The sequence below is a fragment of the Mesocricetus auratus genome, unplaced genomic scaffold (genome assembly GCF_017639785.1).
Source record: "Mesocricetus auratus isolate SY011 unplaced genomic scaffold, BCM_Maur_2.0 Super-Scaffold_100025, whole genome shotgun sequence".
NCBI classification, from domain to species: Eukaryota; Metazoa; Chordata; class Mammalia; order Rodentia; family Cricetidae; genus Mesocricetus; species Mesocricetus auratus.
The window spans coordinates 22846829-22991007 of record NW_024429206.1 but is presented as its reverse complement, the minus strand read 5'-3'; the positions used below and the strand labels follow the sequence as shown (position 1 = coordinate 22991007).

Sequence of the window (144179 nt, the reverse complement as noted above, 5' to 3'; positions counted from 1 at the left end):
CAAAACAGATTTGTACACTTTATAATCTCACCCAGTCTCCACCACTGACCGAAACAGAGGCCCACAGGAGAGAAGCCGGTTACAGACCTGTCAAAGGACACTGGCTAAGGTCAGCGGCGTCCTTCTGTTTGCAGAATTCTCTAGCACCTAGGGAGGCTGGTTCCAGACAGCCAGGGAGCAGAAAGGAAAAACAAAGACTCCCCACAGAGACAATCAGTGAGGTGAAACTTAACTCTGAAAACCTCCCTGCAGGTCCCTGAAGCTGAGGTTGAGAGGAATGGCCCAACAACTTACCTAGGTCCTCTGAGGGGAACTCTAGCTTGTAGTTTTGTTGTTTTGTTTTGTTTTATTTTTGTGGCAAGGGGTGGAGTGTTTGAGACAGGGTTCAGGATTTCTCTGCATCGCCTGGTTGTCCTTGACCTCAGAGATGCTCTAGCCTCAGATTGCTGGGATTAAAGGTGTGCACTACCACTGCCCTGCCCGGCAACTCTAGCATTCTTGATGAAATTAGCAGGAACTATTATTACTCTTTGGGTCTAAAACGAGCTAAAATGCCCTGTCGGGGTCTCATCTGCCTGGGAAATGAGCCCTGACGTCCTTTGTTCTCCATCTATTGTGCTGCAAGGCAGGAAGGGGTTGATGTAGTTCACATTTCTCCAAGTCACAGTTCGTCACTGAAGGAAGCAAGGGCAGGAACTCAAGAGAGAACCTGAAGCCGAAATCTTGGAGGAATGTTGCTTACTGGCTCGCTCGGACCAACGCTTAGTTGGCTTTCTCCAATAGCCCAGGACCACCTGTCTAGGAATAGTGTTTCCCATAGTAGGCGGTGTCCTCTGCCTCCCACCTCAATCACAACAGTCCAGACAATCCACCCCAGGCCGATCTGAGCTGGGCCATCCCTCAGTGCAGACTCCATTTACAGGTGACTCTAGGATGTGTCATTTAAAGCTGGGGAAAACACCCTTGTGATACTATGAAATGGATGACCAGTCCAAGAGCAACAGAGGCTCTTCCCAGGGTAGCCATTGCACCTGCGTGGTATAGAAGCCATAAAATGCTCAGAAAACCTCTTGATGCAGCTTAGATAGTCTGTACCCGCCCCCGCCCCAACCCAGCCCCCACCCCCGCCCCAGCCCCCACCCCAACCCCCACCTCCAGCCCCGCCTTGGAGGTGAAAGTCACAGCTGATAGCTCTTCAGTGAGGATGGGAAGGTGGCCAGGTAAGGCTGAGAAGGTATAATTACAGGTAGGAAGTGGGAACATCTCAGGCTCTGATGCCAGCGAGGCTTTCCGTGCCAAGTGCACCTCTGAAAGAACCTTTCCCACCACTGCTATCAAAACTGCCATCAGGGGAGCGCCCCTGTTATTAAATGCCGCTCGTTCCTATGCTCTGGAAGCATAGTCAGATGTGGTGAACCCGGGGAAGGGAAAGCAAACAAAGAGAGGGGATGGCTGGAAACATACAAATGAGGTGTGAAAATCTGATTAGGAACCTGGGCAGTGGGGGGAAACTGGTAGCTGAGGCAGGGGGACACTGAAACAGTCCCTTACTCTCTCCCTTTCCCTCTCTCCCTCTCTCTCTCCAACCCCCCCGTGTGTGTCTGTCTCTGCATCTCTCTCTCTCTCTCTCTCTCTCTCTCTCTCTCTCTCTCTCTCTCTCTCTCTCTCTCTCTCTCTCTCTGTGTGTGTGTGTGTGTGTGTGTGTGTGTGTGTGTGTGTGTGTGTGTGTGTGTACCAGAGGACAACCTCAGGCATCACTTTTTAGGTGTCATCTACCTTGTGTTTTGAGACAGACCTTCGTCCTCCCTTGGAAGAGTATATTTTTCTACTAAACTGTGTCTCTGACCAGTTTCTTGTTGAAGAACAAAAGAACATGGATTCCCTTCAGAGGTGCCCGCTGAGACCAGGTTCCCATTGATCTAGTTTCCTCACTGTTGCCTTGATAAAATACCCCCAAAACAAGCAACACAGGAAAAAGTAAGACGGTTTTTGTTTTTGTTTTTGTTTTTCAGCTTACAACCCTGGGTAAGGTGTAGTCCATCACTTTAGAGACCTCAAGGCACCTGCTGATTGCTCAGCTAGCTAGCTTCCTTCAGTGTTAGATAGTTTAGGGCCTAGCTCATTGTGAAGTCTCCCTTGTGGATTAGGTCAATTAACAATCAAGAAAATCAGATATGTCTGGGGGTCAACCTGATCCCGATAACTCCTTAATTAATACTCTCCCCACGTGTTCCCAGGTTGGGGGGAATTGACGTTTAAAAGTAACCATCATGTCTGCATAAAGGCCAAGGGAACAGTAAAGCAAACGTCTGAGGGTCCTTTCTCAGCATCTGAGTGGTATATGGAAGGCTAGGGCACGTAAAGAATTCTTCCTGCCAAGGAGGAAAAGTGGCGAATACACAAGAAAGGTTGAGATATGAACCCCTCCCCCTGATTAATGATATCCTCAGGAACCCCTCCCCCCAACGCTGGTACGACTGGCTAACATTCTCTCCAGCCTCTTTCCCATTCTCCTAGGCATGCTTCTTAGGTGAAGTTGAATGTACATGGTGATACAGGCCACATCTGCTTTAAGTTCCTCTAAACCCCACAGAGAGAGAAGAGTGCTCAGTTTTCATGGAACCCGAATCTTTTGCAATTTGGAAAGCCTGTGATAGTTAGCCACCACAGTGATCTAGAGTCGCATGGAAGATGGGCCGGTGTGCGTCCCTGAGGGGAAATATTTCCTTAGGTCAACTGAGGTGAGGAGACCCACCCACTGTGCATGGCACCAGAACCTTGACCTGTATAAAAAGGAACAAGTAAGTCAAATGCAGACATTCATCTTTCTGATTTGTTACTGTAGACACAACATACCCAGCTCCCCCAAGCTCCTGCGTCCATGACTACCCCAACCTGATAGACTACACCCTAGACCCCTGAGCCAAAAAGGAACCCTTTCTCCCTCAAGTTGCCTTAGTCAGAATCATTTGTCATAGCAACTGAAAAGCTAGCAGGATGCCTTCTTTGGAAAAATAAACCTAATAATATAAACACCAGACTCAGTACAAAGTGAGTACTCATTCAGAATAAAGGATGGCACAGCAAATTATAGATTTTGAGAAAAAACAAACTAGAAAAGGACAGAGACTTACCAATGGATTGATTCACAGCCCTTTTTAATGCTTTATGGGTTTTTTTGTGATTGTTTTTTGTTGTCATTGTTGTTACTGTTGTTGTAGTTGTTGTTTGTTAGGTTTTGTTGTTATTGCTATCTACTGGATTTTACTGTTGTTATTATTGCTCCATGTTCTCGTTGTTAGTCTATTTGTTGGGTAGTGTGATGATTGTTGGGTTTGCTGTTGTTATTGTTGTTTATAATTGTTGGATTTGTTATTGTTGGTTATTATTACTGATTAATGGGCTTGTTGTTACTGTTGATTATTATTATTGATGGTTGGGTGTGTTGTTTCTGTTGCTTTAGAATTTTGTGGTGGTTGTTTGTGCCCGGCTGGTGGCCGAACCCAGGACCTTACACGCACTAGGCAAGCATTCCACCACTGAGCTACATGCCTAGCTCTCTTTATAATGCTCCTAGCCTCCAATTTTTCAGTCATGTAATTTCTGATTGCCTTTTGATGCGATGAAAATTCTGTAATACCATTTTTGATAGCAAACATGGTTGACCAAATTTGTTTTGAATTACTGGGAGTTTAGAGATGTTGCTTTGAGCATCAAAACTTGTTCACAGTAATGTTGTTTATTGAGTTCTTTCCTTTGTTAGCTATAAAATTTGAACACATTTCTTGTGCAAGGACTAATCCCCAATACTATAACTTGATCTCCCTGTGTAATTGGGAAATAAACAAAATATTTTCCTGCTTGAATACACCACTCGATACCCTGTGACACCAGATGTGGGAGGACAGGATTTCCCCAACATACCAACCAAGTGGCACGTCAATGACCCTACCTGTCAGCTGTCCTGCAATTCAATTCCACTTTGACAGAGTCTCCCTGACACAGCAACTGATCTATAAGTCCAATGCTTGAGCTCACAAAATTGTTTTCATGTTAGGTGACAGTCCCAAGCCCAAGGTATGACCTGCACTTCTGATCCACCAGCTCTGAATCAGGGATTCTCAGAGTCTAATTCTTAGGTTCACTAATTTGCTGAGGTGGCTCACATCTCAAGGGAACATTCATCTGTTTATTATCAAGGAACTTACAATTGATGAAAAGGAAGACCTAGAGAGAATGTATACACAAGGTATGTATGGGAGAAGGGGTGGGGTTTGCTCTCCAGACTGGCCAATCAAACCCACTTCCTAAAGTGAAGCTCTACTTCCGAAACTTTTCAGAATACCTCCAGTGGCTGGAAACCAAGTGTCCAAGCATGGGAGTCCTCTGGAAGGGCAGTGTGCACTCAACTTCTGAGTTATTATTAAAGCCCCCCAATTTTATTTATGTGTGCGTATTCCTGCCTGTGTGAATTCATGTGCACCACTCATGTGTAGGTGACAGCAGAGACCAGAGGACATCGGATTCGCCTGATGTGGGTGCTGGTAACTGAGCCCAGGTCCTTCCACACTCTTAGCTGCTGAGTCATTTCTCCAGCCCTTCCTTTTGAGTTTTCATGGGGGGTACATTACACAAGCACCATGGAAGACACCACAAGCCGTGAGTACTTGTCATGCATCCGTGAAGCCCTGGGTTCATCCTCAGCACCACGTGAATAGGGAACGACTGTAATCCCAGCGCTTTCCAGGCAGGACGATCAGAAGTTTGGGATGGGCTAGAAAGATGGCACAGTGGTCAAGAGTGGTCACTGCTCTTACAGAGGACTCAAATTTCCTTCCCAGCACCCACATCGGGCAGCTCACAACTGCCAGTAACCCCAGCTGTAAGGGACCTAATGCCCTCTCTGGCCTCTCTGGACACCTGCACTCATCCACATATTGACCCACACGTATACACATAATTTTATAAAGTAACAAAAGTAAGTCTTTTTTTAAAAAATAAGTTTAAGTTATCCTTGGCTACACTGTGACTCTAAGACCAGTGTGAGCTATGTGCAATCTTGTTTAAAAAAGTGTGTTTGTGTGTGTGTGTGTGTGTGTGTGTGTGTGTGTGTGTGTGTGTGTTTGAATGGATGCCTTTTTCTCATATTTCAGAAGCTTATGAACTAGGCACAGGACATATACAATGGACCTGCTGCTTTGTTCATCCCGGGCTATCTGTCTCAATTAATGCAAGCTGTGGTCCTTATTGTGCTGGTGCCTTTCCTTCTCTTGTTGGCAAACTTCTTGTGCTGTTGATGCACACTGAGCTGATTATAGCCAACTAAAATCTTTTAATTTTTCACACATTACTAAACTGGTTCTCTCCCAGGCTGGAACTGAGCAGTTGAAGGTACAACTAAACAGCTCTATATAGATTCCAATTAAATTCCATATTTGTGTGTGGGAGCATGTGTGGGCATCTCAAGCTCTCTCTCTGTATTCGTGTGCGGGGTGTGTGTGTTTGTGTGTGGGTGTGTATTGTGTGAGCACATGTGTGTGTACCATATCATAGTTACAAAGGTCAGGGTACAACTTGCAGGAGTCAGCTCTTTCCTTCCACCATGTGAGTTCCAGGGATCAAACTCAGGGTGTCAGGCTTGAGACTCTGACCCACTGACCCATCTCACTGACCCCAGCCTTTTTTGCTGAATTGACTTTCCTCTTTTTTTTTCCTGTTGACCCATGCTTCTTTTTCTATAATCTTAAAACACTGACTTTACTACATCTCACAGGTTTGTCTGACTCACAGCTCTCTCCAGAGGACAGGATTCCTTCTGACACCTAAGACTACACCCCCCAGAGTCTTCTAAGAATACTGTTCCTGGGATGTGACAATTTGCACTCAGTATATGGCCAGAAGGTTTACAAGACTCTTTCCTGTGAGATTTCATTTTACAAACAAACTGTCTAGGGAAAAATATTAAAGTTCTCCTTTACAGAAAAAGAATCAAGAATTTTAACTATCAGTGCTCCATCTAGACCCAAAACATTTGGTCTAGAGAATTAAGTGAAAACATTCTTCATTGGAGCCTTCTGAAATCCAGATCATGTGATCCCAGGATGCTAAAAGCCTTCCTCTTTACTAGTGCAAGGAGGGAGTTGATGTCACTGATGCTGAGGTAACATTGGTGGCCTCTGTGATGATTCAGTGTGACACTTAGTTTGGTCAACTGGACTGTCTTAGCTACTTTCCTATTGCTGTGATAAAATGCCATGACCAAGGCCACTTATGGACAAAACAGTTTATTTTGTGCTTACAGTTTCAGGAATCCGTGTCCATGTTTGCAGAGGTAGCAGGTGGCCAGAGCTACAGCTGAGAGCTCACATCTCTCCCAAACCACAAACAGAAAGCCGAGAGAGTACCTCACCAATGACACACCCTCTCCAGCAAGGCCACATCTCCTAGGCCTCCCCACACAGCCCACCAATGGCAGTCCAAGTATTCTACGTGTCACTCAAACCACCATGTGGCATTCCAGGATCACCTGGAAAGAAAGTCTCTGTGAGCGACCGTCCAGACCCTTTTGAGCTGTAGGGAAATGTCTTGATTGCACTAACTGATGTGGAAAGGGCCAGTCTACGGTGGATGGCACCATTCCCTGGGGCCCTGGACTGTCCCAGACTAGAACGGGCAAGCTGAGCACTAAGAATGCAGGTGTCCATTTCTCTCTGCTCTTGACTGTGTATGTGATGTGACCAGCTGCTTTAACTCCCTGCCGCCTGGGTGTCCCTGCCATGATGGAGTGCGTAACCTGGAATTGTGAGCTTGGACAAACTCTCTCCCTCTGTGGTACTTTTCATCAGGGCATTTTCCTACAGCCACAAATGGATATGAAACTGGGCCCCTCAGGACGTGTTTGCATTGAGCTGCCCCAGAGATCTGCACTAGGTCTGCCTCCAGAAAGCCCTATCCCAGTTGAGACAAAATGAGGGGTCAAACCTAGTCAAGGTAAACAGAACTTAACAGGTATGTGGCCATCCTGGAAGAAAAGATGTTCTGTTGGTAGCACATGCCTTTAATCCCAGCACTTGGGAGACAGAGGCAGGCGGATCTCTGTGAGTTCGAGGCCAGCCTGGTCTACAGAGTGAGTTCCAGGACAGCCTCCAAAACAACACAGAGAAACCCTGTCTCAAACGCCCCCTCAAAAAAAAAAAAAGAAAGAAAGAAAGAAAAGATGAAAAGATGCTCTAAGGAGAGACACTTGTGCCCCTCGCTTTAGCTATCAGAACATTGACATAATAGACCCTAAGAAACTGGAATTTCCTCAGGAGTCACACTGGGAGGAAGAAAGGGCTGAAGCCTCCGCCAATCAGGAGCTTGTTTCCTAGGAGGGGATCTCACACAGTCTGAAAACCTATCAGACCACCTTGCAGTAAAGCATTTTTAGTTGTGTGTTTGCTTGTTGTTTTGTGTTTGGTCTTTTTGACCCAGGATCTCACGTAGCCCAGGCTGGAGTGGAGTAGAGCTCCCTGTGTAGCCAAGGCTGGCCTTGAACTCATGGCCCTGCTGCTTGCGGGGGGGGCTGGGGAGGGCTTTGCTGCTGTGATTACAGACTCCCAAAGGCAGCTCCTGGCCTGAACCTCTGTGTGCATGACACCTTTGCTCTCATCTCACCAGAACACAAGTGCTGCTACTCACTTCCCTCTCGCAATGTTTTCTCCCAGGAAAACAATCAGAATTTAATGAATTTTTTTAACAATTACAAATTCACAAGTTGATAATAAACACTAATTTCTTTTTTTACAAACATTAAAACATTCAGAAACAGCTCCTCTGGGAATTGTTGTGAGTTTTAGAAATACGATTGTGAATCAAATTATCGATGCCAACAAAATTGGAAGGGGGGGGGGATGTGTAATCTGAGAAAATTAACTCTGGATGTTCGGTGATTGCTTTATCGGCATCCTCTGCCTGTAAACAGTGTCCTCTCATCACAGATTCCTATCTAGTCATCAAAGTAGGCCTTGTTGGCTAAGTGCTTGTTATAATTTCAGTTTTCCACTGACTAGGGCTGGCCACTGGCCAAGATATTCCAATTAAGAGCGTGCTATTCAGGGTTCGGGAAGATGGCTCAGCATTTAGGAGCACACTTGATGTTCTGGCTGGGGATCGGAGTTGGGTTCCCAGCACCCGTGTAGGATGGCTTGCAACCACCTGTCTCTCACATGTGTGGAGAGGTTCCCTTGGAGGAGAGAAGAATGTACTGGATGCCCTAGAATTGGAGTTACAGGCAGTTGTGAGCTACTCAACATGGATGCAGGGAAAGAACTTGGCTTGCCTATAAGAGCAGCAAATACTCTGAACCTCTGAACCATCTCTCAAGCCCCTTATCTTATTTTTCTAATGAAAATAAATAATCTACTGATCCCGTTCATAAGAGGAACATGTACTGCAAACCATTCCTCCTGATAGTATCTGCTTTGGACTCTGTCTACTTTGTAACACTCTTTAACAGCAGTGGAGTAATTGAATTGTCTAAAATACTACTCCCCTTGTCCTATCCAAAGGGTCCTTTGGTTGGTTATGAGGAGCAAAATAATTAATTGATTGATTATTAGACATGAAAATTGGTGAGGATGGCTGGGAAGATACCTGAATCACCAAGCATCTTGCCATACAAGCTTGAGGATCTGAATTTGATCTCCCAGGATGCATGTCATCAAAGCCAGGTATGATAACAGTGTTCACTTGTAACTGGGAACTAGGGAGGTAGAGAGGACCCTGGGACCCTCTGACCAGACAGTGTAATTGAATCAACGAGCCCCTTTCTAAAAAAAAATAATATGAATACTCCTGAGAAATGGCATTTGACATCTGATTGCACACACACACACACACACACACAAACACACACACACCTACAACCCATAAACACTACATGTTGAACACCTTGCTAGTATCTTCTGAGTCTTTGCCCTTAAACAGCTTAACAGGGAAGAGGATAAAACAAGGGCTTGAAAATGACCTCCTGCAATTTGACCTACCTCCCACCCTTCAAATAACAGCTTCCATGTGAACTAAAATAAGCTACCGTGACATCTGGCTTGTATGGCCCAGCTCAGGCAGATAAAACTGTGCAATCCAATTCCCACCAGAACGAAAGTGAAAAGGCATAGATGTTTTTAGCCAACAGAGATAGGCAAGCATTGGAGCTGAAAAGTCCTACACACACATGAAAGGGGGAAGACATTTTTAAAATACACTGGAGTGGACTAAGTGTCCAGCCAGAAGAGGACTAGCAGAGGATGAGTGAATTCATCCCAACTCACAGATTAAAGCAGTAGAATGTGTGTGGGGAGGGTTCTCCATTTGAGAGAAGTAGTTTTACAATTAAGGTGAGTTTCTTTTTTTCTTTTCTTTTCTTTTTTTTTTTTTTTTTTTTTTTTTTTGGTTTTACGAGACAGGGTTTCTCTGTATTGTTTTGGAGGCTGTCGGTCCAGCCTGGCCTCGAACTCACAGAGATCCACCTGTCTCTGCCTCCCGAGTGCTGGGATTAAAGGCGTGCGCCACTACCGCCCGGCTTGGTGAGTTTCTTTATGAGCAGTCTACTGTAGGTAATTAATTCCTTTCAAAGGAGGACAGTCCAGATTCGCTGGTGCACAATTCAATGGTAGAGCACTTGCCTAGAATTCTCTTGGTTGATATCGTGGCACCACAGCAAGAGAGAACTGTCTATAATCCCCCAGTAGGGGATTAGGAGTATGGTAGAGAACCTGCCTGGACTCCCCCAGTAAAAAGCCGAAAATGTGGCTTAGAAGTAGAGTTCTTGCCTAGAATCTCCCAGTGAGAGCCTGGGAATGTAAATTGCGTAGAAGAGCACCTACCTAGAGTTCCCCAGTAAAGGACTAGGGCTGTGGCTCAGTGGTAGAGCATCTGCCTGGAATGAAACCAGAAAGCTCTTAGTTCCATCCCAGCACCATAAAAAGTGAAAAATAGAAACAGGTTCTAGTTCATGCATCACTACTATTGTAAAGAATAAGAAAGCCACTGTGTGTGTGTGTGAGAGAGAGAGAGAGGGAGAGAGAGAGAGAGAGAGAGAGAGAGAGAGAGAGAGAGAGAGAGAGAGAGAGAGAGAGAGAGAGAATAGGACACAGAGAGAACCAGGTACCACATGGTCTAAAAGGCCTAAGATAAACATTGGTTCATTCTTGTTTTAAACCATGTGTTAAGAGACTTCAAGTTCACAGTATTGCTTCCCTCAGTCGGGGGCTCTGGCCTACTTCATCAGTCCCCTAATGAAAGACAGAAGGTTCCTAGGAAGTATTAATTGATCCACTGAAAGCTATACACTGAACCATTGAACACTTTTTTTATAGCATGTACACATACAAAATCCAAAGACCCAGGATCCCTATTCATCCAGCTACATAAATCATCCACTATGTTGCCTTGATCTTTTCAAAGAGTGATTTTTTTTCTCAAAGCCAGGATAGCCCATTTCCAGTTATCCATGTCAGTAGGGAACAGGAGGACACTGAATAATGAAACCCATGAGTAATCTATACATTTAATTTTAGTAGTTGCTTCCAGCCCACGTGAAAATTTCCCACCACGTCTGCCACTATTCTCCCTGCCCTCCTCTCCCTTTGGTGGGGTGAGATTCATTTAAAGATGCCTTCAGCAGGGAAAAGAGAAAGTAGGGCTTAAAGGAACTGTAGATTGGCTAATTAGTCTTTGAAAGAGAAGCCTCACTTGGCTTGGTGTGCGGAGAGAGGACTGAGTAGAATTACAGGACAATATTCCAATTCATACCAACATACCACCTGTACTTAAGCCTTGCCTCGACTGACCAAGCATGTCATGGGTTCCTCATCCTGAGGCCCTGCCACAATGATCCATGGAACAAGTGATGGAAGAATGACACTACACACTACCAAATCCTCTTCATTCAGGGACCAAACACTGTTGCACACCTACCATCATATGCAGGAGCTATGTGTATACAAAAAGGTGTGTATAGTTATGTGTATAGAATGTGAGCATATGCTATACATTCATATGTATGCAATTAGCATGCCTTTGAAATATTAGACGCCCTGAAAAAGAAACATCTAATTTGAGCATAGTTCTACTTAATTATTACCAACCAGAGTCTTGCAAACTTAGAACTTGGTTTCTTCATCTCAGGTGACTTTCTTGCTTTGTTTGTTTGTGTCACTGTCTTGTTGAGACAGGGTCTTACTCTGTAGCCTGGGCTAGCAGCCTTCCTGCCTCATCCTTCTAAATGCTAGGATTATAGACGTGAACTGCCATGCCCAGCTTTCCTATCATCCCAACACTTCAGAGGTAGAGGCGGGAGAATCACCACAAATAACCCAGGGCAGACAGGAGTACATAGCAAGATCCCAATCTCATCAGAGTGGCGCACGACCTTAATCCCCGCACTCGGGAGGCAGAGGCAGATGGGTCTCTGTGAGTTCAAGCCATCCTGGTCTACAGGGAGAGTTCTGGGACATCCAGAGCTACACAGAGAAACCCTGTCTCAAAAAAAAAAAAAGTCCTCAAGACCAAGTAGCTTAGCAGTACCAACATGACTGTGAAGACCTGGAAGTTTCCTAGACAGTCATCAATCCTTGATCAGTGATGGAAGCCCAGAAGTGTTACTCTGGTGTCAGCAAACAGAGTCATCAGCAACAGCAACAGGGCAGATTAATTTGCTGCCAAGAGGGAAATCCATTCCAGCAAAAGACGTCTTCCTTTTGCCACATCCCTCTTCTCTTAGGTGGGCAGCTAACAGACGGTGAGGTCTACACTCAGGGTGGGTCTTTCCATATCAGTGAAAGCCATCAGGACAGTTCTTCAGCTGAGGGCTTCCTCCCCATCCAGGTGACTCCAATTTGCGACAAATTAACATAAAAACAAGTCATCACATGGCTGTATCTTTCCCTGACCTCCTTCCTGTACTTCCTCTCTCTCTCTACATACTGTTCACAGACACCGCCATGATACTCTGCCCAAGTACACCGAGGTAAGCTGCCGTGGACTAAACCCGCCAAAACCAGGAGCCAAAATAAATCCTTCCCCCTTAGGTTGTTCCTGTCAGGCATTCAGACAAGTCATGACTAGAAAGCACTTCACATTATTAAGTCTCTCTCCTTCAGGCTACTGCCTAACTGTAAACATAATCACAAACTGGCTGCCACCCAGTGTCCTGCTACTGTATGACTGCCTGGTGGGCTCATGGGAGATGACTCGTCCTACAGTTAGCAATGGAACTGAGGGATGTCCTTGGACAAAAATGCCTGGAGCTAGGTCACGTTTACCTCCATCAGGCACCCTCGCAGATGTCTCAGTGTTGGCAAGTCCATCAGACCTCTGGATGAGGTTATGACAGAGCCTCAGGAGGGAGGAACTGATGGCAGAGACAAAGATGACAGCGCTGTTTCCAGCCTGGGAGGAGATGTAGCGGCCCTGGCAGAAGGGGATGAGTCAGAGGCCAGGGAGTCACTTTTCCCCCTTTCTTCTGGAGGGGTAGAATCCACAGTGCATGCCTTTCACAACCAGCTGGGCCCAGCAATCCATCTGCATCGCAGAATGCCAGGGGACTCTCACAGGGCATGCGTCTACTGGGAAGCGGAGAGGCGAGGCATCAGGATGACTCACAGCTGCACTATGCTGCTCACACTAACAAGCTTTCCTAGTGGCGCAGATTTGTCACTGCACAGAGCCCACAGGCTGCCTGTCTGTGTCCGTGTGTGCATTGTTCCTGCTCACTAATGAGGGCCAGTTTTCGTCAAAGCCACCCCTGGTCTCCATAGCCAAATACCGTGTCTTCATGGAATTCCCAGTGAATATTCCTGAAGACTAAAGACCCACACAACAGTCAGGTGCTGCCCCGCATGTCCAGTGACTCTAAGGAAGACTTAGGGTCACTTTGCTGCACACTCTGTGTCCCTATGGCCCATCCTCCTCAAGCCATCAATATCTTTTTCCTTGTTTATTATTATGATATCAATGTGCAATCTTCCCCACATGTGTATTGTTTGAATGCTTGGTCCCCAGATGTGGTCAGTTTTGAGAGGCTTTGGTCTGTTTAAGAGGTAGAATCTTACAGAGAAAATAGATCACCGAAGGGGAGTGGACCTTGAGGTTTGATAGTTATCACTACTTTCTGTCTGCCCTCTGTGTTCTTTCTGTTCTGCTTCCTGTCTACCCTCTGTTTCCTGTCTGCTCTCCCTTTCCTGTCTGCTCTCTGTTTTCTGGTCTGTCAAGATACAAGACATTTCAACCATATCTCCCCATTACCATGAACTCCATCCGTCATGATAGGCTGTCCTTTCTTGAACCATGAGGCAAAAGGACCTTCTTCCTCTAAGCCTTCTCAACCTCCCTAACACAGCAACCCTTTGACACACTTCATGTTGTGGTGACCCCAGCCATGACACTATTTTCATTGCCACTTCATAACTATGACTTTGCTACTGTTACCAGCCATAACGTAAATATCTGTGTTTTTCTGATGGTCTTAGGTGACCACTGTGAAAGGGTCATTCAGCCCCCAAGGGAGTTATGAGACGCAGACTGAGAGCCACTGCTCTAAGCTATGCCTTGCCAGGTATTTGGTCACAGCGATGAAAAAAACAATAACTAATTTGTATGTCTTTGTACAAATATCCCTTAATGTGTGCCCTGCCTTCAACCCTCCCTTTCTACATGGACCACACCCATCATCTCCAACCCAAGCCTTTGCCTATGTCTTCATGGTTCCCCATAAGAACCCTAAACTGCTTAGTGTGACACTCTAAAGGTTCTATGTGCCTTGACCCCAACTGGCCAATCCCTTCCATCATCCCCTTTCCTCTCCTGAAGATGCACCACAAGCTACCGTCCATATTGGTCCTTTTCCATTCTCCACACGCACTGCTTCCTGCCATTCTCTCTAACTGAAACACCATCCACCCTGCCATCTCCTGCTCTGTTCCTTCATGCCGTTCAGAGAGAGTAATGCTGTCCTGGGAAAGGCTAGGATTAACACAGGGAGGCAAGGACCAGGGCTCAAGAACGAAGGATTCTATAACTTCAACACTTTAAAACGTGGTTCTCCTGAGCTTCGTGGATTCCAGGGGAACAGACATGGTTCTGTATACAGAGCACTTGCCCTGGAATCCCTACTGAGGAGCTGGAGGATGGCTCAGTGGTAGAATGCTTACCTGGACATTCCCCCACTGAGGGGGCTGAAGTGTGGTCCAGTGGAAAAGTATTTGCTTAGAATCCCCCAGTTATTGGGGTGTGAGTGGGATCATAGCTCAGTGACAGGGTGCTTGCCTAGATCCAACCCCTTCCAAGTGAGAGCCTAGGACCGGCTATGACGCAGAGGTAGAATGTTAGCCTAACATGCATGAGGTCTTGGGATCAGCCTCCAGTCCCTCTAAAACATAAAATAAAACAAATGTCAAGCACAGAATAGCAAAGAGGAGTCTAGAAAACACCCAAGTTCTCTATATCTTCAAATTTTGAGCACAATATCCAACTATACTTGACAATTTATAAAGTACAAATGCTGACCAATCAGACGACAGAGCAGCATTGGCACAGAGTCTTCAGTAATCAGAAGCAACCTGCGCCTTTAGTTGCTGGGTTGTGGGGAGGTAGAACCCAGAAGCTTCTCACTGGAGCTTAATGGGGCAGGGGTGGTGGTGGTGGTGGTGTAGGGGAACACCAGGACAAATTGGATGGAGGCAGGAGAGAGTCCTCCAAGGGTTTGGGACTAGCTATCTAGTCTTCTGTAAAACAAAAACAAGTCTCCTCTCACTAGCAGACCTGCAAAGATGCCTCCTTTTTGCCAATTTTCTAAGGGAGATATATAAAAACCCTGCCTCTCAACCCAAAAAGGCTCCACAGAAGTGTGATTTGTGCTGGCCTAGGGAAGAGTCTAGGTGTTAAGTTTGTAAGTCTTTCACCACTTAAAATAGGAAACATATGGATTCACTGAGTGTTCACTGTGCCTTGCATCTGGTTTTTCAGCTGCGTGTAGGGTTGTCTTAGTTAAGGTTTCTATTGCTGAGATGAAACACCATGACCAAAAAGCAAGCTGGAGGGAAAGGGATCCTTTGGCTTACACCTCCACATTGTAGTCCATCACTGAGGAAGCCAGGGCAGGAATTCAGACAGGAGCCAGGAACCTGGAGGCAGGAGCTGATGCAGGGGCCATGGAGGGATGCTGCTTACTGGCTTGCTCATCCTGGCTTGTTCAGTCTGCTTTTTATATAACCAAGGACCACCAGCCCAGGGATGGCACTACACACAATGGGCTGGGCCCTCCCCCATCAATCATTGATTAAGAAAACTTCCTATAGGCTTGCCTGCAGCCAGACCTTATGGAGGCATTTTCTCAAATGAGACCCCCTCCTCTCTGATGACTAACTCTAGCTTGTCAAGTTGACATAAAACTAGCCAGTACAAGGGTGTGTGTGTGTGTGTGTGTGTGTGTGTGTGTGTGTGTGTGTGTGTGTGTGTGTGTGTGTGTGTAGGCTAGAGGACAAACTTGGGTACCATCCTCAGGCATCATCTCTCAAGGACCTATTCTGTTTTTCATTTCATTGTCCTGGAGTTCACAAAATAGGCCAGGCTGACTGGCACCTGCTTGTTCCCACCTCCCAGTTGTGAAATTACAAAGACATGACTCCATCATGTTTTTTGGTTTGGTTTGGTTCTGTTTGTTTGTATTTACAACATAACTTTTTGTGACTGAACTCAAATCCTCAAGTTTGTGCAGCGGGCCCTCTGTCACCGAGCCACCTCCTGAGTCCGACTTGAGTACAGGCCTTCTTAACGTCCTGGGCTGCAGCCTTATTTCTGTAAGTTCACTTCATTGTCCTGCCTCCCCTCCCAAGTGCTGAAATTACAGGCATGAGCCACCATACCTGGATGGTATTTTAGGGTAATTTCCAGATTGCCGACTACTTCCAAATCAAATCAGCCTGAAAAAAAATACTCTACTGGTATACTACAGGGATCAGTTTGGAGCTTATTTTATTAAAAATATTTGATGCAACCGAGCTAAGGTGCTGGGATCTGTTACTCACTCCTACAGTAATTTTTTCTTCCGTAATTCCCATCTACCAAAATCTACTGAAGAAAACATACATACCACTTGGACTGGGACATCCACCTATAGCTAGCCCCATAAACGTATAGTTCTGCAACATAGAGTCTCTTCTGATTGTTATTTTTAATTGTCAACTTGGTACACCCTAGAGTCACCTGGGAGGAAGAGTCTCAGGAGGCTCTATCTAAATAAGACTGGGCTTTGGGCATTTCTGTAGGGGACTGTATTGATTTCCTTACTGGCTATGGGAAGACACAGCCTGAAATACCATTCCCTGGCTTTGAACCCTGGACTATATGAGTAGAGAAAGCTGGCTGAACCCTGAGCATGCATGCACTCATTCTCTCTGTACTTAACTATAGATGTGACGAGCTGTTTCAGAGTTCCTGCCATCTTGATTTCCCTACCATGATGGGTTATAAGGGGAATTGTGGGTCAAATAAACCCTTCCTCCTTTAAGTTGTTATCTGTCAGGATATTTTATCAACAGCTATAGAAATGAAACTAGGTCATACACTCAAACTCACATACCTAAACCCTTATGAGAAACCATTGTTTCTTGACTAGGAAAAAAGCAGATCAATAAAAAAGCACATCCAGATCTATACACTCTTTGCCTCTTCCCTGTATGGGGCTGATTCCACCACATGGTTCCTGGATGTCCTTTTCTCCTTCCTCCAAGTCTTTACCCTACCAGTTTCCAACATGATCACCACCTTTCAAAGTAGCTCCTATCTCTAGACCAGTGATTCTCAACCTTTGCATTATTACCACCTTTGTAAGTCAGCTGAGATCATTAGAAAACACAGATGTTTACATTATGATACATAACAGTAGCCAAATTATACTTATGAAGTAGCAACAAAATAATGTTATGCTTGGGGGTCACCACAACATGAGGAACTATATTAAAAGGTTAGAAATGTTGAAAACCATTCTAGATACATGTTCTCTGATGTACCCCCACTCTCTGAGACTTTGATTTTCTGCTGGTTAGTTTTTATTGTTAACCTGACACAACCTAAGAGTCACCTCGGAAAACATAAATAATTGCCTCTATCATGGTGGCCTTTGGACATGTCTGTGGGCATTACCTTGTTTACTAATTAATGTCAAGGAGCCCAGTTCATTGTGACTGGTACTAACCCTAGGTGGTGTGTGTGTGTGTGTGTGTGTGTGTGTGTGTGTGTCTGTGTGTGTCTGTGTGTGTCTGTGTGTGTCTGTGTGTGTCTGTGTCTCTGTGTGTCTGTGTGTGTGCCACAACACTCAAGTAGAAGTCAAATGGGGGAAACAAGTTCTTTCCTTTCACTTTGTGGGTTTCAGAGATGGAACTCAGGGCATCAGTCTTTACCCAAGAAGTCATGTCAACAGTAGGTTTATTGGGTTTTAAGACAGGGAGGATCTCAAGGTGGCCTCAGACTCACTATGAAGCCAAGTCTGGCCTTGAATGATTGATGCTTTTTCCTCTACCTCTCAAGCGCTAGGATTAGAGGTACGCTCTACCACACAGTTGTTACATGTCTGTTAGCTCTTTGAAGGCAGCAGCAAAAGACTTATGCATCTTTAAACCCTGAATGCAGAGAACAGAGCCACCAGAGAAAATGCATTCAAGCGCGTGTAGGAAGCTAGGTGGAAAGTTGTGGGAGTAGAGCATATATTTTGGAAAACCTAATAAGGGCTTCAGGCATTTTTGACAGGATAGAGTGATGAACTGAGTTTAACAAGATAAAATTTAATTGGAACAAATGTAAGGTTCTGCCCTTGGGTCCAAAAGGCACAGGTGTGGGAAGATGGAGCTGTGTGGAGTTGCAGTTTCTATGAAAAGCCTGGGGTTGGCTGTCAGGATGCTCGGCGCAGGTCAGCAGTGTGATCTGACTGCCAAAAACATTCATGTGATCTCTGCTCACACTAGAAAGGCAGTTCTAGAAATGAACATGGTACCTGCGGTCTAGATAGGTCGATAGTCCTGGGTTCCTTCTTAGCCTCACATTGGGGGAGGGCAGTCAGAAGGTTAAGTCACTTTGCATAAATAGAAGGTAGGGAGGGTTAAAGTTAAATAGAAATGGGGAACAGGGTCTATTCGGCCTTCAGAAAGCACCCGAGTCCTGGATACTTTTTTAAACATTGACTTCTTTTTATTTTTATTGCATCTTATCGATGTAGTTTGTGTATGCATCTGTGTATGTGCGTGCACACCATGCACACGTTTGTACAGGTGCAAATGGATGCAACGGTGCACATATGGAAGTCAGAGGACAATTTTCGGGTATCAGCTATCTCTTTAAATTATGGGCGGGGAGTCCTGAGGATGGCATTCAGGTTGTCAGACTTAGTCGCAAGTGCCTCACTTGCTTAGCCATCACTATGGCCTATTATAGTCATCATCATCATCATTTGTATACATGAGGGCTTGTACGGATGCTGATGTGTGCACTAGTTCACCTGCATACACGTGTTCAAGTGCCATCTTGCATCAGAAGATACCCACCTTGTTTATTGAAGCAGAGTTACAGAAGGACTTTCTTTTCCGCTGTCAGCCCCAAATAATGACACAGAGACTTGCTACTAATTATGAAAGCTTGGCTTTAGCTTAGGCTTGATTTTAACTAGCTCCGATAACTTAAATCAACTCATTTCTATTAATCTACATTCTGTCCTGTCTCTCTCTCGTGCCTAGATTTCTCCTCCTATTTCTTCTCTCTCCCCTGAAATCCTGCCTAAACCTTCCGCCTAGCTATTGGCCATTTAGCTTTTTTATTACAAGAATCACAGAAAATACCTCTTCACATAGTATACAAATATCCTATGACATAGGGTCTCTCAATGGCCAGCACCTTGCTAAAGAAACTAGACCAGTTGGCCACTGAGCCCCAAGGACCTACCTGTCTCAACCTCCCCAGCACTGGGATTACAGGCACACAACACTATGCCCAATTGTTTTTGTTGTTGTTGTTGCTTGTTTGTTTTCATGAGTTCTGGGGATCAAAATCAAGTTCTCATGCTTGCAAAGCACAACTGACTGCATGCCCTTGCTTCATTTCTGGTGCCGTGATAAAACATCCTTACAAAAGGCAACTTAGGGGAGAAAGGATTTACCTTAGCTAACAGTACCTCAGGTTACATTCCATCATTTTGGGGAAGTCATAGCAACAGGAACTTAAAGCAAATAGGCATACCTCATCAATAGTCAAGAACAGAGAGAGAGAAATAAATGCATTTGAGCTTATTGCTCAGCTAGCTCTCTCTATGCTAATACAGTCTTGGGGCTTAAACCTAGGGATTGGTGCTGCCCATTTTCTAGCTGGGTCTTCACACATCAATTAAGGTAATCAAGACACCCCCCCCACAGACATGGCTAAGGGTCAAACTAATGTAGACAATCCTTCATTGAGACTCTTTTTCTATGTGATTCTAGATTGAGTCAAAGTGACAATAAAGCTAACCACATTGGGCCATCTCTCCAGTTCACTATTTATGCTCAGATACATAAAGGTGTACATAGATAACTATAAGAAATGCATTTCTAACCAATAGCAATATCCCAAAATGGACAAGGTTGGAAGTCTCCTAATAAAGGAAACATTTCTTTCTTAAATTTTTATTTTATTGCTCTAGCATGGTCATTTATTACGGTTACAGGGAAAATGCTAGAAAACACTTGCATAGCACACATTAGTCCTTGTATTTCAAACTGCAACAAAATTATTCTCTTAGAATGCATAGCGTTGTCTTACAGTAGCCATGGGAGACTGGATTCAGAACCATCCAGAATTGGTAGATGTTCAATTCCTTCACATAAAATGCTCTACTCTTTGCATTTAACCTGTTCACAGCTGCACAGGTACCTCACTTAAACCACTCTAGATTATACATGTTTCCTAGCATAGTGCAAAAGCTTGTATACTGTTTTAATTTTATAATACTTTTAACGGTTTTGTTTGCTTGTTTTTGAGACTGGCAGTTGAATCTAAGGCCTGGAACATAACTAAGCAAGTGTTCTAACACAGATTCATACCCACAGACTCTCACTGGCAAATTCTAGAGAAGCTTGCTACCACTGAGCCCACTCTAGCCCCTCCCTTCAGGGTAGAGGGGGAGTTCTAGACAAGTGCTCTATCACTGAGCTATGTTCCCTGATGATTGAATGAATTTTAAACTCTCCTCCTCCAGGTTACCAATTACAGTCCATCTTCACTCATCTAAAAATCATAAACAGTAAATTAAGTTGAATATTACCAATTTACTACTTCCCAGTGGGCCTCCCATTTTCCCTCTCCAAAATTCAAAACTGTGTTGAATAGGTACATACAAATTCTCGAGCCACTGCCCAATGGGCTACAAAACTTCAACTGTACTTCTCTAAGCATCACCTAATTCCTATCGCAAGTCCCCTTCCCTCCCTCAACCTCCCACCCCATTTTACAAGTGGCTGTAAACTTGATCTTACTAATGTATAGTCAACCCACTGAGCTGGGTTCTGCTTTTCCTTCCCCTTCTCATGTTTCTTGTTGTGGCATTTAAGGGCTGGCCCTCAGCTCATTAAATTTGTGACTCTGTCTTTAACATGCAATAGTCTATCAACTACTCAGAGGTCACCATTCATCTACACTGACATTGATGGGGTGGTCCTGGCCCTGCTTCTGCCTTGAAACACAGCCCAGTTAGAGTGAGGATTGCGTCCCACTGCACATAATTGCCCTCCTGTGTAGCCAGCTGTTGGTGGTTATGGGGCTACAACACTTCTCAACGATCCCAGCCAGGGCTAAGGATGTAAATGAAGACAAAGACAGCAGCTCATTCTTACAAGGAGGATGACGTTTATTTTAACAAGAGCAGAGCTTTAAATACCGGTCAGGCATGGTGGAAAACCACCAAGGTCAGAAGCCTACATTCCCAAGGCCCTCTGGAAAAGGATGGGCCAATAACAGGAATTAGCATTTAGACAATAAGGATGGACAGAACTTGCATGCAGGCCTTACTGGGAGAAGGGGACAAGAGGTGTTTTGCTAGAAGCTCCTAATCACAAGCTGATCAGCAGACCCCCATGACTGACTTCTGCTTAGCTCAGCTAATGTTTCTCTAAGTCTGATGCCCAAGTGAGCAGTACCACCATTATGTGACACTCTGCTTTCACTTCTGTTGCTGTAGTAAATAATCTGATCAAAAGAAACATAGGCTCAGTGGGAGACTGTGTCTTGATGGGATTAGTGGAAATGATAGAATATGATACTTCCCTATGTCTTCTTTGACCTTCATACATGAACAGGAATGCACCCATCCCCCATACACACACACAGACACACACACATAGGTGCATACTACACATACATATACCACACATACATATTAATACTCACACATACACACACAGCATAGCACACTTCTTTCAACATTAATGAAGTATACTTGTGGGTGTGCTGCTCTGGTATTTCCAGGTAGATCTATCCTAAGTGTGGGTAGCACTGCACCATTGAGCTAGGTTCCTGAACTAAATAAAAGGGATAACAGGAGCTGAGTGCCAGTATTCATTACTCTCTGCTCCCTGATTGTGGGTATAGGGTGAGCAGCTGCTTTGCATTCCCCGCCATGATGGATTATACCCTCAAAGTGTGAGCCATAGTAAACTCTTCTTCCCATCACAGTAAGTTGCTTCTCAAGTGTTTGGTCACAGCATCGAGAGAAGGAGGTGAGTCAGGACCACAGAAGACTTAATTCCCCTTCACCAGCCTAGACTCTTTACAGAGTCATGTCTGCAGAGTTCTGTGACTAGTGCCCACAAAGTACTCCCTCCTCTTCTTCCAGTTTGCGTTTTGGTTGTGGCGATAGAATACTCTGTCTGCTCAAGTGTTTAAAGGCCTCGGGGAGTTCTATCACTGACTGCCCTTGGTATAGAGTGCCCTAGTTAACTCCAGCTGTCAACCAGACACAACCTAGAGTCATCTAGGAGAGTCTAAGTTTGGGGATTGCCTAAATTGGTCTGTGGGCATGACTGTGGGGCAGTTGCCTTAATTGATGGTTGATGTCAGGGAGACCAAATCCACTGTGGGTGGCAACATCGCTAGGCTGGTGGACTTGGGCTGTATAGAGAGCATGAGCCCTTGAGAAAGCCAGACAGCAAGACAGAAAACAGCATTCCTCTGTGGTTTCTGCTTGAGTTCATGCCCTGACTTCCTTCAGTGATAAACTGTGACTTAGAAGTGTAAAACAAATAAATCCTTTCCTTGCTTAAGTTGCTTTTGGTCAGAGTATTTTATCACCACAGCCAAAAAGCAAACTAGAAGAAGAGGAGTTGAAGAAAGGCAGGAGGAATCAATGCTACCATGCGACTTGTACCCTTTCAGACCATTTTCTCCTGAGAGAGAGAGAGAGAAAGAGAGAGAGAGAGAGAGAGAGAGAGAGAGAGAGAGAGAGAGAGAGAGAGAGGAGGGTTATGAAAACAAAATACTAACACAATGTGTATTTCCCCAAATTCTCTCTGATATTTACACAAGAATGTACCTCAAAGCCAAATACTTGAGGCCATTCTTCCCTTACCCTATTCTCTAAGCATTGGAAGTTTCAAACAGAGTGGTCTGTAGGAGGTGGGGGTGGAGGGAGGGTCTCACAGAAGAGGAGCTCTCAAGGGAGGGTGGGAAGCATTGAATTCGTGACAGTACCCTGTCAAATTTGGAATGACTTCATAAACACTAGCTGCTGTTTTCAAAAACATTTCTGGAAGGGAATATTGTACAGATGTGGAGTGTGTTGGTGGGGGGTGTCTCCTCTAATGCTGTGCCTACGACATCCAAAATAGCAATATGCAAAGAAATCTCTCTCCAACCCAGTTATTTCAAGAGAAAACCCAATGGAGTGGATGAAATGATCCAGTGATCCAAAGAATCTAATCTCTCCCCACCTCCCTTCCGCCTCCACCTCCCTCTTGCCCCTCCTCCTCCCTTCCTCCTTCCCTAGCTCTCTCTGCAGGGTCTCCTTATGGAGCCCAGGCTGGCCTTACACTTGCAATCTTCCTGTCTCCATCTCCCACCTGCTGGGATTACAGTAGGTGAAAACACCCAGCATATTTGGTTGCCTGTAGGGATCTGTCACGTCCTAGATGACAGATGAATTAAAACACCCAGGAGCTTGAAACAATGATCAGTCATTAAAGCGCTTACAGTGCAAGCACAATGACCTGAATTTGATTTCCCAGAACTTATATTAAAAAAAAAATCCTGAGTGAGGTAACCCAGTCACAGGAAGACAAACATGGTATGTACTCACTCATATATGGATTTTAGACATAGAGAAAAGGATTACCAGCCTATAATCCACACCTCCAGAGAAGCTAGGACATAAGGAGGACCCTAAGAGAGACATACATGGTCCCCAGGAGAAGGGGAAAAGGACAAGATCTCCTGAGCTAATTGAGAGCATGGGGGTGGGGGGAGGGAGTTAGGAGAGAGAGAAGGGGAGAAGAGGAGGAGAGAGGAAGACATGAGAGAGCGGGAAGACCAAGTCAGGATAAAAATAGAGAGCAAGAAAAGAGATACCATAACAGGGGGAGCCATTATAGGTTCAAAGAGAAATCTGGCACTAGGGAAATGTCCAGAGATCTACAAGGATGACCCCAACTAATAGTGGAGAAACTACCTTAAATGCCCTTCTCCGTTAATGAGACTGATGACTACCTTATATACCATTCTAGAGCCTTCATCCAGTAACTGATGGAAGAAGCGACACCCACAGCTGAACTCCTGGAATCCAGTTGCAGAGAGGGAGGGTTGATGAGCAAAGGGGTCAAGACCAGGCTGGAGAAACCCACAGAAACAGCTGACCTGAACAAGGGGGAGCTCATGGACCCCACACTGATAGCTGGGAAACCAACATAGGACTGATCCAGACTCCCTGAATGTGTCTGTCAGTTAGGAGGCCTGGACAATCTCTGGGGTCTCTGGTAGTGGGTCAGTACTTATCCCTAGCATATGGATGGACTTTGGGAGCCTATTCCACATAGAGGGATACTCTCTCAGCTTAGACACACGAGGGAGGGCCTAGGCCCTGCTCTGAATGATATGAAAGACTTTGAAGATTTCCCATGGAAGGCCTCACCCTCCCTGGGGAACAGAAAAGGGATGGGGTAGGGAGTAGTTGGGGGGCAGGGGAGGAGGGGAAGGAGAGGAAACTGGGATTGACATGTAAAACAAGCTTGTTTCTAATTTAAATTTTAAAAAAGGCTATCTGTCATATGGCTCTGGGGAAACAGAGAGAAGAGGCTCCCTGGGGCTTGCACACCTACCTGCACAGGTCCCTGCACACACTCTTGCACACCTACCTGCACACACTCTTGCAACCTACCTGCACAGGTCCCTGCACACACTCTTGCACACCTACCTGCACAGATCCCTGCACACACTCTTGCATACCTACCTGCACACACTCTTGCACACCTACCTTCACAGGTCCCTGCACACACTCTTGCACACCTACCTGCACAGGTCCCTGCACACACTCTTGCACACCTACCTGCACAGGTCCCTGCACACACTCTTGCACACCTACCTGCACACACTCTTGCACACCTACCTGCACAGGTCCCTGCACACACACTCAGCACCTACTCTTCTCACCTGACAAAGACTTTCTTACCCATCTGAGAGACACCGGCTGTAAGGTCAAATGAACTGTATAAAGTCTGCACAACACATAGCACAAAGTGTCAATCTTGGCTTCAATAAACCAGAGTTCTCTATGAAAGTCCCAGAAATGTTTCCAGATTCGATTAAAAAAAAAAGTCTGATTCTGGAGGCTGAAAGGTTGTAAAATTCAAAGCATGGAGAGGAATGGTGTGAAACGCTGTCCCCTGGGAGTGACATGGCTGTTACTCATATGATCCCACAGCAGCTGTGGTTACGGGTACAAGATACAGCAGGTTAAATGTGGAGGGGGAAGGAAATCCAGGCCACACTCTGAGGAACTATTGATAGGTGATGACTCTGGGAGGAACAGTCACTTTGTGGAGTCACTGTGCGGGGATGTGTGGCCTGTGGTACTTTCCCATGCCCCAGTGGATGTCCCCACAGACACGCACGTGAGGACAGTAGGTTAAAAATTGGGCTCAATGGGTTAAAAATAAGTAGATAAATATTTTTTTAAGAGGACATGAAGTAGGGAGGGATATGTGATTGGGGTCCTGAGGAAAGTTAGAAGGAGGGAGGGAGGGTAGATATGATCAAGATACATTACATGCGTGTGTGAAATTTCCAAAAAGCCAAGTAACATGTTATTTTTAAAAAGAAGTGAAGGAAACTAAAGGCAATAGGAGTAACTATGCTTCCCACGGAACTCAGTAGGTTGTATTAGGTCACGTCTGACCTGCGTGATTTTCTGTAGGGTTTATCAACCAATTACTGAATATTGAAGTCTTTGGCGGCAGCTTTCACACAGTTTTAGTCTTGTGTATCTTTTTTTTTTTTTTTTTTTTTTTTTTGCTTTTTCAAGACAGGGTTTCTCTGTTGCTTTGGAAGCTGTTCTGGAACTCACTCTGTAGACCAGGCTGGCCTCGAACTCACAGAGATCCACCTGCCTCTGCCTCCCGAGTGCTGAGATTAAAGGCGTGCGCCACCAACGCCTGGCTTAGTCTTGTGTATCTTGTTTCTTACATTTGTTTATTTATGTCTGTGTGCGGCGTGTGGGCGTACATGGAGAGGTCAAAGGACAACTTTCAAGAGTCTGTTCTCTCTCCACCACTCCCACTGAGTCATTTCACCTCTCCTGACGCTGTGTTGTTTTCATAGGTGACATGAGGATGGTGCGATCCTACAACTGCACCTAAGGCCGTTCAGACCTTACACCCTGTGCTGGCTCGGTGACCGGTGCTGCTCTTCAGTGCTGAGTCTTCAGCTGCTCACGGGCAAGGACCAGATTGTACAAGCTCATCTCCCAGATAGGTGCTATTCATTTCACTCTCCTCCACCCACCAGCTCGCCAAAACCAACCACTTTATAAAAAAGAATAATAATAAGCATGGTTCAGACTGTAATGTGCACTTTAAAAACGCTTAGGCAAATTGTTGGCTTTAAAAAGAAGGTTCCGCTTTCTAGAACAGTAGCCACTCAAACTCCAGGCTGGCGGGCAGCCAGAGTGCACAGATATGCTAACGATGACTCGGCAGGTTGCTGGCCAGCTTCTGATTGGTCCAAGGATCCCACTATGCTCAGTGGCACCTTCACTAGGTGCATCTTAGACTTGATTTCACCTCTGTGGAGTTCGAGCATTCATAGGAGGCACTGATGACTCCTACTGTCTGAGACCTAATGCATTTTAGTTCGATTTGAATTTCAGAAGTCTATTAAAATCTACTGCTCATCCCAAACTGTTACTGCACACAGGAAGGTGTGTTCCATTCCTTCGGGGAGCTCACAAGTTCATTCGTGATTAAAAAATTGGGACCAGTGAGCCGGTTCACTGGGTAAAGGCACAGACTGTCCCTCTGATCTCCATATGCATCAAGGCTTGTGTATACACACACACACACACACACACACACACACACACACACACGAACACACACAAATAAATTTGTAAAAGATAAATAAATCAGACAGACAAAGTAAATAATACATACCATGTAATCCCAGCACCTGGCTCAACACAAAATTTGATTGGATGATCTTTTAATCAACCACGATTCTCAGGAGAGCAATTCAAGCCTAAGACACAAGGAGACAGATCAACTCCAGTATGGTGAGTGTTAAAACGTTCTGGAGAGAGTTGGAGGGAAGGAAGGAGGTGGAGAGAGGGAGGGAAGGAGAGAGGGAGGGAAGGAAAATATGATCAAGATACATTATATGCATGCATGAAATTTTCAGAAAGCCAATTAAAATGCTATTTTTAAAGAATTTGAGAAATGGGGCCTGAGTATAGTGATACATAACCTGTAATCCCAGAACCCAGAAGGCAGAACCAAGAAGTTTACCACAAATTTAATGCTTGCCCAGCCTATACAGGGAATTCCAAGTAACCCAGGGCTACAGAGCAAGACCCTGTCTCAAAAAAAAAAAAAAAAAGAAAAGAAAAAAGAAAAAGAAAAAGAAAAGAAAAGACCAGCATGCAGGAGGCAGAGACAGGAGGATCTCTGTGAGTTTGAGACCAGTCTGGTCTACAGAGTGAGTTCCAGGACAGCCTCCAAAACAATACAGAGAAATCTTGTCTTGAAAAACCAAAAAAAAAAAAAAAAAAGAAAAGAAAGAAAAGAAAAGAAAGCCCAGCTCTGTGTGTGTGTGTGTGTGTGTGTGTGTGTGTGTGTGTGTGTGTGTGTGTGTGTGTGTGTAGTAGAATAGAGGAGTACTTCCCCTGTCCTGGAACACAGCTGGTATGGGCCTGAGTTTTTTGCTTTTTGCTTGGAGACTCCAAGATGAAAAGAATTAGGCTAAGCCTAAACATTTTTCTCTTGTTAGAGTGTCCATTTCCCCCCTTCTCGGGATTTCAATCATTTCAATCATTCCTTTTCCCATCCCGGTCCCAGGAGCCAGGAATAAGCCCATGTGGTCTTCCCATTGATGTAAATAACCGTTGACTTTATTGAACCCATCTGCTTGGACTGGTGGTTGAAATCATAGCTCTAGAGTGTTTTCCACCAAGTGCCCCGAGGGCATTGGGGAAGCTGAGCTCCTGCCTTCCTTGAGAACATTTGTTCAATTTCTTCAAAGGAGCTCTCAGTACAGAAGCCCTGTGTTCATTTTTCTAGTATCCTCAGGGGTGGGATGTCTAGCCATTTTCTCCACATTAACAATCACTTTCTCTCATTTATTTTCTTTGTTGCCCCTAAAGCTTTTTTCCTGTCTCCTAGTCCCACAGACTGCCTGACTCAGTCACTCTGTCTGGGATCTCTGAGTTGAAGACCGATAGCCAACTTGGAGCGATGGTCCATGGCATCCAACAACCCAGAGTCAGCTCCTGTGCAGTGATGGTACCATGCTTTCATACCTGTACTGGGGGTCTAGTCCCATGTAATCACAGGGTCCTAGCTTCATCATGCTACTGTGATAAAATATCTTGATCCACAGAGTTTGTTTTAGCCCACAATACCTGGTTACAGACGACCGCTACAGGAAAGTCATGGTGGTAGTACCTTGAGACAGGTGGTCACATCACACCTACAGTCAACAACAGAGAGAAATAAATATATTCATGCCCTTGCCTACCTGCTTGCTTGTGATCAGCCCAGTTTTTCCATGCTTACACAGTTCAGTGTCTCCTGCCTATGGAACACCACAGTAGGCTGGGTCTTCCCACATGGATTAATTTAATTAAAAAAAAATCCTCCTACAGGCATGTTCACATGGACCTCATTAAGAATCTCTTCCAAGACAATTCTTGGTTGTGTCATGTTGATGATTAAAGCTAACCATCCAGGTCTGGGGAGGTGGCTCAACAGTTAAGAATGAATTCTGTCTTTTGCAGAGAACCTGAGTTTGGTTCCCAGTATCCACATCAGGCAGCTTTACAAACACTTGCATCTACAGCTAGCAGAGAACCCAGCACCCTCATCTATCCCCTGCAGGTACCTATACACACCACACACACACACACACACACACACACACACACACACACACACACACACACACCACTGTTTTTAATCTTTAAAAAAGCAACTAAGTATCACACACAACAGCGCTGTAAACTAAATGCTCGGGGCACTTGTCATGCATCACATCTTGCCTGGGCAGGTGTGTCCAAGGATAGCTATGCATGAGATCCAGCACATCTACAGATGAAAACATCATGTCACAACAAAAGAGTGGACTTTCTTGAGTCTATCTGCCTGTGTGGGGTTATTTAATCTGCATGCATGCATGCTTGCTTGCTTGCTTGCTTGGTTTGGATTTGGAGAACAGAATCTTTATGCAGCCCCAAGCTAGCCCTAAATTCCTTATCCTCTGCTTCAGTTTCACAGGGGCAGGAGTGTGGTACCACACCTAGCATCGCAAGTATTAATTTTTTTTCACCTTCAAGACAACCCAGGGAAACTGAGGTACAAACAATTATGAATTAATTTTCCCAAGACCATGTAGCTAGCAGAAAACAGGAATAGAACTTCAATTCTAGAGTATTCTAGCTTTAGGGTTACTTTTTAATTAATTTTTGTTTCTTTATTTGTTGTTCTATGGTCTGCTGTATCTTAGTCTGACCACAACCTCACCATTTAGCTGGGATCTCCTGATCTTCCTGCCTCCACCTCCCAAGCTCTAGAATTAGAGTCATGAGTCACCACATGCAGCCTTGGAATTTAACTATTTTTTCATGGCTTGGAGGCATATTCCTCTCTGTATCTAGAAGCACCAGAGGGTCAAAACTCTTGTCTTATTATGTAGTTGATTCTTTTTTAAATTTTCTGGTTAAATCCTTATTTTCTAAGCCTTCTTTTACTTGCTGGCTTTAGTTTTTCCCCTTCTCTAATTTCCTGCATTTTTTTTATATAGTTCTGTTCTCTTTATGTTCTGTCACTATTTCTTCTTAATTGAAATACTCCTTCCTGGAAAGAGGATGGTTAGAAGTCAGGAAGTAAAACTAAAAGACCCAAGAAGTAAAGGAAAAATGGCAAGGTTTGGGAAATACAGCTGGAAAGGTTTAGGAAACCAGGGAAATAAACAAGGCTCAGGAAGTTTCTGAAGCTAAGCCCCTACCCAAGGTGATACAAACAGTTACATAAGTACTAGGGAGAGGAGTTTTTCCTGCCTGTCGGAGTGCCTTCGAGTCACGCAGGAAGCTCGGGGGGAGGCAACTTTTGTGAATTATCATCAATTGTAGGACGGGCTTTTCAACGGTGCAGATGCCTTTGAGTCACTCATGCTCTTGTAAGTAAACATTCATCCATTGTCCCATAAGCACCTCCAATAAACTCACTTGTTCACTAAGCTAGACTTAGGTGAAATAATATCTTTGTCCCACGAATAACGGCCTACTAGAGGGTAAACAGTCACACAAGCTCTTCTCTGTGATCCTTTATGTTGTATTGTGTTGGTCATTTGGTTTTAATTTTTTAAATTTAGTTTTAATTAGGTATATGGGGGTGTTGTGTGTATGGGTATATGGGGGGGGGATAGTGAAGAATGTGTGTGTATGTGTGTGTGTGTACCCACAGAGACCAGAATAGGACAACAGATTCCCTGGAGCTGGAGCTGGAGTTACAGGCAATTGTGAACCATCTGACATGAGTACAGGAAACCAAACTCAGGGCTTCTGCAAGAGCTGCAACTGATCTTAACGACTGCGCTGTCTCTTTGGCTACTGCTTGATCCTTGAGCCGGCAGCCTCCTGCTTGTTCTGCTTCCTCTGTTGCTGTCTCTTCAGTCAGAAGCGATGAGGCAGGTAAGCATAGGAGACAGTTTAGTACCCTGGGGCCCTGCTTGGTTTTGGGTTACACACATGACCCTCTTATAATAATGCACTACGTGGTCTAGTTCCTTCACCTGCACATACTAAATACACACACCCGACACCAGACGGTGCACCATGCAACCCCAGAAACCCCTCAATTCCCCACATGCCTTGGGCTACGTGAACTCTTATCTCTGAACAACAGATAAGTGGAAAGAAACTGTGGAATATATATACAGTGGAATATTATTCAGCCTGTCAAGAAAAATCAGATTGTGAGATTTGCAGGAAAATGGATGGATCTGGAAAGTACAGTATTAAGTGTAGTGACCCAACTCAGAAAGACAGAAGCTTTGTGTTCATTCTCATATGCAAGCCCTAGTCTATAACACGCACATGTATACACGGAAACCCCTGTGAGTGGGGGTAACATCTAAGCATCTGAAAAAGAGCCTGTTTTAGTTAGGGTTTCTATTGTTGCAACAAAATAACATGACCAAAAGGCAAGCTGGGGAGGAAAGGGTTTTTTTGGCTTAAACTTCAGCATTGTTGTTCATCACTGAAGGAAGTCAGGACAGGAACTCAGACTGGGCAGGATCCCGGAGACAGGAGCCATTGCAGAGGCCACAAAGGGGAGCTGCTTACTGGCTTGTTTCCCATGACTTGCTCAGCCTGCTTTCTTATAGAACTAGGAGCAGCAGCCCAAGGATAGCACCACCCACCATGGGCTCTCCCGCATCAATCACTAAATGAGAAAATGCCTCACAGCTGGATCTCAAGAAGTCATCCTCTGATGACTCTACAGCTTGTGTCAAGTTGACACACAAAACCACCCTGCACAGAGTCCAAGAGAGGGCAATATTTGTAGGGAAAAGGGACCAGCCAAAGAAACACACCCTGAGCAGAGCCAAAGAAACACACTTTGGTCCTGCAACCAGAACCAAAGAAAGCACCCTGACTCTGAAACCAGTGCCAAAAGAACACACTTTGTCCCTGGAATCAGAGCCAGTGAAAGAAATGCACCCTGGCCCTAAAATTGGAGCCAAAAGGCTAAAAAGGACCAGAGAAAGAAACATTTGGCCCTGAAGCCAGAGCCAAATCTGACCCTAACCCTATGCAGAAAACTAATGAATCCTTGAGCAGGAGCTCTAGCCAACCTGAGGTTAGCATTGAAATCTGACCAATCCCCGCCCTGGAAGCCCTATATAAACCCTGTGTCTGTTCAGCTTGTGGCTGTTCGTACTACCCGGCTGTCCTCTGCCACTCTCCTGGATTCTTCCCTCCCAATAAACCCCTTGGATGAGCTTTGGGTGAAGACGTTTTGCGGTGGAGCAGAGGCATCCCTGGGCAGAACAGAGCGAGTAGGGCTGTAACACTTCTGCTGCAGAAACCTTCCCCTGGCAGAGCGGAGTTGTTAAACTCTGCTCTCCACTCTCCTGGGAGCAGAGCTGAAGCAACTTCGCCCGAGGAAACCTTCTCCTGCTGGAGCAAAACTGCTACACTGGGCAAACATCCCCAGCTGGAAGATCCTCCCCTGCCAGAGCAGAGCCGAAACACTGCGGAAGCCTTTTCCTGAGGCAGGGCTGTAAGCTGCTCTGCTTACTTGAGGCCTTTGGCAGTCCTTGGCTCCCGAGCTCCAGGATACCTTTCCATCTGAGCTGTGTAACACTCAGTATTCTGTGACTCCCGAGTGCCAGAATACCTGACCCATCCCGATCCGACCAAAATGTCTACAATATTGGGTGACAAGGAAGGATGGAGAGTGGATAAAAGGACACAGGGTACACGGAAGAGGAAAAGAATCTGGGGTACCACAAGGGTGTAGCGGGGGAAGCAGGGCATGAGCGAGACAGAGAAAGGAGAGCCACACAAACGTACTTTGAAAGTGTCATGATGGTGTCTAACGCATGATATGCGGATTTTAAAAATTTAAGTCATGTTTTACAAAGGGATTTCTACCCCCACCCTCCTCCAAGCCACCAGACGAGTCTATTCTCGCTTGTAAATTTTGGTGCTAACTTTCCCTATAGACGAGCCTTCAAATCCATCTTGCTTCTTGCCCCGCTCTGAAGCCCCTAACCACCACATCTCAGTGCCGCTTTCCACCTGCGGACCAACACGCAGTCTCCCGGAGTTGGCTATGGCTCCTTCCTCCATCTTCAGCAGGTGCTTCCCACGGTGCTGTTGCCAATGCCTAGATAATTAGCCTCTTCTCTCATCTTCCTTACTCTTTGACAGGACCCAGTAGCTGGTTCCACTGACCTCATGCGTCAGGCCAATGGCCTTGTGGCTCCCAAAAAGAACCACGGCGATATGACAGTAGGGTCCCTATACGAGTATTTGAGTTGAGGTTCCCTCTAATGCCTCAGATCATACAGAAGGCATGGATCCAGGACTCTATGTTGAACACAGTCTAGACGACTACGGTGGTAGTTTGAATGGGAAATGTCCTCAACAGCCTCATGCATTTGACCACTTGGTTCCTACCCAGCCAGTAGTGCTGTTTGAGGAGATTTGGGCCCCTTAGGAGGTGGAGCCTCGCTGCTGGCACAAGTACATAACTTGGGGAAGACTTTATGGGTTTAGAGCCTTACCTGACTTCCTAGTTTCTCTCCCTGTCTCTGTGTCCTGTGTACAGGGAACATGTGATCTCCCTGCTTCCTGTTCTTTCTGTCATGCCTTCCCTACCATTTTGAACTCTCCCCCTCTGAAACCATAAGTTAAAATAAACTATTCCTTCCTTAAATTACTTTTCATCCTGGTATTTTTCTCACAGCAACTGAAAGTAATTAATACATTGTATCCAATCTGGCCTTTCTGCCTCTGCTTATAAACAACAGATCTTGGTCAGATGCCACTGCCTACCTTTCTCAAAGTTTTGCTTTTTTTCCTGTATCCAGAACCCCAGAATTAACTGGAGTCTTAAGTTTATATCTCCCTCTCCCTCTCCTCTCTCCATCTCCCTTTCCCCTCTCCCTCTCCCTTCCCTCCTCTCTCTCTCTCTCTCTCTCTCTCTCTCTCTCTCTCTCTCTCTCTCTCTCTCTCTCTCTCTCTCTCTCCTTTCTGTTAATCAACATGTAGCATCACAGGGTCCAATAACCAGGGAACTGGGAAGCTGGTGGGCAATGGGGGAAGTAGAGAGTGGAAATGCAAGCCTGTTTCCACTCTTCAAAGCTCCAAGCCAGAAGTTAGAAGCTAAGCACATATGAGCTTAGGGTATAATACAAAACATATGTTTTCAGTTCTATCCTCACAAGAGAGAAGGCATGGGGGTAAAACAGAAGCTGCAGCTGGTAGTGGAGACTGGACTGCAAATCCAGGCCCTCCTCTTCCCCGGGTCCTGTTTAAAACTCTGGGAAAGGCTGCCTTTCCTGTTGAGGACTTTATAGAAACATCATTTGGACTTTTGCAGAGAATAAGGGACCTGGAGACTAACCAAGAAACTCACAGAGAGTCCAAGTACTAGATAGAAGACATGAGGCTGGATTGAAAACAATGAAATAGGAAAAAAATTAAACAAAGGTAAATGGGCTGGGGGAAGAATTAAGATCTGGGAGGAATCAAGGCTCCATCCTATGTTCCCAACTGCAGTGACTAAGAAGATGCCTTTCTTATGAGAACAGGCTGGGAAATACAGGACCCTGGAACTCCATTCCCTTGCTCTTCAGTAACCTCTGAGACCCTGTCAACTCTCCAGCCATATACTAGGGGAAGCCTAGTCCACAAGTGCCAAGGTTAGCCTGTGCTAGCAGGTCCATGCCAAGAACCACAAAGTTCCATTTTATTTCCGACACAGGACTTGGCAGGATTCCCTACATAGACAGAGACAAGCCCATCACTTCATCTCATGAGCTGCAGCCCAAACCCCTGCTGTTTGTGTCCTATTAGCAAGACCTCCTGGCTGACCATGCAGCAAATGTATCAGTTACTCCTCCCAGAGGCCCATGGATCAGGCAGCAGAGACCAGAATCCCAGTAGGCATAGACAGGTATTTTCATGGGAATCAAGCCCCCAAGACAATCCTGTTTATGCATAGGGGCCCTTATTGTTTTACATTTTTTAATTAAAGGCAGCTTTTTTTTAAAATTCTATCCAGCCCTTCAAAAAAAATCTATTGGGGGAACTGTAATTTTACTTCCAATCTCCCCATTTAATACTCCCCTAGTGCCCATAAAGAGCTCTGGAGTTTCGGTTCATGATTTGAATCTTTAGAGATAATTAGCTGGCAGAATGACTCCGAGAGGGAAGCAGGTATATATATTTTCACAACTTGGTGGGGAGTGGGTGGGAAAACCGTGGGAGAAGCATCCCCAGGCTGTCTTGGCTCATCTCCGTTCCAGCAACGTAAACATGCAATCCATTGAAAGACACATTCATTTTGGTTCTTTAATTGATGCTATAAAAAGTATATTTTCCTCCTCTCTGAAGCATCTTATTAAGAGGTCACTTGGCTTCAGCTGCCACCTCCGCCATCCTTAGTCATGTTACTTAGCGCGCTCCCTGACACCTAGGCCAGTAGTCTGAACAGCTCAGCCTCGGTTTCCCTCCTAAGCATGAGCAGATTGGCTCACATCCTTCCTCTCATGCCTTTCTGTCTTCATTTCCTCCTCCCTCCGCTCCTCAGTGTTCTCTCCCTCCCCCTCTTCTCCTTTCCCCCATTTCTTTTCCTTTCAACATCAGTTATCATCACCGAAATCTGGCTGCCTTCTAGCGGGTCACAAGCTCTGTGTTAAGAGGTGCACTCAACAAATGCCTTGTAACAACCTTGGGGAAAACTAACTTCTACACACATGCAGACATCTGTGCACTCACCCATATCCCCCTCACACCCTTTGACGTCTAAAGAACTGTAAGCTTCTAGAAGCTACAAGGTCGATTCAGATTGTGTCTTCATCCCTCTAATCCCCCTTTGTGCATATGCACAGGCACAAATGTGTGTGTTAAATAATTTAGTGAATGGGCAGGTTAGTTTATAGAAAGAAGGATCTCATAACATGGGCAGGAGAATGGACCCAGAGCTCGCACAGAATCTGTCCCTCCAAACTGTATATGATGTTAAAACCTGATTCCCAACATGTTATTTGGAAGTAGAACCTTTGGAAGGTGATTTGGTTATAAGACCATAGCTATACGAAAAGAACCCTTTAAAAGTCACTCCAGCTGAGCATTGGTGACGAACGCTTTTAATCTCTGTGAGTTTGAAGCCAACCTAGTCTGCAGAGCGAGTTCCAGGACAGGCTCCAAAGCAATACAGAGAAACCCTGTACAAAAAAAAGTCACTCCACAGAGCTCCTTCATCCCTTCCACCAATTAAGGATGTGGTGAGACAATTCAATTCCCAATCTGGTGGCACTTTGAACTTGAACTTCAAGCTTTTGGAACTGTGGGAAGTAAATTTCTGTATTGATTGGCTATCCAGTTGATAGCATTGTGAGCCATCCCAGGTGAACTTGAAGCTGAATTACTCTGTGGAGACTAGCTGCTGTGTGTCTCTGGGCCCATAAGCCTGGGCAGGAGGTCCCCGAATGCCCCAGTCCTCCTACATTGCCAACTCAGGACAGAATTAGGTGGGAAAGTCCTTCCACCGGCATTAAACATCTGGTCTTAACCAGGTATGGCAGCACACACCTTTAGTCCCAGCAGTCAAGAAACAGAGGTAAGCAGATCTTTAGGAGTTTGAGGCCAGCTGGCTCTACACGGTGAGTCCCTGGCCAGCCTGGACTACAAAGTGATACCTGCTCTCTCAAAAAAAAAATCTTGTACTAGTCTTTCATTGAGAGGATAGAAAGATGATTTGGTGGCTAAAACTGCTTGCTACTCTGGTGTGGGACCTGGCACTGATGTCAGGTGACTCATAACTGCCTACAACTCCAGCTCCACAGTATCAGATACCCTCTTCTGGCCTCCCCAGTATCCGCATACATGTGCACATACATACGCATATAGAGTACACCCAGACACATATAAATAAAATGAATCCTTAATATCTTCTTAATGGAGGCTTCCCCGAACCCTCTGTAGCTGGCTTCTCTTTCCATTTAATACACCCTTTCTTTGGCTTCAACAATGGTCCAGGAGCCCCTGACCCTGACTTAGAGATGCTTGGACCCTCCTACAACATCCCATTCTGAATCATTCCTCTTCACCAAAACAAAACTTTCAGAGCACACTGAAAAATGAAAACATGAGGCTTCCTTTCAAACATTTTCAAGAACAATGAAACACTTAAAACTCAGGTACAAGACCTTGTTAGACTCAACCAGTGTCTCTTGCTGGGCAGACCCTACATTCTCCCCTACTGAAGGGGTGTTCTGTCTTCAGAAGGCATTTTATCCATGGGATTAAGGAATAGTCCTGGGAAGACGGTGAAGATGCCATGAAAACGGGAGCTCCAGGTGCCTGGTCACATGGCATCCACAGACAGAAAGCTGGAGGAGATAAATCGCCCTGCTTAGTTGTCTTTCTTCTTTATATGCAAACCAGGATTCACAGTCCATATAATAAGACCACCCACATTTTAGTTGGCCTTTCCCTCTCAATTATGCTAATCTGTGTTCATCTCTCACAGACACGTCCAGATATGTGTCTCCAAGGATTTTAGATGGTCTCAAGTTGGCAATCAATAAAAAAAATTACATGGTTGATTTGAAATAGGATCTAACATGGCCTCTGCCTCTGGATGAAAATCTCCAAAAAAGCAAGGCCTCTCAGGGAGTGACTCATCACCCACTCTTTCCCACAATGGTCGCCAGCTTTCTGTGTAGAGATTTATATGCATTCTTTTCTCAGAGCATAGCATCTTGAGATAGACTTGACTTCATACTTGGGAGCAAGACCATTTCATCCTCTTGGCAAAAAAATGATGATGAGATCTTCAGAACTGCACCCTGTTCCTAAAATTGGGTCAGCTCCTTATTGGCAGGCATTGTCCCAGGCCTCAGGGACAAAATAAGTCAAATATAAAACAACTATTACCTTCCTTAAGTTCCAAACAAGCTTGGGGAATTAGAATTATTGGGGAGAAAAAGGCATCTTACAACCCTCCAACCAAAGTAATTTCAAGATGGCATCAATCATAGAGAAAACACTACTGTTACCCCAGGACAGCATTCATCTCTCCAACAGGATGGAATTCCAAATTCCACCAAAGAAAGCTTGTTAGAGAAAATTATAGAAGGTTCTGGGATTGGGGGTGTATGTTAAAATCATCCAGGGAATTATAAAAACTGAAACAAAACCAAAATTGAGCCCCAGGCAAGCCAGTGAAAAGTTTTGTTCCATAAGTTTTAAAGTGTTTATGTGGGAAATTTCTGGAATGTGAAATATATAGAGAGAAGCACCATAAATCTCCCAAAGCCCTCATGTACCTCATCCACTTCCAGGAATTAACAACACAGGACCAACGTCATTTCAAACTCTGCTTCTACTCATCTTCTACTCATATTTCCCTCAGGAGAAATAATTGTTTGAAGCAAAAACAAGATATCAGGTTTGACTAACTCAGAAATTGTCTCTAAAAGATAAACACTCATCCCTGGAGATTCTTCTCTGACACAACTATAGATCATATATATGGTCTGTAGACCAGGCTGGCTTTGAACTCATAGAGATCAGCCTACCTCTGCCTCCTGAGTGCTGGGATTAAAGGCATGGGCCACTGCAAGGCTTATTTATTGGTTTTTCTAGACAGTGTTTCTCTGGAAGCTGTCCTGGAACTCACCCTATAGATCAGACTGGCCTCAAACTCACAGAGATCCACCTGCCTCTGCCTCCTCGATGCTGGGATTAAAAGCATGTGCCACCACTGCATGACCTGATTATATATTTTTATTCACTCATTCATTTATACTGCCCTATCATGGCAATGGTGTGATATACTAGACCTCTGTCTAAACCAATCCAGGTATTTGCTCTTATAAATAAGCCTGTGATAAGGGACCTATTACTTTCCTTATTTCCAGGTGGGATGGTTGATACTGGTTTTCAACACCACAGAGTCCAGACTCACCAAGGAGAGAAGTCTCTGGATGTGTCTGGGGGGGGGGAGTTCTAGAGTAAGTTAATGGAGGTGGGAAGCACTTCCCAAATGTGGGCACCACCATCCGGGACTGAATAAAAAGGGGAAAATGACCCAAGCGCCAACATTCATCTTTCTCTCTGCTTCCTGACTCTCAATGCAAGGCGGCCAGCTGCCTCCCGCTCTGGCTGCCATGCTGTCTCCACCAAGGTAGGCAATATCCTCAAACCATGAAGCGCGATAAACCTTCCTCCCTTAATTGGCCTTTGTCAGGTGTCTTGTCACAGCAACAAGATAAGTAAGCAAAACATCAGGCCACAGTGGTGAATCTCAGCCGTTAATTTCATTACGTTGAAAGACACTTGGGAAATTTGTGAGGCACACCTAGGAGGGCGTTCCCAGAGGCAGTGGAATGGTTAGGGTCCTGGTCTAGTCAAGGAGTTAATCTTTTGATGTGTTGTTCATCATATAGGTGAGAGAAAAGAGGAGGCACAGCCTCATTGGCGGACGTAGAACATTGCGGGTCTGGTCTTGGAGCTGTATCTGTCTCTTGTCCTTTTCTCTTTCATTTTCTCTGCTCCAAGGCCAAAGAGCCTCCGCCACACAGCACTGCCAGCAGCAGCAGCTCAAGTGCCTGTCCCAAGCAACTGTCTGAAACCCTGAGCCAAAGTAAACACCTCCTCCCCTCAAGGTACACTTTGCCAACTGTCCGTTCACAGTATGTTGAAGAGTAAGGCGAACGCAGAGATTCCACAATAAAGCTAATGTGCAATTAAGGTTAAGATCTTTTCTGTGGCGGTGATGATGGTAGGGTGAGCATGGTAGGACGGCATGAATGAGCATGAGTGTGTATGTGTGGGCGCATGTGTGTGCCAGTTCATGTGTATGCATGTGTGTGCCTGTGTACAAGTATGACTTGTGTGGTTCTATGTGTGGCTCTGTGTGCGTGTGTGTGTGTGTGTGTGTGTGTGTGCGCGCGCAAATGTGTGGCTGTGTGTGTCTCTGTGTATATGTGTGTGTGCATGCAAATGTGTGGCTATGTGTGTGTCTCTGTGTATACGTGTGTGCCTGCGCGCACGTGTGTGTGTGTGTGTGTGTGTGTGGCTGCCAGTATATGAGCATGTATGTAGAAGCCAGAGGATAACCTCAGCTGTGGTTTCTTGGGCACTGTCTACCTTGTTTTATGAGACAAGGTCTCTCACTGGCCTGGAACCCACCAACTAGGCTGGTCTAGCTAAATGGCAATACCCAGGGATCCAAGTATCTGAGTCACCCCTATACAGAGACCACAAGAGTATACAATTATATCTAGTTGATTTTATTTGCCGATTTTTACATGGATTCTAGGGATAGAACTCAGGTCCTCATGCCTGTGTGGCTAACACTTTTCTGGCTAAACTGTGTCCCAGCCCAAGGTGGAAGACAAATTTTGATTAAGAAATCCAATTATTAAAAGACTAAATTGGAACCCCAGCTTTATCCTTAGCTTTTTCCTAATAAAATCTGAATATTAATTGTTTCTACCTTGGAGGTTGGAGACATGGCTCAGGAGTTAAGAGTGACTGTTCTTAAAAAGGACCTAAGCTGGGTTCCTAACACTATGTCAGGTGGCTCACAACTGCCTTCCACTCCGGCTCCAAGGGATGCAATGCCCTCTCCCGACCTCTGGGGGCACTCCCGTGCACATACCCACATGCACACATGCCCATACTTTAAAAAATAAATCAATATTCTAATAATACTTGCTAACTCATATGCTCATTGGTAGGGTTAAATGAGCTAGTACATGCTAGTGTTTAAACCACGTGTGGGCGCACTTTAGGAGGTGTGACTATTGTCCTCGTTATGACTCTCCAAACTTCTTATTTAGTTTCCTGTTTTATTTTCTCAGCTGTCCTTACTGCCTCGAGATGTTAGCCCAACAACAACAACAAAAATACATCATTATAGTGAAATTGTTTAAAGTAGCTATAAGTTCTGAGAATTCAGGTTGGAAAAAGATTTATTTTTTTAAGGAAGCAGAATTGAAACCTATTAAAATACATAGTGTCTCTTCTTATTTTCGTGTGCGTTTGTGTAGAATGTGTGCACACGTACCCATTTGCATGTATGGCACACATGCGTGGAAGTGCATGAACATGTATGCACATGTGTGTGGGGGCCTGTGGCTTGTGTTGGGAATCATCTTTGATTGTTTTTCCACCTTATTAATCGAGTCAGGGTGTCTTAGTCAAACCCAGAACTCCCTAATATGACTAATCTCTCTAGCTAGCTTACTCTGGGGCCCCACTGTCCATCTTCTGAGGCTGGAATCACAGTGGGCCACCATGCCCACCCAGCATTTTCATAGGCTCTGTGGCTCCAAACTCAGGTTCTCACACTGGCTCTCAGCAATCGCTTTAACCACTGAGTAGTCTCCCTCGCCCTAAAATAACATATTAAGACAATTTTGAAGCATGAAGGGTTAAGGGAAATAGGGGTGCTCCAGAAGAAAGTAAGGCATAAGGCATGCCTGACAGCATAGGTGTGGTTTCACTTGCTTACAGTGTGTGTGTGGGGGGGGAGTCATAGGATAACTTGGAAGGGTCAATTGTTCCTGTCATCACCTGGATCCTGAAGATCAAACTCAAGTTGTCAGGCCTGTCAGCAAGGGCCTTCACCCTCTGAGCCATTTCAACCCCAGTTTTATTGTTATCACCTTAGGAACAGATTGTCCCCTCAGAGCAACCAGCCATCTTTAAGATGATGAGATCCATCTCTACAGCATCTGTATTATCTTCTCAGAGGTGACCAAAGTGGTTAGACAACCTGTCACTTTGCATGAGCCACTAATTTAATTGATTTTTTTTTCTGCTAAATTGACAGACAGGGTACATTGATAAAATTGACTGGCTGTTTTGATATCATTTAGACCCAGCTTAGTGGAGCTAACCATGAAGGGGAAATAATTGTTATTGACATGGTAGCAGTGACCAAAGACGCTCTGAGCTTGGGCTGCCAGAAGAGCACTGACGTCTGCGTAATAGGACTGGCATCTCTCCTCCCCACGCTGAGATTCGGATAACTGACACATCCCAGTCCACTACACGGTATTATCAGGGCAGCTGATACAGAGAAAAGATCGGAAAAGACTTTGAAAATACTCATCAATACCCGTATAAATTATTTTTGCATTTCACTTTATTTTTCATTGTGTGTGGGGATGGGGGCACACACACCACAATATGTAGAGGTTATGAGACAGCTTATGGAAGTTGGTTCTCTTCCTCCACCATGTGGGAGTTGGGAATTGAAAAGTCAGGTCATGAGGCTCATCCAGAAAGTAACTTTACCCTTTGAGCCATCTCGCTGGGCCTACATATAAAGTGCTGGTGTCACTCCATGAGACCAGTTCTGAGTGTATCGGAGGAGACTTTACACACTCCCTAAGTGGTTGAATATATGTGGCTTTAGCTTTATGAGACAAAAGAGGCTCTACAATGTGATTGGTTGGGATGGGGAGATGGCTCAGCAATTAGACGTGCATAGCACACTTGCAGCAGATCTGAGTTTAGTTCCCAGGACTCACAACAGGTAGTTCATAACAGCCAGTAACTCCAGCTCCAGGGGATTTGATGCCCGCCTCTGGCTTCCACAGGCACTGTGTGCATGTGGCATGTACACACACACACACACACACACACACACACACACACAAACCTTTAAAAGCTAAAGTAGAATTAATGATTTTAACATAGTGCATTTACATTGGAATGTCTGGATGGGTCTAATTTAATCCTAAATTTCCTGAATAGAAAGTGATGTGAGGGTTCATCTGGCTACTAAAGAGGAGAAGGAAACATGAGCTGGGAGCAAGATGTTGGAGGTGATATGGAGAAGGGGTCATAGATCAACCTATATAAGCAAACTTCAAACATTAGGAAAAAGAAGAGAATGAATTATCATCCCTTTCAGTGAATAAATTTAAGTCACCAAGTCTATGGCGATATTTAGAGCAAATGTTGGGAGATGAATACACTTCCTACCAGTGACTCTCCGGTGTCATTCATGGTAGAAACATGTCAGGCAATAATGAGAAGCCAAATGGTTGGAAATGAGAAAAGGTTGGAACTTGTGTTTCTGCTTTGAGCAGAGAAGTTCTGTTTTAAATCTGGATTCCATTTAACATTTAATGGGGAAGGGTTTCTAAAATAGGGAAGAGGAAACTGGAAACAGAGATAGTTGATATCCTTGTATCTAATCCTTTGAAGACACTAAGAACATTGCACACACTGGTGCCTGGGACAGAGGAAACGTAACGTGTAGTAGTGGTAGTTATGATAACGTTGATTATCATCTTCTCAGACTCCTTCAGACTGTCACTGGGAAATTATGCCTGTTGTAGACAGGTGTCTTGCCCAGTGTTATCCAACTCCTACAAGAACAGGGTTGGATCCGTATCTCTGTAATCCTACTCTCTATTACAACCCAAATAGTAAATGAGGTCATCGGACAGTCTTACTGAATAAATCTGCTGCATAAAAGCTATTCTTGGAGCTGCGGGTGAAGCCCTGACAGCTCAGGCATGAAGACCAGATTTCAGAATCCCCTTACCAACAGAAATGCTGAGAATGAAAGAACCCTGCAATCTGGGTGCACGGGAGGCAGAGACAAGGGATCCCTCGGGCAAGCTGGATGGCTAGACTAGCCAAGGTCTCTCCAGATTCATTGAGAGACCTTGACTCACTAAATTAAGTGGAGAGTGACAAAGAAGATAACTGATGTCAGTCTTGGGCACCTATACATACAAACACACACACACACACACAAATTTTAAAATAAGCATAAAGCTATTCTTTATATATATATGTGTATATATATATATATATAGTGTGTGTGTGTGTGTGTGTGTGTGTGTGTGTGTGTGTGTGTGTGTGTGTGTCCAAGCATATGGAAGTCCAAAGGCAACTTGTGGAAGTTGGTTCTTTCCTTCCACCATGTGTGCCCTGGGAATTGAACTCAGGTCCTTGGCAGCAGGTGACTTAACCCACTGAGCCATCTCACAGGCCCCAAAATGCTGTTCTTATGGGGTGGGTGCCTTTTACTAGGTGTTAGTGAGTTCACTCCTGACCATACCAGGAGCTCTGTATGACATCATTTTCTTGCTGGGCCTCAGTGTCCACAGGTGACCTTATACCCGACACCTTGACTGCTCTGGTCCTTTCTGCGCCCAATGGATGGGGGATGGGTGTTGTTCTGACTGCAGATGAGATCATTGTAGAGATAGAAGGGTAGGGCAGGCAATGGAGCAGGGACAGTAAGACAACGACAGGAGCAGCTGTCAACTCATTAAGGGTGCCCCGTTAAAATCTGGGCCACATCAGGTCCAGCCATCTGTCATCTGAGAACACAGCTGCATGCTGAGTCTTCCCCCCAATGGTGGAAACAGCGAAGTTGGCAAAGTTGGTGCATTCTCTCAGCTCTGAGCAATACTTGTCTTGCAGCTCAGCTACTTGCTTCGGTGTCCTACCGAGGAGGTATCCCACTGGCCAAGCATCAAATGGCATCAAAAATGAAAGAATGGGACTTAATTTTTAAAATCCATTTGTGCACATGTGTGTGTGTCTTTGAGTATTCTTCTGTGAATTTTCACATGTGTGTGCAGGTGTATGTGCACATATGTGAGTGTAGATTCAGAAATCAACCTTGGATGTCATCCCTCAGGAGTCATCCACCTTCATTTTTGAGACCAGCCCTCAGTTCAGTCACTAGGCCAGTGAGTCCTAGGATCCAGCTATCTCCACTCCTCAGTGTTGGGATTACAATCGTATGCCACCATACCTGGCACTTTACGTGGGCACTGGGGGTTGAAGCTGGAACCTTGTGTTTGGGTGGCAAGCGCTTTCCTGACTGAATCATCTCCACAGGCCCAGAGTTTCAGTCCAGGCGATGCTCTTCTGTACCGTGCAGTAAGAGGATAAGAGAGAAAGAAGTCATGGGTCTCTGGTGAGGTATTGCCCTGTGTCTCCCATTCCCTAAAGCCTTTTCCTGATCACAGGCATGCCCTCCTATCTCAATAAAGCTCCACACCTAGTCTTTCAGGATTGTTGAATATTGAGTCTTTCCTAACTATATCAAGGACACAGTCTAGTCTTCCACTCAAGCCCCTCGAATGCTGTTCTTAAAGGAAAGGAGTACATTCACATCTCCCCAAGTGAAGGAATCTTTTTTTTTTTTTTTGAATTTTTTTATTCTTTTTTTTTTAATTTAGATAAGAAACAAGGTTGCTTCACAAGTCAGTTCCAGGTCCCTCTCCCTTTCCCTCCCCTCCTCCCGTGCCCTCCCCCCATCCCCCCCCCGTTATCCCCTCGTTCCCCCAGGGAGGGTGGGGCCCTCCATGGGGGTGTCCATAGTCTGTCATTTCATATAGGGCAGGGCCTAGACCCTTCCCCAAGAGTTCAGGGTGAGAGTGCACCTCACATTGTTCTATGGGAGTCCAAAGTCCGTGTGTATACTTGGGATGGGTACTGATCTGCTGCCCAGGGCTCAATAGATTACCTAGGCCTCCTCACTGACACACAGATTCAGGGGGTCTTGATCAGTCCCATGCTGGATTCCCAGGCTGATGCCTGGGATTCAAGAGTTAACCTTTGTCTGGTCAGCTGTTTCTGGGGGTTAAACCAGCCCAGTCTTAATCCCTTTGATCATCAGTCCTCCCTCTCTGATACTGGCTTTCTTGAGTTCAGCTCAGTACTTAACCAGCCACTAAATGTAGTTTCTGTTTCCCAGACTGTCTGGCCATAGGATTGTAGGCTGGCACTCCCCAGATCTATGCCTAAATTCCATATATGAGAGAGTACATGCCATGTTTCTCTTTTTGTGACTGGGTTACCTCACTCAGGATGGTTTCTTCTAGTGTCATCCATTTGCCTGCGAATCTCATGATTCCATTATTTTTTTCTGCTGAATAGTACTCCATTGTGTAGATGTACCACATTTTCTCTATCCACTCTTCGGGTGAGGGACATCTAGGTTGCTTCCAAGTTCTGGCTATTACAAATAAAGCTGCTATGAACATAGTGGAACAGACATCTTTGTTGTATGAATGGGCATCTTTTGGGTATATGCTTAAGAGTGGAGTTGCTGGGTCTTGTGGTAGGTTTATTCCCATTTTTCTGAGGAATCTCCATACTGCTTTCCAAAGTGGCTGAACCAGTTGGCACTCCCACCAGCAATGGAGGAGTGTCCCCTTTCACCACATCCCCTCCAGCATAAATTGTCATTGGTGTTTTTGATTTTAGCCATTCTGACAGGAGTGAGATGGTATCTCAGAGTTGTTTTGATTTGCATTTCCCGGATGGCTAAGGATGTTGAGCACTTTCTCAAGTGCCTCTCAGTCATTTTAGACTCCTCTATTGAAAACTCTCTATTTAGTTCTGCAGCCCACTTTTTAATTGGGTCCTTTGATGTTTTGGAGACTTGCTTCTTGAGTTCTTTGTAAATTTTGGAGATCAACCCTCTGTCAGATGTGGGATTAGTGAATATTTTTTCCCATTCTGTGGGCTGCCTTTTTGTCTTGCTGACTGTGTCCTTTGCCTTACAGAAGCTTCTCAGTTTCAGTAGGTCCCATTTATTAATTGTTGATCTCACTGTCTGTGCTACTGGTGTTATGTTCAGGAAGCTGTCTCCTGTACCAATTCGTTCAAGGGTACCACCCACTTTCTCTTCTATGAGGTTCAGTGTGGCTGGATTTATGTTGAGGTCTTTGATCCATTTGGACTTAAGTTTTGTGCATGGTGATAAACATGGATCGATCCGCATTCTTCTACATGCCAGTCTCCAATTATGCCAGCACCATTTGTTGAAGATGCTTTCTTTATTCCATTGTATATTTTTAGCTTCTTTGTCAAAGATCAGATGTTTGTACGTGTGTGGGTTAATACCCGGATTTTCAATTAGATTCCATTGGTCTACCTGTCTATTTTTGTGCCAATACCAAGCTGTTTTCAGGACTATAGCTCTATAATAGAGCTTGAGGTCAGGGATGGTGATGCCTCCGGACGTTGCCTTGTTTAACAGGGTTGTTTTGGCTATCCTGGGTCTTTTGTTTTTCCATACAAAATTGATTATTGTTCTTTCAAGGTCTGTGAAGAATTGTGCTGGGATTTTAATGGGGATAGCATTGAATCAAGTGAAAGAATCTTATCAACACGCAAGCATTAGCATCAATCGATACAGGAGACAAAAGAAACAATTGCAGTTTATACTAAGGGATGGCTGCATAAAATTGTAGACAAGGTTCCTGGTCACCGAAGATTCCAGGTACCATGTAAACTCAGTGTCTACACTAAAAATGCACCTAGAACCAACTATCCCAATTGTCATCAGAGAGTCTTCATCCAGTGAATGATGGAAACAGATACAGAGATTCACAGCCAAACACTGCGCCAAGCTAGGGGAATCCTGTTGAAGAGGGGGAAGAAGGATTGTATGAAAGGGGAGTCAAGGTCATCACAAGGGAACCCACAGAAAACAACTAACCTGGGCTCATAGGAGCTCATAGAGTCTGGACCAACAGCCAGGGAGTCTACATGGGACCAGCCTAGGCCCTGTACATACGTGTGACAACTATGGTAGCTTGATCTACTTGTGGAACTCCTAGTGGTGGAAGCAGGCTCTGTCCCTAATGCTTTGGCTGGCTTCCAGGAGCCTATTCATCATACTAGGCTGCCTTGCCTAGCCTTAATACAAGGAGAAAAGCTTAGTCCTACTTCAAGTTGATATGCCGTTCTTTGTTGACACCCATGGAAGACCTGCCTCTTTCTGAACAGAAACAGAGCAGGAATGGTTTGGGGGAGGTGGGAAAAGGGAATGGGAGGGAAGGAGGAAGGACAAACTGGTGAGGTGTAAAAAAGGTATACATTTAATTAATAATAATAAATAAAATTTTACCTAGAATCAAGACCCTTCCCATTATATTCAGTAGGAGAATTCTAATCCAAGCCACCCTCATTCTTTGAGTTACTTCAGTTACATACTAATGTGTCTCCTGTCCTCAGGTTTCCCCCTCTCTCCACTCTATGACCTACAGTTTAGTTTCAACATAGTAAGGGAGGGAGAATGTGTTCTGGCTCATGGATTGACGGTACAGTACATCATAGGAGGAAGTCATAGTGACAGGGACATGAGACAGCTGGTCACATGGTATCTATAGGCAGGAAGCAGACTCAGATGAATGGTGTGTTCAGCTTACTTCAGTCCTGTATCCCATCCCATTAAGTGATGCTGCTCACATTCAGGATAGGTCTTCCCACCTCAGTCAACACGGCGTAGAAACTCCCTCACACACAGGCACATGTCGACTCTTCAGCTGACCTGTGCAGATCTTGTCTGCTGGACTTGGGATGTGAGGAACTGAAAGAATGGAGCAGACTACAGTCTAATGCTGCAGACAGCCTTACTTCGGGTTCAGTGTGTTTTTATACATGAATGTAACAAAGAAAGCGATTGTCAAGGGAGACTGAGTTCAGGAAAACAGGTAAATAAATGACAGTGAGCAAATGCTAAATATTGACAAGCAGCCCTTTCCCAGAACGTTCTCAAGACAGGCCAATTTAAACACAGTTGCCTGGCATGTACTATAGATTATATCTGGGAAAGCATGGGAGCAAGGCAGAAGGCCATATCCAGACTCAGGGTACACCTACCAGGTTGGGGTTCTACAGCTATGCTCTGACATCCACCTACATTGGGCAACACTGCTCCCATTTCTAAAGAATATTGTAAGTTTCCCTGACCTTAGTAACAATCAAGTTTAGCTAGTTTCTGTTCGAGTATATTCTCAACATACCTAGGTAATAAGTAAAAGGACTGATCAGGCCTGAACCACTTTGAGATTTTTACATAGAAAAGCATATTGAAGAAGCTAAAACTATACAATGGAAAAAAAATAAATTCTTCCAACAAATGGTGCTGGCATAACTGGATATTGGCAGGTAGAAGACTGCAGATAGATCCATGTCTATCACCATGCAAAAAACTTAAGTCCAAATGGATCAAAGACCTCAACATAAACCAAGCCACACTGAACCTTTTAGAAGAGAAAGTGGGAGGTACCCTTGAATGAGTTGGAACATAACACCAGTAGCACAACACTGATATCAACAATTAATACGTGTGACCTCCTGAAACTGAGAAGCTTCTGTAAGGCAGAGGACACAGTCAGCAAGACAAAAAGCAACCCACAGATTGGGAAAAGATATTCACTAACTCCACATCTGACAGAGGGCTGATCTCCAAAATTTACAAAGAACTCAAGAAGCAAGTCTCCAAAACACCAAAGGATCCAATTAAAAAGTAGGGGACTGAACTAAATAGAGAATTCTCAATAGAGGAGTCTAAAATGACTGAGAGACACTTAAGAAAGTGCTCAACATCCTTAGCCATTAGGGAAATACAAATCAAAACAACTCTGAGATATCACCTTACTCCTATCAGAATGGCTAAAATCAAAAACTCCAATGACAGTTTATGCTGAAGAGGATGTGGAGAAAGGGGAACACTCGTCCACTGCTGGTGGAAGTGCAAACTTGTGCAGCCACTTTGGAAATCAGTATTGAGATTCCTCAGGAAAATGGGACTCAGTCTACCACAAGACCCAGCAATTCCACTCTTAGGTATATACCCAAAAGATTCACATTCATACAACAAGAACTTCTGTTCCACTATGTTCATAGCAGGATTATTTGTAATAGACAGATCCTGGAAGCAACCTAGATGCCCCACAACTGAAGAGTGGATAGAGAAAATGTGGTACATTTATACAGTGGAATACTACTCAGTGGGAAAAAAAAACAATGGAATCTTGAAATTTTCAGGCAAATGGATGGCACTAGAAGAAACCATCCTGAGTGAGGTAACACAGTCACAAAAAGAGACACATGGTATGTACTCCCTCATATATGGATTTTAGACATGGATCAGGGGAGTGTCAGCCTACAATTCCAGTACCAATGAGTCTGGGAAACAGGGAGGTTCCCAAGAGATATGCATGATACTCCAGAGAAGTGGAATGAAGCAAGATCTCCTCAGCAGATTGGAAACGTAGGGGGAGGGGAGAGGGAACCAGGAAAAAGAGAGGGGGAGAAGAGGAGGGGAGAAGGCATGGAGAGCAGGAAGGTTGAGTCAGGGTAAGAATAGAGGAGAGCAGGATGAGAGATACCATAATAGTTGGAGTCATTATAGCTTTGAGGAGAGAGTTGACATTAGTGAGATTTCCAGAGATCTACAAGGATAACACCAACTGGCAAACTAAGCAATAGCGGAGAGACTACTTAATAGCCCTTCCCTGATGATGACTGATGACTACACCATCCTAGAACCTTCATCCAGTGACTGATGGAAGCAGAGGCAGATACCCACAGCTAAACACTGAACCCAGTGACAGAAATGGAGGAGTGATGAGCAAAGGGGTCAAGACCGTGCCCTTGAACCCCAGACTGATGGTAGAGAGGCCAGCAGGGGACTGATCCAGACTCCCTGAATGTAGTGTCAGTGAGGAGGCCTCAGTAATCTCAGTGAGGGGCCTTGGGTAGTAGATCAGTGTTTTCACTGGCATATGAATGAACTTTGGGGGCCCATGCCACATGAAGGGATGCTCTCTCAGCCTGGACAGATGGGGAAGGGCCTAGGTCCTGCCCTAGATGAAATGACAGACTCTGGAGATTCCCCCCATGGAGGGCCTCACCCTTCCTGGGGAATGATGTGGGGATTGGTTGGGTAGGGGGCTGGAGGAGATGGTGGAGGGAAAAGGGAGGAGGGGTGGGAGAGGGAGCTGGGATTGACACGTGAAGCATGCATGTTTCTAATTTAAATAAAAACATATATTGGAAAAAAAAGAAAAGCATATTGAGTCCTTCAAGTAAACCTTTAGGGGTGAATCCCCTATTTACCATCTTATGTCTGTGATGCATGTGATTAAAATCAGATGCATTGTAGAAAGTGGTATATGCAGTGGGAAAAATGAACATATGACTTAATTAATCAATTGAAGTATATGCAGTGGGAAAAATGAACATATGACTTAATTAATCAATTGAAATAGAGACCCACTCAAACTATGCTCCTCAGTAACCAACACCTCCTCCTCTGGAAACACAAAGCTTCAAAAAGGAGCCCGTGAGTACTCTCAGTCATGTGACCACTGGCAACCTTGACAGTGTACCCCTCTAAATCTGTACTATCTCATGCTGTGTGTAAAATTACTCTTCTTCTTTTGCAAATCTATATGAGCCTTTCTCTCCTGTTCTTTGGATAAGAGGCCAAGAACCTGGAAACACTCAGTCCCAACCCCAAGCAAGAGACAGAGTTTTGGGAAGTGGTTGGTTCGTGAAGTTTCTGACTTCGCCAACAGCCTCCAATAATGGGATTATAATTAAATTGTCTCCTCGGGCCGGGGCTAAGAATGTAGGGTCTGGCTGGTAGAAGTGGGTTACTGGGCCATGCCACGGTCTCCAGGCCTGTCTTCTATGTCTGCCTCTCTCACTTCTTGATTGTTGTAAGGTGAAGAACTTTAGTCCACCACACATGTTCACCGCCATGACACTCTGTGTCACCTCAGGCCACGAGCAACAGGAATACATCACCTTCCACTGAGTCCTACAAAACCATGAACCAAAATAAATCTTTACTCCTCTAGAATGGTTCTGCCGGGTATTTGTCACAGTTACAAGAAGCTGGCTAACTGACTTGGTGGGTCTCATTCAATTAAGTGGGACAAAAAGGTCTGGATAATAAAGGGTTTCTCCCGCTAGGCTGCATAAACTGGGCATTAATCTTTTCTTTCCTTCTACCTTGAACTGAAAACATTGGTTCCCTGGGAGGGCTTGAGCCTGCCACTTTTAGAATGAAACCATATACATCAGCTCTCCCGAGTCTCCTGCTTACCAAGTGCAGATCTGAGGCTTTCGTAACCATAAGAACGAGTCATAGGTTTTAAGGGTGTGTGTGTGTGTGTGTGTGTGTGTGTGAGTATGCTTCTGTGTGTATGCTTATGTGTATGTAAGCGTATGTTGTATGTGTGTTTGCATGCGCTCGTGCATGCATACACATCTGTTTGTGCGTATGTGCACTGTTGCTATTGGTCTGCTTCTCCGGAGAATCCAGTCTCATAAACCAACCTACAAGCCCCAGGTGACTCACCACTTGTTCCCAATCCCCCTACCCTTCCCTACATCCCTATTGCCTCCTTCAGTTTTCCCACAACTTGCTGTGTTCTGGGTATGGTTGCCTCCTTGTTATTCCCCAACGTGAGCTCAGTTAAACCCTATGGTCTTGGAATCTCCTTGTCACAGAGCCTTCCTCAGTGGCAGTTAACCTCATCTCCTCTTCACCTCCGGTGTCTGAGTGACTCATACCCTCACCTCCTTCCAACATACTACGTGTTTACTTATATCTCTGCCTGATGTCTATCTCCTCACAATAGAATATACACCCCTTAAACGTAGAAACTTTGCCTTGCTTATGTCGCGCTCCCAATACGTAGGCTGGAACCTGGTTCTTTCTAGCTATTGGTCAACTGAAATAGTGAGTACAAAAGATCTAATCCCAAATTACAAATATGGAGAGGCATCTTAGCTGAGCTGGAATATCAGATACACAAATCATCACAATTTTTTAAAAGAAGTTTTGCTGAACATTGATAACGAACTAAGCGGCAAGAGACTGGCAAGATATCTTAGTGGGTAAAGACAAAGTCCGACAATATGAGTTTGATCATTAGGACCCACATGGTGGAAGGAGAGAGTTGGCTCCTGAAGGGCTTTCCTGTGACCTCCAAACACATGCCATGACATATGCACACCTACATAGACGCACAATAAATGAGTAAGATGTAAGCTCACTGCTTTTTCAAACATCCTTAGTGTTATTTAGCTCTCCTTCCTCTTCTCCTTCTGTGTTGCCCTCTCCCTTCCCAACCAAAGTCCCCCCATTTTCACAGCACCTGTGTCCTAGTATGCCCCTCTTAATACGTGTGTGTGTGTGTGTGTGTGTGTGTGTTTAGTTTAAACAGAGTTATGTAGCATACATAGGATGATCATGTTAACCCCAAGAGCCACAGATGATCTATCAAACATCTCAGTATCAGGCATGGGAAACCTGCCTTTGAGTTGTTGGTCACTGGGTCCAAGAGCCTTCCAGAACATTATAGGTTATTTCATTGTCCTTGGTTGCCTCTCCAAACTTAAAGATAAGACCTTATGGCTGAAGACATCACACTCTTTGGACATAGGATTTGGAGTAATTGGTCTGGAACTGACCTGGAAACCTCCTCTCTGAGGACTAGTGCTCACAGTATTGGAAAGGGTCATGCAATCTTCCAAGGGAGAAAAGCCATCAATAGCAGCTGGAAAGCCTGCAAACCCCAATAATGGCCAGAATAGGAATACATCCCCAGTGATGCACAGTGGTCCTATTATCTTGGGGGTAGCCAGTAGGTGTCTAATTGAGCTTGAGGCCCGCTTAATAGGGGAGAATTCATGTCTGGTACTGTAAACCTAGCCAACTAGCCATGGATGGAGAGGTCATAGACCACAGAGGAGAATCTACTGCTTCCATTTAAAAAAACATTATAATTTCTAACTGCATATTAAATACTTATCCTTCATCAAAGACACTTTTCTTTGCAGTAGCGTCTACAAAGAGCCACAGCTGGTCAAAATGAAGAGAATAAGTGGCCACAGTTACCCAGCCCCAACTGTACATCTACAGCACAGCCTCTATGCGCGTAATGCTCAGGGTCATCATGGAGGAGGGAGCAAAACAATTGTAATAGCAGAGGGTCAAGATGCTGGCTGTTAGATAGTGTCTTCTAGACAAGGGATGATAAATCCACGGAACGCCAGCAATATAGCTGTCTCAACAACATCTGCATAATGACGCCACCAGTCAACATGACACCTCGAATAGGAGGGATTTTACCGGGTCCCACCCTTAGATGAAATGCTACAAACAATCGGTGGCTACCTAAAGGAGAACTATCCATTTACTTCAGGGGTGAGCCCTCCGATAGGTTAACCAATCCCAAGAGATCAACTGTTAAACACAGGTACATATGAACAACACTAAATGGCCCAGCAGGTTTTATAAGTGGTGGGAGGGAAAAACAGTAATAGGTTTAGAAGAAGAAGTCATGAATTTGACAAGGACTTTCAAGGACACAGGAGAAGTTGGAGCAGAGAGAGGTAGAGGTGGAAATGATGAAATCCTCAAAACAATTAAAAAAAAACAGAAAGTCAACCAATCAATGAATATAAATACATCTACATAAAATGAGTAAATATGTAAACAAATTGTTATTTTAAAGAATAAAGCAGCAAGCTGAACCTGCTGGTTCGTGCCTACACTCTTGACACTTAGGATCCTGAAGCAGGAGCATCATGAGGGAGCCTGAACTCTGTAGTGAGTACCAGGTCAGTCTGGGCTACATAATAAGACCCTGTCTCACAATATATAATTAATTCATTAGCAGCAAGGAATTGAAGGCCGCTGCCCTCCAACAGGAGCCTAGTGCACAGTCCCTGCATACTGCTGATTAAGATCTGATCTCTACACTTTAACAGCCAGCAGTGCACTCAGCATGCTTGACATCCTCATCTATAAATTAAGGAGTCCAGCCTGGATCTGAGCTTGAGGTAAGTTGAATGGGCAACCTCACACAGAGCCAATATTTCCCTCAGAAAACAGTTCTGGATCAGCTCCAATGTGGAGATAAATTAGAGAGAGGCCCCAAAGATCAATGCCAATGAGGATAGTCGCGATATTTTTAGTTGGAAATAGCCCACCAGAATCATAAAAGTCTCAGTGAAGAAGTCAAACCTAGAAGGTCTAGTTTTAAGCTGTGTGACGTATCAGCAAAGTCTCCAAGAGAAGCTGAGGATGAAATACTGCCCCAGGTAGGTAAATGAGTTGTCTGGATTTAATGGCTGTCAGAAGACAGAAGCTGAAAAGGCTGAAGTTGTTATGTACATCATGGTTTGAAGTCAGGAACTGTGCCTGGTGCCAGAGGCCTGAGATATCTGCTTCTTCAGAGGCCAAGGCAGGAAGATGATGAGTTCAAGGCCTTCCTGCACTACAAAGTGAGTTCAAGGCAAGCCTGAGCAGCACAGTGAGATTTTTGTCTCAAAATAAAAAGAGAAAGAATGCTGATTGTGTAGTCCAGTTGTAGAGTGAATGCTTGGAATTCAATAGTGAGTGCTGTGACTCAGCGGTAGAGCACCTGCCTAGAATCGCCCAGTGAGGGGCTGGAATGTGGCTTAGTGGTAGAGCTCTTGCTTAGTTTGGAGACCCTAGGTTCAATCCCTAGTACTGGGGAGGGGCCAGGGATCCTGAAACTAGAGCTGGCATTAGCCTCTTCTGGGATGACAGCCAGGTGGAGAGCTGAGTATCTGCTAATTACCCTGCAATAGAGCTATTAAATGCTCTCCCCTATTCCACAGCATAACCACAACAGTCAAATTTACAGAAATGACTTAGAGGACCATCAGCGGTCTTATGGGTGAAATAACCTCCATAGACCAATGCAAGGAGTATTGAATGCCATGTTTGAGGGCTATAAGTTAAACAAGGTTCTTGAAACAGATTAACTGCTACTTGAGAACTAATCCTAGCTAACGTCACTCTTAGGTATTGTCTTGCATACCTCCTGCATGAAGGCAAATCCTTCTTTCTTGTCTGTCTTGTCCATTCTGGCCTTGTATAAACCAACTGCACATCTGTCAAACTAAGCTCAAGCGCCAAAAATTTACCTAGCTGACAAACTGCTTCTTAAGTTCCTGTTGGCAGTTATAATCGCTTGTCACTGATTACAAGAGTCATACATGTTTTAGGTGACACATATTCAATGTCAGTCTTCACTGTTTACCTTTAAAAAAGATTAAAAATAGATTAAGGATCCATTTAAATGAATCATGATAGCTCCCAAAATGGAACATTTATTAAACTTTAGATGCCTCTTTATATGTCAATGTGACCTCATTATTGAAACATGCTGCCACAACGACAGAGAAAAATAATAATAGGGAAACATGGGGCTGGAGAGATGGCTCGGTGGTTAAGAACATGGGCTAATCTTGAAGAGGACCCGAGCTCAGATCGTAGCAGCCATGTCAAACAGCTTGCAACTGTGTAGGAGCCATTGTTTCTTTCATGCTGCTGAGATAAAATATCCTGGCAAAACAACTGGAAGACTAGAGGGTTTATTTAACCTGTAGTTCCAGTGGTGGGGAAGACACAACCACCATCAGGAGAGTCATGGCCTTGGGAGCAGGAGGCGGGCTGGTCGCGGTACATCTGCACTCAGGAAGTAGAGTGTGAACAGGAAGGAACGAGGAGCTGTAAAGCTTCAGGGCCCTCCCTCAGTGACCTGCTTCCTTCAGCAATGCTCTATCTCCTAAAGGCTCCACGAATGTCCTCCCAAAAGCCCCAGTGTCCCCCCAAAGGCCCCAACAGCTTTCCCCAAATGCTGGAGGTCAAGTGTTCAAATACATGAGCCTGCAGGAAACATTTCACACTCAAACTACAAGGTCTGGGAGTTTTGGCTTGGTTATGTGCAGAACGATTTAGTCTAATACCCATAAAGCAAATAACAGGAGCTATTTCCAGGGAAAAGAAATAAGCAATGAATGGGTAGATGGATGAATGAACGAACGAAGGAATGAATGAATGGATGGACGAATGAATGAATGAACCGATGAATAAGAGATAAAATGGGTTTTGATTTTTTTTTTTTTTGGTTTTTCGAGGCAGGGTTTCTCTGTATTGTTTTGGAGGCTGTCCTGGAACTAGCTCTTGTAGACCAGGCTGGTCTCGAACTCACAGAGATCCGCCTGCCTTTGCCTCCCAAGTGCTGGGATTAAAGGCGTGCACCACCACTGCCCAGCTTTGATTTTAAGTTTTTTTTAAGGCAATGCATTTCTGTGAGACAAGTTGGTGGCGCATACCTTTAATACCAGCACTCAGGAGGCAGAGGCAGGTGGATTTCTGTGAGTTCGAGACCAGCCTGGTCTACAAGAGCTAGTTCCAGGACAGCCTCCAAAACAATACAGAGAAACCCTGTCTCAAAAAACCAAAACAAACAAAACAAAACAAAAAACTTAAAATCAGAACAGGAGAGATGATTGAGCAGTTAGGAGCATTGAATGCTTTTTCATAAACCTGGGTTCAATTCCCCACCTCCCACATGGTGGCTCACAACCAGTTTCAGAGGGACCTGACACTCTCTTCTGGCCTCTGTGGGCACTGAACACATGTGCAGACAAAAAACACCCATGCACATAAAATAAAAACAAACTTCAAAAGGACCTTAGAACAAAATAAAGACAATACAACATACATTAGAAATGACCTTTATAGAAATACAAAAATATGAAAAGCATAGAAATGTAATAAGTAAAATCCCATAGACTCACAACCAGAATTACCCAACTGTATTACTTTTTGAAGGGTAGAGGTAGCTCAGGCTGGCCTCAAACTCACAATCATCCTGCCTCAACCTCCCAAGCACTTAGGCTACAGACGTGCAACACTTCACCAAGTTCAAAATTAGCTTTGTTTTTTGAGAAAGGCCTTATATAATCAGGGCTGGCCTTGAATTTAGTATATAGGCAAGAATGACCTTCAATTTCTGATCCCCTTCCTTTATTTGCCTCTGGTGTGCTGGGATTACAGGTGTGTGCCACCACACCCAGTTTATAAAGTTCTGGGAACATAATCCAGGGCTCTGAACAAGCTAGGAACTCAGCCATGACCCCAGGCCGGTAGTAACAGTTGATATTGTTTGATGCATTTCTTTCCAATTGTTTAGTTTCCATTTTTGCCATACCTAAGATCACACGGCATGCAGATTTTTCCACTCTGACATAATATCACAAGCATTTTCCCATTACTGACATGCTAATGAAATGCTTGTGTAGTGAATGACTCCAATATATCTTTGGACATTGATCATTGTCTCTGCTTCTGAATGCCTCCTTAAGTCAAGTTCACCAAAAATAGACTCTACGAATCAAGGCGTACTATTTAACTCATTTTTAGTTTTGGATACAGGTTTCCATATTTCCTATCCACATATCATGCTAATTTACACTCCTACCAGCTACATAGAAAGTTGGTAGGGAGATATCAGTGTCCCCATGATATACCATATGACTCTGACAACAATAGCCGAGACACAGAGTCAACCTGGATGCCCATAATGGAAAATGTAACATAGGTATGTGGGTAGGTACATGCACACGCACACACGCACGCACGCACGTGCGCACGCACACACATACACACACTTAAGGAGGCACACTATTTCATCCACCCATCTCATTTTCACTCACTGACAACTGCCACCCGAAGCCCTGTAGCAAGGAGTGGCACATTCCACCTCAAGGAGACCTATTTTCATGTTCACCAGCCAATATTTATAAGAATTCATCTTGAGCCAAATGCTGCTTTGTGCTTTGCACGAGTTATATTCCATCAATCTTCCTCCAAAAAGCTTTCGAGCACATCTTCCCCTAGGACTTCTATACTCTAAGCTGAGTAAATACATTGAACTTCCCTTTTGTGAAATGGCACCTTTCTCCTCATTGCCTTGATTCTCTGGGAAATAGCCGTGGCATTCATGATTCCACACTGTCTCTTTTCTGAAAGGAACCTGTCTGTAAGTCCATTGCCATGGACCTTTTCCAGCCCCGTTACACTACCGCCAAAGAGAATTTCAGCAGGTGACTGTGAAGCTCCACAGAGACAACTTGCTCTTCTTCTGTGAGGACTGGGGCCTCTCCCCGTATGGAGGCTGCTCCGTCATCAGCATTTCCAGAAAAATACGGTGCACGGAACAGAAACCTTATGTTTGTTAGCTTCAGATCAGTGTGACCAAATTCCTGGGAGAACCAGCTTAAGGGAGGATGAATTTGTTTGAGCTCACGGTTGCAGTGGTGTCCACCAATGCAGAGAGGGAGTGGCAGAGCGGGACAGTTCACAGAATGACAGGAAGAATGCAAAGAGAAAGAGGGACAGGAAGAGGCTAGGGCAAGATACAGCTCCAAGAGCTCTCCAGCGACCCACTCCTTCCAACTAGTTCCCGCCTCCCACTTCTCAGCATCCTTTAAAATGCCTTTGTATTATAACTCCACCCAGAGACCGATCCGATGATTAGTCAGGACCTTTGTGATCCAGTTGCTCCTGGAAACATCCTCACGGGCATGCCCAACCTCATCCCCTAGGTGTCTCTTAATCCAATCAAACTGACAGTCAGGGTTAGCCACCACAGCTGCAGGCCTACAGCAGTAATCACCTAAAGCATGAATGAACAAGAAAGTACTGTTCGGGGGCTGGGGAGGTTGACTCATCCTGGAAAGTGCTTTCTTCCCACACAGGAGAACCTGAGTTCACTCTCCAGATCCCACATAAGGAGCTGGGTGTGGTGGTGACACACACTTGTCATTCCGACCCCAGAGGGTCCCTGGATCTTGCTGGCCAGTCAGTCTAGCCTCTGAGAATAAAATGTACAACTCCTAAGCAATGATGCCTGACCTGCACGTGCGTACGCGTGCGCGTACACACACACATATACGCACACACACAAACACATTAGCATACACATATACCCATAAATTCACATACACATACTTATACACACACACCATACACACAAATATGTGTGCACACACCAAAATTCATACACACCCATATATACACACGTGTATACATACACACACATATATGTGCAGACACACACCAATATACAATATACCTATTGATGCATTCATATGCACACATGCACTGTACAACACATATACGTGTGCACATACATTTTAATATACACATATACCCATACATGCACATATACATATACACATATATATTAACACACGATACCTGCACATACATGTGCACACACACCAACATACACATATACCTATTTATACACCAATATCTATTCACATACACATATGCACACACACCATATAACACATATACATGTGTACACACACCAATATGCATATGTATATATATCATATACATACACCAATATTCACATACATACATACACACACCATACACACACATACATGTGCACACACATCAATATACACATACACACATGCATACACCTACACACCAATATACATATATGTCCATACAAACACACACACATTTGAGGTCATTAGTAACTGGGCAAAGTTATCAATACAGAAAATTACCAAAATGTGGCAATTTAGGCAAAGGAGAGACCTTTACTCTCTCTCTCCATGTCAGGAGACTTTCCTCCATGAGACATTTGTGGAGTAGTATACCCACATCCACTCAGTTAGTTCACAAACACTGGTATAATAGAAAGTACATGATGCCAAGAGCTACTCTAAGAATTCTACCGAAACTTACTTAGTCAACCTAAAAGCCCATTGTGGAAGATTCTATTCTCTCCATCTCACAGATGAGGTTGTTGAGGCAGGAAGAGGTCACACAGGGGGTCACAGAATGATCCACAACAGCCATGCTTCTGGTCTCCAAAGGGGTGCGTTTACTAAGGATGCAACAAGGACACATTAAAGAATAAAACAGCATGCAGCAGAAAGATAGCAGGGCATCAGAGTGACACTTGGACCACGCAGGAGGACACACATGAGGAAGGTCTCGTCTTAACAAGCTGGAGTTCCTTGGTGAGAGCTCTGGGCAGAGCAGCATCTCCTCAGGTAAGGCTTTCATGTAAAGAAAAAGAAGCAGCAACAGACAGAGATAGGATCTGGATGTGGGGAGCTCACAGCATCCAGCAGAAACCCACCGGAGTGGCTGAGGTCGTCATCTGGGGCTCTCCACGGAGCTTGCTCTCCCTGGATGAGCTGCAGGTTCTCTATCCAGCTGCAGGCACTTGCTTATCGTGAGACAAACACCAGTGACCCCCGATGGAAATGGGTCACCCTCTGGCTGCCCTCGAGAACACAATGTTTTCACTCTTGGGTTGTTTTGCTGTTCTCGCCCCTGTCAGTCAGGGGAACCCAGCCTATCTCTAGACACTGAGTCTTAGATGACACTTTGAGGCAGACATGCTTGAGTCTGATGTTGGGGGTGGGGTGGGAGTGGGGAGGTTGACAAGTCCATTCCCAGAGCCAGCTTCTCAAACAGCTGGAAAAGCACGTGTCCATTTACCAATAGGATGTACATTACAGAGTTCAAACTCAGGAAGTGTGGCCCTGTGTCACATTGTCAGCTGCTGGCTGAGCACCCAGCATGGCCACCAACTCTTACAGATGCCAGTGTACTGAGGGTGTTCACTCTTCAGGCCTTCTCGGGATAACTCCAGGGAGTGAGGCCGCTAGTCGGAGTTCTCCACCGAGCATGCCCTCCATGGCTGAACCTGTGGGTCCTCACTTTATATCATGAGATAAACACTGCTACTAGACTCAGAGACACAAAGTTGCTGGTTCAAGATCACACAGGGACTCTATCTATCTATCTGTTTTGATTTTTTGGTTTGTTTGTTTAGAGATAGGGTCTTTCTACATAGCCCTGGTTGTCCTGGAACTCACAATACAGAACAGCTGGCCTCAAACTCATAGAGGCCACCCGCCTCTGCCTGCTGAGTGCTGGGATTAAAAGCATGCACCCCCCTGCCCAGCCTCACAGGGATCTTAATGGCAGTAAAGACCATGCTCTGTGGAACAATGATGACTGATGGTGAAAAAGTGCTGGGTAGGTTGCTGAGGCTGTAACTCATTTGGTAGAGTGCTTGCCTAGCATGCACAGCCCTGGGTTCCATCCCCCAGCAACACACAACACTGGATGTCATGTTGCATTCCTGGAACACCCGTTCTCACCTGTAGGTGAGTCAGGAGTACGTCCAAGCAGTGGTGGTGTGAGGGCTTGCTGTGGGTAAAGCTTGCTATGAAAGGCTGAGTTCAATATCCAGAGCTCATGGGGGCAAAGCCACTGTAATGATGCAAGTCTTGTAATTCCAGGATTGGAGAGGCAGCAGCCAGCAAGTGTAGCCTACCTGGTGAGTTCTAAGTCAGTGAAAGACCCTGTCTCAAAACCAAGGTGGATCATGCCTGAAGAATGGCAGCTAAGGTTGTCCTCTGGCTTCCATGTGCACCCACACTAACACCCCTTTCTACCTGTATACACATGTATGTATTATACACACACACAAAGTTCAAGGTTATCCTCAGCTACATAGCAAGTTCAAGTCCAAGATGGTATATTTGAGACCATGTCAGAAAGAAGGGAAAGTTGGAAGGGAGGGGGGAAGGAAGGAGGGAAAGGCAAAGAAAAAAGACAGGGAAAGAAGGAAGAAAGAGAAGAAAGAGAGACCACACTCCAATACATTTCAGCTGTCTGTTCTGAGAGCCAGATCTGCATAAGCCCAGCACCATGACATCTTCGGGAATTCTCTCAGTCTGTATCACCATCACTGCCATTAATAGATGTTTACCTGGCATCCAGCTTAGGAGAAATGCTATGCCAGGCTCGCTTGCCCCAGTTAACACCGCAGCGATAGGCTTGCTCTAATTAGCCCTCGGCATGGTGTAAGATGAAATAAACTGAAATGCATCCGGCTCCCCGGTCAGGTGGCTCTTACCCGATGCCTACGGTTTTCACAAGCTTGCACAGCAGCCAGCTGCCCCAGAGTGTAGCAGGAACCGAGAACATAATATCCCTGTCCTCCTGTTTCATTATCACCAGCGAGGGTGTCCGCATTAAAGGATCAGTGTGAAATGGACAATTCACACATCTTCCCCGTTTCGCAACAGTGTCCGTCCCTGCTGTTGCCACGGATGCTGGGCCTGCTGCAGCTTCACAGGGTTTGCCACAACAAGAGGAAAAGGTCTCTATCAGCAGGAAGCACGTGCAGACAAGCAGGCAGCTGTGCACATGAGTGCGCATTCCCTAAGCCCCATTCTTCGCATGGTGTAAGGGTGTCTCCAGAAGGTTCAAGTGTTTTTTTTTAGAACAGTGGTTCTCAACCCAGAATGGCCTTTTCACAGGGGTCGCATATCAGACATCCTGCATATCAGTTATTTACATTACGATTCATAACAGTAGCAAATTTATAGTTATGAAGTAGCAACAAAAATAAGTTTATGGTTGGGGGGACACCACATGAGGGTCACAGAATTAGGAACGTTGAGAAACACTGGTTTAGAAGTTTGGTCTCTGATGGGGCAGGGTTTAGGAGAAGGTAGGACAGAAAATTCATGGGGCCAGTCTGGAGCGAGATTCAGCAACAGAGCTCCTGCCTAGAATCCCCCAGTGATGAGAGGCTAGGGGTGTGGCTCAGTGGTAGAGCCCCTGCCTAGAATCCCCCAGTGATGAGAGGCTACGGGTGTGGCTCAGTGGTAGAGCCCCTGCCTAGAATCCCCCAGTGAGGGGCTGGGGTGTGACTCAGTGGCAGAGCACCTGCCTAGAATCCCCCAGAGAGGGGCTGGAGTGTGACTCAGTGGCAGAGCACCTTCCTAGAATCCCCCAGTGAGGGGCTGGAGTGCAGCTCAGTGATAGAGCACCTGCCTAGAATCCCCTAGTGAGAGACTGGGACATGAGTCATCAGTCATATGCTTGCCTAGTAATACACAAGGACTTAATATTTCATCATCAGCGTGCCTCCCTCCAAAAGGGTGGGGTGGGAAATCACTAGGTCATTCAGGGCACTGACCTTGGAAAAAGTTAACATTGATCTCAAAAACAGTTGTTATGAGAGAAAGTCCACACAAAAGAAAAAGGCTGGCAACCTTAGACTTTCAGCCTCCAGACTTCATACTTTGTATAATACCTAACCTCTAGTATTCTGCTATCAAAATGACAGCAGGGAGCAGGAGAGAAAAGAGAAAAGACACATTTGAGGAAAGTCTCTTTTGCCTTGATAGGGGCAGCTAAATTGCTTGACTGGCACAAGGCCAATGGTCCAGTACAATCTTTCTTCCCCAATTTTTACATTGTTAGCAACACTCTTTCCAAAAATGGAATGACACAGGGACAGGGGTGGGGGGAGGCTCCCAGGTCTTGTTTGGGAAACTTGTCACCTTCAGATATAAGGTATTTATGACAGGAAAGGCCTTCTATTACCCTGGCCCAGTCAGCCATCTGGAGACCCCTTGTGAAGACTTAAGCCCTCCCAATACTCTGGCTGGTAATGCCTTAAACTAGAGAGAATTCCAGGTACCCTGTGTTCACATCCTGAGCCATCCATCTTCCGTTGCTCCAAATCCAGTGGCCTGGTTTGCAATCCTGAGTTCTCTCCTACTATCTGCCTTAGCTTCTAGCCACTGGACCCTGTTTGAATAATCTATCCCCCAGCAGTAAACACTATTTCCTGGAAGACAGAGATTCATCATGCTCTTTTAGCTTTCTCTCTCAAGTTCCAGTCTCCGGTGACAAAATCCCAGCTCTAAGCCCAAGCCTGGTGTCCTCATCTGCCTCTGTACTTTCACTAGATCATCACTCCTTCCCTGGGAGGCTGATGCTTGATGTCTTCTGATCTGCACATATGTGCCATGACATGCGATATGTGTGTGCCTGAACATGGGATGGCGGGAGGAAAGGAGAGAGAGAGAGAGAGAGAGAGAGAGAGAGAGAGAGAGAGAGAGAGAGAGAGAGAGAGAACAAAAGGTAAATTCAAATGGGCTTGGTGGCCCTCATCAGTCATTCAGGACTTGAGACACTGAGGCAGGGAGACTGCTGTACATTTTAGGTCAGCCTTCCTAACCAGCTAGTGGCATCAATGTACACAGTAATATTTTAAAAGCATCTACTACTACTGTAATTTTGTAACTTTAAGTACAAAGGGTAAATAATAAACTTTTGGTGCTTTCTGGGAGGCCTCTGACATGTTATAAAATTACAATCAGAACACAGACAGGACCAAAATGAAGAGAAACACCAGTTGTCACAGCATTTAAATCTTACCTGCCACTGAAATGTCACCCTTCTCAAATTGAGTCCCTTGGGAAATACAGGGCTGGGGCAGAAGGAAGGTAGCACGTCCAGAAGGCAGGAGAGTCAGCCTTTCAAGCTCAAGAGAGACTTAGCTGGGGATCTCTTATTTCATGTCATTCTCGGAATTTGGGGTTGGTGCAGCCAGGGTGTGGGGGGCTGTGAGAGAAGGAAGAGGACAGGAGATAACCTCAGGAGTGCAGTGGGAAGTGGTTCCCCCTCTTTTCAGAGTCTGGTCATCTAGTCATGTCCTCTGCCTCTACTAAATAGTATCAACCCCAGACTCTGCAAGAGGGCTTCCAACTGGAGATGATGCTTGAAGGAGATAGTCTGCTTGGATATCCTGTTCCCCTGGACACATCCTATCGTGACATCCCAGAGTAACACAGATGGGTAAAGGCAGAATTTTATGTAGGCTTTGTAGAGCAAGAATGCCTTCCTTTGGTTTCTTGAGAGTCAAGAGTGACTCTCTTGGGATATCTGAGTCTTCCAAGCTTCTCTGTCTACCCACCCAGCTGTGAACACCAGATTGCCATTACTGGGGTGGGTGCTTCATTCGATGGCTCTTGCTGGGGGGGGGGTTGGTGAGGACTAGTTCTCATGGGCACAGAGATGAAGTTGTTATCTACATGGTCCCCGATACAAAAGATTAGAGTGACAAATGGAGATGGGGTGGGAAATGGATTGTTACTTTTAATAAGCAGATCATAACTAGATTTATAAAGGTTAAAAGTGTTGTTTCAGTACACTGTGTGTGTCATATTCAATCATTATATAATCAGTATACATTGATTGATTATAAGCGTCAGTATACATTGTGGAGTGAACAAAACAGACTAATTAGCATGCTTATCATTTCTTTGTGATAAAAGCGGTTACATCTTTTAGCTATTTTGAGGGTCTGGGGAGATATATCACTTGTTAAATAATTACCTCACAAGCATAAGGAGCTGAGTTTGGGCCCCCATAACCCATGTAAAAAGCCAGGCAATAATAAGACTGCAAATGGGAGGCAAAGACAGGTGGATTTCAAGAAACATACTGCCCAGCTAGTCTTGCCTATGTAGTAAAGTTCCCAGCACATAAGGGACCTAGTCTCAAAATAAAAAAAAAAAAAAAGGTGGAACACTCCAGGGGACCAACAATTTGTTCTCTGACCTTTACATGCATATTGAATGCATACATGCATCACACACACACACACACACACACACACACACGAATTAAATAAACAAAAATAAACATGAAAATCCTATAGCTATTTTGATATATGTCCATATGTTACTAATAGCTATAGTCACTACACTATGTAGTTAAACTGAATCTCCTATCTGTCTGAAATTTTGTTCCTGTGGTGGTCAGTTTTAGTGGTCAACTTGACACAATCTAGAGTCACCTGGAAGGGGAATATCAATGAGGGACTTTCTGGATGGGGTTGATCTGTGGCCCTGTCTCTGTGGGACTGCCTTGATTACATTAATGAGGTAGGAAAAGCTTGCATCAAAGTGGACAGCACAATTTCATGGGAAAAGGAGAAAGCACGCTGAGTGTTAGCTTCTATTGCTCGCCTCTGAGTGCAGATACTATGTAACCAGTTCCTTCAGCAGCTGGAGTTTACTCTGAGTGCAGATACTATGTAACCAGTTCCTTCGGCAGCTGGAGTTTAGCTCCCTGTTATATGGACTCTAACCTGTAGCTCAAGAATCACTAGCTAGAAATAAACCCTTTCTCCCCTAAACTGCTTTTGTCATTTTGTCACAGCAACGGGAAACTAAGACTGTTCCCATTCGTTTACCTCTTCCCCCCATCCGACACCCCTTTTAACGTGAACGAATGTCTAATCCACATACAACGGTGCTTATTTGCATACAATGATGCCTAATATGAATGCAATAACACGCGCATCTGCATACAGCGATGGAGATACACTGGAATGCACAGAGCAACCACAGCTGCAGACTGTTGTGGGGGTCTGAGCATTACTTCCATTCATGCGTTATCCAAAGTGTGATTTTTTCTTTCTTTTTTAAAAGATTTATTTTATTTGTGTGTGTACACGTACATGTGCGTGTGTATGCATGCATGTGTGCGTGCGCAAGTGCTCACATGCTTACAGGTGCCCATGAAAGCCAGACATGGTGTCAAATTCCCCGGAGCTGGATTGATAGACACTTGTGAGCCATGTCATCCGGGTGCTGGGTACCAAACTCTGGTCCTCTGCAGAGCAGGAAACGCTCCTAACTGCTGAGCCATCCATGCAGCCCCTGAAGTTCAATTTTCCTTCCATCCTCTCTATACTCCCTCCTCCAAAGGGGAAAAAAATTATGAGACGACGTGAGTGTATTGTCTCCCAAATAAAGGTAAAGTGACAGCGCTTTCAGTGAAAGGCTCTGCATGATTGGAATTAAATGTCAAATACGATTTTCTGTTGGCAATTCAAAGTGTCTGTGTCAAAATCCAGAGTGATGGTGTGGCTGCAGATTAGTATCTGTGTGAATGGCGGCTTCGCACTGTGGGGAAGGTTTACGATTCAGTAGATTAACACAGCTCCCTTCATGCTACCACTTAAGAGATAATTTGTTCAAGCAAGACACGACTATATTGTGACTGCCCGTGAGCAGGAATTCCCTGTCCCCTGAAGTCACCCATCCCCTATGAGGGTATTTTGATGATGCATGCACTCTGCCCTGCTGTTTATGGGGGGGGTGGCATCTGCCATCATAACTGGGTGACAGACAGGAGGGCTGAACCAGATACAGCTTTTGGCAGCCCAGCTGTCGGTAGCTACCAGCTCTGTCTACTTGCCATGTCTCCGGGAAAATGGAGTTCTTATTGATCTCCCTGATATGAAATGGCCTTCCAGGCTGGAGATTTGACTCATTTCATTTCAGCTTTCCACATGGGATGAACAGAGGAGGGGAGCTTCCTGACAGGTCACTGAATCATGTACACGGCCAGCAGGCTTCTTCTGGGCCTAGAGAAAATGATGGCCACCAGGACCCAGGGAAGTTTAGAAACTTGCACGGTCACATCACACAATTGGTGGGAAGAGCATAGGTCACGTCACACAATATTCACAGCATGGCAGAGGCTATGTTTTCATGGTTTACGAAGCTCCAGTATCCTGCGTGATACAAAAAGTGACTTTGATGGGACAATGTTTTAAGACTTTGAAGTGACTTGGGCTGAGTATGTAACTGGGAAGTAAAGCATTCACCAGAGATCGGAAGGAGGAGCTGGAGGCTCACTGGTAAAGCACCTGCCTAGTGTGCACAAGATTCCACCCCCAACCCTAACAAAAAGGGTAGGACACATTGAGCAATTTGCATTGTGAGTCCACAGCAGAGATAGGGAGAACCACGTCTCCTGATTCCTGGTTGAGTGCTCTCTACCTCAGACTGTGGGACTTTATCTGGCAGACACTATATTTGCTCTTTCTTCCCCCAACAGAAACTTGGCCCCGCCCCACCCCACCCCCACACACATCTGGGGACAGAAGTAAACAGCCAAAGCTGTCTCTTTTCAGAAAAAGCATTTCTGTACTCCGACCAAGGATGTGAGGAGTTCACAAGACTATGTTCCGGCTGCGATTTAGAATGTTGACTCTGTTGCGGGTGACCTCTGACGCCCAGACGCATTCATAAGGTGCCATTTTCAACTCTCCTGCCAGTCTTCATCCTCATCTGTATCAGAATCTTAATGCCCGCTTCCCTGTTTGAATTATGGTAATTTATTGTAATGGTGTATTTTGACCTTTTCAGTATTTTGTGTTTTTATTGGATAGCTGTTTCGCCTCTTCCCTGGGGGGTTAAGCCAGGTTGAAAACAAGAAAGAGTGGTAGGAACAACCAATCAAAATACAGAATATTAAAAAGGTCAACACACAAGAGCAAACTGCTAATTTGGAAAACACAAATATAAGAGGAAATGAAAACTCTGAAGTATCTGGTGGCCACAGCAAGAGTGGAATGGACAGGAAAAGGCTGGGGGCCTTCTTTCAACCCATACACAAAGGCCAGGCAGAGTGGCATGCACAACCATCATCCCAGCTCTCGGGATGCAGGAGGACCAAAAGCTCAAGGTTATACTGGGCTGCAGAGGAACTTGGAAGCCAGCCTAGACTACAGAAGACCCTGTCTCAGAAAAGTGAAAAGGAAAATCAATTCCCAGCACAGTGGTTACATCAGCCACTAGGTGTAAACTCGCCTGTCATGAGAATTCCAAGAAAGGGAGCCAGTGTGAACACCAGAACGTGAGGCTTAAACTATACAATTTCCATTCTCTCACCTGGTGGCTACATGTGACAGAGAAAGGTCATGAGCCCACCAAGTCCTCTAATGTGGCACCATCAGAAGATGCAACAAGAGGCTTCTGTCCACAGGGAAATGAGCATCTGAAACATCTAGAACTGGTACCTGTCTCTTTTTTGAAGCTCTATAGGAAGGGAACTCCCTATTCGTTCAACTCAATTGAAATCTATGAGTCTTTAAAATAAGCACATCTTGGGCCGCGTACTACACACCTATAATCCCAGCACTCAGAAAGTTGAGATAGGAGGATGGGAAATTCAAATACAAGCTAGGAAGAGAAATAGCATGTCTGGACAATAAGGATTGGAAAGGCAAAGAAAAACTGAAGTAATCTATGTGGCCATTCCTATCATTCTGCTGAGGTTAGGGCAATCAACATACCGAATGACCTACAGCGTATCAATGTTTACCCATGAAAATTTACCTGGATCATTTGCTAACCGTGTTCTCAGTCTAGGGGAATCTACTCAGGCTTTCTACCACTGAACCATGATCCCAGACCAAACATAATGTTCACAGACTCTAGATGTCCCATGTCACGAAACAGGATTTTTAAAAATACAACACACTCTATAACCAACATACAAATGATGTTAAGACACTCTCACATATTGGCACTTTCAAGTCAGAATCTAGTCAATAGCACTCCAAGTAAGTATATCACAGGCAAGAATTTGATTTTAGAAAAATTATGCAGATTCTAAATTATAGTTCTTTAAAAAGAGTTAATATGTAATATACTCATTATACTATTAAATATAAAGGGCTTCTAAAGGATTATGTAGTACATGACCTCTGATTTAAAAAAAATACTGCTCAATAAGAAATATATATAATATATTTAAATATATATACACATATATATTTAAACTTTCACTGCATGTGCTCTACACCCAAGCCCCTCATGGGAGATTGTAGGCAGGTGCTCCACCATTAAGCTACATTTCCAGCCCCTCACTGGGGATTCTAGGCAGGTGCTCCACCACTCTGAGCCACACCCCAGCCCCTCATTGGGGGATTCTAGGTAGGTGCTCTACCACTGAGCCACACACCCAGCCCCTTGCTGGGATTCTAGGCAGGCACGAACCTAAGATCTGTACTTGGCACTTGATGGGCATTCACTTAGTTCTCATCACCCGGAGAAAGTCATCCATACCATCACACTACGAAAGTTTGCATTTGATCACAAGATGGAGAGACGTTAGATGAGTTGCCTGGAGGCAAACATCCAATTAGAGTTAGGAGTAATACCCAATGTCAAATTCCTCTGGCTCTGGGCTCAGGTTTGTAGCCATTGTACTGCCATGCACAGGACAGGCATTGAGAAAGCTGTTCATTAGATAATGGCATGATGCATGTGGTCAGGCATGCCTATAATCCCGGCACATGGAAGGCTGAGGCAGGAGGACTGTGAAGTCTGTATATTCAAGGTCTGTGTGTGTGTGTGTGTGTGTGTGTGTGTGTGTGTGTGTGTGTGTGTGGCAGATCAGGGGCTAGTTTTTATTTCTTTGTGTTTCCTCAGCTTATGAGCACTAAGCCATGGCCCACTCCCTCATTGGGAAATCCTTGGCTCCCTACCACTAGATCTGAGGCCCCATCCCATCACTGGAGAATTCTAAGCAAGAGGTCTACTACCAGACCATACCACCAGCCCCTCACTGAGGGATTTTACGAAGGTTCCCTACCACCAACTATTCTTATAACCTTCACATTAAAAATGATTAACTAAAGAAAATACAAATAATTTTAATATGAAGCTAAGGCTAGACCTGGGGAGAGAAGCTGAGGTGGTAAAGTGCTGGGCGGTCCCGACTTCACTCCTCAGACTGATGTTTTTGGTTTGTTTGTTTTTTTAAAAAAGAAAGAAAACTTGGACATATGCTTGTAACCCTAGTGGCTGCAGAGATAGAGACAGGAGGGTTCCCCAGGATTAACTGGCCTGCCAGCCTAGTCTACTTGAAAAGCCCCATAAAAGACCCTGTTTCAAAGAGAATGCGGACGGTGCCTGAGAAATGATGCCTGAGGATGTCCACTGCCCACCACATGTACTGGCACACATGCCCACCGACACACAAATACACACTCAGGAAGTTAAGGTCCTCGGTAGAGAAGTATCACATGACTAAGGAAACGGCTTCATAGAGAAAGAGGAAAAAACACACCTGGGTCATTTGCAGCTGGAAGGAGAATTAGGCACTGGCAAGGACCCATCAGGTGAAGGCTTTGGCGTGACCCCTAGAAGCCACCACCTTAGACAAGCATGTTGTGGCACACGTGTGTAACCCTAAAACTAGAGTAGTGGGAACGAGACGATCCTCATGTTTAGTCTGACAACTCTAGCTATCTGATAATCTCTAGGCTCAATGAAATACCCTTATCTCAAAAAAATAAATAATAAAAGGAAGATGGGCATTAATAGAAGATACCTAGCATGGAACAATGGCCTCTATATGCTAGTGTGCACACGTGTACCGGCAGTCACATGTACTAACATTGCCATACCCTCGTCTGACTGCTCTCCATTCACAGGACTTTGCCATTACTTACAAGTCTTTGGTCATCCTGAAAAGTGGAGACATTATTATCAACTGCATCTGATGTCACCTGAAATATCCCCTATGTCGTGTTCTGAGTGCCCGTTCCCTGAGAGGCGGCTCTGTTTTGAAAGGCTTTGGAGCCTTAAAGGAGAGGGATCAAGCTGGAGGATGGAGGTCCCTGGGGAGACGTTTCAGGCCTTCCAGCCACCCACTTCCTCATTCCAGGGTATTTAATACCAAGGACTGCAGTTGCCATTTCTGGTTGCCAAGGGCTTCTGTACACAGATACGTAAAACCACACACAGACACAGAAATAAAAATAAAATAGTTTTAAAGTAAGAATGAAATGTATGTCTAGACAGCTGTAGTCCCAGGCCTGGGCCCAGAAACATGACGAGTCCTTTGTACACACTCCAACCAAGAGTACTATGTGGTGTTGACTCAGGGAAGACAGCTTCTAAATAAGGAATGAGATTTGATTAGTCACCACAGCACATATTGCAACTCAAGCTCTGGGTTTCCCAGTGAGAAAAGCTGCTCTTTTCCAATATATCCCTGACTTTTTGTTCTCTCCCAGGCTATCATCAGATCATTTCCATTTATTTCAAAGGACGTTTTTTTTAATCCACCTTGAGGTTTTACCTGCTAGGACCTGGGGCTGCTATGTTACAACATCCACCGAATTACGCACAGGGATGGCAAGCCTCTTGTCCTCGCACAGAAGTGGCTTAAAGTACCCCATTCCCCTTTGTAGACATTGGTTAAACTATCATCAAAACCAAGATGGAAATCAAGAATCTTCACTCTCTAGTGGTTCGTGGCAGTTTCCCTCTTTTGTTCCAGGCTAAATCGCGTGTGATTATTATTTCTTTGACTTGACTCCTCTGTGTAACAGCTCATCAAATCAGCTTTTGTTCTAGAAATTTATTTTGTCAGCTAATTGGTCCTCCCAGGCTCGGAGGCACTGAGCTGCCCACCAAAGGGCCTTTTTCTTTATATTAATATAGCACCTTTCTCTAGAGAGGGCTTAGCATTTGCAAATAGCGGCAAATTATTCATTGAAGGGTTTTTTTTTTTTTGCAGAATTCAACAGCTGAAAATTGTAAAAAGAAAAGATAGAATCTACAAGTTTCTTAAGTAACTATTGTCCAGGAAGAATTTATACCTATATAAGGTGATATTCTAATTCTGATCTGACCAACTAAGAGGTCGTGTTGCAGGAGGGTTCATAAAAAGGCATATTGAGTAAGATAAGCAGAAGTGATTGGGAATCAGGGATTGGGAGGCAGCTCAGTCAGTAGCTTGCCACGTGCAGGAGGACCTGAATTCCATTTCTAAAAGGATCTGGGTGTGGGAGGGTATGCTTGTAATTACAGATCTGGGCAGTGGGGGGGGGGCCGGGGAGGCGCAGTAGCTGTGGTCAGTAAGTCTCAGGTAAAAGTGAGATACCCGGTCTCAAAAATCAAGGTGGGGAGGTGACTGAGGAGAGTTACTAGAGTGTGACCTCTGTCCTCCAGGTGTCTGTCTCCATGTGTGCATGTGCACATGTATGTATACATACAGAGAGAGACAAAGAATATACTGAAAGTCTGATGTTTATAGTCAAAATGTTCACAGTTAGGACCAATAAAGAAAACACAGGCATTGATTCTATATAGAGAAAAATCCCCAACTTTCTGTTTTCCCCTTCAATATTGAATCAACCCTTCCAATATTATCTGTCTGTCTGTCTGTCTATCCATCCATCTATCCATCTATCTGACTTACATGCATCTACATACCTATGTCTTTATTACTATTTCTTATATTTTGGGTTGTAAGTCTGGCCTTTAATGGTTGAGTCATCTCTCCAACCTTCTTTATCGCTCTTTCTCTCTCTCCCTCTGTGTCTCTCTCTGTGTCTCTGTCTCTGTCTCTGTCTCTGTCTCTCTCTCTCTCTCTCTCACACACACACACACACACACACACACACACATCTTAGTTGACTCTGTTGGCTCACGGTGAACTTGCCCAAAGTGAATCCTGGTGCTGTGATTATACACTATTGTGTGTTGTTCTTACTATTTGTATCTACAAACTAAATTTTGTACCCAGTACATTCAACCTGCAGCCCATAGGCCACATGCATCCTGGAATAGCTATGAAGGTGGTCCAACACATTTGTAGGGCACAATATCATATTGCAATGTCAGATGGCTAGACCTCTGAGTAACTTGATAGAAGGGATGTTTCTTGTGTTCACAAGCCTGGGTTCCCAGAGTTCCAAATCAGACCCTAAATATGGTAGGAAATCCATCTTTGTTATTTTATCTGTTTACTGTAGGTCCTATTCAGCTTTGACTATCAACTTCACACAGCCTAGAGTTATCTGAAAGAGGAGGTGTCCAGATACCATTGCCCTGTGGACACCTGTAGTTGGGAGGTTTTTTTGTGGGTTTTTGTCTTGTTTTGTTTTTCATTCTTTGCTTTTTGGGGTCCTGCCGCCCAGCTCCCAAATAAAACACAGAGACATATTCTTACTTATAGATGCCTGGCCTCAGCTTGGCTTGTTTCTATTCAGCTTTTCTTAACTTAAATTATCCTGTCAGCCTTTTGGCCCTGGGTTTTTTTTTTCTTTCTCTATTCTATATACCTTTCTTTCCTTCTTTTTTTTTTTTTTTTTTTTTTTTTTTTGGTTTTTACGAGACAGGGTTTCTCTGTATTGTTTTCGAGGCTGTTGGTCCAGCCCTGCCTCGAACTCACAGGGATCCGCCTGCCTCTGCCTCCCGAGTGCTGGGATTAAAGGCGTGTGCCACCACCGCCCGGCCTTTCTTTCCTTCTTACTGTGTGGCTGGGCGGCTGGCCCCTGGGGTCCTCTCTCCTCCTTTTCTCGCCCCTCCCTCTTCTTCCTCAAGCCTAGATTTCTCCTCCTATTTATACTCTCTACCTGGCAGCCCTGCCTACTCTTTCTCCTGCCTTGCTATTGACTGCTCAGTTCTTTATTAGATCAATCAGGTGTTTTAGACAGGCAAAGTAACACAGCTTTACAGAGTTAAATGCAACATACAAAAATGCCACATATCTTTGCATCATTAGCCAAATAATCCACAGCATAAACAAATATAACATATCTTAAACTAATATCCCACAACAGGCATCTTTGTGTCTTCATGGGGAATGTCCTTCTGTATATATGTTTCTCTTAATGGTTTAATAAAATGCTGATTGGCCAGAAGCCAGGCAGGAAGTATAGGTGGGGCTACCAGACTAGGAGAATGCTGGGAAGAGAAAGGCTGAGCTGCAGGTCCAGACATTCTCCATTAAGTCAAGACCACATGGAAACACGTAGCTTAATAGAAATGGGTTAATAATTAAGAGAGAACTAGCCAATAAGAAGCATGACCCACCGGTCAAAAGATTTATAGTTAATATAAGCCTCTGCATATTTACTTGGGGCTAAACGGTTGTGGGACCAGGCAGAACAGGAACTTCCATCTACAGTGTATTGACTAATAATTGATGAAAGAGGGCCCACCCCATTGTGAGTGACACTGCCTGGGAGTGGGGGTCCTGTGCTGTAGAAGAAAGCTAGGTAAATGTGAGCCTACAATTGAGCCGGCAAGAAGCATTCTTCCGTAGTTTCTGCTTCAAGTTCTTTGCTTGAGTTCCTTACTTCCTTCGGCCATGGGCTGTGAGCTGTGAGCTGAAATAAATGCTTTCCTCCCCTGTGCTGCTTTTGACTAAAGTTCTTTATCACAGCAACAGGAGGGAAACCAGAGCACTGTGCTCTTAACACAGTGCTAAGGGCTTACTTTCTGAAGATCTCGGCGCCTGGAACATTTATCTGATGCGGCAGTTTCTCATCTGCCTGAACCCTGACCTGCCTTGTTTCTCTCTACTTCCTTTTGTCCTCCCAAGAAACATTAATAATATTCTTGTCTTTGGAAATTCCTCCTTAAAACATCCCTTGTTCGTGCATCAGCTGTGCCAGATCAATGGGACAGACAAGAAGAACCGCACCACTAGAAATAAGGGCTGCAGGGAAGACGTCACTATTTTTTTTTTTTTTTTTTGCTTATGCCAGAACTGAGTAGCTCTGTCCCCTTCTTACCAAATGGTTGGGGGATCACTGGTTATTTGGGGAGAAGGATTACTGAGGAAGTGTTGGGGATTTAGGTGTTTTTTTTTTTTTTGAAACAGTGTCTCACAAAGCTGCCCAGGAAAGTCTAACTTGTGAGTCTCCTGCCTCAGCCTCCAGAGTAGCTAGGATGACGAGCCAAAGCTGCCCTCCAGGTGATCAATAGATGTTCATAAGTACTAAGTTTCACTGATGAGAGAAAAAATGATGTGGTGTTTAACGGCTGTATTAGTCACTTTCCTGTTGCTGTGATAAAACCCCATCATCAATGCAACGTGTAAAGGTGATTTGGGCTTACAGTTCCTGAGGAGTAAGAGTCTACCACAGTGAGGAGAGCATAGCAGCAAGCCACAAGCATGGTAGCTAAGAGCTCACATCCCAACCATAAACATGAAGCAGAGTGGGCACCAAATGGAAATGGTGTGAGGTTTTAACTCTCAGAACCCATCCCGAGTGGGTGATTCCTCCAGCAAGACCATACCGCTTAAACCTTCCTAAACAGTAGCTCCAGGTTGGTACCAAGTATCTAAATGTGGGAGCCTCTAGGGGACATTCTTATTCAAGCCACTATATTGACACACACTAGAGTCACTCGGGAAGAGAGTCTGGATGAAGGATTGTTTAGATCAGATTGGCCTGTGGGCATGCCTGTGGAGACATAGTCTTGATTGTTAATTGATGTGGAAAAGACCCAGCTCACTGTGGGCAACACCATTCCCTAGTTAGGTGGCCCTAATATTTGATAGTGAGTTGAGCACTAAATATGCATTCATTCATGTCTCTGCTCTTAACTGTGATGTGATGTAACCAACAGTCTCAAGTTCCTGCCTCTGTGGCTTTTTTTTTTTTTTTTTTGGTTTTTCAAGACAGGGTTTCTTTGTGGCTTTGGAGGTGTCCTGGAACTAACTCTTATAGACCAGGCTGGCCTTGAACTCACAGAGATCTGCCTGCCTCTGCTCCCAAGTGCTGGGATTAAAGACGTGCACCACCACCTCCCGGCTCTCTGTGGCTTTCTTACAGTGATAAGCTATAACATAGAACTGTGAATTAAAATAAACTATAAGTTGATTTTCCAAGTTTTTGTTTGTTTGTTTGTTTGTTTTGCCACAGCAACAAGATTAAACTAGTGCAACTGGGATCTACTTGTTTACTCAGAAAAGAATATCTAGAGAATTCTTTTTTGTCAGTACAGTTCAGAGAAATAGTGTTCAGTACCAAACCATCAGATGATGTAAGAATTATATTAAAGATGTTATAAGTGTATTATTGAGCTTGTTTTTAAAATAAAGAAGAAGGAATGAAAGAAAGAAAATCCTCAAGGGCAATTTTTTAATTGGTTTTTCACATCAGGATTCTAAGAAAACACTAAAGTTGGGTTGCCTTGGGAAAAATGCTGATTCAAAGAATATAGAAGTTTGGAGATTAATATTCAAACATAAGGGAATAGACTTGACCTGGAATACATACAAATCAAGAGTGGACTGTGCATAACAGTCTATCATGAGGATCATATCGTAAGTAAAATAGAAGGCCTAGAAGGCCAAGAAGTAAAAGGAAACCAAGATACCTCCTGGGTTATGTTTATTACAGTTCTCTGGAGCATAATGGGATATTTACCAAAATAGGCATGTATCTGAACACAAAAAATTCTCAAGATATTTTTTAGGATTTGTGCATCATGTAAATTCTCCTATCTTGGAGCAATTAAGAAGCATTCAATTTTAAATTTTACTTTAGGGCTGGTGATGTAGCTCAGTGGTAGAGCACCTGCCTAGAATCCCCCACTAAGGGACTGGGGAGTGTGGGTCAGTGGTAGAGCACCTGCCTAGAATCCCCCAGTGAGGGGCTGGGGATGTGGCTCAGTGGTAGAATGCCTTTTATTGAAGAGTCTTTTAGTGAAGAGCTAAGAATGTTGCTCAGCACGGAGCATCTGCCTAGCATGCATAGGTTCTTGGTTCACACCTCAGTATCATAATATAAGCACACACAGAGCATGCACACAGGCAGCGACCTTATAGCTGATCCCACGAGCTCACTCTCCTCTGTGTGTGTTCTCCAAATGAGGAAGCCTGGAGGGTTTCTTCCTCTGTGTAGCAGTTTGTGTCCATGACTATTGCATCACTCTTCCCTTTTTAGTCATCTCAGCTCCAAGGGAACCTGTGCCTTCAGTTTCCACATTTCCCGTCTCTGCCTTCCCTGAGCTGGAATTACAGGCATGTTGCCATCTTTTTATGCTGGGGATCCCAACTCAAGTCTTCACGTCCGTGAGCCATTTCCACGACCCTGCTTTGTTCCTTCCTGTCTTGGCTTCCCTCTCCCCTTTCTGAACCAGCCTGCCTTTGGATAAGAGGTCCTCTGCCTCTCACCCATTTGTAGTCTCTCTGCGTTTCCTCACCTTCCATTCTTCTTCCCAGAGGCCCTTCCTGACTTAGAAGACTGGGAACTATTTTTAAACCGATTCTATTTCTCCTGGAATCGACAAATCCCAGAACTGATGCATTTTCTGTTCACATAACAGCTCCTCAAATTCCTTCTCGCTGCCTGTCTTTTTTCCATCTCAGATGAGCAGACCTAGCAAAAGGAAAAAGGGCTGCTTGTTGTTGCTGTTGACTTCCTTTCTTAAACCCCCGATTTGGGATAATCCCATGACGTTGCCGCCTAAACTCGTTCTAAGAAAATCGCACACTTTATGAAAACAATTTGCACAACTGTTTGCGTAAAGTGTTCACACCTACAGACCACTTAGGCTGCTTTTTAGACAAACTCCACCAGCTCCCGGTACCTTTCCCATTATCTGTGTTTCTGAGGATGTGTCCTGGGAGTATGCAAAACAAAAACAAGACAATGCATGATGTTTGAATACACTCTGCCCATCACCCAGATGCTAAAGGGACTTGGAACAAACAATGTTCCTATTTTGGAGTGCTCTCTCTCTCTCTCTCTCTCTCTCTCTCTCTCTCTCTCTCTCTCTCTCTGTGTGTGTGTGTGTGTGTGTGTGTGTGTGTGTGTGTGTGTGTGTGTGTGTGTGTGTGTGTGCATGACTGTCATTCTTCAGGCATCTTTCCTCAGGCATTTCTCTGTTTGAGAGATGATGTCTCCCTGGGCCCTGTCTCACCAACTGCACTAGGCTGGCTGGCCAATGCGCCTCCAGAGGTCTACACGTCTGTCTACCCTGTGCTGGGATTACACTAGTGCCACCAAACCCTGCTTTGTTTTTTTTTTCAACTTGAATCCTGAGGAGCAAACTCAGGTCTCCAGTCTTGCAAGGCAAACACTTGACCAACAGAGCATGTTCCCATGTTCCCTATCCCCCATAGGTAGCTTTTCTTAAAAATCCCAGAAGTGCCTAGCCCTGCCAAATCCAGATTCCCACGAATCAAAGCACCAAGTAACTCATCTCTCCCAACTCTCTCTCTCCCCTACAGGACTTCTTGTCTTAACAATGCAGGACACTCAGAAGGTAAACAAAACCACACATCTCTGCACAGACTGACCTCCGCCTGGTGTTGATTACCACAGGGATCATTTCTGAAGCCTTTACAAAGGAAAATGGCCAGATCCCAAACCTCTTACTAGTGCTGACTACAGATACCATCTCCCAATCTTACAAGGCTAGTGTAGTTTGGATCTAAGGGCTTGTTTTCAGCTCCCTCCTGGCCAACTAAGATGCTGATCTAGGCTAAGCCCCCACACAGGCTTCAGAGAGACATCCGGGCTAAGCTCTTTTTCCTGGAGCACCATGTTGATTTTAATAGGGACTGTCTGTCCCTCAAGAAGACTTGCTCTCCAGTATGACATCCTAAGGGATGGGATGGTAAATGTGAGACTTGCCGCAAATCAGAATCACCTGAGGAGTCAATTGCCTAGACCAGGTTGATCTGTGAGCATGTCTACGGGGGATTGTCTTTTTTGTTAACTGGGGTAGAAAGACTTTCTGCAAATGTGGGCAGCACTATGTCACAAGCTGAGCCTTGGACTTTGTGAAACTGAAGCAAGGGAGCGGAGCATAAGCAGCAGAGATCACCTACTTGTTCTCGCTGCTCTTTACTGCAGATGTGATGTTTCAGTTCAAGTTCCTGCCTTGACTTGCCCACAGGTAATGGACTGGAACCTAGAATTATGAGTCAAAGAAAGCCCCACCCCCCCTCCATTGCTTTTGGTCAAGTTATTTTATCACAGCCACAGAATGAAATTAGGACAAGGCTCTGACCCGACCAATGGATTCATCTAAAATTGAATCGACTATTGGAAAGTGAAGGAACCTAGGAGACGTGTTATCTAGTTAGAGGGCAATTTGGTGTGTAACCTATGCCCCAGAAGGCCTCTGATGCCTGTCTGCTACAAGGTGATCAGCTTCCTATGCTACACAAGCACACAGCCTCACCACAGCTCCAAAGTAATGAATCCAGTCAACCATGAACACAAATGTCTCAAACTGTCAACAAAAAATAGCTCCTCCTCCTTTAAGCTGTTTTTCTCAGGCATTTTGTCACAAGAAAAGTAGCACATATGGAATCTTTATGTGTGATAATAATGCCAGGCAAGGTCACATTTCCTCTTTGTGTCAGCAATGTCACACAGCTGACCTGCAGCTAACAGGCCTCATCACACATGGTGCTATCAAATCTTGTCCCTCTGGTCATGCATTTATCCCAATGGGCTGATTAAATCTGACCTGCTTATCCTCTTGTTTATATATTTTATGATACTGAGCTACACCCTCACTTGGCTCACAGCGACATCTGGTACATTTATGTTACAAACCTCTTTGCAAATGTCCATGAAAACCAGAGATGAATAAGAAGAAGAAATATCAAAAGACAAAAAAGAGCAAAGCTCGGAGCATGTCTCTGGACACTTCTCCCGGAACAACTCTACTTTGCAATCAGTCCCTTCAAAGGAGAAGCTGTTTAACCAATTATTCCATTCCGTTGTCCTTTTTTATTTCCCCCTGCCAAACACTGTGTTGAAGTTCATAGTCTTGGATGAAACTAATCCTGAAAAACTGGTTCACAATGAAGCCACGCTGGCCGCTGGCTGGCGGTATCCATGGCTATTTTCCCAGATGCTCACGCGCTTGCCAGCCCTTCAAACTTTCAGGAGGACATTCTTAAAAATGCTTGTGGGGTGTGTGTGTGTGTATGTGTGTGTGTGTGTGTGTGTGTGTGTGTGTGTGTGTGTGTTGGGTGTGGGCTAACTGGTTATTGTGGGTGCGTACCCACGTGCGTGTGGGTGGGTGTGTAGGCCCGTGTCCACTTCTCTCCTTGATAGCTCTCTACCTTCATTTTTGTAGTAGTTTTTTCAATCATCATATGATGCGCTGGAGCCGTTGTGACATTGCTGAATGAAGTGTGTTCCTGTGGTTCTCCTTCTCTCCCAAAGACTCTGCTCCTCTTCCATGTCCCATGTGTCTTTTTACCTACTCTCTCTTCTTCCTCGTCACCTGCCTTCATCTCACCAGCCTTGACACCCATCGGCAGAAGAGTGGATAATGAAAACATGACACATACGGGCACTGGAATGACATTCAGCTATAGGGAAGAAGGAGATCAAGAAATTCGCAAGAAAATAGATGGATCTGGAAAGCATAGTATTACGTGAGGTGACCCAAACCCAGAAAGAAAGAGGTCACATGCTTTTCCTTTTATGCAGGTCCCAGAATATAGCTTCACATGGATCATTGGGAAGGGGTATAAATGCAGTAGAGTCTCTCTCTCTCTCTCTCTCTCTATCTCTCTCTCTCTCTCTCTCTCTCTCTCTCTCTCTCTCTTCTCACTCTCTCTCTTCTCACTCTCTCTCTCCCTCTCCCTCTCTCCCTCTCCCTCTCTCTCTCTCTTTCTCTCTCTCTGAGACAGGATCTTTCGCTGGACCTGAAGCTCACCCATTCAGCTAAGCTGGCTGGCCAATAAGCTTCGAGGGCCCCCCATCCCCACACTCCCAGTACTGAGGTCACAGAACCCTACCACCACCCTCAGCTTTTTACATGGATTCTAGGGATCTGAACTCAGGTCCTCATGTTTACACAGCAAGTACTCTTTGACCAAGTCGTCTCCCCAGTCCTTGTTCTTCTTTTGACACAAGGTATACAGCCCAGTGTAGTCTTGAACACTCAACCCCGCTAGATCTGGGTTTAGAGGCAGGAGCCGCCACACAAAGGTTGTAGATGTTTCCGAGCCGAGATGTTACCTTCTTTCCGGGCAAGAAATACAAACTCTAGCTGCTTTTCCCCAAGTTTGCAAACCGTGTTTCTTCTCTGTAATTCACCAAGACCACCCATTACAGTGGAGTGGAGTATAATCTATGCCATCCCAGAATACCACAAAGGTCTGTTTCATCATCTATAAAATAGCAATTGTCACATCAGTACTCATTATGGTGGTGCCACCATTGAATGACACTGCAAACTAAAAGAACCAATGTTTAACATGTAGCCAAGATTTTTAAACAGATTGTTTTGTTTTGATGCTAAATCTCCTATGTAGTCCAGGCTGGCCACCAAACGGAGCTCTTCCTGCCTCAGCCTTGGAAAGACAGGCAGGCACCAGCACCTGCTAAGAGTGTTTAGTTTTCTTGGTTGTTTTCACTCTAGGAGACAAAGCCACCTCTCAAGCATCAAGTGATTCAATGGGTCTTAAGTGGCCATGAATGTGAAAACAGTTCTATTGAGGATACCAGGACCATCGGAAGAGCAGGTGTGAGTCACTGGCTCTCATCTGCAGCTTCAGGAACTCAAGGAGAAGAATACAAAGACCGAACCTGGAAGTGGGAAATTCTCCTGACAATTATCTTCCACTGAGGTCTGCCCGAGTGGTTCCTGTTCTTATTCTCTGCAAAGAGTGACCCCAGAACAATGGAACCCATTCAGCCAGTCTTCAAAGCTGTGAATGCTAGCACCCATGCTACTAGGCTTCCTGAATAAATAAGCAGTGGAGAGCCTGTGGTAGCCTTGCTCTCTTTGTTTTAATAATAACAAGGTTTTCTGCGGGACTCTCATTGATTTGATTACAATGGCCGTGACATTCAAGCGACTCCTATTTTACATGCAGTGCTGAGGGGACTGCTTGTTTGATCTTACTGTTCACTCCACAAAGCAGACACTTATCAGTTATAACTGCAGAAAAGAATCCTAGAGAGCCTGGGCTCATGGCACCTTTGGGGACCAGCACATCCTGTGTCACTTGCAGAGTTGAACCCCTGAAACCTGAGTCAAACTGTGACCTGCCCCCTCAGAGGACTGTGATGTCAACAATTTGTCCCTCGCATTTGGGAGGTAATAAACTCTACAAGGAGAGGTGTGCTATGGGGAAATCATGACACTGAGTTTTCTGGGTTCTTTTAAACTTCTTTGTTGTTTGAAAATTCCACACATGAGAATAATGTGTTTTAAACAAAGCCACCCCCTATATGCTCCCCCATTAGTTTCCCCCATCTCTCCCCCTACCACTTTTTATTCCCAACTTGATCTTCTAACAACAACAAAAAAGTCCACCTACTGCCACCTATGTGCACACAGGCAGAGGACAGACCACTGGCACATCCCTGAAGAAAACCGAGTGTCTCTCCCTAGCAGTCATCAGATGCCTATAGATCCTCGGTTAGTGACAGGATTCCATGCATCCCTCCCATAGCCATACTGGGGTTTTGGCTGTCTTGATCTTAAGCCCATAGTCACAGTCACTGTGAGTTTGTGTACACAGTGGTCCTATCATACCCAGCGAAAATTGTTCTACTACACTGGCTCTACCAATCTTTCTGCTACCTCTTGTTCAATGACTTCTTGGTTTGGGGAGAAGGAAATATGGTATCTAAATGTCTCATCTAGAGTTGAACACTCCACAGTCTCTTCTCTGAATGTTGATCAGTCTTGGGTCTCTGTACTAATTGCCACCTACTGCAAGGAGAAGCTTCTCTGATGAGGGATGAGGGATGCACCAACTTATGAATAAAGATAAATACCAAGGAGGCAGCAGTTTATTACTATGTCCATTCAGCAGAATAATAGCATTAGGTTCTACCCTAGGGCCAATGACCTTGGTAGTCCCACACTTTTGGTCCAGTTAATGGTACCAAGAGTTCATGAGCTCCATCTTACAGATCAAGACTTAACTCTAACCAGAGAGATGACACTGGGCTGGTTTGTTGGTTTGTTTGTTTAAGGCTGGTAATGCTCTGGGTGTGAAATATCCCCCACAGGTCCATGTTTTTGAACAACTGGTGTTAGGTTGATGGCACTGTTTGGGTAGCTTTAGGAACCTCTAGGAGTGAAGTCTGGCTGGATGAAGTAAGTTGTCATGAGTGGTCCTTGACAGTTATAGTCCAGCTCCATTTCTAGCCTGACTGCTGTTGTCTGCGCCTCTAAGACCGTGGTTCTCAACCTGTGGGTCACACCCCCTTTGGGTCAGATATCCTGTATATGAGAGATATTTATTTACATTACAATTTATAAGAGAAGCAAATGTATAGTTACGAAATAGCAATGACAATAATGTTATGGTTTGGGGGTCACCACAGCCTGAGTAACTGTATTAATGGATCATGGCATTAGGAAGGTTGAGGACCACTGCTCTAAGAGAAAGAATTCCCTGTGGCATACTCAGCCATGAGAAATTGAAATCCTCTCAAATCATGACCCCTGTCCCCATCCTCCTTTCCTTGAGTTGTTGCTCTCAGGTATTCCATTCTAGTGACAGAAAAAGAGAAAAGCACACAAAGGCTCACTGTCATTATGGATATTTATATTGAGAAAGGGAAAGGAAAAAGGAAGTCACCCTAGTGGTAGAGATCTGTAATCTCAGCAGAAGCGAGGTCAAGGTCTGAATGGGAGGGACGTGTTCAAGGCCAACCTGGGCAACTTAGTGAAACCATGTCTCAAAATAAAAATGAAAAAAATTAAGCTAGAGAGATGACTCAGTGATTAAGAGCACAGACTACTCTTCCAGAGAACCCAGGTTCAGTTCCCACATGGCAGCTTATACCTACCTGTAACTCCAAGATCTGACACGCTCACACAGACATACATGGAGGCACCAATGCACATAAAATAAAAAATAAAACAAGACCTTTCTAAAAAGTGAAAAAATATTGAAGGGAGTTGGGGATATATATAGCTCTGGGGTAGAGTAGAGCTAGACTGTGCCAGTGAGGGGCTGAGGGCATGACTGAGCAATAAATCACTTGCCTAGCATCAAGGAGATCATGAAAGAGATGCTATCAAGACCATAAGCATATGCATTTGATTCCAGCCTGGGGCCATGTTGGAAATGTTCTACACCCAAAGTGACTTTGGATTCCCTTCCAGGATAGCCTACTCAAGTCCTAAGGCTGTGAGAGACATGGGGATCATGGGGACATGTGCTACAAAAGTAAAAACAAGTGCACTGGGATGTGTTACTGTGAAGACTAGCATTTCAGTGGCATGGATGTTTAGTGCTGTAGAAAAGTCAACTTGAGAAGAAAGGTCAAATACTAAAAGACTCTGGTCAACTAGGCATTAATAATTCTCACTAAGATCTCCTCTACATCCGTTAAGGAAAGCTAAGATGTTGAATGTGGTTGTGAACATTGGTATTCCCAGCCAGGCAAGAGGATCACACATTTGAGACTAGCCTGGTGTGGTGGTTAGTTTTATATGTCTACTTGCCACAACCTAGGGTCACCTGAGAAGAGCGTCTCAACTGAGGAATTATCTAGACCAGGCTGTAGACATGTTCATGGGGATTACCTTGACTTTCAATTGACTAAGATCACTGTGGGCAGCACCATTCTCTAAGCTTGTCCTTGAAGTATGTAAGGGTAAAGAAAGCTATCTGAGCAAGCTAACAAGCAGCAAGAGTGCATTCATTTCTATTTTGCTCTTGACTATGGATATGATGTAACTAGATACCTCTCTTTTTTTCCAGTTTTTTGGGACAGGGTTTCTCTGTGGCTTTGGAGGCTGTCCTAACTCTTATAGACCAGGACGGTCGTGAACTCCCTAAAATAATGGGATATAATCTGGAATTGTAAGACGAATACACCCTCTTTTCTTGGTTGCTTTTCGCCAAGGTATTTGTCATAGCAACAGAAATGATGCTAGAACACCTGGGGTGTGGCTCAGTAGTGGAGCACTTGCCTAGAACTCCCCAGTGAGGAGCTGTGGGTGTGGCTCAGCAGTAGGATGTCTCCGTAGAATCGCCCAATGAGGGGCTGAGGACATGGCTTAGTGCTAGAGTTCTTGCTTAGAATCCCCTAGTAGAGAGCTGGAAATGTATCTGAATGGTAGAGTGTCTGCCTAGAATGCACGAAGCCCTGAGTTCCATCATGAACATTAAAAAAAAAAGACAAAAAAAGATAAAAGAACAGAGAGGAGGAGAGGAGCTGGGCATGTAGCTCAGTGGTAGGGTGCCTTCCTAGTGTACAAAGTCCTGGATTTCATGTATAGAAAGAAAAGGAAGGAAGGAATAGGGAGAAGGAGAGATGAGGGAAGGAGAGGGGAAGGGAAAAAGAGAAAAGGTAAGAAGGGGAGAGAATAAAGCCCTGAAAATATAAGATTGACAGCCCAAAGGAGGGGGGATCAGTCTCAGTAAAAAACATAGACAGTAAGAGATGGTCCAACGCTCTTGAGCATTCACCATCGTGGAAAACCAGTAAAAAGTAAACCAAGGAAATGGAAAACTCCATTCACTCCCAAATACCCAACCCCAGGCTCCTCTGCCCAGTGGGATCTTTCAGGTTGACTGAAGCCAGATATCTAAGTGGATTAATTGTTATTTATGACAACATTCTGAACTATAAAGCATGGGTGGCCTCCCATCACTTGTTCACCACTAGAGAAATTGCATAACAGTAATCAACAAATAAGTGGAATTTGCCTCCCTGCCAAGGAGATGCTGCTGTCATCATCCTACCACAGTCATCAATTAAAGGATTAAATAATGAATGAACTGGCGGAGTTCAACTATAATCTTAGACTCAAACTTCATGAGGGAAAACACAGGCATAGATACATCATGTGCAGAGTATCTCAGGATATGTGCGTCTGTCTTTTTTCTCTGTCTGTCTCTCTGCTTTAATCTGTCTCTGTCTCTGTCTGTCTGTCTGTCTGTCTCTCTCTCTCACTCTCTCTCTCTCTCTCTCACACACACACACACACACACACACACACACACACACCCCTTATGCTCCATGACTTCTCTTGACATTTGCAGTTTTTCAGTTAGGCTGTGCGTTCTTTACTAAAGCAGCTTGAGGAAGGACACGGCGATTCTGGCTTACTGTTTGATGGAGGTCAGGTTAAGGTGGGGAAGGTAGGGCTGTAGGAATGCTAAGCCACTGGTTACACTGTACCCACAGTCAGGAAGTAGAGAGACTTGAAAGCAGGAACTCAGTTCTCTTTCTCCTTTTAATTCATCCCACCAGGATCCCAGCTGCCCCCCATTAAGGGTGAATTATCCCACCCCAACTTAGAAACTCACTCAAAGGCACACGCAGAGGTTAATCTCCTGGGTGACTCCAAATTCAGTCAAGTTGACAAGTTTAAGCATCGCAGGTAATGAACTTACTAAAATCATAAAGGGAGACGGATTCACATTAGAATAAAATGGTTTTGTTCTTTTAGAGAAGGAGCATTGTGGTCATCTTTGCAGCAATCCCTAATTCCTACCTAGAATTAGACCAGGGAGAGACAGGCATTCAAAACACCAGGCTAGCCAGCATGTCATGGTAGTTCACACCTGAAATCCCAGCATTGATAATAAGGCAGAGGCAGAAAGATAGCAAATCCAAAGCCAGCCTGGGCTACACAGTGAAAACCAAGCCAACAGGGATCTGTTTCAAAAACAACAACAAAAAGAAAAAAAAAAGGCAAGACAATTAGTGTCCCATGTGGAGCAGTGGCTGGGAGGAAGGGCAGCAAAGCTCATTGTTTCCTAACCACTAACACCCACAGGGCAGGGCAGTGGTGTTTGCTCCAAAGGAGGGGAACGCTGAGTGGGCATGAGTTCTGCCAAGATGTGGGCAGAAAGGACATGGGTCTAGAATGGGATACTGAGAGGTGGTTGGAGAAACTGATTGGTCATAGGAACGGGGCAGACTCACCGACCCCTCTCAATGATGCAGGCGCTTTCCATAGATGAGCTCACTGAGCCTCACAGTCACCCTATATTGAAAATACAATGATTAATCTGACCTTTAAAAATGACAAGCCTGCCAAGCCTGGAGGCTCAGGCCTGTTGTCCCAGCATTTGGAAGGCAGAGGCAGAAGAAGGATCACGAATTCCAGGCTAGCTTGAAGAGCACAGCGAGGCCTGTCTCAAATAACCCACTTCCAAAATTAAACATAAAGACAGCAAGAGATCTGGCTCTCAGGAGGTTCAATAACTTATAATAATAATAACAACAACAACAACAAAAATCACTTGGCAAGTAAAGTAGAAGAAAGTTAAGCTTCAAATTAGGCAGGCAAATTACAGAACCCAATTCACAGCATAGCCATCTGCTGAGCTCCACTTTTGATTGGTGTGTGTGTGTGTGTGTGTGTGTGTGTGTGTGTGTGTTCATGTCGGTGTATGTACTTGTGTGTGCATGTGCATTTGGAAGTCAGAGATCAGCATCGGGTGTCTTCCTCAGTTACCTAAACACGATTTATTGAGATAGGGCCTCTCACTGACCCTGGAGCTCACTGGTTCTAACAGGCTAGACGGCCCCCACGCCTCAAGGATGGACCCATCTTGGGCCTCTCAGCACCGTAGTTATAGACACGGGCTTCTATGTCAAAGTTTTTACATGGGTGTTGGAAGAATTTAAACTTGAGTTATACTTGTATGGCAAGCACTTTACAAGCAGAGACTTCAACCCAGGCCCATTTTTAGAAACATTTCCTCAAGATTCATTTTAGAGAGGGAAATGCCCATTATCGTATAGTCCATGAGTCTTCTTTAATACCATAGTGAGAAACATGCTACACATATGTAAATACACACTCATACATTCACACATACACACACACACACACAGAGACACATACACACACAGATACATATACACACAGATACACATATAGACAGACACACAAATACATACGCGCGTGTACAGGCGCACACAAACACATATACACAAAGACAGACACACATACTCACATATCCACATGCGCACAAACAGGCGCACACATGTAGACTCACAGATACATACACAGACACAGACACCCACATGTATACAGATGTGATAGTATGTACGGATGTGCTCACTTACCCACCTGTGGTCAAGGAGGGAGCCTAAACTTTTACTGGATGCCTCTACTCTTCATTTGTCCCCTCCACCCACACGGCAGCTTACCCTGTGGAAAGACAGGGCTGAGTGAAGCTCTCACGGAACCTATTCCAGAACTATTGCTATAGCCTCTGACAATTGGAAAAGCATTAGAGGGCGTGTGGGGAGATGAAGCAATAAGCAAGAGTGACTGCTAGGCAAGTATGAGGACCAGAATCCAGATCCCTGGTACCCATGTAAAAAGCTGGCTGCACCTGCACAGGACTGGCCTAGGCCCTCGGCACGTATGCTATTGTGTAGCTTGGTCTTCTTGTAGAACCCCTAACAGTGGGAGCAGGGGCTGTCTCTGACTCTTTTGCTGGCTTTTGGGACACTACTGATACCGAATCCCCTTGCCCAGCGTTAATACAAGGTGAGGTGCTTAGTCTTACTAGAACTTGATAAACCATGTTTTGTCACTATCCATGGGAGGTCTGCCTTTTCTGAATAGAAACCAGGGAAGGAGTGAATGGGGTATGGGGGTGGGGAGAGATGCAGAAGAAGAGAGAGGGGAAGCCCAAGTCAGGATGTACATAAGTAAATATTTTTTTTAAAAAGCTGGGCTAGCCCGGCTGTGATGGGGCACGCCTTTAATCCCAGCACTCGGCAGGCAGAGGCAGGTGGATCTCTGTGAGTTCGAGACCAGCCTGATCTATAAGAGCTAGCTCCAGGACAGCCTCCAAAACCACAGAGAAACCCTGTCTGGAAAACAAACAAACAAATAAATAAATAATAAGCTGGGCTATCATCTCAGCCCTGTGCCAATTGGAGACAGGAAAACTTGGGAATTGCTGGCTGCCAGCCTACCTCCAGTATCAAGAGAGTAAAATGGAGTGAGATAGGTCAGAACATCTAATGTCCTCCTCCAGCCTCTTGTGTATACACACACACACACACACACACACAGAAGAGAATAATCATTGGAGGATTGCTCCTGCCCCCAGCACACCACAGATAACACCACCTGGAAGTCTTTAGTGTCTTAAGAGCCAACAAATTTGTGGTACATAACAGAGTGGCATACAGTACAAGGCTGACAAAAAAAATCTGAGTGAGCCATGCTCCATTACCACCCTCTCCCAGCACTTCCCCAAGGGTGCGACGGCTGGGTGTGCTTGGAAAACAGAAATAAGGATCTTACTGTGAAGACAACAATGAGTCAGCCACACTGAGGACTGGGCTGTGACAAAAATGACTAGAAACATCAACTTAGAGGACAGGCTTCTTTATTGTTGCTCATGGTGTCAGGAGCTCGGCTACAAGGTCACTTGGCTCCATCGCTCCCGGGTCTATGAAGAGGTAGAGTCCAAAGATGGAAGTACAGGGAACAGGCAGCCGCTCACCTTACAGTGGACAGGACGGAGGGAGGGGAAGGGGAAGTGAGGGGGAAATAAGAGAAGAAAGAGGAGCGGGGAGGAGAGGAAGAAGAGGTAAGGAGGAGAAGAAACATCAGTAGCAGCAGCTAGAACAAGATGCAGCCCCCAGGGCATGCTGCTAAATATCCACCCCTTCCCCCAAACTCACCAAATTACGAAACCCTCAATATAACCATCCATTAACAATATGACAACAACCTTTGTGATCCAACCACTACTCAAAGGCTCTGCCTCTCACGCTGCTGTACTGGGGGCCAAGCCTTCCCCACAGGAACCTTTGAGAAACATTTGAGATGCTAACTTCGGAGCTGATAGACACCCTATCCCCAGGCTCTTCTGCTCTTGAGTCAGATCAAGGCAGGAGAGTCTATCCCACCTCCATCCCTAGCCTCCCTGACAGATGTCCCAAGACATGCCTTGACCATGTTAGCAGTGACTAAGGGTGGCTCTGGACAGAGTCAGGCAGAGCTGGGCTCCAGAACATCTTAGGAATGAGCAAGGCCCCAAGGCCAACCCTGGTGCCTAAAGCAGCCTGCAAAGTTTGCCCTTGGCCTGCCAAAGGTGTCTGGAAGTCTTCCTATGCCTCACAGTTCCCATCTGGGCCTCTATGGAAGCTTCCCACACAAAGACCCAGTGTCCCTCTGCTGTTTGATGGAGAACAGAGCTTCCCTGGATCGCCCAACAGACACTCTCTTCGAAACACAAACAGCAACATCCAAATGGTTCGGGTGTGTCTTTCATTACGATTCCCTCACACAATGAGTGAGTTGAGTCCAGTGTGCCTTACCGAAATCCTATACATCTCTGAAGGCACTAATTCAAAGAGTACAGTCTACTGGCCCTTCAGGGACTGGTGAGATCAAAAGGAAGTCCGGAAAATGGGAACCATTCCTCCAGAAGACTGCACAGTGCACTGGATATCCATGCATGAAAATGTGATAATACAACTGACCATTTTGTACAATAACTAAATGCTAAAATAAGCAAATAAAAGAATAGACACAGCTCTTTGAATGCCAGTGTGTACTTTTCTAAAAACAGTGCAATTAAAAAGCATCCCTCCCCCCCAAAAATCTTAACAATTATTTTATTTGACTAGTAGTTTTGTGAGTCAGGAGTCCGGCCGGGTTAGGCATAGACAGACAATTCTGAATAGGAGCCTCTCACAGAGTGGCAGTCAGATGTCACCACAAGTACTGTGGTCATTCCAGGACTCAAGCGGCCTGGCTGTCTGCCATGACTCACACAGACGGCTGGCACTTAATGCTCCTGACAGCTGGCCGCACAACGGTGTCTGAGCCCACGGCCTCTGCAGGGTGGTCAGGACTCTTACGCAAAGATAGTGTCTTCCAGAATAAGTGTCCCAAGGCACAAGCTGGTGGCTTTGATGACTTAGCTCCAGTAACAGCTCAGCATCACATCTGCCATGTTCTATTAACTGGAACATCCGCTAGACCCACCCAGATCCAAGAGGGAGAGACAACGGCTCTCACCTTTCAGTGGCAGAGTACCAAAAAGGTTAGAGACACTTTTAAATCATAGACAAGTAACATTATACAGACTGAGCAAGTTGTATTTATGTATTTATGAATATATATACATACATATATAGTGCATATACACACATATATATGTAACAATTGTTAAAGAAAAACAGGATATAAATTTGAAAGCTAGCAAGGGTGGATACATAGGAAGGTTTGGAGGGAGAACATAAAGGAGGAAATGATGTCATATCATAATCCTAAAAAATTAAATAAGTAATCACATTGCTAAAAATAAGTACAATAGGGACTATGTGTATAGGTCAGTGGTGGAGTTCTGCCTAGAATCCATCTGTGAAGGCCTGAGAGCATGGCTCAGCAGTGGAGAGACTGCCCAAAATGCCAACAGTGAAAGGCTTGGGTGGCTCATGATAGAGCACCTGCCTAGAATCCCCCAGTGAGGGGCTGGGGTGTGGCTCAGTGGTAGAGCACCTGCCTAGAATCCCCCAGTGAGGGGCTGGGGTGTGGCTTAGTAGTAGAGCACCTGCCTAGAATTCCCCAGTGAGGGACTTAGGGTGTGGCTTAGTGATAGCGTTCTCTTTTTGTAACAACCAGTTGACCTGGTTACTTCTCCCTAAGTTGTTTTCATTTCAGTAGCCAACCTCCTACACTCAGCTCCCAGATCCCAATACCACCACTAAGCCTGTAGAGCTGAAAGAGAGAAAGGTAGTATTATCCCAGAAAAGAGTGTTCTAACCTGTCTTCTTATGGGCTGAAGGCATATTGCTCTCTTACCCAAAAAACAATGTACATAACTATTAAATTAGAGCCTCAAGCATGTTCAAGAAGCCAGTACTTCAAGACACTGAAGGGTCTTGACTGTCATCTTGATTGGCTTGGAAAACATTTAGGATTGTGAAGAATGCCTCTGAATATTTCTGTGATGAGGACATACCACAAGGTTTAATTCCTTGATGGGACTATAATATGCTGGAATTATTGAAGATGGTGAAAAGTAGGAGGTAGGCCTATTTGGGGGAATTAGATCATGGGGGAGGGGTCATGTCAATGAGCAACCTATTTGCTTTGGCTACTTCCTATAGTCTGTTTCTCTGCTTCCTGACTGCCCTGGCATGAACTGGTCCACATGGTCAGACCCTCTCCAACATAGTGAATGATGCCTCTGAAATCATGAGCCCAAAGAAATCTTTCTTCTCTTTAGCTGTTCTAGAGCATACTGGTCACAGTTCACAAAAGTAACTAGTCACTAAGACCCTTCCAGTAAATAATCCATTGCTATTTTGAAGACACTTAGAGATATTTCCTCTTCTTCCACCCAGAATGATAAGCAAAGCCTTTATTGGTCTCAAATATGAACACTACATAATGTGGCTGCTTGTTAGAAAGAGTTTCTCACCTCTAAATTGTACATCAGGTACAATAAGAGGTCATAGGCTTAACTGGATCCTGGTAACAGCCACTGAATGCTTTAGCTGTGAGTGGCTGCCTTTGCCAAATTGTGCTCTTTGAAGATGAGTGGTTCACACCCTCCAGTGCTCAAAAATCCATGCCTCATCTGAAGCCACAAGCAACGGATACTCAATGAGTTCTCTGTGCTCATCTAAGCACTGGCTGGGAGGTTTGGGTTCAAATCCTGTGCATTTGTTGTCGAAGCTTCAGGGAGGGAGGGATAGGCAGATCCCTGGGCCTTGGTGGCCAGACAGCCTCACCTACTTGGTGTGTTCCCAAACAGTAAGAAACCCTGTCTCCAAAACCAAGGCAGAGCCTGCAAAATGGCTGGGTGGGAGAAGTCCAAGTTTGGAGCTGAAGTCTATCCCTGGAACCCACAAAGTTGTCCTCTGAACCCTACACCCATGCACTTCACACATACACGTCACACATATACACACTAATAATAATAATAATAGTAATAGTAATTAATAATAATAGTAAATGGATAAATAAAAAAACAAGATGGGTAGCTCCAGAAAAATGACAGCCAGGATTGTCCCCTGTACTACACACACACACACACACACACACACACACACACTCTATATATGCATGTGTCCCACATACACACATGCACATACATGAACACATATACACATGGACATCTACACACCCAAAAATAGTTCTTCAAGAGGTGGTGGTTTTCACCTATAATCTCAGCCCCTGAGAAGCCAAGGCAAGAGAGTCATGAGTTTGAGGACAGCCTTGGCTATGTAATGTGACCTTGTCTTAAAAAAAGAAAAGAAAAAGAAAACATAAGTGATTCAATACTATTTTAAGTACTTTGTTCTCATAAAAATTCATTGTATGGGCAAAGCCCTGGGAAAGTAAGAAAGGTTAACCAATACACAAGGAATTTGACAAAAGGAAAACTAAGTACAAATTGCTTTCCCAGATCTTAACATGCACACGGTGAAATGTACATTGAATAAGAAAAGTAGGTCACAGGAATGATATAGAAATGACCTAAAAACACAGCCCCATTGAGAAGCTGGAGGCGATTTTCTCTTTTAATTAAGTGGCATGGTTCAGGCGTTCTGTCCAATCAAACGCAGCTGAACTTTCTGTCCCCTGTACCTACAGCACATGACAGTATTTAGACATGCTCTTCATCCAGCCCTGTATATGGAATCAATCTAGAATTATTTTTTAAAGAGGATTTGAGTTTAGCATAGCATGGGAAATGCCTGTGCTGGGAATTCACCAGCATGTGAGAGCACACCATGTATAAACAAGTCCAGGAGGAAAATACTTCCATCCAAGTCGTGGAAGAACAACAGGACGACAAAAGTCACAAGACTTTCCCCAAGAGGAGGGTTGGCGCATCACCTGGAAAGACTTCCAGAACACTGTTTTTGATCAGTTTAACTGAACTAATCATTTTTTTTCTCTCCTTCCTGGGTGAAAAGTGAGAGGCACTAGTCTTTTGCATTAGCTGCTAAAACTTTTTTGTGAAGTATGTGTGTACCCGCCTCCCCAGCACAGGAATTACAAGAATGTAACACCATGTCTGGTGCGCGCGCGCGCGTGTGTGTGTGTGTGTGTGTGTGTGTGTGTGTGTGTGTGTGTGTGTGTGTGTGTGTGTGTGTAGGTAGACACATGTGCTCATGTATGTGGAGGTTAGGATGTTGATGTCTAGTCTTTCTTGAAAGACTCTATCAGTGAATATGGAACTCCTCAACTGAGCTAAACAGGCTAGCTAGTGAACTCCAGGAATTTGTGTGTCTCTGCATTCCCTACCTAACTACCCAAAACACTGGGGTTACAAACATATGCCACCATGCCTAGCTTTTACATGGGTGCTAGTAATCTGAATGCAGGTTCTTATGCTGCACATCTCCCTAGTCCACACATCTACAAGAGTCTTTTTTTTTTTTCCTTTTACTTGAGTTCTGGGGACCAAACTTGGATTATCGTGCTTGCAAAACAAGAATTTCACCGAATGGGCCATTTCCTTGCCCTTGTTTGGTTTTAGGTTTTTTATTTTTTGTTTGTTTGTTTTTCTTGTTGTTCTTGCACTCCTTTAATCCCAGCACTCAGGAGGCAGAAACAGGTAGATCTCTGTGAGTTCGAGGCCAGCCCAGTCTACTGAGCAAGTTCCAAGACAGCCTCCAAAGCTACACACAGAAACCCTACCTCAAAAAAACAAAAATAAACAAACAAAAAGACAAGTGTGTACCACGATGCCAGATTTTGTATTTTTCTCTTTTCCTCTCTGTAACTCTCCCATGGAAAATGTCTGTTCAGGGGTGATGATCTTAGGCTAGAAAGAAACCTGCCTGCTGGACAAGTGCTACTCTCTTTCATGAAATGGAAGCCTGGTGCCTTTTGAGAACTTCTTCCAACTTCTTTTGATGGGCGGGGACAGAATTACACTGAGAATCACTGAGTGACAGAGACTCTCTAGGAAAGCAAGCATTCACAGAAGACAGCATAAATCCAAGATCAGAGAAAGCGAAAGTCAAGCTTTCAGGCAGCCCTGGGGCTCCACACACACCTTCAGGAGGCAGAGGCTGGAGGATTTCTGAAAGTTGGAGCCCAACTTTGCCTTTATAGACAGTTCCAGGCCAGCTGGAGCTACCTAGAGAGACCCTGCCTCAAAAAGGTGGGAGGGGAAGATGACTCCCTAGTGAATAAGGGTTCAATACCTGGTCCCAGCAGTCCTCAGCAAGACAGAAGATGAAGACAAGAGAATCACCCAGAAGCTCCTGAGCCAGCAAGACAGGAGAGACCTGCCTCCAGTGAAGTAAAGAAAGAAGCAACTCTGGCTTCCACACACATGCCATGGTATGCATGCACCCCCACACACACAATCACACACACACACACACACACACACACACACACACACACACACACAGTAGTAATAACAAATGACAATTAAAAACATTTAGGCTTCAAGTGACTTATCCCTGACTTGATCTGGGGTGTTAGTCAACTTCAATTTCTGTTGCTATGATAAAACACTGAGCAAAATTGACTTGGGGGAGGAGAGTGTTTGTTTGGCCCAACTGTCTAACCGGTCTGGTTGCAGTCCATCATTGAGGGGACCAGGGCACATGCTCCAGGCAGGAACCTGAAGGCAGCCACTGAGACAGCAACCACTGAGGAACGAACACTAGTTTACTGATTTGCTCAGCTTCCTTTTTATATAACCCAGGGCCATCTACCCAGAGATGGGCGGCGGGCCATCCTACATGTATTAGCCATCAAGAAAATGTCCTCCAAACATGCCACAGGCCGATCTCATGATGGCAATTTCTCAAATGAGATTCCCTCTTCCCAGGTATAACTAGGTTTGCATCAAGTTGACAAAAACTAACCAGTCCAGGTTAAAAAAAGAAAAAAGAAAAACCTAGTTTCTCATATTTTCCCTTTTTAATTTAAACTACAAACAAGCTTGCTTCGCATGTCAATCCCAGCTCCCTTTCCCTCCCCTCCTCCTCCACTCCCCACCGATGCCCCAACCCCCCCCCACTCCACTCTCCAGGGAGGGTGAGGCACTTCATGGGGGATCTCCAAAGTCTGTTATATCATCCGGAGCAGGGCCTAGGCCCTCCCCAATGTGTCCAGGCTGAGAGAGCATCCCTCCATGCGGAATGGGCTAGTTTCTCATATTTAAAAAGAAAATATTTTAAGTAGACAAAACAATTGGTATGCTTCTAAGAACATGGAATCTCTAATTTTATGTCTCTCAATATCTAAAATTTCCTATTTCAATAGTATAAGGCAATATCCAGTAGCATATAATTACCTGAAAGTTCACATCTGAAAATCAGTATCTACATAACAAATTCTAAAAGGTATCGATATCATTTGAGCAGCCCCTGTATCTTGAGGGCAAATGCCACCTTCATACTCCCTATGAGGGGGAAAAAAACTCAGAAAACAGAATAAATACACATTTAGTGCCTGAGGTTAGCCTCACTGGCCACAACTTTCTGTTGGCTTCTTCCACTGAGCAAAGGTGATGGGGGATGATGTCCTTCTGTGTATAAGTTTCTCTTATTGGTTGATGAATAAAACACTGATTGGCCAGTAGAGGCAGGAAGATAGGTGGGACTAGGGGATGGGGAGAAGGCTGGAGAGAGAGGAGAGAGAGACTGCCTGCCAGCCATGTAGAGACAGGGAAGATAGGATGCACCAGGTATTCTCTGGCAAGATAAGGCCATGTAGAAATACATAGATCAGTTATGGGTTAATAATTAAGATAGAACTAGCCAATAAGAAGTCCTAGCAATCAACCAACAGTTTAATAATTAATATGTCTCTGTACTTATTTGAGGCTGAAGGGCAGGGCAGCAGAACCTGGCAGGACAGAAACCTCTATCTTCACAAAGGCTTCTAGAAAAATCCTGTCTTTTTATCCTTCATCTTCTCTTTTATTGGTTAGGGAAGAAAGAACGAATCATCTTTTTTTTTTTTTTTAAACAAGACAGGATCAGACTATGTAACCCAAGTTGGCCTGGAACTCACAATCCTCCTGCTTCAGCCTCTTAAATAATGGAGTTACAAGCGTGGGCTAACATGTTCAATTAAATGGTTTTTTTACAGTTAAGGGACCTGGGATATGGAAACATTAAACTTTTCTCACTGAGAGCAAAAGTCACCATGGGAGTCTACGACTCAGCCGCTGGCCCTCCCTTTCCAACAGTTCTCCCCCACATCCCCTTCTTAGGAACTTCTGTGCTGTGGAAGCAAAAGCCAAGCACTCAGATCTCAACGCCTGAGCTCCTTCCCTCCCTTCCCATCTTCTCTGCACATCACCCATCACCTCACTTTCACTACTGGTAATTTCTGGAAATGTCTGTGCCGTTTTAGGGGGAAAGGACACATGCGATTTTTTTCCAAAAGGAGAGAAACAGAAAATGAAATCCCCCAATAAAATTCTCGCTTGATGAAAATGTCATAAAGTTCAGACGGAAAAATAAACTGAAAGGTCAAAGAGTGGGGAGGTAACTTCGTGTTTGCTTTGCAAATACAGGACGTAAGTTTGATTCCCAGGAAAAAAGCCAGCTGTGATGGTGCACGCTAGGAATTCCTACAGCGGAGACAGAGACAGAAAGGCAGGGTTTTTGGAGCTCACTGGCCAGCCAGGCAGAAAGCATCCTCAAGCTCCAGACTAATGAGATAGCCCATCTCAAGAGAAAACAAAATAGGCAGCACCTGAGGAACAACGCCCAAGATTGTTCTCTAGCCTCTACATGCATGCACACAGACACACAAATGCTGAAATTACAGTTGGAAGTTGGCAATAGATAAAGTTGTCGCTATGCAGTAAGATGAGCCATAGCCCTGACAGCAATTTGGAGACGTGGTAGCTGGGCTAGGGATACAGATCTCTGGTGTGCAACTAGGAGGCTCTAGAGCTTCACATCCTTGTTAGACCTCATTGTTCTGAAATGAGTCCACAGGCTCACTGTTCACTGCTTGCTCCTCAAGCTGGTGATGCTTTTTGGGGAGACTGTGGAGTCTTTAGGAGGTAGAGCCTGCCTAGCAAGGTAAATCACTGGGTGTTGGTCTTGAACATTATAGCCTGCACTGGTTCAGGTCCAGCTCCTATGGTCGCAGAGGTATGAAGACCTCCAACTGATGTTTCCACCACCACACCCCTCCCCATGCCACCATGGACTGAAACTTCTGAAACCATAAGTGAAAATAAACCTTTGCTTGAAAATATTGTTTTCGTGAGGAATTTTACTACAGCTACTGTTGTATAGCAATTTCCTTTGAAGTAGAACATTGCCTACAAGAAGGAGGACATAAACTTAGGAGCCTTGGGAAGTAAGTACTTCACAAGTCTCAGGAAGTTCCTGAAACCAACAAGATTCATATGAAAAATATAGTAACTACTGGGTTAAAGAGACTCTCCAATTATCCAAGATGCCTAAAAAAAGTTTCCCACCAACCATAAGCTATTTGCAAGTCCTGTAGAGAGTTCAAGATTTAGCTTTTGTGAGTAGGCACCCATGCTGTAGTAGGCTTTTACTATAAAAAAAAAAGAAAGAAAAAAGAAAAGTCATTCTTGAGTCATCCCTCAGCTTTAAGTAACCCCAATAAAGTAATAGGTTCACTAAGTTTGACTTTGGTAGAATCTTTATTTGGGTTTGTTGGTGATTGCCTATTTGAGATGAGTAGACATTTGTTCGTGTCTCCCAGGAAAGTCATATAACAGCTATTTAACAATGTCTAATATGCCCTCTTAAAGATTAGGGGCAGAGATGACTAACAAGATCTATTCTTAGACCCTTAAACCAATGTGCATCTTGAGTGGTTGGGCTATAATCATCTCAAGTGGGCTGTCTCTTTTTCTCCCCCAATATATTCCATTTTTTCCTGGCCTACTTCAAATCTCCCAACCACTCTTCAATGTTTTGGCATTTATGGCTAATAAACACAATAATACTTATCATCTGAATGTTAATGGTACCGTTTGAAAGTTTTATGCACATTATTTTTTGCTTGAATTTATGACACTTTCTCCTCTAAGCGAAGGATAAACAAATAAAAGCCCTTTATCAAATTTATATCCTACTCAAATTCAGACATTTCTGAATAGGAAACAGACCAGGGACCCTTAGCTGAGATTAACTTAAGTAGAGGAAAAACTTAGCATGCGGGACTCTGGAAACAGGGCTTTCAGGAGTATGTCTCCACTTAGAATTCCAGGTGAGCCACCAGACCAGTCACCTCCACAGGAAGGCCTTTTAGATTGTACTACCCACCCAAAACACTCAGGTAAGAATGGGAAGGTAGGGAGTGGTTCTGGTCTCGATTATAGCCTAATAATCATCTCAATTTTCTGCTTCCTCTTGAGTGTGAAGATCTGACCTAGAAGGCTATAGAAAAGAAAAAGAAAAAAAAAAAACAGGCTGAGAAGGGTTCCCAGATGTGAAATAGACTTTATAAAAGAGACTTCTGGCAAGTTTAATGGAAGCAAATCAGAAACAGATGGAATATGTTTCCTTCAAAATACCCATGGCTTGAAAGCCCAGGAAACACACAAAAAAGTAAAAGGAAACTGCTTTTGCAATGTTGAGCTTATGGCAGAAACCGTGTGCTCTAGTTTCATCTCTCTTGCTGGGATTAATATATATATATATATATATATATATATATATATATATATATATATATGGGTTAAAGCAGAAGATCAGAAAAGCAAAATAGCCGGTCACTAACTCTTACCTATACCTTACACTGGAAGGGCAATCCTGTCTCTACAAATCCTTAGACTCCTCTGCCTACACTGCACTGAGCTCCTGCCTTATATTCCTCTCTAGTGCTGGGATTAAAGGCATGTCATCCTAAATGCTGGGATCAAAGTTGTGAGCTCTGTTTCTCTTTCAGACTGATTCATTCTCATGTAGCCCAGGGTGGCCTTAAACTCACAGAGATCACCTACCTCTGTCTCTTGAGTGCTAGGATTAAAGGTGTAGCCACCACTGTCTGTCCTCTATGGCTAACTAGTGGCTTGGGGGGTATGTGGCTAACTAGAGGCTTAGCTCTTAACTAAGTGTGTGGCTAACTAGTGACTTAGCCCTGTACTCTGATCTTTAGGCAAGTTTTATTTGTTAGATTACAAACAAAATATCACTACACACACACACACACACACACACACAATCAAAAGCAACTTGAGGAGGAAACAATTTATTTGGTTTTTACTTGCAGGTCATAGTTCACCATTGATGGAAGTAAAGGCAGGAGCCTGAAGCAGAAACCATGGAGTAACACTGCTTGCTGGCTTGCTGGCCCATACTTAGCTAGCTTGAAGAATAGTGCCACCCACAGTGGACTGGGCCCTCCCACATTTATTAACAATCAAGACTGTCCCCACAGACATGGCCACATGCCAATCTGATCTAGGTAATTACTCAGCTATGAGTCCCTTCTGAGGTGAGTCTAGGCTGTGTCACGGTGACAATTAAAGCTAAGATGACTGACACAGAAAGCTTGTCCGTGCTCGCCTTAAGCAGAGGATGGAAGGGTAGTGAAAGGGCCCAACAGTGTCTCCCCTTGAGCTCAGATCAGTGTTAACAGGTCCCCTTCCTTAGCTCCTTGGGGGAGGATAAGAAGGAAATGGGTGATCCCGTGAGAGCTGGAGAGGTAGGTGATAAAAATCCTTTTGAGGTGGCCCTTGAAGATCTCTGAACTCCTCCTTCTACACTCTCTGGTAATTCCAGCCACAGATCTATATAGAAGGACAATTGGCAATGTGATCAGTCACCTCATAATCCGGCCACCATGACTTCCCAATCTTGATAGGCTGACTATACCCTCAAACTCAAATTGCTTTTATCTGGTATTTTATCATAGAAAAATGACAAGCAACTAATACGCCAGACTAGCCTCATGATTCCCCCTTGCTCAGCGTCCCAGCTGTTGAGATTATAGGTGTATGCAACTACCTCCAGTTTTCTGTTTGTTTTTTAAAAGTGGGGATACAGGGCTGGGAGAGACAGGTCAGTAGTAAAGAGCATTGACTACAAAATCTTGAGGACTGGGATTTGGAACCCAAAACCCACCTAAAAAGCCAGGCATTCCATTCATACCTCTAATCCTGGAATTCAGTATATGGAAGCAGGAAGATCAGAAGTTCAAGGCCATCCTCAGATAGATAACCATCCATTGCCAAGCCTGCCTGGGTAATCTGTCTAAATAAGTAAATAAGGCTAGAAAGTTATTTCTTGCCATGCAAGCATAAATACCTGAGTCTGTCTGTCTGTCTCTCTCTCTCTCTCTCTAACACACACACACACATATATATACATACATGAACACAGACACATACATACACACAAATAAATCTTTGGAAGGTGAGATGTACATTTATGGTTTTTAAATTGTGTGTTTGTGTGTGTGTGTGTGTGTGTGTGTGTGTGTGTGTTTTGCCTGCATGTACATCTGTAAGGGTACCAGATTCCCTGAAACTGGAGTTACAGTTTGTGAGCTGCCATGTGGGTGCTGGGAATTGAACCCGGGTCCTCTGGAAGAGTAATCAGCGCTCCCAACTACTAAGCTATCTCTTCAGCCCCCTACATTTGGGTTTTTAATAAACATTGCTCAATTGCCCTCCACTGAGGCAAATGCAGTTCCAATTCATACTCTGCCCAGTAGCTACTGTCCCAGACTTTGTCTAGCCCAGCATCCCAGAATGCTGTCAAACTTCTGCTCTCTGTCCACCCATTAGGAGAGAGAGAGAGAGAGAGAGAGAGAGAGAGAGAGAGAGAGAGAGAGAGAGAGAGAGAGAGAGAGGGAGGGAGGGAGGAGAGAAATCTCATTTGCATTTCCATTGTCAGTGCAAAATATGCTCAAATGGGATTAAAGACCTATTTTGCTAAAAGCCTGTTTACTGCTACCAGACACAATCTCTTTAAGAGTCAAGGATGGCAGACTCTCCAGGAAAAAGAAAGAAAGAAAGAAAGAAACCCTTCAGAGCCAGCAGGCAGCATCCATCTGTTACCAAGCACCACTGGGAAGCAATTCGCCGTGCTTTCCACCTATAAGCCAAGTATTTAAGAGCAGCTCTCTGGACCGTTACAGAGAATTCTCAAAGAAGGAAAGCAGTGTGTGCTGGCTTGCTCTAAGCCAGCCTCCAATTCTGGATATATGCACTCTCACAATTCCCCTGATGGTTTTCATCCAGGAGGCTCTGGGAGATAAAGTGCCTGTCCAAACTTGCACAGATTAAAAGTGGTAGATAGGGCAGAGGATGTCACTAAATTGACAGAGCCCTTGCCTGGCACACACGAAGGCCTTGGTTTCTGTCCTTGGCACCGCAGAAGTCAGGTGTGATGGCACATGCCCCCCAGGACTAAAGAGGTAACATAGACGTAGTAGGAGGTGTGGAAGATGGAGGCGGGAGTATTTGGAGTTCAGGGTCATCCTCAAGTCCCCAGTGAGCTTGAGGTCAAGTCTGAGTGACATATAGGGCCTGTGCACACACACCCCAAAAGCGTAAGATGCTATGTGTGGCAAAACAAGGCAAGAATCCCATCCCAGCACTCAGGAAACAGAGGCAGGAGGATCCTGGGTTCCAGGCCATCCTGGGCTATACAGTGAGACCCTGTCTCAAGAAGCAGAAAACAAAAATGAAATTTTGCACCCAGGTTTATAGTCCAACACCCAAATTCTGTATGTCACAGAATGCCACCTCTAGCTACACTGTTGAGTTTGATGTCACTGGTCTGAATCCTGATAGGACATGACATGACTTTCACAGGGAAATGTATATAGGCTGGCTCCACATGTCCTCGTAGCTGAAGATGACCTTGAACTTCTGATGGTCTTGCCTCTACCTCTTGAGTGCTGGGATTCCAGAAGTGTGCCACCATAACCAGCTTATGTGGTGCTGGAGATGTAACCCTGAGATGCTAAGAGATGATTTGCTTGTTTGTTTGTTTTATCCTTTTCATCATGGCTATATTAATAGAAGTCAAGTAGTCTATCAATATCCAGGAGATTGGTTACAGGTCTCTACCTAAACACCCAAGTCCATAGATGCTCCAGTCCCATGTGTAAATGATGTAGCATTTATATGTATCCTATGCATGTGTGTCCGTGTACTTCAACTCATTGCTAGAATGTTTACCTTATCCACAACATGAATACTTGGTAACTGCTACATCCCATTATGTAGGGAATTACAAGAAAAGTCTAGGCATATCCAGTACAAATACGATTTTTTTCTAAATACTTTCATCCCTGGTGGATTTAATCCACAGACATAGAAATCACAGGTATAGAAAAATGACAGCATGCAATAGTACTGCTTGTCTGTGGGACATCATATAGGCCTTGGTAAACTTTCTCCTGAGCTAACTAGGCTTCATGACACAAGCCTTTAACTCCAGCTACTCTGGAGGCTGAACAAGAAGAGCATAAGCTCAAGGCCTTCCTAGATATAGTGAAATCACTTAGCGAGACCCTGTACCAAAATAAAAGGTAAGAAAAGAGCTTGGCTGTGTCCCTTGCCTTGCAGAAGCTTTTCAGTTTCGGGAGGTCCCATTTATTAATTGTCGATCTCAGTGTCTATGCTACTGGTGTTATGCTCAGGAAGCAGTCTCTTGTATCAATCCATTCAAGGGTACTTCCCACCTTGTCTTCCAAGAGGTTAAGTGTGGCTGGATTGATGTTCAACAAGATGAAATGACAGCCCACAGAATGGGAAAAGATATTCACCAACCCCACATCTGACAGAAGGCTGATCTCCAAAATTTACAAAGAACTCAAGAAGCAAGTCTCCAAAACACCAAAGGATCCAATTAAAAAGTGGGGTACAGAACTAAATAGAGAATTCTCAATAGAGGAATCTAAAATGGCTGAGAGACACTTGAGAAAGTGTTCAACATTCTTAGCCATCAGGGAAATGCAAATCAAAACAAATCTGATATACCACCTCACTCCTATCAGAATGGCTAAAATCAAAACTACTAATGACAATTTATGCTGGAGAGGATGTGGAGAAAGGGGAACACTCCTCCACTGCTGGTGGGAATGCCAACTTGTGCAGCCGCTGTGGAGATCCATAGGGAGATTCCTCGGGAAAATGGAAATCAGCCTACCACAAGACCCAGCAGTTCCACTCTTAGGCATATACCCAAAAGATGTACACTCATACAATAAGGACATCTGATCAACTATGTTTATAGCAGCATTATTTATAATAGCCAGAACCTGGAAGCAACCTGGATGTCCCTCAGCTGAAGAGTGGATAGAGAAAATGTGGTACATCTACACAATGGGGTACTCCTCAGCAGGGAAAAAATGGAACCTTGAAATTTGCAGGCAAATGGATGGCAGTAGTAGAAACCATCCTGAGTGAGGTAACCGAGTCACAAAAAGACAAACATGGTATGTACTCACTCATATATGGATTTTAGACATGGAGCAGGAGATTGCTAGCCTATAATCCCACCGCCAATGAGTCTGGGAAGCAGGAAGAACCCTAAGAGAGATATGCATGGTAACCCAGAGAAGGTTTATAGGAAGAGATCTTCTAATTGGATTGGGAGTGTGTGGAGGGGCCACACGGGAAAGCAGGAAGGTTGAGTCAGGACAAGAATAGAGAAGGATGAGAAATACCATAATAGAAGGAGCCATTATAAGTTGGGGGAGAGATCCAGCACTAGTGAGATCTCCACAGATCTACAAAAATGACACTAACTGGCATTAAGACTACCTTAAATGCCCTCTCCTGATAATGAGATTGATGACTACCTTATATGCTAGAACCCTCATCCAGTGGCTGAAGGAAGCAGAGGCAGACACCTACAGCTAAAAACCGAACTGAACTCCTGGAATCCAGTTGTAAAGAGGAGTGATGAGCAAAAGAATCAAGACCAGGCTGGTGAAACCCACAGAGAGAGCTGACCTAAACAAGGGAGAATGCATGGACCCCAGACCGATGGCTGAGAGACCAGCATGGGACTGATCCAGACACCCCCACCCCCGGAACCTGGGTGTCAGAGAAGAAGCCTCGGCAACTTATGGGATTTTGGAGAATAGATCAGTATTTATTTCTGGCATACAAATGGACTCTGGGAGCCCATTCCACATGGAGGGATGCTGTCTCAGCCTGGACACATAGGGAGGACCTAGGCCCAGCCCAGGATTATATGACATACTCTGAAAATCCCTCATAGAAGGCCTTACCCTCCCTGTGGAGGGGAAGGGAGATGTAGTGGGATGGGGGATTGGGAGGAATGGGGGGCCGGTAGAGAAGGGGAGGGAAAGGGAACTGAGAGTAGTATGTGTAAAAAATTAAATAGAAAAAAAATATATATATATAGCAAAAAGAAAGAAAAGAGCTTGGAACAGTAGAGTCCTTACATAGTCTGGGGCTAGGCTAGCATTGTGGCCCAGTGGTAGAAGGCCTACCTAGAATCCCCAGTGAGGGGCTGAAGGTGTGACTCAGCAGCAGAGTGCTTACCAAGAATCACCCAGCAAGGGGGTAGAGGTGTGACTCAGTGGCTGGGGGTGTGTCTCAGTGGTAGAGCCCCTGCCTAGAATCCTCCAGTGAGGGGCTGGAGGTGTGGCTCAGTGGCTGGGGGTGTGGCTCAGTGGTAGAGCACCTGCCTAGAATCTCCAGGTATGAGGCTAGGGGGTGTGGTGATCCAAGAAATACAACCAGAAAAAAACAAACAAACAAACAAAAAACCCAGCAACAAAAAACACTTCCCAAATTGGTCTTCCCTTAAGACTAAACACTGCACTAACTTATGACTAACCGTTGTATTAACTTATAACAGTTGTAGTAGCATTCACTTAAAACCCCAGTACTGAGGAGCTAGAGACAAACAGATCCCTGGAACTCAAAGGCCAGTGGTCATAGACGAATGGGTCAGTTCCAAGCCAGTGAGACGCCCTGTCAACAAATAAAACAATGTTCTGGGAGCATCACGGAGGATGGTGTGGGGAGAACAGAAGAGCTGGGGGACAGGGAAGAATGTTGTGAAATGCTGGCTTCTGGATGTGACCTGGCCCTTGCCCTCAAGAACCCACTGAAGATAAGATTACTTGCACACAACCTCTACAAGGTCAAGGTCAAAGCAACAAGGTAGCACTCATTGGACTCTGTGGATTACAAAAATGAACAGGAAGAGGAGGATGAGAAGTTAGGAAGGGAGGGTGTTGAGAGAATCTGGGGCAAGTGGGGAGGGGAGAGCTGGGGTAGATATGATCAAATTATATTGAATACACATACGAAATTGCCAAATAATTCATAGGGGGTTTTTTTTGTTTTTTGTTTTTTGTTTTTTTTGGTTTTTAGAAGGGTGATGTGAGGACTTTTGTCAGCTTGCCACAATCTTAGACATATCTGGGTATGAGCCCTGTTACTTCTTTTTTTTTTTTTTTTTTTTTTTGGTTTTTCAAGACAGGGTTTCTCTGTGTAACATTCCTGACTGTCCTGGAACTCACTCTGTAGACCAGGCTGGCCTCAAACTCACAGAGATCCGCCTGCCTCTGCCTCCCAAGTGCTGGGATTAAAGGCGTGCGCCAAGATCGCCTGGCTGCTCTGTTACTCTTTTAGACTGATTCACTCTTGTGTAGCCCTGGGTGGCCTTAAACTCACAGAGATCCATCTGCCTCTGTCTGCTGAGTCCTGGGATTAAAGGTGTGTACCACCACTGCCTGTCCTCTATGGATCTATGGCTGTGGCTGGCTTTGCATTCTGATCTCCAGAAAGCTTTATTAGATCATAAACAATATATCAACACACACACACACACACACACACACATGCACATATACACACACACACAAGAAGACCCCAAAAAAAGGCTCTATTAAGGTAAATTTTCAGGAAACCAGTCTAATGATCCCTGAAGTGAAGCAACTAAAAGGGGGGTAGGTACTAGTGGGTGTCTGAGAACTTTTTGCTTCTGAGCCTGGACAAGACAAAAACAGAAACTGAGAGTGTAGCAATTTGGCAGAGTAATTTTTATATCTTGTTGATTCTAACAGCAGCAGCAACAAAAAACTTGGGGCTTGTAAAATAAAATTCTATGAAAACCATTAAAGTGACAATGCATTTTGACTTTGTGACACAACAGGTGTGCATACCACACAAGTCAGAGTTATTTGGAACAAGGAAGTCTGGGCATCATATTGCATAGGGGAGGACTTCTAAGGGTCCAGCCATATTCAGGGATATAAGCTGCAGGACGCTTTGTGTGTCAACACTACCATGGGCCACAGTTCCTTCACGGAAAGGCTCTGGAAAACCTCAGAGCCCTGCCAGGGTGACTATCACATGACTGTTGCTATTGGAAGTTGTACTAAAAATATGGAAGATGACTTATTTGGAGAGAAACTTCTATTCGCCATTTTAGGGGAGGAGAAAGGAACACAGCAAAGTCTCTGAGAAAGATAATTGGAGAATTATGTCACGTACTACAGAAATCTGTATCCAAAACACTGGGGCAGCCAAATTCTAAATAGCCGTCAAGAATTCCTAAGGATATGCTACATGAAATAAGCCAGATACAAAAGGACAAGTGTTAGATGATTCTGTATGCAGAGGCCAGAAAAAAAGGGGGGGGGGACCAGGAGGCTATTATTTACTGAGTACAGGGTTTCTATTTGGGGAGATGAGAAGGTCCAAGAAGCAGCTAACGGGGTGCTTACATAACAGTGGGAATGTACTTAGTTCAGATGGGACTGACATATAACTCTGGGCGTGGGGATGTAGCTCAGTTGGTAGAATGCTGACCTAGCACCCACAAAGCCCTGGGTTCCATCCTCAGGACCATGTATGATGGTGCACACCTGTAACTCCAGTGCTCGGGTGTAGACACAAGAGGATCAAGAGTTCAAAGTCATCCTCAGCTACACAGGGAATGGATGCTAGCCTGAGCTACATGTGACCCTGTCACAAGAAAAGAAAAAGCTAGGTATGGAGGTGCAGGTCTACCAGCACTCTGGGAGGCTGAGGCAGGAGAATCACCGCTGCTTAGCCTGGGCTATACAGCAAAACCCTACACCTAAGGAAAGACAAATTTAAAAATAACCTCTGCAGAGATCATCCCATCCGGATCTAGTTATTGTACTTAGAAACAAGAAAGTTGCCATTTGCTCTTGGGGAAAAGACCCTGAAGAAAGGACGAACCCCACATTGTTTTCAAAAGTGCAGTCGGAATTTCTACCAGTGTTAAAACTGCAGCAATTCTGTGTCCTCGGACACACTCCCCCATTGATCATCGGAATCCCATTGAAATTTTTCTCACTTCTGTGTAAAGTCTGTCTCCTTGCTGATTGTCTGAGCTGAGTCAGCAGACGAGATCATCTGGGTGAGAACCATCTGAAGACTGCACAGTTGAGGAGGGTATGTATGACTTCATTCTGCTTTTCGTTTTAGATATGTTGGAGTTCCCTTTCGTGGTGTCCCCAAAAAACTCTTTTTGGGGCTTTCAGAGATGGCTCAGTGGTTAAAGCGCTTGATGCCCAAGGGCCAGGACCAGTTTGGATTCCCAGAAGCTGTATAAAGGCCACGTGGTATCAATAGCTACCTATAGTTCCAGGCCTGGAAAAGCAGAGGCAGAGGCTCTCCAGAGCAAGCTGGCTAGCCAGAGTAGCCATATCTGCCAGCTCTGAGTTTGACTGAGAGCCCCTGTCTCAATGAGTAAGGCAACAGAGCAAATGAAGATAATTCCATGTGTATGCATGCTCACACACTCATGTATCCATAGCAGGCACACACACACACACACACACACACACACACACACACACACACACACCATCCATAGCACACACATACACACACACACACAGGAAGGAGGAGGGCACGACACACGACACTCTTCTTTTTCTGTGATTTGGCATGTCTTTTCAGACTCCTACATCTTTTGCCGTCTCTCTCGTTCATTGTTTCAATAGATGTCCTTAGGGGTGGGGACATGGCTCAGAGGATAAACTGCCTGCCTGTTGTTGTATGAGATACTTCTCCTGGAGACACACACAGTACACATCTACTCACCCCAGAAAGGGAACTCATAGCAGACTGAAGCAATGATTGCACCAAATCTAATTTGCTGAACCAATGAGATTTTATTGGGGTTAATCACAGGAGTATGAATGAGGGGTTACATATAGGAGCCGGCATAACTCAAAAGCAGCTGTATCACTGAAAAACCTACCCCAGCATGGGTGACAACACACAAGTTGCATAACTGAAGCCCTCTGGATGACCTGCAGGTAGCTAGACAGATCTGAAAATCTCCCCTCTCAACATTGGTTATTGATGGGGAGGGGGATGTCCTTCTGTATGCCGTGAATATATGTTTTTCTTATTGGTTGATGAATAAAGTTGTTTTGGCCAATGGACAGGCAGGCAGGATTTAGCCAGGCAGGAAATTCAAACAGGGAGAAAGGTAATAGGCAGAGTCAATGAGATGCCAGGTAACTGCCGAAGAAGCAAGAGACCCGGGCATCATGGGTAAGCCAAGACCACGTGGAGGTACACAGATTAATAGAAATGGGTTAATAATTAAGAGTTAGCTAAGAAGATGCCTGAGAAATAGGCCAAACAGTTTATAATTAGTATAAGCCTCTGTGTGTTTATTTGGGACTAAACAGCTGCAGGACCGGGTAGGACAGAAACTTGCGTCAACAGGTTATGGCTTTCATAATCTGGGGAATAGGTCCTTGTCTTAATCAGTGTTCTATTGCTATGAAGAAACACTGTGACCATGGCAGCTCTTATAGGTGAAAGCATTTAATTGGAGTTGGCTTGCTCACAGTTCAGAGGTTTAGTCCATTGTCCTCCCAGTGGGAAGCTTGCAGGGAGACACAGTGCGGGAAATGCAGCTGAGAGTCCTACCTCTGGGTCCACAGGCATCAGTAAGAGAGATCCACTGGGCCTGGATTGGGCTTTTGAAAACCTCAAAGCTGACCTCCAGTAGCACACTTCTCCAACACAGCCACACCTCCTAATCCTTTCAAACAGTGCCGCTCCCTGATGATTGACTGTTCAAATCTAGGAGCCTATGTGTGCCTCATTCAAACCACCACAGCCCTAGTCAGTATCTTGCATATATCAGCTTTCCCAGACATGTGAAGTTCGTTTACTTCCTGAATTTCATGAGCTTCTCCTGCTTCCTCCTAGAGGGGATATTGCAATTCAGAGGGAAACTGCTATGTAGCATCTTACAAGCATGGGAACTTGAGTTCAGATCCCCAAATCTCCTGGGGATTTTGTTGTTGCTGTTTGGTTGGCCTTTCTGATGGTTTGTGGGTTTTGGTTTTTTTGTTTTTGTTTTTGTTTGTTTGGGTTTTTGTTTTGATTTTTTGTTTATTTGTTTTTTCAAAAGACAGGGTTTCAGCCGGGCGGTGGTGGCACACGCCTTTAATCCCAGCACTCCGGAGGCAGAGGCAGGCGGATCTCTGTGAGTTCGAGACCAGGCTGGACTGACAGCCTCCAAAACAATACAGAGAAATCCTGTCTCGTAAAAAAAAAAACAAAAAAAGAAGACAGGGTTTCTCTGTGGCTTTGGAGGCTGTCCTCGAACTCGCCGTGTAGACCAGACTAGCCTCGAACTCACAGAGAGGTGACCCTGTCTCAAAATGCAAGGTGCACAGCACCTGAAGAACAACTGAGGCCATCCACTCACTTCCATGTACAGAGAAAGAGAGAGAACCCAAACCCTTGGCCTTCTCTATGACCGCTCAGATAAGGGCTATAGACTATAAGCAAAGACCTCTCCCAGGTGGACATCAACTTTGCACATCGTCTAATCCAGTCCTTTCATTTCAAGAGCCAGTAGAAAAATGTCAGTAAAAGGAAGGAATTCCCCCCGGGACTTCCTGATGATCCTTGCGAATTATCCGACTTTGTGCAATCAACCCCCAGCACACAAGAGCCTCCACCAAGAGCTAACCATATAAAGAGGACTTGGTGATGTAAGGGGAGGTAGAGATGCAGAGATGCTCCAGGGATTCCCTCTTGAAAGAAAGCCTAGAGGATGAAATGCCATTAGAAAAAACAAAAACTGCACCAGGATTTAATGAGGGAAAACAAACACCTTTCAAACGGAAGCCTGGCGATCATCCCCAGGCACCTGGGCCAAACTCCAGACTGTGCTAACAGTACTTAGCATCCTAATATCCCTAACCAACTGTGGGAGAACAATTAGCCTTAGTCATAATGCAGAACAAATGATCAAGTACAAGGCTGTAACCTCTAATCTGCAAAGTCTAAGTGGTCACTTTAATGGTTCTGTGTTTGTGTTTACTTTAGCAGTAGTAAAAGGCATTCTTAGCATAGTGTATGTTTGAGAGTACAAAGAGCTTTTACAACCAGGTGAGGACTGGAGGGACAAGACAGAGCATTAGTTTGAGGTGTAGATGGAGCAAGGGTTGCTTGACAGTTAATTCAGAGTGTGAGTTGGATGAGGCCCATTAATGCATGCTTGTAACCCACCTACTTGGGAGGCTGAGGCAGGGGAATTGAAAGGTTGAGGTCTAGTAGATTTCAGAGTGAGTCAAAGCTAGCGTAAATAACTCTGCCACTCTGCCTCAAAAGTAAAAGTAAACCAGGGCTAGGGACTTTGCTTAGTGATAGAGAGGTGGCCTAGTTAAAAGGCAATGCAGGGTTCACCTTACATCTTAGTGGCACTTCCTTGGAATGCATCTATTGCTAATCTACGGAAAATAACTATCTATAAGCTGTGCTTTAATGGCTGTATGATCACCGTACCATAATAAGCTAGAATCCCTAGCAAAACACTTGCAATTTTAATTATGTGTATGCATGTGTGTCTGCATATGTCCACATGAGTGCAAGTACCTGTAGAGACCAGAAGAGGATGTCGGATTCCCCTGGAGCTGATGCTTCTGGTGGTTGTGAGCCACCCAACATGAGTTCTGGAAACTGATGTCCTCTGAGAGGGCACTATGCACTCCTAACTGTTGAGTCAACTCTCTGGCTCCCCCAAACCCATTTTTTTTTAAATGTAAGCCTATCTTGATTTTTTTTGTAATGTAAGTCAGTTGTTCAGTAACAGTTTCTTTTCTTATTGCTATGACGGAATATCTAACAACAGTAACTTAAGGGAGAACGGGTTTACCTTGGCTCACAATCAGGTATGGGGTGGGGGAGATGCTAATCCTAGGCTCGGTTTCTCCTTTTTATTCAGTTTAGGACCCCAGCCTACAGGATGGTGCCGCCCACAGTCAGGGTGGGTCTCACCATCTCAATTGACCTAATCTAGAAATCCCCTCACAGACATGCTCTGAGGGTGTCTCCTGAATGGTTCTGGATCCCATCAACTTGACCACCAGTCTCAACCACCACAGCCTGTTTGAATAAGATCCTCACATCTAGAGCTAGCTTCTAGAAAACACTAAGAAACCAACACACACACACACACACACACCCAACACATACCCTATCTGCTCTCAATCACTCCCATTCTCTTTTAACACTTGAGGAAATTTAAAAAGAACCAATAGGTATACAGTACATCCAAGTCTCCCACGGAAAATATTTGAATATTTCCCATCTATTTTCTTCTCCCGCTCTTTATGCCTCTCAATGAGAAGAACGGGTACCACTTACATTCATGTCAACACAAAAGGCCTCTGTCTGTGCACATCACCTATTAAAGCATTCAGAGATTCAGTGTCAAGGTATGTATTATACACACTTTTTTCCCTGGGCCATTATCAGCGTTCTTACAACACCATTATTCTTCAGCCCAGCTAATGCGCCTGTCAAAGAGTTAGCAACAAGCATGGAAAAATGTCAAACAGTAGGAAAGAAACCTAACTGTTCTTCGCAACCTCAAAGGGGAAAGAAAAAAAAAAAACACAAACCAGGTTGTCTTTTATGGAAACTCAGAACCATTCCAGGTTACAGTCCAATGGGTTTTATCTGAGGACAGAGGTGCAGAATGTTTTATTTGTATTTCTCTGCACACCTGAGTCCCTTCTGAATAATTTCCTTTTTTTTTCCTTTCTCTCTTACCAATATACTTAATAAAAATAGAACCCAGGTTGTTATCTTTGTGCTTTCTTCCCAGGAGGTACCAAGCTCGGAAGGAGACAGAAATCACCTGCAAGCCTCACCCAGCCCTGTCTGCGGATTCCTGTGATAAGATTTAAGGGGCAGTAAAAAGGTCCTCGGGAGAAAAATATTTTTCCAAGCTGCTTACCGGGGTCCGGAGAATTACAGCCCCTCTGCTCTTAAGACATTGAGAGCTTCCATTAAAATGCAAATATAGGAGGTGAGTTACTTTATCAAAGTATCACACTTCAGCTTGAATCAGTTTATGGCTTAATCCCAAAATCCAAAAACTGACCAGACGGGAAGTTTGCCTCAGATGAAAATAAAGGCCATAAGAAGGTTGCCAGTTGGAGACCAGTCTGGGATACATAGGCTCTCCCTGTGTTAGCCGCTGTGCTCAAAATACCCGATAGAAGCTAATTAAGGGAGGAAGATTTATTTGGGCTCATAGACTCAGAAGGGTCAGTCCAGCACTGTGAGGGGGCGTGGCCTCAAAGGGTCTGCCCATGGCGGCTGGAGTATGAACTGAGAAGCCTTACTTCCTGGCGTCTTGTATCTCGGTGAGACCAGAAGCAGAGTTCAGTAGGGGATAAAGATATCTACACCACCCCACCCCACCATGTCCCCCCACCCAGCATGACCCATTTCATCCAGTAAGGTTTCTATAGACTCCCCAAACAGTGGCACAATCTGGGGACCAAATGTCCAAACAAATGAGTCTGTAGGGGACCTTTCACATTCAAACTGTAACACTGTGTAAAAACAAGAGACCCAGACAGAAAGAAGGAAGGAGAGATGGAGGGGGGGAGGGAGGGAGGGAGGGAGGGAGTAGGAAATAGGTGGGGGGGGGTGCTGCAGAGATGACTCAGCAGTTAAAAGTGCTTTCTGTCCTTCTAGAGAACCTGAGTTCAGTTCCCAGCACCTATATCAGGTGGGTCACAACCACCTGTAACTGCAGCTCCAGGGTATCCGAGGATCCAAGGCCATCTTCTAATCTTCTAGCTTTTATGAGCACTGTACTCGCAGAAATACACACACACACACACACACACACACACACACACACACGGGTCAGGGGAGGGAGCAGGGAGGGAGGGACACACAAATAAAAATAAGTCTTTTCAGGAATCAGGGTTTATTCCTAGGCCACAAATGGACTTGGGGAGCCCACCCCCAATGGAGGGATTCTATTGCAGTCCAGAAACCGAAAGGGGGGCCTGGGATGTGATGGATTTTGATGATCTCCCCGTGGAAGGCATCACTATCCTTGGGAAGTGGGTGGTGGGTGGGTTGGGGCGAGTCAGTGGGAAGCAAGGGAGGATGGGAAGTCGAGGGAATGGGGGGATGGATATGTAAATAAGAGTGTTTCTAAAAATAAAAATAAAAAGAGTCAGTGCCAGCTGGGCGTTGGTGGCGCACGCCTTTAATCCCAGCACTTGGGAGGCAGAGGCGGGTGGATCTCTGTGAGTTCGAGGCCAGGCTGGTCTACAAAGTGAGTTCCAGGACAGCCTCCAAAGCCACAGAGAAACCCTGTCTCGAAAAACCAAAAAAAAAAAAAAAAAGAGTCAGTGCCTACTGACTCTCCTCAACAGCTCTGGCTAAGCAACAATGGCCTTGAACTTCAAAGATAGTGTCAATGAACCATTAAAACATACAAATGGATGATTCTCCTGCGGGAAGAACAGTCTCATGCAGATTACTTCTCATTTTCCCCTTTGTCTGGACCTGCTCAGCACTTCTCCTCGCTCCCTCCCTGGCTGTGTCAGAGGAAGTGTACACCCTGAGGTAGACTCTGTCAGTGATCTGTCTCCAGGATTCCCATTCCATTCCGGATGCTGAAAGGCGGGAAGTTTGCAGAGAGGAATGGTAAACCAGAGCTGGGAGGTGACTTGGAGGCTAAAAGCGTTTACTGTTCTTGTGGAGACGCCAAGTTTCATTCCCAGAACCTGTGCCTGATAACTCACATCTGCTTGTAACTCCAGCTCCAGGGATCCTAGGTCCCTGGCTTCTGCAGGTACCACCCCATGTGGAATTACTTAGACGCAGTGGCCGAAAGTCACTGAGATAAAAAAAGTCTGGGCACCGGGGAGGTAGTTCAGTGAGTAAAGTTTGCTTTGCCCAGGAACTTGAGTTCATTCCCCAGAACCCACTTAACAAAAAAGCACTGGGGTGGTTTACAGTTTCAGCACCAGGGAGGCAGGGGCAGGCAGATCCCTGGGGCTCCATGGTTAACAGGCCCAACAAGCCAGGCTTATGCCAATGAGAGAAGCAGGTGGATAGCAACTGAGGAACACCGGAGGCTGACCCCCCAGCCAAGCACAATAGTGAGTACACGCGTGTGCAACACAGAGATAGAGACAGAGAGAGGCACTGTCAGAGACAGAAGACATCTAGACACTAGGATGGGATGGGTGAACATTGGAAGGCAGAGCCTTTTGCTGTATTTCTTCTAGATTTTGTATATATCCATATATTCTTATGCTTATACACACACACACACACACCAGGTCTAACGCGGGGTCTCTTACAGGCTAGGCAAGCACTCCACAAAAGAGCTGAACCCCCAGCTTGCTGACTATTTTCCAATACTATGCTACAATGTTAATTTTCTATTCTGTTTTTCTCTTAAGATGATTTTTTTCAATTAGGGGTGTGTGTGTGTGTGTGTGTGTGTGTGTGTGTGTGTGTGTGTGTAAGAGAGTGAGCCAGACTCCGTTCTCTCCTCCCACCATGTGGATCCCAGAGGTTACACTCACATCATTACATTTGCACAGCAAGGAACTTTACCCACAGCCCATTTTTTAAAGTTTTTTGTTGTTGTTGTTTTAACTGAGACAGGATCTCACTATGTAGCCTAGGATGGCCCAGAACTGGAGGAAATCCATGCTTCTGCCTCTCAATGACTAGGATTATAGGCGTGTGGTCACTACGGTAAACCCCTTCAATTATTTTACATTTTATTTCCTGCATCACTCACACTGAACCCTACACCTTTTTAAAGCCTTCCCTCCTCCCTAGGTCTTCCATTATCTGCTTTTTCTTGCTGACTCCACGCTTAGTATTCACAGCACGTATTCCCCATCTTACAACATGCTACCCTGTTCACTAATTATTGGAATCACTCAATTTGGCCCTTGAATCTACGCTAATTACCGTATGCTAATATATGAAATCGCGCCTTACCCCCATTCTCCGTGTGTGTGCCTTCACTCTGATCTCCAGCTCTGCGGGCAAGTTCCTGTAAGCCAGTCCTATCCTTCACTCGCACCTTTAAGGGAGGAGATCCTGTCAGACACAGGATCACCTTCCCCTTGGAGGATGCCAGCAACCACGTGCTTCAGGCAACGGACTGGAAAACGAAGAACTCTTTAGAAGTTAAACTGATCTATATAAATCTTCAAGGAAGCCAAACCAGCCATTCCCTTAGCACAGCCTGTGCTCTCCAGGAGAGAATATTGCCAAAAGGTCGCCAAAAATCCTCCCGAGAGATTATCTGACATAGTCAAGACTAAGCACCGTACCTTGAGGGCCGGGGATGTGGCTCAGTTGGTGGAGCGCCTGCCAAGTGTGCACGCATGCGTAAGTCCCTGCAGGTGCGGAACAATAGAAACTGAGTGCGCACGGAGGGTGATGCCTGTAACGCCAGCGCTCAGGAGTTAGACAAGAAGATCAGGGTCCAAGGTCATCAGGGGCTATGTAGTAAGTTCAAGGCCAGCCTGTCTCAAAATAAAACACAGCTTCAACCTTATCCCTAGAGGTCTTGAATAAATGGATAGCTCAGGGTTAGGATCTCAGTGCCCTCCTACATAAACTCTTCCAGACCTTTAACCCAGCCCTCCACTGACCGGAAGACAGGTCAGGAGCCTCCTGGCAACTGCCTGAGCTGCAGCTGCCGCGAGGCTTTGGATTAGAAAGAGCTTCTGTGGAGGAGGACAGGAGACGTGGCTAAAGCTGGTAAAGGGCTTGCCGAGCAAGAGTCTCCATCCCCAGGGCTGCATACATGGGGAGTGGTAGCATAAACTCGCAATCCCGGCTCTCGGGAAACAGAGGCAGGAGAAGTCTGTTTCCTTTTACGAGCTTTTGTTTTCTGGGTTTGCGTGTGCTTGTTTGTGTGTAACTTAGTTACCTGAACATCTTGTTAACATGTAGCTGAAACTGGCCTTGAACACTAAGCCCTCCTGCCTCAGCCTCCCACTGTTGGAAGGACAAGCACGAGCCACACGTCTGCCTTGAATTGTGAATTTATTTTATTGACTGATTGTTTGATTTTCAAGACATCACCTCATTGCATAACCCTGATTGGCCTGGAACTCCATATGTAGACCAGGCTGGACCTGGAATATTTTTCAGTCTTCCTGAGTACTGAGATTAGACACATTTGCCACCATACCCAGTTTTGTGAATTACTAAACTTAACATGTTTTACCATCACAGCTAGGTCCCTTGTTGTGGTTTCAAAACAGGGTCTCACTATGAACTACAGGAGGGTCTTTTTTTTTTTATTAGAAACAAGCCTGCTTCACAGTCAATCCCAGCTCCCTCTCCCTCCCCTCCTCTCCCCCTCACCAGCCCTCCCAATTCCCCACCCCATGCCTGCCTCCCCAGAGAGGGCAAGGCCCTCCATGGGGGAATCTCCAAAGTCCATCACACCATCCAGGGCAGGATGCAGGTCCTACCCCATATGTCCAGGCTGAAAAAGCATCCCTCCATGTGGAATGGGCTCCCCAAGTCCATTCATATGCCAGGGATAAACCTGAGGCCCCACAGACTGATGAGGCCTCCTCACTGACACCCACATTCAGGGGGTCTGGATCAGTCCCATGCTGGCCTCTCAGCCATCATTCTGGATTCCATGAGCTCCCCCCTTGTTCAGGTCAGCTGTCCCTGTGGGTTTCACCAGCCTGGTCTTGATCCCTTTGCTCATCACTCCTCCCTCTCTGCAACTGAGTTCCAGGAGTTCAGTTCAGTCTTCAGCTGTGGGTGTCTGCCTCCACCTCCATCAGTCACCAGATGAAGGCTCTAGGATGGCATATAAGGTAGTCATCAATCTCATTATCAGGGAAGGGCATTTAAGGTAGCCTCCCCACTATTGCTTAGATTGTCAGTTGGTGTCAGTTGGTGTAGATCTCTGGAAATCTCACTATTGCCAGAGCTCTTCTCAAAGCTATAATGACTCCCTCTATTATGGTATCTCTCATCCTGTTCTCCTCTGTTCTTCCCCCACTCAACCTTCCTGCTCCTCCATGTCCTCCTCTCCCCTCTTCTTTTCTCCCTCTCTTTTTCCTCCCCTGGCCCCATGCTCCAAATCTGCTCTCTGTCCCATTCCCCTTCTCTGGGGTACCATGCATATCTCTCTTAGGGCCCTCCCATGCTTCCCAGACTCTACAGGAGAGTCTTAAACTCCTTATTCTTTTGTCTTGGGCTCTCATCCTGGTATTATAGATATTGATCAGCTGGTAGAACGGTTTTTACTAGCTAGCAGAGGTACTGAGAAAGTGCTGGGAGAGCTTAAGTGAGGGGGTAATTAACTCTACCTGGGAACAATGAGAAGGGCTACACAATGCTAACATGCTAAAACACACAATGCTAACATGCTAATACACACAGACCTCAAGGTCCAAAGAAGGAACTTTACAATAGTTTTCTACTTTCTCTTGAACTTGAGTCACCTAAGAACTTGTTGAAAACTAAACTCCTGAGCTCTGGTCGGAAGTTTCTGATTCAGCAGTCTGGCTGGGAGCTGAGCATTCATGTCTATCATCTTCTTGTGGGTGATGCTGACCGTGGTCTGGGACTCCCTCTGTGGGAGTTGCTGCCTCGCAGGACCAGGGAGCAGCAAGCAGAAACAGGCCATGTGTGGTGATGCATGCCTCAATGCAACAATATTAGATGCACGGACCTTTGAGGAAGTGTGGCTTACTAGAGTTCCTCCCTCATGCACCGACCAGCATTGCTGTGCAAGGAGCTTGCAGAAACGGGCTCCGTCTCCTCTGCGCTTGTGCCTTCCGTCATGTGAGCATGAGCAAGCAGCATAAACGGCCTGCGCTAGAGTCCAGTACCCTTGATCTTAAACTCCCCAGCCTCCAACTATGAGAAAGAAGTTTCTGTTTCCTAGAAATTACCCAGGCTGAAGCTGGGCTTGATGGTGCATACCTGTCATCCCAACTTTCAGAAGGTTAGAGCAGAAGGGTAACAAGTTCAAGACCTGCCTGAATTACGAACCAAGTTCAAAGCAAACCTAGGCTACAGAGCAAGACCCCATCTCAGAAAAAACAAAAACAAAACAAAAAACAAGCAGGGGCTGCAGAAATGACTCCATCAGTAAAAATATGCGCCCTGAGCATGGAAACTGGAGTTTGGTCCCCAGCACCCACACAAAAAGTTGGTACAGTGGCATGTGTCTATGATCCCTACACAAAGGCGGTAGAGAAAGGATTCCTGGAACTCACTCACCAGTCAACCTAGCCAAAACAGTGAGCTCCAGGTCCAATGAGAAATACTGTCTCAAAAATGTGGAGAATGACTGAGGAACACACCTGAATTCTGGCTTCCACTCACATGAAGGTATATACCATACACACAAATTAATTAGTTAATTAATCAATTAATTACCCTGTATTATTCTGTTATAACAACACAAAGGACAAAAACAGAATAGCTTCATAAACCCTTTCTACCTAAGCAGTATTAGAGGGAAGGGGTTCACTGACCACTGTTCTTAGACCCACAGGGTGTCTCCTTTATTCTTCAGCCAAGGCAACTTGCCATCTGATTTCTAGTGAATACCCTGCAAAGACAGGCACTGGCAGAAGATTCTGGAAGTCAAACAGCTGGGTTCATCCCTTCCCCTGCACTTCCCCAGCTCCTGCCCCATCTCTGCCTTCTGCAGCTTGTCTTCGGAGCTGAGCATCTGGCTCCACCAGGTGAGACAACTCCTGGGATGTGATAACTTCCTCGCTGTCTCAATGGGTTGCTGTAACTGTGGGCAGCAGCGGCAGATGGCCTCTGCTGCTTATCTGAGATGACTCACCAGCCCTCTTGGCTTTTCAGCTCTGCCTGCATTTGACAGCTAGTTCTCTGCATTCGACTGTCTTCCACTAAACTAACTAGTGTGGACTCTGTGTCCCCCACCCCTACACACACACACACACACACACACACACATGTCTCTGCCAGATACATACTGATAACACAGCCCTCCTCTCTGCACCACTCATCCTAGTCTTTTAGAATCCTATTCAGGCTGGAATTATCCAAGTGGATATTAACCAAACCTCTTGTTTAAAAGTTAAACAGAAAAGCAATTCTCAACGATGCAGTAAACAAACCCAAAATAAAGCTAAAGTACAAAACAACAGCATGATAACTTGGTTCAAATGCTGGCTTGTTTTGTTGTTTTGTTTTTGATAAAACTGCTAAAGTAAACTAACTGACAAATATAAAGGGAATATTTTAATTATAAATGAGAAAAGAGATAAGACAATTTATAGAAATTATTTTTCACTGACATCTAAAGAGAATGTTACATGTGCTTGTAAACAGTCACATTGAAATCCTTGGTGAAATAAATAATTTCTAGAAAGATAAAGATTATGAAAAAGAGTCTAGATAAAAGAAGAAGAAGAATCATCAAGAAGCTAAGAAAATTATTCAATAAAAGCTCAAAAATACAATTGGTCTCAATATTTCCACCAGGGGATTGACCATAGTAGCACAACATTCAGGAGGCAAAGACAGGAGGCAATCAAGAGTCTAAGGCTAGCCTGGGCTACGTAGCAAGATTCTGTATTTTCAGAGAGGGGGCAGATTAAACATTGTACAAAATATCTGTGGTAGTCAGTGTTGATTATCAACTTGGCAGGGTCTAGATTCACCGTGGAAACAGCTTCAGACATGTCTATAAGGGAGTTTCTAGGTTGGGTGAGATGAAGTGGGAATATATTCCCAGAATGAAAGCGGCATCATTCCATGGGCGCAGGTCCTGAGCTGAACATTAAAAGCAGGGAGAGAAGAAGCTGAGAGCCAGGTACCCGGTTCTTTCTGCTTCCTAGCTGTGAACACAGTGTGACCACCTGCCTCGCACTCCAGCCTGTCACCAGGCATCCCCACCATCACAGACTGTGCTCTCAAACTGTGAGCCAAAGTTGCTTTTTCTCTGGTGTTTTGTCACAGCGAGAATATCCAGAAGACTACCCATCCAGAATGAAAAGAAAGTTGAGTCCTTTGTGTCCGATGAACCACTTTCCCCAAGGATGATAGAGAACAGGTGTGAAGAAAAACCACAGCTGCAGGTACATATGAGCATGGACAGAACAAGCTTAAAGAAAACCCTCGGCTCCAAAAAGGAACCTGCACTACTGTGATGTTGCAGACTTTCACAGCAGTGGATTTCCCATGTAGGCTGGTTTTGACCTGTAGTTAACAGTATTGCCAATAAATAACTTTTTTTTTTTTTTTTTTTTTTTTGGTTTTTCGAGACAGGGTTTCTCTGTATTGTTTTGGAGGCTGTCCTGGAACTCGCTCTGTAGACCAGGCTGGCCTCGAACTCACAGAGATCCGCCAGCCTCTGCCTCCCGAGAATAAATAACTTTTTAAAAGAAAGGTGTCGCGTCAGCTGCGCAGCCTGTGTCCGAGAACGTGCGGAGGGACTCGTTCAACGATGTAAAGAAAACTTTAAGCAGGCCCCAAAAAGGTTCAAGAAAACTTCCTAAGAAAGGCTCCCTCCAGAGAAGCTTCTGCTCTCTCCTCTCCCTGGCTGGTTCTGCTCTGACACCAAAAACTGATCTGGGCGTGTCAGAAGAGGCGGTTAGTCTTTGGACAAGGTCGAGGTCAGGGTGGTTTCCGTGGGCAGGCCTTTTCCAGGAACTTATTGCCCCAGGCATTGTATTGTTTTTAGTAAACATGTTTTTAGTAAACATTGTCTCACAGCTGCCTACTCCCAGGCCATGGGGAAGTGGGTCTCTGCTCAAGGTCTGGTGTTCCCACAAAAGGTATGTGGGGATCTCTCGCTATACTACTACCCAAGGTGGTCTTGAACTTCTGGACTCAAGGGATCCTCCTTGTTAAGCCTCCCAAGAAGCTAGGACTGTAAGTGCATGCCACTGTGTCCAGATTTAGATATAATTCCACTATAAAAGATATGGAAGGGGGGCTGGCAAGGTGTCCCGGTAGGTAAAAGCACTTTCTGCTAATCCTGACAACCTGAATTCAATTCCCCAGTAGAAGGAGAGAATAGACAGCCATGGTTGTTTTCTGACCTACACTACACAAACATACAACCCTGGTAACTCTCACCCAAATAAATAAATGCAATTTTTCAAATGTGTATACATGGACCAGGTTGGAGTAAAATGTTTGCCACAGAAGCATGAGGACCTGAATTCAATGCCTAGAACCCATGTTTTGGTTTTTAGTTTTAAAGAAAGGCAAGCCTGACAATGTAAAGACAGGCAGATCCCTGAGTCTTACTGGCCACTCAGTATAGCCTACTTGTCAAGTTCTAGGTAACTGAGAGGTTCTGCAATATAAGAACAAGATAGACAGCACCTGGGAACAATGGTAAAGTTTGTCTTCTACACACACACACACACACACACACACACACACACACACACACACAATGTAGCAGTTCATGGATTCATATCATCCTTGAACAGGGGCCACTGTCTAATCTATGTGCTCTTGATGCAAGCACAAGGAGCAGTAACGTCATAGCTCAAGTTGAAAGACAGCAGAGAGAACCATCTGTACAATATAAAAGTAAACAGCTACTTGACACAGCTACTGTGTGCAACCAGAAATCAAAGAGAAGATATCCAGAGAAAACATTCACAACAGATGAAACAAAGCATTTGTGCCAATGACATATAAACAACAGACACACATGAATACAAAAAAAAAAGGTAAGCCTCTAAATACATAACCTAAGAAAGAACTTGACAATTCATGGGAAAAGGAAAAGAGAGACAATATCAGTAAACTGACATGTACAAAAGCATTCAGTTTTAGCTGGGCATGGTGGCACACACCTGTAATCCCAGATGTAAGCAGGGGGATCAAGAGTTCAAGATAATCTTTAGTGGCTACATGATAAGTTCAAAGCCAACCTGCACTACAGAAGAACCTCTCTAGGGGGAAAAAAGCCAACAAAAAGTATTTCTTGTGATCCAAGAAATGTCCACCCACAAAGGTGTTGTAACCCCTGATGCCAGGAGTATTTTACAAAGTGAAAGGTTACTGCAATATGAAGAGGAACTAGGGCTATTACTAGTAGCATTTTATTACATTTTTATCTATTTATTTTGCATTGGAGGACACAGCGTGGTGTACCAACACTGGTGGAGTCAAAGGACAAATTACAGGAGCGGGCTTTCCTGCCATGTAGTCTCTGGGTTCAAACTCAGGGCACCAGCCTTGGGAGCAGGCAACTTCACCAGCCAAGCCAGCTCGTCGGCTCAGTGACAGGTGTTATAGAAGCTGTCCAGTAATAAAGCATTTTGCAAATGATGCAACTCAGACAGTCCTTGAGCTTGCTATTCGGTTCAGACTAGCCCCTAACCCTCAATCTTCCATCCTTTGTACCCCAAGTGCTGGGGTTGCAGGCATATATCCCCACACCCTTAAGGAATATTTAGAGATTAAAGAAATAACAAAGCTACATATGCTATTCATTGCAAAATAATTCTGACAACCTGAATAAATAAGATATTTTAATTCCACAACAGTGGAATTAAGGAAGGATTATAAATTGTTAATTATACTTATAATAAAATTGGCATCTTATCAAGTATTCTTGCATATATCATTCTCTTTTAAGCTCCAGTAATATGATAAAATGGGTAGGAACCGCTAAGCCTCAGGAAAATCAAATGACTTGCAGAAAATCACACAATGAGTGGCTCCAAACACCGCCCCCATGCTCACAGGCTCTCTACATGTTAAAGAGGCTGGTTATGAGCATCTTTTCTGAGCCTCAGTTTTCTTATCTGCAAAATGGAGCTATTTACAGCATTCATAGAATTGTTATAAAGATTAAATGAAGTCTCCAAAGAGGATGGGGAGACACCTTGGTCAGTAATGTGCTTGCTGTGGAGCATGAGGACCTGAATTCTCTCCCAAGAGCCTACATTAAAAATATGGGGCATGCACTCCTAGGCATATACTCAAAAGATGCACATTCATACAACATGGACATCTGTTCAACCATGTTCATAGCAGCACTATTTGTAATAGCCAGAACCTGGAAGCAACCTAGATGCCCCTCAACTACACAATGGAGTACTACTCAGAAAAAAAATGGAATCTTGGAATTCGCAGGCAAATGGATGGCACTAGAAGAAACCATCCTGAGTGAGGTAACCCAGTCACAAAAAGACAAAAATGGTATGTACTCACTCATATATGAATTTTAGACATACAGCAAAGGCGTACCAGCCTACAATCCACCCCACCAGAGAAGCTAAGAAACAAGGAGGACCCTAAGAGAGGCAGACATACATGGTCCCCCAGAGAAGGGGAAAGAGACAAGATCTCCTGAGCTAACTGGGAGCATAGGGGGAAGGGAGAGGGAGTTAGAAGAAAGAGAAGGGGAGAAGAGGAGGGAAGAGGAGGACAGGAAAAAGCAAGAAGATCAAGTCGGGAAGAATAGAGGAGAGCAAGAAAAGAGATACCATTGTAGTGGGAGCCACTATAGGTTTAAAGAGAAATCTGGCGCTAGGGAAATGTCCAGAGACCTACAAGGTTTACTCCAACTAATAATTAATAATCTAAGCAATAGTCGAGAGGTTGCCTTAAATGCCCTTCTCTGATAATTGATGACTACCTTATATGCCATCCTAGAGCCTTCATCCAGTAGCTGATAAAATCAGAAGCAGAGATCCACAGCTAAGCACTGAGCCGAACTCTAGAATCCAGTTGCAGAGAGGGAGGAGTGATGAGCAAAGGGGCAAGACCAGGCTGGAAAAACCCACAGATACAGCTGACCTGAACAAGGGAGAGCTCATGGACCTCAGACTGATATCTGAGAAATCAGCATAGGACTGATCCAGACCCCCTGAACGAGGATGTCAGTTTGGAGGTCTGGTTAATCTATAGGGCCTCTGGCAATGGATCAGTATTTATCTCTAGTACATGAATGGACTTTGGGAGTCCACTCCTCACAGAGGGATACTCTTTCAGCCTAGACACGGGGGGGGCGCGGGAGGGCGGGAGACATGGACCTAAGCCCTGCTCCAAATGATATGACAGACTTTGAAGATCCCCCATGGAAGGTCTCACCCTCCCTGGGGAACAGAAAGGGGATGGGGTAGGGGTTCAGTGGGGCCTAGGGAAGGAGGGGAGGTAAAGGGGATTGACACATAAAAGAAGCTTGTTTCTCATTTAAATTTTTAAAAAAGGAAAAAAATGTGGGGCATGGTAATGTATGCTTGACATCTAAGCAAGCACTTGGGAGGCAGAGACAAGTGGATCAGACTATCTGAATAGTCCCCCTCTCCTACTTGGCAAGGCCAAAGTCAGAAAGGGACCAAGTCTCAAAATGTAAGGCTGACAAGACCTGAAGAGTGACACCCGAGGTTGACTCCTGGCCTCCACATGTATGCACACACATGTGCACACATACTCAAACACACACGCATATACCCACACATCTGGAAAACGGGAGCTATGAAACTCTCTCAGTGAAACATGCAGCACACAGCCAGCCTTGGGTAAAATTGCTGAGAGAAATGATGCTACAGCCAAGCCGAATCCCGGCACCTGGATGGCTGAGACAAGGTTGTGAATTTGATGCCACTTCGGGCAACCTTGTCTCAACAAAACAAATGACAGGGTAAAAGGAGCTAAGTGTAATGGCGTGTGACTACAGTTCCTACACTTGGGAAGCTAAGACAGGAGGATCAGAAGTTCCACACAGACACACTTGGGATCTTCCCTCCCAAGAGTCAACGAGGCTTTACAGTCTCCACCCACCCCTACTCCTACGTCAGAGTTGGAAAGCTACTCCATGCTCAGCCCCTGTTTGGTGAAGAATAAGCTGGAATACACACATCTGAGAGACAGGGAGAGATGCCGCTGATCCGAGGAGAGCGTGAAACGTGAGCAACCACCTACATGACTCGGACAAGTAGAGGAATGTCGTGTCCAGTAAAGGGCAAAATCCCAAGGAGAAAAAGCAGGAGATGACACACGTCCTAGCGTGACTGAAGGCTGAATCACAGGCTTAGACTCACATGTTCAGATGCCTCTTCCAGCTGAGACATCACCCAGACATCGCAGACTTAAATGTGTCAAACCCTGGGTTGCGGGTACTTGCCCTCAGATGCTCTCTACCTGTCTTCCCGCTCAGGTAAGGAGTTTCCCATGCTTCCCAGCTGTCATAATCCCGTCTTCCTGCCTTCTCCCTCCTCTTTTTGCTCCTCGAGACTATGTCCCAATGTAGAGGAACAGAGCTGATAAAATGAATATACACAACAAAGATTTAGTAGATTGGCTTGCACAGTAGGGGCTGTGGGTGCCAACAATGGCTGTCCATACACTGGAGAGGCTGAGAATTTGGTGTCTATTCAGGCAATGAAGCTGGATGCAACAGCAATCCCTGTCTGGTGCCGATGGCCTGCAAGGTTCCTGAAGAGCCACCGGTCTTTGGTCCGTGTTGGGCGGCCAAAGAAGCTTGGGTCCCAGGTCAGCGAAGGGTGATATGAATAGGACAGTCTCCCTAGCAGGAAGCAAAGACAGGCAGGCAAAAAGCAACACTGCTTTCCCCCCTGGGGCCTATACTGCCTGAGTGCCTTCCCAGCCTGTTTCCAAAAAAAAAAAGAAGGGCTGGGGAGAAGGCTCAGTCAGTAAAGCGTTCACCTCGCAAGCATGAGGACATGTGTTTGAACTCCAGAATTCATGTAAAAAAAAGATCAAGTACTGTGGGTGGTGCTGGGGAGGTGGAGACAGTCGGATCCTTGGGGTTCACTGTCCAACCAGCCTAGCCAACGTGCTGGACTCTATACCAGCGAGAAATTCTGCCTTAGAAAAAAGGAGATGGTGCCAGAGGAACAATGTCTGAGGTTGTAATCTGACCTACACACACACACATACACACACACACACACACACACACACACACGCACGCACGCACACAGAGGGGTGGGGGAGGCCTTCTACTCTCTAATCCTGAGCTCTGCCCTTGGCCCTGTCACTATCTCTCAGTGACACTACTACACTCCAGGGACAGTTACACATACAGGTGTACTCTGGGGACATCTACACACACAGGTGCACCCAGGGACATCTGTGCACTCTGGGGGACATCTACATATGCTACTCCCTTCTGCCTGGAAAGCCTCCTCCCAGCTAACGTCATGGTTCACTGCCTCACATTTTCAAGTCTTTACTGGAATGCCATCCTCTCGATGGGGGCTTTCTTGACGTGGTATTTAAAACCGAGACACTGAACTTCCCTCCTCCATCTCCATCCTGCCTCCTTCCTTCCTCTGTGTGGCACTGGACATCAGCTGACGTGCCAAGGTGCACCTGCAGCTCTCTCTTCCTATCAGAGGCCAGCTCAGAAAAGCGAGGGGTGCTTTATTCTGTTTTCATTGATGCTATCACCACCAGCATATTAGAATGTCTAGAACAAAGCGGGGAACCCTACTTTATAAATATGTGTTGAATAGCTGGATGAGGAGGGAAGGGGTGTGGAGGGAGGGGAGGAAGGAGAAAGGAGAGGGAAGGAGGGGAGAAGAAGGACTGACTCACTAAACTTTTACAACCAAGCGTCAGGATCTTTTTTGAAGACACCCCAAGTTAGTTTACATAGCCAGACTCCGGGTGCTGTGTTTTACTTTGTGATAGACACTCGCACTGTAGCCCAGGCTGTCCTGGAGCACACACCCTACCAGCTGCTTCTGCGTCCTAAGCACTGAGATGATGGACGGCTGCCACCGTGCCTGGCTTCTCACAGCCAGACTTCGTACCAAGCTTTAAGCTTTAAAAAAGCGCTTAGCGCACATTTAATCCTTTACAATTTCACACCGGTGCTCCAATACAATGTCATTATAAATTCTCTTTCTCCATACAAGTGGAGGCTCAAAGAGGTCCACTTAAGATCATGCTGGCTGCAAATGGCAGAGACCGTGTGTAAGCCAATAATTTCCCATCAGCCACCAACTCTCGCTGTGCCACCTGGGGCATCTAAATTCTCCAACGTTCGTATTTTATTTTATCTGACAGCATTGCAGACAGATTTGAGCAGGTCAGCAGCAAGCTCTCTTGCTATGAATTCCCATTTGTCACAACCAAAACATGGGATTTCCAAAAGCTACAGTTCTGGGATTTGCTTTTTGGTTTGGGGGTAGGATGTTTTTGGCTTTGTTTTTGTTTGCTGTTTGTTTGTTTGTTTGTTTGTTTAGACAGGTTCTCAAGGAGCTCAGGCTGGCTCTGAACTTGCTATGTAGAGGACGATGACCTTGAACTTACAATCTTTCTGCCTCCCACTCCTGAGTGCTTAAGCTACAGACACATGCCACAGTGCCAGCTTACTTGTACTGTCAATGAGACCCAGGACTGCCTCTGTCAATGAGACCCAGGACTCCCTCCGTGCTCCGCAAACACTCTACCAACCCAGCCACATCTCCAGCTCTATCCTCCTGGTTTTTCAATGGAAATGGATGACCGTCATGTCAATGACCACAATTCTCTCCCCTGGATTCTCTCCATTTACCCAAAAGCGAAATGAGAGAATTCAGGAGCCCTCCCTGTGAGCACATGGAACAGAAAGACGTTTACCCAGTACAGCCAAGCCCAGCAGCCCCCACGCTTAGGGAGTCCAGCATACAAAGAGACGCGTGCAGCTGGAATCACCCATGCATGGAGATCACCACCCCCTCAGAACTGAAGGTGGCCTGATGCCTCCAAGCATCCAGAAAAGAGCACAAACAAACAGGTTTTTATGAGGGCTGTAACCCAATTGACAGAAGCGAGCTCTCTCTGTCTGGAAATGTCCCTGCTCCGAACCAGTTGCCGTGCCAACAAGCTGCACATTTCCACTCCACAGAATCCAATTTCTGAGCAGCCTGACAGCGACAGGTCCAAGAGATACAATATGAAGCTCCAAGGTGCCTTTGAACACTTGCTGAATTGCAAAGAACAGTGTGGGTCCCTGGATGTCCTTAGCAACCTGGGGACAGGAGCCAGGCAAATGCATCTGTGACTAATGCACCCAGCAGCCTCAACCCACCCAGTCCTTAGGTATCTGACAAGTGACAGCGCAAGGCACAGCCACATCCTTTATTGCTATCTTTATCAGATGGGGCCACAGGTGTGGATTCAGTGGATTGCACTGTGTAGCCCAGAACATCCTGGAACTCACTATGTAGCCCGGGCTGGCCACAATGTACTCTGTAGCTCAGGATGGTCTCAAATGCACTATGTAACTCAGGCTGATCTGGAACTCATTATGCAAACCAAGTCAGCCTAGAACTCATGATTCTCTCAGTGCTGGGACTATATGTTCATGCCACCCCTTCAGGGTTCTACTCTTTATTTTTTTTTATTTTTTATTTTTTTGGTTTTTTCGAGACAGGGTTTCTCTGTGGCTTTGGAGGCTGTCCTGGAACTCGCTCTGTAGACCAGGTTGGTCTCGAACTCACAGAGATCCGCCTGCCTCTGCCTCCCGAGTGCTGGGATTAAAGGCGTGCGCCACCAACGCCCGGCCCAGGGTTCTACTCTTTAAAATGTGTGTTTTGTTTAACGCTCACAACCTTCCCCATTAGGTAAGTATTGTTAAGGTCCCACTTCAACCAGTCATGGTGGCATACACAGCGCTTGGATGGTGAGGGCAGGAGGATCAGAATTCAAGACTACGTCAGGTAGGAACCAACTGGGAAACTCAGGATATTCCACTGGAGTTCCCTGCTGAGCGTCTGTTCTCTCTGTGGCTGAGAGTCCAGCTTCTCTCATCTACTGCATGCACTTTCATGCCATGGGGTGAGCACTAGTGACCTTGGATGGAAATGGGTCACCTTCCAGCTGTCCCCAAGGACGCAGAGTTTCACTCTTGGGCTGTGTTGCTGCCCTCTTCCCTCCCTGTCACAGAGTTAGCAGGCATCCAGTCCATCCCCAGACAATGAACTTTGTCAGATACTGGAAAACAAATGCGTGCTTGAATCTGACATGGGGGTAGAGGGCCAGCCCACTTCCCAAGCTAGCTTCTCGGTTTGCTCAAAATGACAATTTACCAGCATATTATACATTCCAGGGTCCCTCACAGGCAGGGTGTTTTTGCTCAACCTGCTTTAACTCTGTGATTGACCACTAACATCAGCCAAATTTTCCCTATAGCTTCAGGTACGTTTTTCTTCCTTTTCCTGGGTATATTAGTTCGTTTTCATTGCTATAACAAAATATCCGATACTTTAAAAGAGAAAAGAGGTTATCTTAGCTCATGGTTCTGGAGGTTCAAGGGTATTCCCCTGACATCAGGTCAGCTCTAATGAGGACCTGAAGGAGAATATGAACATGATATGACAATAGCAGGAGAATAAGGGAGTATATAGCCAGGCACCAAGATAGTGAATCATGATTGCCAGCTTGAATGCTTTGAGAGGCACCTATAAGATCATTAAGCATGCTTGTGAGTGTGTCTGTGAGGGACTTTCTAGAGACAATTAAATTATGGGGGCTCTGACCTAGTCAATGGATTAATCCATTGATGAGTTCTAAACAGAAATAGACTATGGGAGATAGAGTTGTGGAAGGCGGTGCCTGATTGGAGGAAATAGGTCACTGAAGCTATGTCCTTGGAAACTATATCTTGCCCTGACCCCTTCTCCGCTTTCTATTTGCCTATGCCATAATAAATGAGAATTGATCTGCTTCCCATCCACTGCAAGGAGAACTGAGTGAATTGATCTGCTTCCCTTCCACCATGATGCGAACTAATCTACTTCTGGTCCTGCTTCCTGTCTACTATGCTATGAATCTATCTGCTTCCCATCCACCATGATGAGAGCTGATCTGCTTCCTGTCCGCCATGATGAGAGCTGATCTGCTTCCTGTCCGCCATGATGAGAACTGATCTGCTTCCTGTCTGCCATGATGAGAGCTGATCTGCTTCCTGTGCTCCATGATGTGAATTAAGCCGCTTGCTGTCCACCATAATGGGAATTGAGCTGCTTTCCATCTGTCATGATGTGAGCATCTCCACTACAACCTTCCCACCATGGCAGACTATAATTTCAGAAACAATGAGCACAGTAATTTCTTCTTTTTTAACTTGTTGTGTTAGACCTTTTTGTAACAAGGACAATAACAGTGACTAATAGAGTCAGGAAGTCCAAAAGTAGGAAGAGGCCAGCCTCACTGTTTTAACAACTCTCTCTCAGACTCTAGTCAGGGCTCCACACAAACAGCTAATTCTTTGTGAGGGTAGAATCCCTAACAGCCCAATTCCCTCCCTTTTAAGTATTCCATGTTGCCTTCTAATACCACCATACTGAGGACAAAGCTTCCAACGCATTAGCCCATGTGGGACCCACTCAAGTCATACACAAACCACAGCCCTGAGATGCAGAGCACTGAGTGTGGGTGGGGTAGGGGATTCCTATCTAAGCCTTCTTTAAGATGGATGAGGCGGTGCATATCTGCGATCCCATCATCACTTGGGAGGTTGAGGTAGGGGAATTGCAATGAGTCAGGGGATAGCCTGAGCTACATAGTGAGACCCTGTCTCAAAAACTAAAGTAACAGAAGAAATAATCCTTTACTAGGTTGATTCTACGGAATCTTGGGTCAATGAGATAAGGTGAATAGCCTGTGGGTATGACGATTTCACTGAGGAAGTGGCCAGGTGTACCATCTGCCACACTTCCCAACAAACTGCTCAAAAGTCAGAAGTGAGCAAGTGCCTTCAGTGTGTTGCCTTAGATTCAGATTCTCACAAAGGCAAAGAATAAATAATTAAATTGAACAAATAGAGAGGGAACCTTCATGATATTGCTATGCTGCTGGAGTTACTGGTTTTTATTAGGTTAGAAGATCTTTATAGTCTTATCATGTGTACATATCTCCTGAGAGTCATTTTATAAAATATATTTATTCTACGCTTTACACAAAAAACGGAACCTTTCTACACTTCCTAGGCAATCATCATAAACGTTCCAGAGGAGAGGTATTTAAGGGAACTCTTTATCAAGGTTCGTTATGCTTTCTCTCCCTTTGTGTATACGTTTGAAATTTTCATAGGTTAAGAGGGGGAAATGAAAGAAGGAAGAAGGGAGGAATGGGGGTGAGAGGGAGGGGAAGAAAGGAAGGTGGAGGGCAAGTGAGGCATTCGGGTAGCCTTGGTAGATTCTATGGTAAAGAAAACCTCACTATACAAGCTATCCAAACAACACCCCTTTTGGACACAAAGGAAAATTCATCTCTTGTATTCTTATTCAACAATGCACATACCAAAGACTTCTGTGCCTCCAAAATATCGCATATAGAATTTAAAGACTGTGTTGCTGGATACGACACTTAACAATCCCAGTACTCAGTAGACAGAGGCAGGAAGATCATTGAGAGTTCAAAGCCAGCCTTGTCAACACAGAAAGTTCCAGGACAGGCAGGGCTACCTTGTGAGACCCTTTGAAAAAACAGAAGAGAGAAAAGGAGGCGGCAGCTGCAGAGGCAGAAGGCGAGGAAGAGGCAGACTCGAAGGAAGTAACTTTGGAGGTGGACAGCTGTGTTCCATGCATCCTAGAACACTCCTCCAACTCCTGCCCTTTATTTTTCCTTTTGGGTGACAGGACAATCTGAGACCCTCTTGCCTCAGATCCCAAGTGCTGGGATGACAGACAAGCACTAGGCCACTGTGCTCAGATCCCAAGTGCTGGGATGACAGACAAGCACTAGGCCACTGTGCTCACACACCCATTTTCAAGTACAGTCACACCTTGCTTACCAGTGGGAGAAGTTGTAAGAAATGTGTTGCTAGATGGCCTCACTGTTGTGTAAATAGCACAGACATACTTTAACTTAGCTGGTGCAGGACGACCTCTCCAAAGGCCTCTTAATTCGATCAAGCAACACTAAACAGATACTTGAAGCCACTGCCAGCATAATATAGCATGCTGTTTTATCAAAAAAGTCATTTTTATAACTAACAGGAAGATAAGGGATATAGTTCTGTTGGTAGAGCACTTGCCTACCATACAAGAGTCACTGAGATCAGTAACCCCCACCCCCCAAAAAATACTTATTTTCCCAAGTTAAACTTTGGTGACATCATACTTTGATCTGTAGTCGAGGTTTCCTATCTAGAATGAATAGACATCTGTGTCCCATCTCAACAGAAAAAGTGTCACACAACAGTGGCTCATGCATGTAATCCAAGCACTTGGAGGTAGAGGCAAGGAGATCAGAAGTCAACGTCACCCTCAGCTACATGAGACCTTGTGTCAAAAAAAATCAACTTATAAATATATTTCACATTATAATCTGCCATAATCAAGAGAAGTTGATAACAGCAACAAACAACACACAGGCAGGCATGTGGACAGGGGTTATTATTATTCCAAACCAAGGTAATTTGTTAGAAAATGACATTTGGCTTCTCCAAGATCACACAGCCTTGAGGTAGAAGAAAATGGAAGAGCAGGTATTTAAACACCACAATGGCACTAACAGGATTGCTCAGTGTGTATAGGCCCTTGCTTCCACACATGGCAACCTGAATTTGAGCCCTTGAACCCAAATGGTGAGAAGAAGACCTGATTCCAGCAGGACGTCCTCTGATCTCTACACAATCCGTGGGACATGCATACAATAAGTGTAAACCCAAGACTATGTAATGCCAGTTAGTTTTCCTCATCAGCCTCCCAGCACTCTACCAGCCATTAACTGATTAGGTTCTTTCAACGGTCGAGGTTCTTCACATTGCTGTCTGAAAATACTAGATAGAAACGACCTAAACCGATTACAGATTGATTTCAGCTCACTATTTCAGATGTTTCAAGCCGTAGTCTTCGGCTGTTGGACTCTGGACCCATGGACAAAGCATCATGGCTGTGGCAGCACATGGAAGAGAACGCTACTCGGTTCTTGGCAGACAGTAAGCAAAGGAGGAGGAACGGGATGGGAAGTAGGACCTGACCTCCTCCCTCAAGCTAGACCCAACCTCATGATGTTTCCACCACCTCCCAACACTGCCCCGCTGTGAGGACACCAGACCTTGAGCAGAAACCCACTTCCCCTTCGGCCTGGGAGCAGGCAGCTGTGAGATAATGTTTACTGAAAACAATTCAGTGCTATAAAGCTCTTCATGCTCACTGAAACACCATGACTTTGACACCCCCCTACGGCTAGATGCTTCTTCCTGTCCCCCCTGCGGTGTCTCCCCGATTCTGGGGCCCCGAGATTAAACCACCAGCCAGGAGGGTGAGAAGTCTGGAATAATTGTATGTAGATGGATGGCAGAAGTCCTTAAAAAGGGAAGCGTTTTTTTTCTTGGAAAGACTTCTCTCCTAAGCGGACTTCTCTCCTCCTAAACTGACTGGGGAAGCATAAAGTTTTCTTAAAGCAACCGACCGGTCTCTGTGTCATCTATCCCGACCACCTCGCTACATTCTCGGATGCAGGCTGCACAGCAGATGCGACACACCGCCATCTTGAAAGCAAATCATTCAGTACATGAGCCTATCTATGAGAGGCATCTCACAATGAATCCACAGCACAATCCTAATTGCCCCTCTTCTAACAGCTCCATCATGGGTCCATTTATACTTCTGTTCGTCTGGATTCAGGCTCCATGTTAATGTCCACCCATTGGTATCGCTGCTCTGGGGGCCACCAGGAACATATATACTATCTTTTAAACACAACAATCCTTAAATGTTTAAAGACCCTGGGACTTAGTCTCCAGCAAGTCCTCTTTCTTTCAGGCTCAATGTCCCCAGGCTCTTTATCAAATTCCCTTCTCAATTTGACCTCTTTCTTGCCTCTGGGCTTGACAAGAGATATATTCTATTGATGACCAGAGAAGCTTTCATCCTGGCTCCTAGAGCCTTGTGATACATTTATGCTTTCTTGGGCTGACATGTATTCGAGGAGTACTAAGACTCACTGTCAGTCTCCCTGGCATCGAGAAGGACATTGGTGTCTCAAAATCTAGTCATTCTTCTTTTCCTCCCAAAGGGCTGTCTGCTTGGAGGAACAATCATGTTCTCCTGTCCAGGGGACCCAAAGCTCTGACGCAGGTAAACATGACTCTGCAGAATTAGCTACTTTCCTTGTTGCCATGATCAAATGTGTAACAAAGTAAATGTAAGGAAGGTGGATTTTACCGTAGGTCATGGTTTGACGATGAAGTCCATCATAGCAGGGAAATCAGGACAACAGGAATGTAAAACAGTCATGACACTTGAACAAAGCAGAGAGATTAGAATGCTGGTACTCAGCCGGGTGTTGTTGGCACACGCCTTTAATCCCAGCACTCGGGAGGCAGAGGCAGATGGATCTCTGTGAGTTTGAGGCCAGCCTGGTCAGCAAGTTCCAGGACAGCCTCCAAAACAATACAGAGAAACCCTGTCTCGAAAAAAAAAAAAAAAACAAAAAGAAAGAAAGAAAGAATGCTGGTACTCTATTTGCATCTTTCTTTTTATCCAGTCTAGACCCCAGACCATGGAACATATCACCAACATTTAGGATAGCTTGTCCCTCACCAGAAGCTGAACAGATGGTGCCACACAATCTTGGACTGTAGCCTTCAGATCTGTGAGCTAAATAAATGTCTTTTCTTTATAAAGCATCTAATCTCTGATGTGTGTGTTATGGCAACAGAAAGTGTACGAGTACAGTAGGTTATCAATAACTATATAATAAATCCATAATGTAAGTTACTCCCATCCCACCTGAAACTGCAAAAGGAACCATTCCTTCAAACACAGAGTACATATTTTTAATCCAAAATAGCAGGAGAAATAGAGAACACACAGAAGAATCATACAGTTCACAACCTGGACAGGAGGGTTTGAAATGAGAGCACTAAACTCCCTGGAATTTTCCCAGCATCCTGTAGACCAGAAGCTCCAGGGGTAGCACATTGACTTTCTGGATCTTTCTAAAGTAGACTCTACCTCATTCATAAATTCCTAGGGGGGATGAACTGAAAATAAATGAGTGGTTGATTAGCCCAGTATCGAGCTATGTCATTCCCCTCCCCTGAATAGGGAGATTTCATGTCCTGAAATAAAAGCCTGAATGAAAACCCTGGCTATTCAGAGAGGGGAAGGGGGTAGTGGGAGATTATAAACTTTCCAACAGGCCTTCAGCACTGTAACTAAACGCCAATGTTTAAAGATATCCCCGGTATTTTAGGAAGCAGTTGGTAGTGCCTCACTAAAGCTTATTCTACTTTGAAAGAGAAATATTTGACTTGGAGGAACAGACCCCATGCTGGCTCCAAGATAAACTCTCCTAGCTCACTCAGGCCAATTTTAATGCTAAGAGCAGCTCCGTCTAAGTGAAAGTTCATTTTCAAGAGCCAAGCTGTGAATTATGCTACAGGCTGAGCCGAGCAGTTGGCCTTTTGCTGATGAAGGGAGAAGCCTGAATGTGATACAGGAGTGGAAGGAGGGAGCCAGGGACATCCAAGGGGGATTAACACAGAAGGTCAGGCTAATTAAATGGAGAGAAGTCACCAGAGAGCCAGAGCTCCCACACATACCATCTTCAAATACTCTGACACATGCAAGGAGTGATAAGGAAAAAAAAATATATATATATATATATATATATATATATATATATATATCTGAATCGCCACTTCCGTCCGTAAGGACAACTGTCAACCAAATAAAACTTTTCACTATTGGTTTAAACACAGATGGAGAGGAAAGAATTGAAATCACATTCAAGGAATCAGAGAAAGGAAGAGTGAGGAAAAGAAAAGCCCAAGCCCTACGTACTCACTCATGTATGGATTTTAGACATGGATCAGGGGAGTGTCAGCCTACAATCCCAGGGCCAGTCAGTGAGTCTGGGAAACAGGGAGGTTCCCAAGAGAGATGCATGATACCCCAGAGAAGTGGAAAGAGGCAAGATCTCTGAGCAGATTGGGAACGTGGGGGGAAAAGAGAGGGAACCAGGAAAAAGAGAGGGGGATAAGAGGAGGGGAGAAGAAGGCATGGGGGAGCAGGAAGGTTGAGTTGAGGTAAGAATCGAGGAGAGCAGGATGAGAGATACCATAATAGATGGAGTCATTATAGGTTTGAGGAGAGAGCTGACACTAGTGAGATCTCCAGAGATCTACAAGGATGACACCAACTGGAAAACTAAGTAATAGGGGAGAGACTACATTAATAGCCCTACCTGATGATAAGGTTGATGAAGACTACTGTATATGACATCCTAGATCTTTCATCCAGTGACTGAAGCAGAGACAGATACAGCTAAAGACTGAACTGACCCCTTAGAACCCAGTGACAGAAATTGAGGAGTGATGAGCAAAGGGGTCAAGACCGTGCTGGTGAAACCCACAAAGACAGCTGACTGGACAAGAGGGAGCTCTTGAACCCCAGACTGATGGCTGAGAGGCCAACAGGGGACTGATCCAGACACCATGAATGTAGTCTCAGTGAGGAGGCCTCAGAAATCTCTGGGGCCTTAGGTAGTAGATTAGTGTTCACCATGGCATACAAATGAATTTTGAGAGCCCATTCCACATGGAGGGTTGCTCTCTCAGCCTGGACATATGGGGAAGGGCCTAGGTCCTGCCCTGGATGAAATGACAGACTCTGGAGATCCCCCCCAAGGAGGGCCTCACCCTCCCTGGGGAATGATGTGGGGACTGGGCTGGGGGTGGGGGGCTGGGGGTGGGGCTGGTGGATGGACAAGGTGGGGAGGAGCTGGGATTGACATTTGAAGCATGCATGTTTCCAATTTAAATTAAAAATATAGTTAAAAAAAAAAGAAAGAAAAGCCCAAGCCCAATTGTTCCTGTGGTTAGCTGTTGAGGACATGATATCGTATACTATTTGTTGGACATAGCTGGGTGCCAAGGATAAAACAAACAAGATATACCCCCCTGTGCTTGAGAGACCCACAATGGATAAGCATTTATGTGATGACAGTAGCTTATCTGGCCAATACACTCTCAGAGCTTTAAAGATCACAGGAAGTGGGACTAGAGCAATGGTTCTCAACCTTCCTAATACTGCGTCCCTTTAACACAGTTTCTTATGCTGTGATGACCCCCACCCAACCATAAGATTATTTTATTGTTACTTCATACCTATAATGTTTCTACTGTTATGAACTGTGATGTTAAAATCTGATACACAGGATACCTACTGTGGGGTCTTGACCCACAGGTTGAGAACCACTCTGCTAAAAGGTGGCATGATCCAAACCGTACCAAAGAAAGGTCACTTGGTCACAGACAGAAACAGTGTCCTTTGGTTTGAAGGAACTAACTACAAACCCTGGAGTGGTGGATCTGAGAGCAACTTCTCTCTGGTCTTCCATTTCCTAACTGGTGTCAGGATGAAGGACGCTGAGAAACAAACCATTCCTGGGGCCCTACTGTGTGCACCCAGCACTGTGATGCCTGCATTCAGACATCCGGAACCACAGAGTGTGCTGAAGCCCATTCACAAAAAGTCAGGGCTACACATCTCATTTGGGCTTCTGTGACATCCCCTTGGTAGCCTGAAATTAGCTATGGTGGCAGGCTTTACACCACAGAAATCAGCACATAAGCCAGAGTGTTTTCTCTTTTCCAGGAAGTCATTTATTAAATGACTACCAGCACACCACTTGAAAAGAGCAGCCCTATCCCTAGGTAACAGACAGTACTTACTTAGAAGGCATATTGGAGGGCTGAGGCGCTACTTGGTAGGTAAAGGGCTTGTCTTGCAAGCTTGAGGACCTGTATTTAATCCCCAGAACCCTTTTTTTGGGGGGAGGAGGGTTCGAGACAGGGTTTCTCTGTAGCTTTGGAGTCTGTCCTGGAACTTGTAGACTAGGCTGGCCTTGAACTCACAGAGATCCGCCTGCCTCTGCCTCCAGAGTGCTGGGATTAAAGGCGTGTGCCACCACTGCCGGCTGAATCCTTTTTAAAGATAGGTGTGGTGGTGTGTAGTTGTAATACCAACACTGTAGGGAGGTGGGGCAAAGATGGGATATTCCTAGAACTTGCTAGCCAGCTAGTCTAAGCCCAGGTAAGTTCTAGGCCAACAGAGATCCCGTCTGAGGAATGACATCTGAGGTTGCCCATTGACCTCTTACGCACGCATGCATGTATGCACGCATGCACACGTATAAAGTTACATTAATGTGAAATGATGCCAAAACAATGCCTTTAGGATTCAGCTCCCACTGAAGGGGAAGTCAGGAAGTTTCGGTGGCTATAGGAGAGTCTTGAGAGTAATGTTCCAAGTCTTCCGGCTCTCAGACTCAACCATTATACTGTAGCTGGGGTTTCATAGCGAGGCTCCATCTGACTCTAGTTACCATGACCAGAGAGCTCCAGTCACACTTCTCAGATGAGATGGAGACCTCCAAACTAGCATGGTATTAGTGACCTGTAGATGTGGAGCCCCAGAGAGAGAATACAGCCCAGGGATGGCAAGACAGCTCAGTGGGTAAAGGAGCTTGCTGCCAAGCCTGACACCCTGAGTGCTATACCCAGAACCCACACGGTGGAAGGAGAGAAATGACTCAAAAGAGTTGTCCTCTGGCCGGGCGTTGGTGGCACATGCCTTTAATCCCAGCACTTGGGAGGCAGAGGCAGGCGGATCTCTGTGAGTTCGAGACCAGCCTGGTCTACAAGAGCTAGTTCCAGGACAGCCTCCAAAACAATACAGAGAAACCCTGCCTCAAAAAACCAAAAAAAAAAAAAAAAAAAAAAGAGTTGTCCTCTGACTTCCATATGTACACTGTGACAGGAATACGCCCTACCCATACACACATCTATACATACTTAGATACACATTCTAAGTGTTATTGTTCTTATTAATAATAAGCAATAAAGTGTTTTCAAAGAACCCAGCCCAAGTCTCTTATTCCATCACAGCCATTCATGCCTGTCCATACAGCATGTCCACTTAGTTACAAGTGGTCTGGGGAGGCACTACCATATATAGGAGGCTGAAGGTTAGCTAAAGGCAGAACTCTATCCATGCAGCTTTCTGAAGGCTGCCACCCACGTTGAGGAGGGACTTCTCAGTGATGCTACTGTGAAAGTAGCCCCTCATCCCCACTCCTTTAAGCCCTCATCCGTGCTCCTATAAGTGACCCCTCACCCACACTCCTACGTGTGATCCCTCACCCATTCTCCTATAGGCAACACCAATAAACTCTTTGGTTCACTATCCTGCATTTGGGTGGAATCATTTCTTTGGCCTGCCATTGGTACCCTATCTGGGTGAACAGATGTTGCTCACATCTCCCCAGGAGAAGTCTTCACATTTTTCCACACCCTCCCTATGTTACTGGGGTCTCTGCGGGCCTTCCAAGTCTTCTCTAAAGTGTTTACCTTGCTGCAATTTCTGCTTGTATTTTATTTCTCTTTATTCATTTGAATTTAATTTTAAAGCCATTTATTATTTACTTATTTATATGTTTATTTTGGTTTTTGAGACCAGGTCTCATGTAACCCAAGCTGTTCCCAAGCTCTCAACATGTCTCAAACTCTAGCAAGGGTGACCTTGAAAACCAGACCCTGCTGCTGCCTCCTCTCAGGTGCTGGGATTACCACGCCTGGCTTCCGGTTTTATTTCAGCAGCAGAATTCTTGGATGGGGTGAAATCCTTCATCAAATTCCCAAGATTAAACAGTGAGAAGCCAACGCCTCCAGGACAGGAAGCACTCTCCCCGGACCCTCCCCCTCATTCACTGTATCGGCCCGACACACCCGTGGTTCCCCCAAAGCCCGCTGGATGTCACAGGAGCTTCCCACCTAAGCTTCTGTCTCCGTTATCTTTTCCTCTAGCCCAACCCACACTCTGCCAACTGTCTCATAATAGCACTGCTCCAATCTTAACACCCTTGCAGCCTGTCACGCCCCCGTGCCGTCAAACCACCCAACCGCTTCCTGCTGGCTGCAAGACATGGATGAGTCGATCTAATCACATCCATCTATCACACATCCAACCTGTGTCCACATGGGCCTCGTCGCTTTGGCTTCTGAGGGCTGTCCGTGGCCACACCACACCCGTGCTCAGCTGCCTTTACCCCACGGCTCCTTCTGAGTTTGCGATGTTCCCCCTGGAGCTGCCTCCACAACCCCCTTCACTTGCTCTGCTATGCACCCTGCCTCCCACTGGATTTCATTGCCTGGCCTCCCCCAGGGTGTCCTCTACAGATCCTCCTGTGATGTACACCTGCAAGCAAGCCTCAGTCCTAGGATGGGACTGATCAGATCATAAGCCCCACCCACCTTCCTGTCACAGCCTTCTGAGAAAGACAGACTAGCAGGCAGGCCAGGTGGGTATGTGCTTTTTGGAGACAGGCTGGCCTGGAATTCACTTTATAACCAAGAGGAGTTTCGAACTTGTGGTGATCCTCCTGCCACAGACTCCTATGTGCTGAGATTACATGCATGAGCCGCTAAGCTTGGTAATGCGCCTCAAGGCGAGCCCCACTGTTGGATCAATCTACCTTGACCAAAGGGCAGAACCAACTACCCAGAATGATGTAGACCTTTCCTATTGTCACCCTTGTTTAAAATCTTTCAACTAGATGAGGCTCGGTATCAAGACTCTGCCTTAGAGAAGAGGAAGATGAGGCGGAGGGCTGGGGGCGGGGTGGAGGCATACCTGTTATCCTTGCACTTGGTAGGTAGACACAGTAAGATCAGGAGTTCAAGGTCATTCTCCTCTAATGCTTAGGGAGGTTCAAGGTCAGCCTGGGCGACACAGGGCACCCTGGTCTCGGGGGAAAAATAACCTTCAAAAGCAATCATGTGTTTGCATTAAGGTCCTGTTCCTCTACTGAGTATGAAACACTGTTTATGCTTTGACTCCCACTCACAGGCTGGACATCCGCCCGCCCCCCAAGACAGCAGCAGCAAGCAGCTCAGCCACCCAAATCACCACCTCGTTCTTTGCTATAGTGTACGGCTACTTACTTCCTCCCGCTGCGGGTGGGGTTCTGAGTCCAGGAGACACCTGTCAAGATTCTCCAGGTCATGTGTCACACAACAAAGAATTGCACCAGGGACATGTAAATGGTAGCAGCACTTTGTTAAGACAGAAGTCACTCCTGAGAATGTAAGCGGACTAGAGACTGGGAAAGGTCTGAGCATCAAAATCCTGGTGTCCCAGATTTGTCTGCCACTGACTCCTGACTGCTAGGATGAAAGGTCTGGGCCACCAAGCCCAGACACCTGTTGGTCTTGATGCCGAAAGCCTCCTCCACACTTTACCCTCCCGCCGCTTCTTCAGCTTTTTTCAGTCTCCACCGGAAAAGCCACCCAGTGCCTGAGGTCATTTCTCAGCTCACAGCAAGGTGACATCCACTGACAACCATATGTCATAGTCAATTGGTAAAGAGCCAGCAACCGTTTCTGAGAATCTTCTCCACTCAAGCCCTCTCTCCCCCACATTCAGCAGCTGTAAGGAAACTGCCTGGCTTCTCTGGGCCCTCAGGTGATCTAATTGTTCAGTCCTGCTCTCCCCTTCTCCCTGGATCGCCCTTCTCTCCAGCCCCTGACATTTCTGACTCCTTTCCATGGATGTCCCTGGCCCTGGAGAGAAGCAGGGATTTCTCAGCTTCACCCAATGCTAGCTCCCATGGGACCTCCTTGGTCATCACCTCACTTGTTTTATTATATCGTGATTCTTTTTTTTTTCAAGGCGGGGGTTTCTCTGTGTAACCACCGTGGCTGTCCTGGAACTCACTCTGCCTACCTCTGCCTCCCGCCTAGCACTTGCTAAGCAACCCATAGCCTTGAACTTGAAATCTGCCTGACTTCAGCTCAGTCTTGCTGGGGTTACAAGCAGGGACCACTGGGCCTGGCTGAAAGAAAAATAATATAGATAGATAGATAGATAGATAGATAGATAGATAGATAGATGAAAACTAATGTGTATTTATTTTCCACCCCCGGTGGTGGTGCAGAACAGCCTCTCTTGACTGAAATGCAGAGATCCAGCTGAGGCCACATACATCTGGAAAGAACTGCTAAACACACTCATCTGGCTGCCAAGTACCACCTCCCTGCCCTGCCCACCACAGGCTTCCCCAGCCCTGCCACCAACCTCTTCTACCCTGAGGTCCCAAAGCAGACATCCCAGAGCCCCACAGAGGATCAAACAGCACCCCCGTTTTAGTTGGATGATGCTATGAACTTCATTTTTTTTTTTTTTTGAGACAGGAGAAAACAGAATGAAAAGACTCCTCTTGCAGAGACAAGTACAAGACAAAAAAGGAAAATCACCTGAGTTGTCCTGCTGTCTGCAGATTCCTCCTAGGATCACCGAGCTCTGGGAGAAGGTAGGGACATGGCCTCCATCTGAGGAGAGGAAAACGTCTATCCTCTTCTACCCTTCCTGGGTGTGCTGGGCACTGGGCATGGAGGAGGGGGAACGGGTGGAAAAAGAGCGAGGGAAGGAGAGGGAAAGGGGGGAAATGGCAAGGAGAGAGCAGGAA

The 144179-nt window shown here is 45.1% G+C and overlaps 1 long non-coding RNA gene across 5 annotated transcripts; it reads right to left on the bottom strand.

Annotated features, from left to right (window-relative positions):
* Positions 1-26699: 26699 nt before the first annotated feature.
* On the bottom strand, positions 26700-117346 carry LOC110342798. 5 transcript variants are annotated; one of them, XR_005871060.1, is made up of 9 exons: positions 117077-117346; positions 116739-116904; positions 87466-87526; positions 87032-87101; positions 86844-86929; positions 64401-64586; positions 59886-60027; positions 28157-28224; positions 26700-26778 (listed from the first exon to the last, which is right to left on the bottom strand). It is a non-coding gene; the product is annotated as an uncharacterized LOC110342798 (long non-coding RNA). The 5 variants fall into 5 exon arrangements; XR_005871061.1 differs by having other exon boundaries at positions 116739-116823; XR_005871064.1 differs by lacking the exon at positions 87032-87101 and having other exon boundaries at positions 116739-116823.
* Positions 117347-144179: the final 26833 nt, after the last annotated feature.